Source organism: Sorghum bicolor, chromosome 10 (genome assembly GCF_000003195.3).
Source record: "Sorghum bicolor cultivar BTx623 chromosome 10, Sorghum_bicolor_NCBIv3, whole genome shotgun sequence".
NCBI classification, from domain to species: domain Eukaryota; kingdom Viridiplantae; phylum Streptophyta; class Magnoliopsida; order Poales; family Poaceae; genus Sorghum; species Sorghum bicolor.
In genome coordinates, this window is record NC_012879.2 from 56,053,695 (window position 1) to 56,164,281 (window position 110,587).

Sequence of the window (110,587 nt, forward strand, 5' to 3'; positions counted from 1 at the left end):
ACCCGAAACTCGCTTTCTATGTCAACATAATAATAGCAATAAAGACATTTTGCAATATATACATGATATATATACACATATTTACACGTATAAACAAGAGGCAATAAAACATAAATATTTTTATGAGTTAGCTTAAAATAAATTTCATAATCTAAGTAAACAAGTTATTATTACCATATTATAAAATATGAAAATTAATTCTAATGACTTATTTCGAATATCCATTGGATATCCACGAGTGGAAAACCAAACCCGAAACCGAACCCGAAAACCATGGGCGAAAAATCATTCCTAAACCCGAACCAGCGAGAACCGAAACCCGTGGATATCCGATCCGAAACCGCCCCGCTCCATCCTTAGAAAGAGTTGGTTAAGGAGGAGGGAGATCAGTAGTGCTTGTCCGGGAACATGCGGCTTTTGTTGCTTTGGGCTAGGGGTGAGGTATGTGCTGCTTCCTAGGTCGCAATTTGCTTGCCAATGTAACGTTTAAATGTTAATGCAGTAGGGTAGGTTCGGGTAACAATGTGGTTACTTGAAGTGTGCGGCTTTGAAAACTCTATTCTTGCTTAATGAAATATTCGCTAAGGTGTTTTCTCAAAAAAAATATGCTTGGGTGAATGTGTGAATTAAATTCTCATTACCTAACGTTTGGCAATGCCATGCCAGAGCTCTCAGCATCTCCAACAGTTTGCTAAAATTTATTTGCCATATTTTGAGTTTTGTCAACTTGATAAAAGATTTGTCAAGTGAAAAAAAATGACCATCTCCAATAGTTTGCCATTTGGACTTGCCAAATAATAAAAAAAAGGCCCACATCTCAACTACCAACTATCCCGGATGGTGTTCCCGGTGTCCAACCACCGCTTCTGCTCGTTGCACGTGGAGCAGGGCATCGAGGAGCACCTCCGCGGCTCGCCGGCTGCGCAGACCGAATTCAGGGCCCTGATGTGCGACGCCGCGTGCTCTTCCCCGACGGCTGCGTTCCAGAACCGGTGGCACCGCTTTATGGCGAAGCACCGGACGGCAACGAACCAGCTCTGGCTGGACGCCATGTACGGAAAGAGGAAGATGTGGGCTGCCGCCTTCGTCCACGGCAAGTTCTTCCTCGCATGGCGAACGACCAGAGGACGGAGTGCCTCGCCACGGCGCTCCACACGGGCCTCCGCGAGGACATGTCACTGCCGGACCTGTGGCGACACACCGACGCCTGCACCCACGCCCTGCGCGGGGATGTCGCCGCGCTCGACGACAAGGCCGCCATGTCCCTGTGGGCCGTGCGTGACGCATCGACGCCGCCTCCGTGTGTGACGCCGAACCAGCGGAGATCTCCCGGACGCGCACACCCTGAAGCACCCCCTGTTTGTCGGCGACGGAGGCCTCGAGCTCGAGTTCGAGCTCCTCCCGGAGGCGCCGCCGCCCGTCGACAAGGCGTTCTGCAACGCCAGCGGGTTCCGCACGCCCGGCCTCATCTACCTCTGCTTCGACAGGGACCTGGACCTCCACCCAACCTGCGCGGCGCTCAAGATGGAGATGTCGCCTTCCTGGGCGAGGTGCTTGATCTGGTCGCGAGTTCCAGCACGGGGAAGTTTTACGGAACTTGCGGGAACGAAGAGAGACGGCGCGGGGGGAGATGCGCGAGGAGTACGCGCGTGTAGAATTCCGCGCGCGGATCACGTGGATGGCAACTCCAGATTTTTGGCAAACATGTTTAGCAAACTGTTGGAGAGAGTTTTTTCATTGATTTGCCAAAATTTATAGAATAGCAAGTGTTTTAGTAAACTGTTGGAGGTGCTCTAACAATTTCCTAAATGACTTGCTATTTCTGGTTTATTTGGCAAAACTAAAAAAATAGCCACTCCAACAGTTTGGTAAATGAGTTGCCATGTTTTGGCAATTTGCCATCCAGCAGCACCGTGCGCCCATATTTGTCAACTTGCTATCCAGCAGATTAGTTCATTTGGTTGTTGGTTGTGGGTCTTCTTTTTAAGTTTATCAAGTCCAGTTGGCAAATTGTTGGAGACAGAAGAAAATCTCACTTGCCATATGTTTTAGCAACTTGCCAAATCACAGGATTTGACAAGTGAGTTTTAACAAACTGTTGGAGATGAACATCTCCAAGGATTTTACATTTGGACTTTGCATTCTTGTAATTTGCCAAAAATCACAAAAATAAGTATCCAATGGTTTTGCATTTGGAGTTTGTATTTCTTGGCAAATGAGAGAGCAAACTTGGCATATATGCCAAGCCGCGCACAGCTTGGCAAAAGGCCGATCGCGCGCGTCTCTCGGTCTCCCGCGCGACCCAGACATTCTTCACGCCATATATCGCGATCGCGAGCAACACCATCGCCGTCGTCTATTGCAGAACTCGCGAGGGACTCCATCGCGATAGAAAACCGCATCCTCATGCTATGAGTTCAAGGACGCCCTCCGTCCCTCCCACGACGGACCTACAATGAGTCTGATATGAGTCGTCGCGGCGGGACCTGCAACGAGCGGTAGGAAGCAGGAAGAACTGGTGGCGCAACCTGTGAGGAAAACGCGAGAACCGGCGGCGACTTTACGCGCACGAAGGAAAGTCGCGCGGGAAGACGATCGCGAGCGCGCGTGAAGGAAAAAATCGCGTCCGTGTCCACTTTGGCTAATTGCCAATTCAATTATGCAAAACCCTTGGAGATAGCCTATTTTTAGACTTTGCATTTTGTTTTGACAGTTTTCAAACAACAACAGATGTCAACTCAATTATGCAAAACCCTAGGAGATGCTCTATATGTTCCTTAGATTAGATTAGCATCTCCAACGGTTTTGCAAATGGACTTTGCATTCTTATTTTTGTAAAAAAGTTTTAAAAACTTTTATCCAACGGTTTGGCAAATGGGCTTTGCATTTTGGTTAACTTGGCAAATTCCTAGCCAGGTTTGACATATATGCCAACTGTGTATTGCGCTTGGCATCGCATAGCCCCGCGCGTGGTCCCCTGCCGCCGTCGTTTTCTTCCCGCGGAAAGTTACCGTGTGTTTGGTTGCGGGATGGGTAGGTTGGGTTGGATCCAACCCTCATTTTGGGGACGGAGCCAACCCATTCATTGTGTTACAACTATGATTTTGGGGTCGGATCGAACCCATCTCTTGTTTGGTTGAAGAAATTGGAAAAAACGGGTTGGATGGCAAGATAACAGCATTAGTGAGGGCACTTTTCATTAAAGACACTGAGTTTTTTAGAAATTAGACGAGCCCGGATCTGTAAAACCTATGAGTCATGACACTTTTGCATAAAGGTCCAAAAAGTGAAACTAAATTGCGCTGGTGGTCCTTATCTTCTACCTTCGTTCGGGGCAGAGCAGAGGCGGCCGACGCGGGAGAGCTCCGCCGCGCGGGCGAGCCCCCGCCGCGGGCGCGAGCTCCGGCCTCGAGCCGCCGTGGGCGAGCCCCTCCGCCGTGGACGGGCCGCCGCGGGCAGAGCATGCGCGAGCTCTGTTCTGGGCAGAGCAGAGGCGACCGGCGCGGGAGAGCTCCGCCGCGCGGGCGAGCCCCTGTCGTGGACGAGCTCCGCCGTGGACGGGCCGCCGCTGGCGAGCTTCGCGACGCGGGCCAAGTCAACCGCACGCGGAGTCGTCACGGCGCTCCCAATGGAAAAACGGGGGTTTGCTCCGTCCGCCAGATTTCAGCGGACGGAGCCAACCCGCATCTCACGCGAATATTCCTTGTGGAGCCAACCCAACCCAACTCGCATTCCATCCAAACAGCCATAGGAACGGATCCAACCCAACCCAGCTCGCTCCAACCCCCAACCAAACACACGGTTAGAGGCCACGATCTTTCGGTTCTACACATCGCTGGACATCAACGCCGGCTGTGGGGGAGGCGATCTTCATCAAGCCGGCTGTGGGGGAGGTACGTACGCCATGGCTATAGATTCATCCTTCCAGTATGTGCCCACACGATCGAGAACTAGAAGGCGGCTGCACCAGGAATAACGTGCGACGAATAGCGTGTGAAGAAAGACACGTGACCGAGTCAACGACGCGAAGAAAATTTTCGCCTAAAAAAATAACCGCTGGGTCCATATTTTGGGTTTTGTCAACTAAATTTTGACAAACCGTTGGAGGTAAAGATAAAATATTCGTCTAAAAAAATAACCGCTCACTTTTTTTCTCCTTCCCATATTAATTTGAGACTTGACAAACTCTATGTTTTGTCAAAGATAAAATACAAAACCGTTGGAAATACTCTTAGAAACGAATAGACTTTCCTAAACAGACGAGGGATATGTCAATTGTAGATAGATACTAGATAGAGTCCTGAGCAAACATCATCAGAATCTAAGTTGGTTTTAGGATATGTTCCGTTCGTCGTTCAAAATTTTGACCATGTAAATGTGATACATATGTGGACCTAGAGCATAAAACCGATATTAGTTGATTTATTACAAACATATTTTCTATCTCGAAGCTCGTCATTGTGTTGTATCATGCTTATATATATGACCTACTCCCTCTGTCCCAAATTTACGTTGTATCATGCTTATATATATATATGACCTAGGAGTATATTTGGAATCAAAGGAGTCCAACGCTATATATGCCTTATTGTGCAAGAAATAATTTGTGTATATTACTATACTTGGGTGTAATTTTTTTTATTAATTTTAAATATATGGGAATCGACATATAATTTGGTTTCAATGTTGGACTTAAGTAGAAAATTGCATCTAAAATTTTATCTATAAATACAAGAGGGAGAGGGGGTATTGAAGGGTCTTGGGCGCGGCGATTGATCATCCTCTAGGAGTTGGAGAGACATCTTAACGATGTCGTGGAAGCGGAGCACATCCGATCTGGTTCAAATCTAAAGATATATCGATTTAGATCTAATCTTCAGGTATGATCATGTATCTTTTTGTTCATTAAATGTATTTTTGTCATATTTTAGATCCACTTTATTTGCCCCCATGGCTATATGTAAGGTGCTCGTTTGTTTCTGTGACCCACGATCCTTCGAGGCCGCATTTTGAATCGCCTGCTTGCGTTCGTTTTCAACCGGCAAATGCGTGTTGGTCGCACTCTTGTTTGGTGAGATTTTTCTATGTTAAGGCTTTGATGCTAAATTTTTTTTGGATTTTGTTACTGTAGTATTTTCGTTTGTTTGTGGCAAATATTGTTCAATCATAGACTAACTAGAGTTAAAAGATTTGTCTCGCGATTTACAGGTGTGTAATTAGTTTTTGTTTCGTCTATATTTAATGCCTCATGCATGTGCCGCAAGATTTGATGTGACGGGAAATCTTGAAAACTTTTTGATTTTTGGGGTGAACTAGTTTTAAGATTCCTGTCACATCGAATCTTGCGGCACATGCATGAAGCACTAAATATAAATGAAAACAAAAACTAATTGTACAGTTTACCTATAAATTATGAGATAAATCTGTTGAATCTAGTTAGTCCATGATTGAACAATATTTATCAATAAAAACAAAAATACTAATTTTTGGAACTAAATAAGGCCTAAAACACGTCGCCGCCGCCACCGCTGAAACAAACAAGCCTGGATATATTTGTGTTTTGACTTGTCAATACACGATTGTTGCATTTGTGATAAACTCACAATAAGCATCCTAGCCCTTCGACCTCTCTATTGCTCTTTTCTCTTCGTGCTTCTTTTCTTTTTCCATTCTAGTTATATATGATTCTTTTATCAAATCTAGTTTTATGTATTCTTATTCAAATATATATATGGTGCTATTCTACACCCCAAAACTGTTATACTGAACAGAATTTAGTATTGTTTAGTACTCATGTTTCAGTATTTCGTGGTCTTGTGTACGACTAGATGATATTGAACATTTTTCATTACTGCTCAGTATTTTTTCTGCTCAGTTTTGACTTGTGTTGTAGAATAATATTCTACAACTTAGGGCAGTGCTATTCTACACACTAACGTGTAGAATATTATTCTACACCACAAGTCAAAACTGAGCAGTACTGAACAACGTTCAGTATCATTTAGTCGTACACCCAGGACCACGAAATAGTGAACAATACTGAAATACGAGTACGGAACAATACTGAATTCTGTTCAATATAACAGTGGTGTATTCTACACCTAGGGTGTAGAATATCACTTATATATATAATATATATATATATATATATATTTATATATAGGGAAATTATAGGATGCATTTTCCGTACTCGTAGGAGAAATTACTCCCATCTTCAATAAATCACATTACGTATGTATTCATACTTGTTTATCGGTTTGAGTATGTTCATATACTCATATTAAGATACTAAGCGAAAAAAAATTCAAAGCAATTCATATTTTTTAATATATTATTAAAGTGCCACTAATGTAGTATATATAATAAGTATAACCGCATACTCTATGTATGCATGTATACTTAACATATATACTACCTTAGATAATTTACTATGATTATATACTTCGTCTATATACACTCCATCGAGTCATATATATTATAAATCTAAAGATATACACATGGGAGTAACTACTACTGGGAGTAAAAAGGAATTATCCTATATATATAATTCATTTTTTTGTTTTATTATTCTTTGGGATTACATGCAAAAGGTAATCTACAGATCTAACTTGAATTTTTGACGTTATATTAATTCGGCAATGGATTTCTCTTTGCACAAATTTGTCATTCTTTTTGTGTGTGTGTGTTCACCGCTTGAGCGCATAAAGGCTCTAGTTAAATCAAGGGTGGGAGTCATGAGAACCCTGATATATTTTGGGACGAAGGACTCTATTTTTGTTGTTTAGCACTTGGATTAAAGCTCCAAGATTTAGTTATAGGCCAAGGAAATTAGTTGAGCCCCAAACATAGACGTGGGGGTGAAATTAAGAGACTTGTGGATGGGAATGTGAGATAGATCTAACAACTTCGAATTGTTGGTAGGCAAAGTAGCTAGGGTCCTCTTTGGAACAACTCATTCCCACCATGCATAGAATCAAAGCTAGATTTCTCTCACAACTGGTTGGTTTATGTAAGAATCTAAAACCCAAAAATCACGTCGTTTCTGCGGTCGCATTTTCACCTCTCCAGCATTGACCACGGGCTCCTTGATCTCGAGGTCGCCACCTCCTCCGATGAATCCCGGCCTCCTAGGTCACCGTGCCCCTTGCATGGCCCACTGTTGCGCGAGGAAAGGGATGGAGGTAGAGCATAGGAGTGGGGACGATCGACAACATGAAGGACTGCAAGAAGAAGATGGTGGTGGATAAGCACGAGAGCACACGAGTTTGCCTGTGGCGTGGATGGTGAGCATGGGGTGGATGAGCTCACCGGCGGCGTGAAGGATGAGTGTAGGAAGGAGCTGACGACGACATGGAGGACAAGCGGCGGGGAGGAGGAACCCAAAAATGTTGTGGAGGATGAGCGCGGGGAGGAGAAGCCTCACGGCGGCATAGAGGATGAGCACAGGGAAGAGGAGCTCATGGGCAGTGTAAAGGATGACCATCATTTATTTTATTTATTATGATCAATGACTTCTTAAAGACCACAATGCGTAATGTTTTTAGAAACGAATAAAAGGAATGTACTCAATAATTTCTAAGAAGGTATCAAAACTAAAATTTTAGAGCATCTTTGGTAGCTTTCTTCCTTCGCTCCATGCTTCCCTCCGCTCCAGCTGTGCTCGCCCCTATCATTTAGCAGGGCTTTGCATCGGCGACGGCGGAGAGGGTGACGGGGAGATGCAACATCAACCTTGCCTCCTTCACCAACAATGGATCTCGACGGAGAAGGTGGCGACGGGCTGGATCTCGATGGCCTCGGCAACGACATGCTAGATCTTGGCAACCTCAGCGGCGGCAGGCTAGATCTTAGCGAGGGAGACGAGGGAGGTGGGCTGTCAGTAGGTGGGCGCAGAGATGAGGGAGACAGAAAGAGACACGAAAACAAGCGAGGACGCGAGACAAACGAGAGAACAGTTGGAGAGCAGGTTTTTCCTGCTCCCCATGTGCAGTGCAAAAGAGAAGAAGCCAGAGGAGCGCTTCCTCGAGCAAGCGACGCAACGTGGAGGCCGTTGGCTGTGCTCTCCGAATTCACGCGTTGAGTGGAGCAGGAGAAGCGTTGCCCAAAGAGCCCTTAGATGCTGTTCAGAACGCTCTAACATGTCAAGTTTAGTTTTAGAATAGGTTGGCTTTAGATTGACCAAGACATGTTTAGTTTTAGAATAGGTTGGCTTTAGATTGACCAAATACCGAGTCATTAACTTGAGTTCGCACCTGTTAAGTATTTTTTTTTGATGAAAGGGTATTTATTTTATTTTTTTGATGAAAGGGTATTTATTTTATTTGAAATGGTTACGAAAGCCACTTTCTCGGCATCTGCTTGTGCCGTTAACCCGGCGTGCTGTCTGCCTGTCTCTCAACCCTCTCCTTTCTGCAGCAACCGCCGACGCCCAACCTGCTCTCTCACCCTCTCCGTCTGCAGCAACCGCCGAACCCCACGCCAGGTGCCCAGATCGGCGTCCCTTCCCGCCATTCGTCGCGTCTTTCGCCGGCGTCAAAGCATCAGGTGTGCTCACCCTTTCTCTTCCGTTCCTGCTGTGCGAAACCGGGACCCAACCCTATGTATTCGGATATGCTGAGGGGAAACGAACAGTTTGTGCTTCTTCTATTTCAATTACAGATCTAAACAGCGTCATAGGATAGGGGTGAAAATGGTACGGAAATTTCTTGCTGAAACCGAATTCGTTTAGAGAGGTTCAGATTGGATCTGTCCGTATCCGAGTGTGTCCATATCTGAGTCTGTGTATTTAACATCCGATACTCATAATCGCATATTTATATTATTGATATCTATTTGTATTTTATTCGACATACCTAATACTATCTGTATTCGAATCTGAATATAAAAAGAAATATGAAAACAAATGTAATATCAACGATATCTGTCCATATCCAATCTGTTTACATCCCTACCTATGGGTATAAAATGGGCACCTTTGTTCAATCTATCAAATGAAACGATTCACCATCTTTTTTCTGTTTTGGTCATACTGAACACTTGTACCTCAATTGGGGTCTGATTTGATATATCCGAGACCTTATTCAGATGATACTTCGTGAAGTGCTACACAGTTTATGAATGCCAGATTCCAAGCATCCTACTATCATGTTCTAAATATTCTGAACAATTTCCTTTTGATTTGTTTGTCTCAGATCTTACATACAAATCCGTTCTAAGCCATATATATCATTGGCTACTGGCCTACTGCTTGTTTTAAAGTTTTGATTAATTTATTTTTTTGTCTTAATAATACAGCACTGTACTGCTTCAGTTATAGTTATCTGATATCTACCCTTGGCCAAATCAAGCTACCTATTGTGCCTACGATTTTTGTTAGGAGCTGTCATAGTTCAGTTTTTGGTGGAGCAGTCACAGTTGTTCTCAACTGAAGACATGGCTTTAAAATCTAGTAGATGCTCAGATGAAAGCTATATAGAACCTGTCCTATGCTGGAAGAAGGAATTCAGATCATCTGTGATTAAAATTGTTGATTCGTCCTTGAACTCGAGTTTGATGCCTGTCGACAGTATCTGTTCAATTCCTGCTTCAGAAGATGGTTTCAATCTGAGTAAACGAAGGAAGATGGATGAGGAATGTGATCACCTTCTGACAAATGGAAATATGAGAGATGGTAGTACGACAAACTTCACAACCATTGGATATATCTCATCTCCAGAGCACAACACGGATGGCCAATCATGTATGGTTAATTCAAATGCAGAATTTTCAGCAGGATCACGTTCTAATGTCAATAATGGCCAGCCATCATCCTCATCAAGTGCACCATCTTATATCAGTCAGAGTATTAGAAATGCTTGGGAGTGTTCATTGCCTGATACAAATACTGCAAAACCAGTAACAGAGTTAACATCAGCGAGGGACCTTTGCATCTCCATCCTAATATGTCCCGCTAAAGACTCAGAACTAAGCAGAACATCAAGTACTATAGACTGTGATGATAATCTAATCAGTCCTTTATTTGAATGCATGAAATGCGGATTGATGGAAGATCCATCCAAAATGTTAATTTGTGATTGTTGTGAAGGAGCATTTCATTTATTGTGTTGCAATCCACGTGTCAAGAAAATTCCAGAGGAAGAGTGGTATTGTTTGGCCTGTAAAAAAAAGAAACCTAAGAGGCAACGTGGAAAGTTGACAAATCCCAAAGTTAAATCATCCAAGGACATTGAAAGACCTCGTCGAGGCCTTGGTCCTATTCGAGAGATGTTAGTGGATTCTGAATCATATGAAAGTGACGTGAGGATTGGTAGTAAGTTTCAAGCAGAAGTTCCAGAATGGTCAGGTCCTATTTCCAGGTATGTTCACTTACTCTTGATGAAGTCACTTTTAAGATTTATATTGTTAATGCAATTAATGCGATAGGAGAGGCAACTTCAACTTAACTAACAATTTCTATTCATGAAAAATGGTAATTTATTTTGGGTTAAAATCCACTTTTAACCTTCATCTTGCATGATAATCCGATTTACAACCTTGAACTATGAAACCGGGTATGCTCTCCAATTGTTGAAACTGTACAAATTTGGTCCTCAGCTCGTTCAAAGGTGGTTATTTGTTTTCAAAAAATCATAAAAATCTGGTTTGTCTGTGGAAATTCATAACTAATTTTATCTTAAATCAGAAAAACATGAAACTAGCACTGACCATTTTTTCTAAAAATGCTATCGATCTGTTGGTACTCTACTTGGAGTTATTCGGATCTTCTTGTTTATTCATATTATTAGTGTTTCAATGCCATTAGTCACACCTGTTTACTTTATGTTGATTGCATGATGTTTAAGGCACTACCTATTTTGAAACCTATAACTTAGTCAGGCAATCAACATAAAGTAAAGCACTAGTGTTATGACCGGTATGGTCTATCAGAGGAGGGAGAAGGAACGTGGCTGAACCAGACCAGGAGGGCAGCCTGGACGTAGTCACCACCTGGCCTATTGGCCAAGTTATCTAGAGTTTGCATTAGTTAAGATTTACTTTAGTTAAGATTTACTTCCCATAATAGATTAGATCTATTAGATTGGGACTGCTATTGTATAAAGAGTGGAACTCGTATTCAATGAGAGGTTAGCCTGGGATTGAGATATTCTTATCTCCCTTGGGCTCCCGGCCCTTGTCTCCTGTTCTCCGTCTCCCTGTTGCGTGAGTTCCCTCGACAACGGCACCTGCACGCCGCCGCCCAGCTCGCCCGCACGCCCCTGTCTCTCCCCCATACTTCCTCCGAAGCAAGCTCCGGCGTCGTAACAACCTGGTATCAGAGACCATGGCTACGACCGGCGTCTCCTCCAGCCCCGTCGATCCTGCTGCCGGCGCTACTCTTCCCCAAAGCACCGCCACCCTCCCCGCTGCCGACCCCACAATACCACCTGTATCTTCCAGCGCCCTGATTCCCACCCTCGCCATGCCGCTCACCACCCACACACCGCCCCCACAGCTGGTGTCCATGCCCAGCGACACCCTGAATTTCTTCACCAACACCCTGCAAGGGATCCAAAACCAGCTGTCTGTCCTCAACTTCCAGGTGGGTGATCTCGCCACGCGTGTGGCTGTCATCGACGGCCGGGAATTGGCTTCGGGCCAGCACCTTCCCCAGATTGCGCTGCCAGGGTTTGGCTCCATGCCCGCCCTGACTGCGCCCTCCGCGTCGACACCCCATGTGCCAGCGGCATCTTCGGCGCCCGCGTCGACACCCCATGTGCCAGCGGCATCTTCGGCGCCCGCAGCAACAACAATGGGTTCCCTGTCCTTTGGCTCGGTGCAGCCGACGTCCGCTGCACTAACAGCGGGGGTGCCAATCAATCAGATCCGCTTCCCGGCTTCACCGTCTCCGATCCCTTCACTGGAGACAATCCTGAGGGGCGCACCAGCCATGTCCTCAGCTCCGATGGCATCACCGTCACCACATGTCAGCGTGTCCCCGGCACCGGATGGTCACGTCGTCCCCAAGTACCACAAGCTTACGTTTCCCACCTTTGATGGCAAGGAGGACCCGCTGGGGTGGCTGAACAAGTGTGAACAATTTTTCAATGGGCACCAGACGCGCCACACCGACCGAGTCTGGCTTGCATCTTATCACCTCACCGGGGTTGCCCAGCAGTGGTACCTCGTCCTTGAGGCTGACTCCGGTCGTCCACAGTGGGAGGAGTTCCGCACGTTGTGCCATCAACGCTTCGGGCCGCCCCTCAGCACCAACCATCTCTCAGATCTCGCGCGCCTACCTTTCACCTCCACGGTGGATGCCTACATGGAGGCGTTCCAGGCTCGCGCAGCCCACGCCGGGCGTCTCTCTCCGGGCCAGAAGGCCAAGCTGTTCACTGGAGGCCTGCCCCATCACATCCGCGTCGATGTCGAGCTCCACGACCCGCAGGACCTGCAGCGTGCCATGTACTTGGCCCGCGCCTATGAACGCCGGAACACACCGGCGCCCCTTGCCCTGCCGGCACCCCCGCGCCGCCGACCGACCAGCACCACTTCGACGCCGGCTGGCGCGGTGACCCAGGCGGAGAGCTCCTCATCCTCAGCACCGCCGCGCCTCTTCAAGCGGCTCACCCCAGATGAGATGGCCGAGCGCCGAAAGCAAGGCCTTTGCTACAACTGTGATGAGCCGTACGTCCGTGGCCACAAGTGTGCTCGGCTGTTCTTCCTGGAGGTCACCGATTATATTGTGGAGGAGCCTGAAGATACGGACAGCGGCAGTACGCAGCCGGCTGAGGACGCGCCCTATGACACCGACAAGCCCCTGATCTCCCTGTCCGCGATCACCGGCATTCGAGCGCACGAGACGATGCAGCTCCGCGTACATGTGGGTCCGCACGAGCTGACTGCGCTGCTGGATTCGGGATCCACTCACAACTTCATCAGCAGCGCCGCAGCCCACCGCGCAGGTCTCCACTTCCAGGACAGCGAGGGGGCTCACGTCACGGTCGCCAACGGTGACCGCGTCCTGTGTCGCGGCCTCGCTCGCGGAGTCAACCTCCAGATCGGCATGGAGGTCTTCAAGGTCGATTGCTACGCCATTCCGCTGGACTCCTGTGACATGGTCCTTGGCATCGCCTGGCTACGCACACTCGGACCCATCTTGTGGGACTTCGACAACCTGCGCATGGAGTTCTCTCTACACGGCCGCCGAGTACAATGGCGCGGCGAAGGGACGCCATGCTCAGCAGCAGTACCAGCAGCATCGGCCCCCAACACCCAGAGCCTGCAGATCTTCTCGGCCAAGGGGACCGAGCCGGCCCTCCTCGAGCGCCTGCTGGACGCATACGCTGACGTGTTCGCAGAGCCGGACGGGCTGCCACCAGCCCGCGACTGTGACCATCGGATCCACCTCAAGCCGGCCACGGAGCCCGTGGCGGTGCGCCCGTACCGCTACCCGCAGCTCCAAAAAGACGAGCTCGAACGCCAGTGCGACGCAATGCTGCAGCAGGGCACGATCCGTGCCAGCACCTCCCCGTTCTCAGCACCAGTTCTGCTGGTCAAGAAACAAGATGGCTCGTGGCGCTTCTGCGTGGACTACCGCGCGCTCAACTCAGCCACCGTGAAGGACAAATTTCCCATACCAGTGGTCGAGGAACTTTTGGATGAACTCCGTGGTGCTCGCTTCTTTACGAAGTTGGATCTCCGCTCCGGGTACCACCAGATTCGTGTACATCCTGATGACGTGGCCAAAACGGCGTTCCGAACCCACCACGGCCACTTTGAGTTCCTGGTCATGCCGTTCGGCCTCTCCAACGCGCCGTCGACATTCCAGGCCCTCATGAACACGGTGCTGAAGCCCTTTCTTCGCCGATGCGTGTTGGTGTTCTTCGACGACATCCTGATTTACAGCGCCACGTGGACTGAACACCTCCTCCAGCTGCGCGCCGTCCTCGACGTCCTTCGAACCCACAGCCTTCATCTCAAGAGGTCCAAGTGCTCCTTCGCAGCGACTTCAGTTCACTATTTGGGCCATGTGATTTCTCATGCAGGGGTCTCCATGGACGTGTCCAAGGTGGCGGCGGTCCAGTCTTGGCCACAACCGCGTTCAGCCCGTGGTCTTCGAGGCTTCCTCGGCCTCGCGGGATACTACAGGCGCTTCATCAAGGACTATGGCGCTATTGCGGCGCCGCTGACCAGCCTCCTGCGCAAGAACGCCTTCTTGTGGACAGCCGAGGCTGAGGACGCGTTTTCTGCATTGAAGCAAGCCCTTTCCGCCGCCCCGGTGCTGCATCTTCCGGACTTCAACCTCGAGTTCTTCGTCGACTGCGACGCGTCCGGCTCCGGCTTCGGGGCTGTTTTGCATCAAGGCGAGGGCCCTTTGGCGTTCTTCAGCAGGCCATTCGCTGTTCGCCACCTGAAGGTTGCTGCATATGAGCGCGAGCTGATCGGTTTGGTCCAGGCAGTGCGGCATTGGCGGCCGTACCTCTGGGGCCGTTCCTTCATCGTCCGCACCGATCACTATGCGCTCAAGTTCCTGCTAGACCAACGCCTATCAACGATCCCGCAGAATCACTGGATCAGTAAACTCATGGGTTATGATTTCAGGATTGAGTTCAGGCCAGGGCGCTTCAATGTCGTCGCCGACGCGTTATCAAGGCGGGATGGCGACGCACCCTTGCTGTCCACGTTGCCGTCGGCTGAGCCGGTACTGGCAGCACTTTCGACACCAACATTCCAGCTGTTCGACGAGCTCCGCCAAGAGTTTGCTGCCTCCGATGAGCTTCGGGCAGTCTGCGAAGAAGTGGCTGCGGGCGGCCGCGGCGCGGACTGGGCGCTGCAGGACGGCCTCCTTCTCCACAAGGGGCGGGTCTATGTTCCAGCCTCTTCCTCGGTCTTCGACGACGTGCTACAGCTCGCGCACACCAACGCACACGAGGGGATCCAAAAGACGCTGCAGCGACTGCGCACTGAGTTCTTCATAGAACATGATCGCCGCACTGTCCATGACTACATTCGGGCCTGTGCAACGTGTCAGCGCAACAAGTCAGAGGCTATGCACCCGGCTGGTTTGCTGCAGCCCCTACCGGTGCCATCGAAGGTGTGGGCTGACATCGCGATGGACTTCGTCGAGGCGTTACCCAAGGTGCACGGCAAAAGCGTTATCTTGACAGTGGTGGATCGCTTCTCCAAGTATGCCCACTTCATTCCTCTGGGACATCCATACACAGCCTCGTCTGTTGCTCGCGCGTTCTTCCGCGACATCGTGCGTCTCCATGGTTTTCCGGACTCCATTGTAAGTGACCGTGATCCGGTGTTCACGGGGAATGTGTGGCGCGATCTCTTCAAGCAGGCTGGCGTCCAACTTCGCATGAGTACCGCCTTCCACCCACAGACGGATGGGCAGTCCGAGGCTGTGAACAAGACGATTGCAATGTATCTCCGCTGCATCACAGGTGATCGTCCAAGAGATTGGCTTGATTGGCTGCCGTGGGCTGAGTTCTGTTACAACACATCCTTTCACTCAGCACTGCGTGCCTCTCCTTTCATGGTGGTGTATGGACGGCCGCCGCCACCACTGCTGCCATATGGTCCCGGGACAGCCCGCACCGAAATTGTGGATTCCCTGCTAGCTGACAGGGATGAGTTTCTGGCAGAGGTTCGTGCTCGTCTTCTCCAAGCCCAGGAACACGCACGCCGCTTCTACGACGCCAAGCACCGACCTCTCGAATTGGCTGTGGGTGACTGGGTGCTGCTCCGGTTGTTCCGCCACAACCAGTCTGTTGCACCGGGCAGCACCGGCAAGCTGGGCCCCAAGTACGCTGGTCCGTTCCAGATCTTGGAACGCATTGGCGAGGTGGCATATCGGCTCCAACTTCCTGACGGTGCCCGCATTCATGATGTGTTCCATGTGGGCGTCCTCAAGCCGTTCCGGGGGCCGCTGCCTGCAGCTGCACCAACATTGCCTCCGCTGCGTCATGGTCGGCCCCTTCTTCGTCCACAGCAGGTGCTGCGTTCTCGGCTCAGCCGCGGCGAGTGGCATGTTCTCGTCCAGTGGGCGAATCTTCCACCTTCAGAAGCTACTTGGGAGCCGGTGTCAGACTTCCGTGCTGCTTACCCTTCCTTTCAGCTCGAGGACGAGCTGTTTCCGAAGGAGGGGAGAGATGTTATGACCGGTATGGTCTATCAGAGGAGGGAGAAGGAACGTGGCTGAACCAGACCAGGAGGGCAGCCTGGACGTAGTCACCACCTGGCCTATTGGCCAAGTTATCTAGAGTTTGCATTAGTTAAGATTTACTTTAGTTAAGATTTACTTCCCATAATAGATTAGATCTATTAGATTGGGACTGCTATTGTATAAAGAGTGGAACTCGTATTCAATGAGAGGTTAGCCTGGGATTGAGATATTCTTATCTCCCTTGGGCTCCCGGCCCTTGTCTCCTGTTCTCCGTCTCCCTGTTGCGTGAGTTCCCTCGACAACGGCACCTGCACGCCGCCGCCCAGCTCGCCCGCACGCCCTTGTCTCTCCCCCATACTTCCTCCGAAGCAAGCTCCGGCGTCGTAACAACTAGCCACACAATGCCTAAATAGGATCTATACATATGGTGGAGCATGACATTTGTGAGGTTGGTGTTGTCTTCTACATCTTTCTATGTACTCCCTCTGTTGTGTAATATAGTTCATTTCAAAAAATTTAAGACAACTTAATGGAATACTCAAATGATTGCATGTATCCATGGATTAAACCCAATTAAGGTGTTTATCCTCAAATTATGTGTAACAAACTTTGCCTAATCTGAGCATGGGCACCATATAGAATACCCTATATTTGAGTACAAATTTTAGGCAAAAATAACAAAGGAACTACTCATAGTATGTTAGACCATCTTGGTCGACCTTCAGGCGTGATACAACACAAATGATAATTTAGGGCCTGTTTGGGACTGCTCCGCTCCACGTTTTTTTAGCTCCGCTCCACATTTTTCCTTCGAACAGGTGCAGCTCCACTCCAGGAAAAAGATTGTGAGAGAATCTAGGGTGTTTGGGACTGCTCCACGAACTCTGCTCCACGAACTCCACCGTGGAGTAGCTCCACAAAAAACTTGGAGTTTGTGGAGCACCACTTTAAGTGCTCTCATAACTTCACCTTTTTTTTTCTTGGAGCAGAGTTTGTATGGAGCTGAACCAGTTTGGCTAAAAAACGTGGAGCGAAGCTGAAAAATGTGGAGTGGAGCAACCCAAACACCCTGCTCCAGACACTTCAGTTTTTTTATGCAGCTGCTCTATGGTGGAGTTTGTTGAGCAGTCCCAATCAGGCCTTAAATAAATAACGAGCACGACTATGAGCAATAAAAACAATCAGAATAGAATAACTCTAAATAGATTAGCAATAGATAGATAATTTTTTTTAGAACAAGCTAGAGTACTAAATTTGCCCGGTTTAATAGATGGGATAAACCTTGTACTGTCATATACCATTTATTGCAGTCCTGGCCGTTTCCATATTTATGGGAAAAAACAGTAACGGGATGGGATCGATCAGGAGTGGGACCGGAAATGGGATGGAGGATTTCCCGCCCGTATTTGCAGGATGCTATTTTTTTACAAGGATCATCCTTTATTCACCCCGTTTACATGCATATTCTTTGTTGCAACTTGGTATAATGAAAAAAAAGTCAACCTCTGGGGGGCAGACCTTCCCTGTGGTTTTTGCCTTAAGAAAAAGGATCTCAACACAGGGTTGAGAAAAGGGACTGCAGGGCATAGGCTGGAGTGCCCAGGAACACGTTGAAAGCAACATAACTCAGCGAGTTCCTTTTCTCTAGAGGGGTCTGAAACCCTGGTTGGTGGCGTCATAACTGGATGCAAAATCCCCACAATAGCGGTGTGTTCTCAACTTTGATATTATCAAATACAGTCTCTAATGTTAATGCCACATTCTTTGTGCAGTAGAGAAGATCAGTTTGCTGAGCCCACTGAACTTGATCCTAGTAAAACGACAACGCTGGGTGTATGTCCAGTCCACTTTGAACCTGATAAATGATAATTGACAAAAAAGTTCCTTAATGCTTATTATCAGGCACCCTTCCTGACCCTCTATGTTGTATTTTCAGTGCTTAGAACAGTTTGAGGATAAGAAAACCACTATTGGTAATTGGATCCAGTGCCGGGAAGTTCTAGACACAGGAGTTATTTGTGGCAAATGGCGGAGGTAAATACCCCATTCCAAATTGCGTTTTTTTTATATCTGTATGTTTGTGTTAGCGTATAGCATTAATATGTTTATATGCCTTTTTTACTGCATTGACTTTTTGCAGGGCACCATTGTTTGTTGTTCAATCAAGCGACTGGGACTGTTCGTGCTCAGTTGTTTGGGATCCTTTCCATGCTGATTGTGCTGTTCCGCAGGTACATTGACTTTCCTTTGATTTGGTTGTATTTTTTATGTGGCCTTGTGAGAACTGTTTGTCTTATGTGTTCATCAAACTGCATTAGGATTAGGGCAAGCTATTCATGGCTGATGGTGCCTTGTGTGGTTGATTATGTCTATATTTATTTTCACTGTTGGTATCCCTTCTTTGGATCTTTGGATGTGCAAGTGCAATTGTATTTCCACGACACCTAAAATAACTCTTGAATCTATGGAAGAAGTGATAACACCATCATTGCTACCTTGCATTGTTTGTACCATATTAAATAACGAAAACTACTATTTTTTTGAGAAACTGCTTTCTCGATTATCTTTTCTATTGTAGGAATTGGAGACCGCTGAAGTTCGCGAGCAACTGAAGTACATAAATAAGGTGCGTTCATTGTGATCTTGGAAGTGGTTATGATTAGCAGTTTCTTTGCATCACAGGCAAGCTACTGCTTTGGCCCAGCATTTGAACATGACAAACAGGGAACTGACTACAGTTTTTCTTCCTATTTTTGACCTGATAAAATAATGTGATGTGCTTTCTGTGATAAAAATTGAACGCTTCCTATTTATGGAAATGTTTCTTTTTGTGATACCTCACAATATATGAGGACCGTGACCATTGGTTGGTAAAACTTCACAAAATATGGTATAGAAAGCCTTTTCTTAGCGCAGACATTAGTATCACTTAAATTCTAGTTATTCTGGATTTTTTTTTACGCTAGTGAAGTTTGGATTTTTTTTATGTCTAATTTTCCTCTGTAGTAGTGCCATGTAACAAATGAAAATTTGAATCTAGAAATATTTGTTTACACATGAAGTTTGGAAGTTTTTTAATGTTGATTTCTCTTTAGGTAGTGCCATATGACAAAATTAAAATTCGAAAGTGGTTCAAACCAACCAGATGATCATATGTCCACAGAGGCAAATGATCTGACACCATTCAATCCTTGTTGGTCAAATATGTGTCACCATCTAATCCTGTGCTTCTATGTGTGTTTTGATGGTCTTAACCACTTACCTGAGCTCAACATATCTTCACAAGATAAGAAAAAAGAAAAAGAAAAGGCTGCAGTCCAGGAATTATCTGTTCTTGTGTAGTGACTGAAGTTCAATCAGTTGCATGAAAGTGATATCTAGGAGTAAGTATTTATTTCAGTTTTAAGTGCTTGTCACAAAGGAGTTCAACGACTATCTACATGAAGAGAAATTGAACTCCGTGTGACTGTGTCCCCTGTAAGGAAAAAGAAACTGAGTACGGCCTTATGTGAGATTGCCTGATCTTTGTATCCCTGGGCTCATGTTCTCATCAGTCATACCTATTAGGACCTGAATACATTTTAGATTTTGCGACGGATTCTCTTTGAAAGTGTTGGAAACAAGATCTCTTTGTTTCCTACAGACACAAGCTTGCCTCGAACAACGCATGAGATCTGCGTGTCATTTCATTAAGATAGAAGAATACAAGACGAGATGGATTTAGAAAGAAACCTAGCTTGCCAAAGAAAACACCACCACATCCACCCACCCCAACCGAAAAGGAAAGGGTGGGGATGGTTTTATACATGACCAGCTTGCACTATGTTAATCTTATAGCTTCACCACAAGCTTTCACACCTTGCTTGATCTTCAGAACTAAGCTCTCCTATCACACATACGCACTACACCTTCACAACCAAACCAAAGCAATCTCCTCTAATTCAAACTCACTTCTACACAGGAGGGTTGCTACCCCTTTTATAGGGTTTTCAGGTTGATTGCTACACGAACCGATCTAATAGAGCACAGTCACATTCCCCTACTTGCTAGCTAAGCAACCTACTATTACCTAGGGTGTGAGTGTGTGTGTGTGTGTGTGGTGTTGTTTGGGCTCTTGCCTTATACTCTCTTCTTAATATAATGAGGCGCAGCTCTCCTGCGTTTTCGAGAAAAAAAGTAAAAGAACAATTTTGCTCATTTTCACCTAGCAGCTTGCTTCTTGCGGTGTTAAACTTCAATTAACACTAATGCTACTGACTTCACATATATATATGTCTCTCGTCTAGAAATGCCTATACTTATGATTAACACTAATATGCCTATATGACAAGATTAGTCCTAATAGAAACCAGTTTAATTGACTTTTGTTTTAAATCTTTGTAGCTGAAGAGTCGTCTAGGTGACAGCAACCAGAAACGCTGAAAAGTGTGCACCCATCCTCATGTGAGTTGTGCATGTGAAGGTATCATTTAAGAGGTAATAAAATTTCTTAATTTCTATCCTACTCCTGTAAGGTCTTTTGCTCGCTTTTTATAGCATGTTTTGTCTACAGACTAGATGAGGAAGCATTTTTTTTTCCAAATAGGGAACTCCTGCTGTCCTGCACCAGTGCTGTCACAGGTCAGCATCGATACCATGGGTCAATTTTTCTCGGATGAAGTTAGAACCAGTAGAGATGAAATCCGTGTCCATACATGGCATCTTGACACATAAAAATGCTCCTTCCAACACCCAACATTCGTCATACATATATGTCATAGTTTTAGTGTCTTCTTGTGTAAAAAAAAAGGAAAAGCATTTTAAAAACAAAAGCCATAGCATAAGCAAAGAAAAAGAAGAGTGGAGAACTACTACTCGGTGAGATGGAAACGGAAAGGTTTTCGTGTTTGGAAGAACAAAGACCCAAGGCTGTTTGCATTATGCAACCATGTAGCGCCGATCGGTTTTGTTATTGTGAGGTGCAAACTAGGGGTGGGCGTGTGTGTTTACAGTTTTGTCACCTTCGCTGCATGAATTTTGATGACTGGAATGGATCACAATGCTATACTTGTTTATTCTCTTTTACAAAAAGCTCTAGCTCGAGTGAAAACAGTCGTGGTTCAGTCGCCCTGTTTTTTTTAGTATTATTGTAGTACTTTTTAGTGAAAGAACAATGTTTTTCTCTCATAAGGGTTGCGCTGGAGTCGTGTCACCACGATGGAACCGTGAAATGTCTATAGTTTCTGTTAGGCTATTAACAGTTGGCTAGACACAAATATCGGAATTCAAACACTTGAGATCCAACCACTAACCTAGGTCCTATTTGGTAAGGGTTCTCTCTGGCTTTGACATTGGCTTCTACGGAGAAGTCCTATCAAACAAGCTATATAAATTATGGTTTCTCTAAAATAGCTTTGGCTACTCCGCAGGAGGCTTTAAATTAAAGAAACAATATATGGATATGATGTTAAAGTGCTGAATTTTGGAGATGAGACAATTTGCTTCTCTAGTTTGGTCCTAATAATGTTGAAGGAGGACCCACTTTCATAATTGGTTAGTTTTAAGTCCTGTTTTTGTAAAGGAAAAAAGTCTATGTAACCCTCTCAACTATACAGGGTGGGTTACTTTACCCTTCAAACTATAAAACTGGATTTTCTATCCTGAACTTTCGAATACCGGTCAAATAACCACCTCAAGCGGTTTTGGGCGGTGGTTTTGCTATAATAACAGTGCGTTTTTTTTTTGTGTTTTTCCTTTTTATTTATTTCTGCCGAATCTTTGAAAAAGCATAGTAAATCATAGAAAAATCATAAAAATAGAAAATCTAATTTTATTGGACTCCACATAAGTACATCTATATGATGAACATATAATATGGTATGATTTAGTACAAATTTATTGTTGTAGCTTCAGATCTATGAATCATTCCAATTAATTACAGAAAAGCAAAGATCTAAAGCTACAACAAAAACTTTATACTAAAACATACCATATTATATATTCACTGTGTACATCTACTCATGTGGAGTTCAACAAAATGAGATTTTTCATTTTTATGATTTTTTTTGTGATTTACTATGTTTTTCAAAGATTTAGCAGAGATAAAAAAAAGATAAAAAATAAAATCATCGTCACTGTAGCAAAACCACTGTCCAAAACTTTTGAGGGGGTTATTTGATCAGTTTTGAAAATTTAAAGGGTAGAACATCTGGTTTTATAGTTTGGGAGGTAAAGTAGTCCACCCTATATAGTTGAGGGGGTTATATAGACTTTTCCTTGTTATAAACGAAAAATACTCACACTTTGCGTAGGTGGATTAATATGAAATATATCATGCCCTCCTTACTAAAATAAAGAAGTTAAATGCACCAAAGGTCCTCAAACTTATAAGGACGTATCATTTAGGTTTCTGTTAAGTGGTGCCTATACTTTTTTTTTTCTAAGTTAGTTCACGAATTTTCGTCTGCGTGCTACGGCGATGCATATGGCATGTGGCTTTGATGCCAAGGATGCATTGGGAGGTGCATCCATCAACGGTGGGTGCTTGATGTCCTTCCCCATCGACGTCGCTAACTCTTCCACTTGTTTAACTTTTTTTACTCTTTTCGTCTAAGGTATTGAATGTTGTTCGAGGTGATTTAACTCCCCAAAACTAAAAATAATATGCTTACCTGTCCCTCTTGAAATATAGTAAGCACAAGGTTTCTCTAGAGTTAAAGGATGGTTACATGCCTAATTTGTTTTCCTCTTAATCTATACTATTTTTCCAATTAATACTTGTATATGAATTACTATTATTATGCATTTTACAAGTTTAAGCTGATCTTATTATTTTTAAAAAAGTAGTAAATAGGTAATAGACGATTTTGTGTTCAGAACGTTAAAGTGATTTTAAATTTATTCAGGCTTTCTCCTTTTTGTGTGGCTATTATTATATTACATTGCATTGAACTAACGAGTGACAAGAGGCCGTATAAAAATGGAGACACAAATTTGGGCCTTATTTAGGTCTTGTTTAACACAGCTCAACTTCACTACTAAAGCTGTTTTTTTTTAAAATGTCTTCATAAGTAACTTTCTAGATAAAGCTGAGATATTTTTTAAAAAATATTTGGTAATTTAGATCAAAGTCTTGTTTAGACCGAACCAAGGCCTAGCAGGCTAGCAACTGGTTCATTTGATTATTTGATTTTTTATCAGAAAAAAGTCTATTTTTTTCTCTCAACTTTTGTGAAAGTCCGTTTGTCTTCCTTGAACTTTAAAACTGGATAAATCACTGAACCATGCGTTTTATCTTCCTTGCCAATTATAAGCAGTTTTAAAGGCGGTTTTGACTTTTTTGGGCAAAATCTTTGAAAAATCATAGCAAATAAAAAATCAAAAAATGGATTAAAAAAATTTGGACTTTACATGAGTAGATCTACACAGTGAACATATAATATATTATGCTTTAGTATAAAGTTTTTGTTGTAGATTTTGATCTATTTTTTCTATAATTAATTGAAATAATTCATAACTATAGTTTCTATGATCCAATTTCAGTAAAAAAAATTTTGGTAACATAATTATTGTATGCTTGAACTATAAAACTATACTCATTGGATAATTATAACTTAGTTATAGATTTATTTAGATTTAACAAGCAGAAACCTTAAATAAGTTTATAACTAAGTTATACATGATCTAATGAGGCCTTGTTTAGATGTGAAATTTTTTTGGATTTGGCTACTGTAGTATTTTCGTTTGTTTGTGACAAATATTGTCCAATTATAGACTAACTAGGGTCAAAAGATTCGTCTCGCGATTTATAGGCAAACTGTGTAATTAGTTTTTGTTTTCGTTTATATTTAATGCTTTATGCATGTGCCGCAAGATTCGATATGACGGGGAATCTTGAAAACTTTTTGGTTTTTAGGGTGAACTAAACAAGGCCTGAGTATGAATTTTTTTACTACAGTTCGAGCATACAATAATTAGGCCATAATAAAAATGTTACTATAGTTGGACTATAGAAACTACAGTTACAAATTATTCTAATTAATTATAGAAAATAATGGATCAAAATCTACAACAAAAAGTTTGTACTAAAGTATATCATATTATATGTTCATTGTGTAGGTCTACTCATGTGGAGTAAAAAAAATTGAATTTTCCATTATATATTTTTTCTATAATTTACTATAATTTTTTTAAGATTCAATCAAAATAAATAAAAAAGAAAAAAACAAAATTGCCTTGAAAACCGCTTATAACTGGGTCAGGGAGGTAAAACATATGGTTTCAACAGTTTTTTTCGATGAAAGAAGAATTATATTATATAATAGCTGAGTACAAACACGTTACATGCACTTTGGATTACAATATAGTATTCACGTTGTGTAAAGCACAACTCAAAACCTAACCTATTAGAATAGATGACCGCATAGACAAACACTCGGCAAATAGCCTGAGAACAAATGCCCAACAAACGACGGCCAACATCCCGGTAGGCGGAACTAAGGAACTTCTTTTTTCTGGTGCCGTCCTTCTTCTTCTTTTTGCCACCGAAGAGTGAGAATGACTAATATGAAAATTATTCTCTCTAGTCCTTCATTGTAGCTAGATCTAACCACAATAAAACGGAGAAGAGACCGGAGAAAATTATTCCATGGCGGCGAAATCATCTCCGCCTTAATGCCGTCGTCCGGAAACAAAATTCTTCATGTGAAAGGTCCAAATGGCTAGAGGGGGGGTGAATAGCCTAATTAAAATTTCTACAAACCTCACTAAGCAAGCGAGTTAGTAAAACAAATGGCGAAGCAAATCTAGTACTAGCTCAACTAAGCTATGCAAGCCACTTATACAAACTTAGCACAAGGCTAAACACTAAAGCACAACAACAAGAGAAGGCTAGTTACACTCCTAAACAAAAAGACTAAACTAAACAAGCTAAACAACTAGCAAGGTATACAAGTAAGAAAAGGAGTGGAGAGTGATTGTTATACCAACGTTGTAGAGTAGAGATATAACCAACCAATCACTCACAATCACAAGAGAATCCTCGGCAAGAGATGACACAATATTTTTTACCGAGGTTCACTTGCTTCCCGGCAAGCTACTCCTCGTTGTGGCGATACACCCACTTGATGGATCACGAGCTAATTGGCAATCCAAAGCCAAACCCTCAACGGGTGCCGCACATCCACTCACAAGATGGGGATCCTCCAAGCCACGAGCAATCCACTAGAGTAGCCAATTGCGATCTCCCGCGGGGAAGGCTCAAGAACCCCTCACAAATCACTTGGTGAGGCTCGAAACAATCTCCAATCACAAGCTCAACACCACCGCTGCTCCAAGCCGTCTAGGGCGTCGGGAAACACCCAAGAGTAACAAGAAATCCGCAGCAAACTCAAGAATCAAGTGCCACTAAATGCAACTCTCAAAGCAATGCACTTGAATCTCACTCAATCTCACTAGGATTAGCAATCAAGCAAGGAGATGAGTGGAGGGAGTGTTCTCTAGCTCAATGTATGCCTCAAGTATTCAAAAGTGCAAGAGTGAACCCCCCAAAGCCGGCCACCTTCTATTTATAAGCCCCTCAAAGAAACTAGCCGTTGGCTGTTTTCACTGGGCTGAAAACGGGGGCACCGGACGCTACTAAGTGATCACCGGACGCTCGACCCCCAGCGTGTCAGATTCTAACGGTCAACTGTGGACCACCGGACGCTCTGCAAGTTCACACCGGACGCGTCCGGTGCTCACCGGACTCATGCGCAGAGAGTTTGTCAAACTCGCGACCTCACCGGACGCTGGGCATCGGATGGTCCGGTGCTCACCGGACTCGTGCGCAGAGAGGGTTGCAAAAACCCCTCACACCGGGCGCTAACCACCGGACGCTACCAGAGTGCGTCCGGTGCTCAACCCTAGCAGAGTCAAGCTCTGACAGCACACCGGACGCTCGGGCCAGCGTCCGGTGCCTCCGCACTGAGCGTCCGGTGAATGTTTCCCACTGAGAAACACTTCCGCTACTTCTCCAAAATTCCCACCGGCGCAATAGAAAATATACACTTAATTTTCTCAAAAGCGCCGAATCCCAGGAACCCACACCCCTCTCAACCCTAGGAACTCCACCTCATTTGGAAAAGTGTTAACACCAACAAGTGTCCACCACCAAAGTGCATGTGTGTTAGCTTTTCACAAACATTTTTACCAAAGGAGTTAAGTTAGCACTTTACTAGATCCTAATGCATATGCTCAAGACATGGACCTAGTAGCACTTGATTCGAGAGATAACCGTGATTTCCCCTCTTGATAGTCGGCTATCTATCCTAAATCCGGTCAATCACTTCTCTACTCATCTTAGACCGGCAAAAGTAAAACCCTATGTTTATACCTTTGCCTTGTTCACTTTCTCCCTTGTATGTCATCATGATCTCCACATCATGCTTCATCTCTTCGTAATCATGTGGCCACCTTTCCATGCCACCATGCACCTTCATCACATGTATTGCTATGCCTAACTCAAATCACTTAAGCACAGGGCATTAGCAACTTGGTGTCATTAATTACCAAAACCAAACTTAGGCTTTCATCATGTCGTCATGTCGATGAAGATGCTAACACCGAAATTGTCATCCTTATCTTCAACGGAGTCGTCATAGAGAAGCTGAAGCTGATTCCACCTCTCTCCTTTACCGTTGCCGGAGAGGAGAAGGAGAAGATAAAACTCTAATACCAAAAAATTTTGACACGTAACCCTAGACTTGATCTACTAAAAAAACTTATTAGAAACAATGGATCCCTACTCCCTTCAACCTCCGGCGAGATACCGGAGGGGAAGGGAGGGGGACCAGCGGCGGTGCACGACAAGAGCTGCGGCGGCGGCGGCGGCGCTAGGGCGTGCTCGTGGTGGAGGAAGAGTTCACATCAGTGCACAGCCCACGAAAGAAGGTTTTAAAAGTTGAGAGAGATGATTTAACTATTTTTAGAGTTTAAAAAGAGAAAACAGACTTTTTTTGTAAACATTAAGGGAAGAAAAATAGACCTTTTCTTTTTTATTATTTGGGGGGCGTTGACGCGACTCTCGGACTGGGCTACAGCAGCCCAAGCCCAATACTCCATAGAAGACCCGGAGAAGATACGGTTTAACGTACGTAGAGGGCAACGAGAGGATGCGAGCGCAGCGGGGTTAACGTGGCGTGGGAAGTGGGTTAGACGATATGCTCCGGAAAAAAATAGTTTTTTTCTGTATGGTCTTTTTTTAACTTATCTTTATGGTTCTGAAACAAATTTTCATTATTTTTTTGGCCATTTATCTGTTTTCAGCAGTTAACTATGTCAAGTAGAGGATAAAAAGACCATTTTATGTCTACTAAGGGCTTGTTTACTTCCACATATAATGCATTTTCCGTACTTCGGGAGTAATTACTTCCATCTTCGATAAATCATATTACGTATGTATTCATACTTGTTTATCGGTTTGAGTATGTTCATATACTTATATTAAGATACTCTAGATCTTACCATGCGAAAAAATTTCAAAAAAAGTCATATTTTTTAATATATTACTAAAATGTCAGTACTGTAGTATATATAATAAGTATAACCACATACTCTATGTATGCATGCATACTTAACATAAATACTACTTTAGATGGTTTAGTATGATTATATACTTCGTCTACATACACTTCATCGGGCCATATACACACCCTAAATCTAGAGATATACACATGGGAGTAACTACTACCATAAGTAAAAAGGAATTATCTTATATATATATAAGTATTTTTATTCATATAGTTTTTATATTTCCGAACTCAAAAACTTAAAAGTTATTCATTTTTATATTCCCAATATTTGACGAAGATCTTTTCAAAACGACTTCCTTTATGAATAGAGAAGGAGTATAACTTAGGAGGAGTTTAGTTCTCCTTTCGTTCTCTTTTGATCCATCATTTTGCATAATAGAACTAAACATCATGCAAAATTTTTAACAAAAAGTAATTGTTCTCTATTTTAGATTTCAGCCTCTTGACTCTTGAGGCTAAAAGCCCAAAAGAGCCTCAAGAGATCATAACGAGGGCAATAAATTTGGCATTTTGGATGGAACTAAACATAGCTCTAAAAATTTTGACATTTTGCATTTCATCATTCCAAAGTAGCTAGCATTTTTGCATTCTATGGGAAAATAAACAGGCGCTTAGTAGACATGAAATGGCACAACATACTTTACCGGATTCGTTGAGACACCTGCTCGCTAACCTGCTGTTGAATGACTAACAAATTCGCCGTGAAGAGGACTTGCTCGTTTTTTTCCATAACAAGAAAGTTAGAGAGGATAGGAGGGGATGGAGGAGCATTTTAACTCCTCAATCCCCTCTAACCCTTTGGGTTTCGAATAAAACGAGAAATCATACTCATCGAATTTCGGGCATGTTTGTTTTCTGCGACAATCCATCGCGTGCGACTGCGATAAGCGAAGGGTGTCTCTCGAATGCTGTGTTCGTGATTTCCCACCACGCAGTTCATTTTTTTTTCACGTACTATCCAGTTCTGTGGGCGGCCATCCCAGCGGACACGCATTCGACGCGAGGCGTTCGGCGGTCTTTTCTCGCGACGCGATCGCGAGAAACAAACAGCCATTTAGCTGACAGAGTCCGGTGGTGCGACCCGATCGAAGCCGAAGTGACCGTGCGCGCCCAGCAGGCCGTCCCGTTCCTACCAAAACGACGCGAGCCCGCGCCTCCCGTCCTAGCTCCGAGCCCTTCGCCTCCCCGTCCGTCCGTCCGTCCGCCGCGCGCTAAACTTGGGGAGTTTGCCTAGCTGGCAGGTTTGCCGGTCGGTGATCGCGTGGCCCGTGCAGTGGGGACGCGGCGGAGGACGACGGCGGGGCGGCATGGGTTCCGGGACGTGGCGCAAGGCCTACGGCGCGCTCAAGGACTCCACCAGGGTCGGCCTCGCCAACTTCAACAGCGAGTACAAGGTGACGACGACGATGCCGATGCCGATGCCTCGCCTCCGGCTCCGATCCATTTTACCCGCCGCGCCGCCTTATCCCGTCGCATGGCGTTCGATTCGACTGTCATCTATCTTCCCTCCCGGCCGGCTGGCTCTTCGTCACATCACCATGGCCATTGTGAAGGCGTTTTAATTCTCTGATGATGATGAATTCCTTTGCAGGATCTGGACATCGCCATTGTGAAGGCGACGAACCACGTGGAGTGCCCGCCCAAGGAGCGCCACTTCAGGAGTGAGTGCTAGCTAGCTCGATCGATTCCTATATGTTTTCCAAGAGGGCATGCGCAGCAGCACCAGCAGGTGTTCATGGTTGCATGGCCGGTTTTCCTCTGCTTCGTGCAGGGATACTCTACGCGACCTCGGGGCATCGCCCGCGAGCCGACGTCGCCTACTCGATATGCGCGCTGGCGAGGAGGTTGTCCAAGACCAAGAACTGGATAGTGGGTCTTGCTTCTTCTTGCTCCATTGTTTGTTCATGAATTCAGGATGATGATCCTTTGATTCACTCAGTCACTTTACATTATTTCCTTTTGGCTCCCTTTGATCCCGCTACCTTTCTGAGAACTGCTCGTTTGTTACATTTGTGATGTGAAGGGCAGCCAACCCATTTCTTGATTACAGGTCGCACTGAAAACGTTGATAGTGATACACAGACTGCTCAGAGAAGGTGATGGCACATTCAAGGAGGATTTCCTCACCTATTCATTCAGAGGGAACATTCTGCAGATCCCACTGTTCAAGGATGACTCCAGCCCACTAGGTCGTTTTGTGTTCAATCTGCATTTTTTCCATGGGTGCAAAAATGTGCCTTCCCTGTGTTTGTTCTACTTCAGCTTCAACGACTGAACAAACAGGTTCTCTGCTCGCTCGCTTTTGCATGCAGCTTGGGACTGCTCCGCTTGGGTTCGCACGTACGCGCTCTACCTGGACGAACGGGTCGAGTGCTTCAGGGTTCTCAAGTACGACGTCGAATTAGATCGTCTGCTCAAGTTACCCCAGGCTTCTGGCAAGGTAGGCATCATTGTGAATTGTTTGCTCCATGTGAATGCTATTCTGTTCTGAATCTTGGCAAATTCCAGGCACACAGCAGGACAAGAACCCTGCCGCTCGGGGAACTTTTGGATCAGTTGCCAGCATTGCAGAAACTGCTTCTCAGGCTTATTTCCTGCCAGGTTTATTGTTTTAGAAAATGGAATTGTGTTAATCCCAGCTCATGGAATAAGAAAACACTGCTGAGCTTGAAAAATAAGAAATTGTGTTAAGACTTAAGAGGCCACTGTATACATACAACTCTCTGATATAGACTGAAACCGATGCACACCATTTCATTTTCCATTGTCATTTTGCAGCCTGAAGGTGCGGCCTGCACAAATTACCTTGTACAATATGCGTTAGCTCTTGTAAGTCTGAAACTTGTTCTAGCAAAGATTCCTTATATCCTTAAGTCTTACAGAGGTCTTATGGGCCATAGGTTTTGAAGGAAAGTTTCAAAATATACTGTTCAATCAATGATGGCATCATCAATCTTGTTGATATGGTAAGTTCCAGTTCGTACTGAGATGCTTTTTTACATATATGTCCATAATCTGAACACTGGGAAAATTCTTTATATTTCTCTCATGTGACGCAGTATTTTGAGATGCCAAAATATGATGCAATCAAGGCCCTTGAAATTTATAAACGAGCTGGTCAGCAGGTATAGAAACTAAGCAATTATACCATAAACTGGGTTGTAGAGTATATATTTGGAATGAACTATCTGGTTCTTGGAATCTCATTTTGTGTACCATCAATTTGACAGGCAGAAAAACTTTCTAATTTCTATGACCACTGCAAACATCTTGAGCTGGCCAGGACTTTCCAGTTTCCCACTCTGAGGCAGGCATGTTCCGACATTCATTACTGATTTTAACAGATAAATCTTCAGGAATACATCACTGACTATACCACAGTTACAAATGTAAAAATGCCAGTCGTTTCAATGCCATTTGGAATGACTTAAATTTTGTCCTCTGCACACTGTATTGTACTATTAGTCACTCGCTGTATTGATCGGCTACTAATTACCACTATACAGCCGCCGCCTTCATTTCTTGTGACAATGGAAGAGTATATCAGAGAAGCACCCCGTGCCGATACTGAGAGTAAGAGTTCGGTGAGTGTGTCCAGTGTCAGTGGAGCTGCAAAAGGTCAAAGCACATAGGAGAATATCTATGATAATTATTGCTGTTTGCTAAACCAGGAAAACCATGAAGAGAATCAACCTAGTGATAATGAAGAAGCAGCTCCACAGGAAGCCGAGAAACCAGTGGAAGATGAAAAACAAGAATCTGCAGAGCCTGAAACAGAGCCACAACCTGCTGCTGGGCCTCCGGAAGAACCAGTGGAACCTCAGCCACGGGCGACTACTGGGGATCTATTAGTATTTCCTCTATGTTTCAAGGAGAATCTACACTACAGCTCAATACCTGCTTCTTCAAAGCCTCATGTTTTACTAATATATGAATTGCAGAACTTGGATGAAGAAGTAAACCCCATGATTGCAGACCTTGAAGAAAGCAATGCACTGGCTCTTGCTATTGTGGCACCAGGTTCAGTGTTTATAAATATCAATGCACTGCTCAATAGCAAATCCTGTGAAGCATATTGCACCAGCAACAATTTTGAATTGGTGCTATTTTGTGCAGAGAATGATTTTACTTGAGGAAGATCATACGTGTTCTCATGCACTATGTAGTAACTTTGTCTCTTAAATGTAGGTAATGAAAACAAGATGTCAAATTCTCGAGACTTGTTTGCCCTTGACAAGGCTGGATGGGAATTGGCTCTGGTTACTGCACCAAGTAACCACACAAATCAACAAGTGGACAATCAATTGGTATGTAGATCTTTAGTATCTCTAGAGAAAATATGATCATATGAATTCACATAATTATTAGCTGTAAATGATGCTGTCATAAGTTATAATAGAATTTAAGTAAAAGCAATCAGAGCTAAATTACTTACTTGCATTTGTTCAACAGGCTGGGGGATTTGACAAGCTATTGCTAGACAGTCTTTACGAAGACGAGGCAAGGAGACAGCAAATAGCCAGTGTGACCTACACTGGAAGTCTTGCAGCAAACCCGTTTGCCACCAGTGATCCATTTGCCACGTCAAACAGCTTTGCGCCACCGTCAAATGTGCAGTTAGCTATGATGGCAGAGCAGCAGCAATATTACCAGGCACAGCAGCAGCAGTACTATCAGGTACCGCAGCAGCAGCAGCAGCAGCAGCAGATGACGATGTTGCCGCCCCAAACATATCAGCAGCAGTCTCAGTATTCTGCCCCTTCTTCTCAATCTGGATTATCCAATCCTTTTGGTGATCCATTCAGTAGCCTTGTCACGATGGCTAATCCACCGAAGCAAAGCAATTCAAATTTAGTCTGAATTGCATATTTTGTTTCTACCGCTCCCGCTAATTTTTATCATACACAACTTTGACAATTCTGAGGAGCAACTTGTATAGTTCAAAAACTTTGAATACTGTATCTTGATGGTACATTGTACTACAGTAGTGCTCACATTTGGAAAGTACTCCCTCCGTTCCGATTTATAGGCCGTTTTGGCATTTTTAGATACATATTTTTTTTTATATATCTAGAAATTTTGCATATCTAGGTGCATAGCAAAAGCTATGTACCTAGAAAAGCCAAAACAACCTATAATTTGGGACAAAGAGGTAATATGATCACTGAACTGTTAAAATAATACACAGTTTTGACTTGTACACCAATATCAGCTAATATGGGAGCATGTTTACCATCATACATTCCAGAAGTCAGGTAGCACAGAAAAGACGGTGAAATCATAACTTTTTTTTATAGACTAGTCTTACATAAAATTAGAAGATCACATGAATTCCGTACAATTTTATTTTACATGGTAGCTCACGAATTCATCAGTTCAACCTTTTTCTTTTGTACAACAGCACTAAATAACATGAAAGTGACACCTTTTCCAGACCCCCTTCATCCAGTAGCTCCTTCCATTCATTCCTCTCGAGCTTGATTGACATCCATATTTGGGCTCTCCACTTCATCTGGAAAGCGGCCTGCATATTTGTAGATAAGACAGAACTCTCAATAAGCAGGTGCTATAGAACAGAGCAGAACGATGAAATGTCTCGAAATTGTTCTGATTTCTAGCAGTTGTTATGCAGCCGTTTCAGTTCAGAATTGAGCATATCCGAATAGCGAAATGGAGATGCCAAATAGTCAAATTTTTACCTTGGATGAAGTAGGTCGAGCATGGGTACCCGCGGGAGTCGCCGACGACGGCGCGGGCCTCGTCGGTGGAGAGCCCCCGCCTCGGCGCTGCCGAGGAGCCGGTGAGCCCGCCACCGTGGCCGAGAAGCGCGAGAATCCCCTGGGCCATGCCAGCGGGCCGGGGCGGCACGAAGTAGGATGTCCCGGGCCGGAAGGGCGCCCAGTCGGGCTCAGCCGCCCGCGCCATGGCGCTGTCGATCGCCTCCTCCAACCGCCGGGACAGCGCGGAGGCGTCCGCCGCAGGCGCAGAAGGCCCCGCGGCGTCCTCTTCGAGAACCTCCGCCGCAGGCCGGCGAGTGTGGTTGTGCCGGCGGCTCAGAACCACGCCGGGCTGGGCCCCGAGGCGGCGCGCCAGGACCGCTGCTGCCCGGGAGGAGAGCACGCGCGCCATGGATTCCGGAGTCGGAGCGGGCAGCCTGGGAGACGGAGCAGCGGCAGGTTGTGTCCGACGGCGAGCTGGTGCGGCGTCTCGCGAAGCTTGGGGTTCTTCTTGGGAAGAGAAGTGGGGAGCGTCGGGTAAATATAGCAGATACTCAAGGGCTTTTCCGTAAAAGGGTCGGTGGTCGGTTCTGAATCGGGTGCGTCCGTGCGTGTCGTTTTGGACGGAAACCGGCAAACCGCAGGCTGTCTCCGCCGGTTTCTCTCAGGGGTATTTCCGTAATAATCAAATGTTTACAAGGGGGGTAATCAGAACATTAGCAGCCGCCCACAACCGCCTTAACCCTCACGCAACTGCCTCCTTAGCGGCGGCGCGAAACACCGACGACGCGGCTTCTCTCTGATTTGCGAGCGCGGTCGGAGGAGCTAGGGTTTTCGGCGCGGCGAGATGTCGGCGTACGACGAGGTGGAGATCGAGGACATGGAGTGGAACGCGGAGCTGAAGGCGTACACGTACCCGTGCCCCTGCGGCGACCTGTTCCAGATCACGCTCGACGACCTCCGCCTCGGGGAGGAGATTGCGCGCTGCCCCTCGTGCTCCCTCTTCCTCACCGTCGTATACAACGCCGAGGACTTCGCCGACGCCAAGGAGCCGACGACCCAGAAGCCGTCCCCGAGCCCAGTCGCCGTCGCCTGATGTGGCCCGTGCACGGCGAGATGGTGAGGCCCCTGTTTCCTGGGAGTTTCTGTACTCGCTCTGAAATTTCGCCTTTGTTATATGTCTCGTTTGGACCAATCTGTAGCTATGAAGTTTTGGGTGCAGTAAGATTGGGGATTGAAATTCAGCTAGGAAATTTGTTTCAAGCCTAGCGCTGTGGTTGGATTATTGCCCTTTCTATGTGGAATTGACAACTAGTGATTGCTGCTGGAATGAATTGGGAGTATTGATTCTATTGGTGGTGTGCAAAACACACAAGTTTGATTTTTTTTAATCTTTTTTAGTTTGTGGGGCAACCAACTTTGCCCAAAAAAAGAGAGAAAATTTGGTTAATTGGTCTAGGATTGGTGGGCAGGTGCATAGAATCTGACTGAATTGGCATGTGTATCAGATTTATGAGGAGTTGAGGACAATAAGATGGATGTTGGCAAACTTAAAGAATTCCATCAGTTGAGTGGCTGATTTGAGCTTCGTGATGTGGTTTTGCTTGCGTGACTTATGAAGTTTGCTAGTTCATTTTCCTGTTGGGTTATGCATTGATGCAACAGCCTTTGCTCTGTTTACTGGTTATGCTGTTGAGGCAAATATGTTGGAATCAAAAATGATGTATGCAAGTCCACAACATTCGGTTTGTGTTTGTCCATGATTGGGGTTAAGCCCACAACGTTTCTACCTTGTATACAACATAAGTAGTTCAAGTTCAAGTAATCAAGTGTAATTTTTGTGTGGTAGGGACATGGAGATCGTTTAGTTAACCTGTTTTAAACTTTAGGCATCCGAAATCTCCAAGGCATAAGTAAAATCTGTATAGCTAGATTCATGTTGTGCCCAGTACTATGTTCTCAAGCAGTTTGGTTCACACCAGACTCTACAGTGTAATCAACTTTTGTTGCATGTCATCATGTTGTATAAGGGTCTCTGATGTTACACACTCGAACCGTGTTGACATTATTTTACATTGCTTGCAGGATGCATGGAATGGATCTCAGAGCAGGAAAAGGAATGAGTTCAACACACCACTACGGGAGCATTTGTACTATACTACTTAGATGAGTGAACCCGCTGCATATTTTCAAAGCTCAGGTTGTTAAACTTTTTTTTTTGTGGGTGACATTGTTGTAAGGTGACATGGACAACTCATGCTATGAAAAATTTTGTTCGTCACTATTTATCGTTGATCGTGGCCTTACCAAGTTTGAAACACGATCAATCTTCGGTGATATATTCATTTATGTTCCACCTTGTGAGTTCTTGTTGAAGCTAAGCTATTGGGTCGTGCAGACATTCTCTGCATGAATCAAACTTAATTCCTTTTATACTTTACAGAACTTGATATACCATACTGTAGTTTCCCATCCAATGTATTTTGTCCGTTATATTTACCTTCCACATGCACCTTTCTGTTCCGTTTGTGATCTAGATTCATGACCTATACTTATACAAGTTAGAATAATACACATCTAGCTAAATTACGAAGTCCGATTTTAAGATGACTGCAACAGTTCCGTTGCCATGTTTGCTAGTATAGTAAAAAAATGTATCTAAAAAGCCAAAATGAATCAAGTGTAATTTTTTTTTATGCCTCAACCTTGTATGGTTGATATCATCACCTGGCGCAGCTTCGACACCGATAAACAGAAACGCTAACTGTAACACAACTCAACCAACTTGAAGCATATGATCGGACCAATATTGAATCCAGCTCTTTCAGCGCATATCAACTAATGACATGTTTTGAAAGTGAATCTCTAAACAGCTGATAAACTTTCGGATGATATAGAATTGAGCTCAAGCCTTAATGCACTTTCATAAGATGAGGTAGGTGGCCACTGTATTCACATCTCACACGGACAATAATCAGCCGTCTTTAATTGCCACCGTTCTCAAAATAAGAAATGGCAAAAAGGGTTAATAACGCAGAAACCTTGCAGATTTATTGTTGGGTCACAAGCCAAAAAAATGTATGCCACCTTCACTTCACAACCAGCAGGCAGCTGTTTCAGATGTACAGTTCAATTTATCAGCTTACAGGGGGCATGTACAAATTACTATTTACCGATCAATCAGATGGCTATATACTGTTAGCATGTTACATCAAAACCATTGTCCAATGGAGATTCGTATAAAAAACTTCAACACCGTATGTATGGAAGAAATTATAGCTGTACTGGTTAGATTTGACGTAAAAGGTCACTGATCTTCCTGAGTTCTTTTAGAGCTGCTACTGCCTTAGCTTGCTCTGTGCTTCTAGGAATTGCTTTCTCAAGTTTCTCCACTGAAGTCGAGAGTGAATTTGGTTGAAACAGCATCTCGATATCCTGTGATATAAACTAGCAAATTAGCCAAGGGCAAATAAAAAAAAGGTATCTCTCAAGGTGTATATATCCGACAATGGGGGCATTATCTGCTTGTTCTTTCCTATCTTCTTACTTGGACAAGAAACTGTCTAGTGTCTGATTATCAGAATAGTATGAGTCCTAAAGGTATTGACAACATAAAATATGAACTTTACAGAAAAAGATCAATCAGGTAAATATATATGTGTGAAGTCTATTTGGCAACAAGTTTATTTTTAGTTTTTATCAAGTAAGGTTACCTGTATGTTCTCAACCATAGATTCACCAAGAGATCTTAATGTTCTGCTCAACTCTTTATCAGCCACATTTGTTATTGAACATATTGCCAATGTTTCTTTTTGGCCACCTTTATCACTAGTGGAATTTTGGTCATCTTTTATTTTCAGCTTCCCATCAGCAGAACACAGTCTACACTCTTGAACTGGATAAGTATCCACTATTCCAGATGTTCGATCTGTTGTTGCTGCTTCATCAGTTCTACCATCGTGCACAAAGAGTGGATCAGGTTCATTAACCACTCTGTCATCACAGGGACCACATGTTTCTTCCAGATGATGGGTATCATGATCGTATTCAGTTCCACATGACAAAGTGGTACTGCTGCTCCTCGATAAATACCCACTAGCTGCTCCAAGAGGATCTCTAATTTCACCTGAAGTTGAGCAGTAACCATCATGCTGGCCTGTCTCACATGCATTCTTTGAATTACTCCCAATAGCCTCTGCAGTACCTTTACCAACATGATGCTTTTGTTTTTCTATAAGCATGTGTGGCACACTATTTATCAGCTCTGCAGGAACTACATCAGCATTGTGAAGTTCATCAGTAGTGGACTGCGTAGTTGAAGTCATATCTTTGTTTTCAAAATTAGCAGCCTTGCTTCTGGAAACATTCGACTCAGTGTTAGACAAGCTTCTTCTCAAGAAGCCCCTTCCCTTCATCTTGAAGACACCACCACCCTTTTGGTCCATTGATGGCTGGAGAATCTTCCATGTCTCTTCCCAATAGTTGGGTGTAGTCAAGAGGGAATTTCCTCTCATTGGAGATGAAGGAAGATTTGCTTCAAGGGCAAAAGATTGCAGTAACTTGGCTTTCTCAATTAAGTTATTTAAGTCAATATCTTCTGGAAAATTTAACAACCTCACTAGGCAAGAAGTCGCATGTTCACTACCTAACAAGGAGGATCTGAGATGAAGCATCATTGATACTGCCATCGATAAAATCAGCGCACCACGGGGAGAACATAACACTTTAAACTGATAATCAGCCCTACTCATGATTTCAGTACAATAAGAATGGTTAGGAGAAGATAAGATCTCATCCCAAATAAACAGAAGACTGTCAAGTGAAAACTCACGACCAAATAGGACGCGGAGCCATCGTAATGCAAAGTACTGAGGTTCAACTCCTAACTCCACAAGGTGACTATGAAGAGAGGAATCAACACTAGCAAGCAAGTGATATATTGCAGATGATGCCTCTCTTACAGGTGTTAAACCCGTGCTTGATTCTGGGGCAGGACTCAGAGAATAGAAGTCAGTGATAGCAACCACTCCTTGCGCACCGTTCATCAAATTCTCAAACATAGAGTAAGCATCATGCTCCATAAACTTTTCTGATAAAATAATACCCAACTCACCCTCTGCTCCATATGCATCATTGATCAAGAAAAGATCTCTAGTATCAGGATCAAGGTCAGACAAACTTCTAAATTTAGCTGTTCTACCCTCAACATTGTTTTTTCTGTCACTTCTGTTCAGCTTTGAACGATCTGGAAAAGTTTGGCCATCAAAATCATCACCCAAAAGCTCTTCATGAAGGTCCCTGACTTGTCTGAAGTGCTGCACATCAGCGTGAAGTACATAGAGAAGAGGAGCTAAGAGTTCATGCATTCCTGTAGGATGAAAATGATTTATGTTGACAAATGCATACGATGAGGACAGATGAATGGTTATCTCATCAGAAAAACAAAAGTCGCACACCTACCGATTTGGACCCTTGTTAAGTTGTTCAAAAAGGTTTTGGCATGTTGTTAGAAAAATATGCACCCATGTTTTTTTTACCTTTGGCAGAAATATTGTTTACTCACCTAAAATAGGCCAAACAAATTTTGCTTCAATATGCAATATAGAAGTACTCAACTAAAGTTAGGTTAATAATTGCAGAAAGAACTAGGTAGCTATTTTAGAAGTGAAGTTTTGGTTTCACATAGTGAAAAACATTGAATAGGCATAAGATTAGGATCCAACTCATGTGTACTTAAACATATCATGTTGCGGCTATACGACTTTAATTGGTATCAACCATTTTTTCAGGAGATAAATAGCTTGCAGTGACTGAAAAGATATCAATGCTTTACCTTGTCTGTAACCAAACTCTGGGTATCTGAGGCTCCATACTAACAATACACGTCCAAGCATAGACTGACATGTGCTTGTTTGGAAGAAGTCCCCCAATTCAGGGTATAGGCGGGACAGATCTTGGTTAAGCATTTTCTCAAGCTCTGCATTCCTGAAATATTGGCCCCAAGTGCTCCCTGCATTGACAATGACAGATTTTTTTCCCCCAAAAAAAGCTGATGTCATTAATGGTGACTTTGTGGAAAATGTCATTTTCTTACATTGCTATAGGACTGAGAAATGATTCAAGATAATATATGACTGGTGAGAAAATAATAGCATATCTTGCCCTCCCTTTGTGTACTCTCTTCTCTGTTTTAATGAATGATGCGCAAGTCTCTTGTGTGTTTGAGAAAAAAAAAAGGAAACTGGTCTGCAGGTTGCAACTAGTGACTAGTGAGAGATAACAGTGCAACAAAAATGGTTTCTCTCTGCATTCTTTCCCCTTTCTTTTAAGTAACAGAAGACTTTATTTAACATCTGACTGCATTCTCGGACACATGGACTGCAACTCATATGTTAATCTAGCACAAAACATCCCCTATACAAGCATAACCTTAGTTTTTTAACAAATCATGGGTAACACGACAACTCAGAGAGCACACACTTTAAAAGCTAGTGCCTACCTGGGCTCTGCGATAGTGGATTCTCCACAATCAAGTCAGGGGCACCTTCTTCATCCTTGGAAAGATGGGGATCTATTAGCAGCCTTCGCCGCAGATTAGCATATCTGCAGCAATCAACAATTAAAATTCTAGAGTCAAAGCCCTGAGACCCAACAAAATTTGCATATTTTGCCACATACTAACAAGTAGTAGTAACAAAGATCATCCATTTAACAATACTTTGCATTTTGATTACTTGATCAGCTTGTCCAAGGACAACAAAGCATGTTAGTTCCACTAGTAGGAATTCGCCCTAATTACAATCCAATGTTCTCAATTTTCAATCCCTTCTAGTTTGTTTCCATGGAGTCAAACCAAACAATAAAGAACTTTAGAACAATCAAGGAAAATTTCGGCATTTCAAGAAGCCAGAACTTTTGTTTTGTTTTGTGTGTGTGTGTGTGTGTGTGTGTGTGTGTGTGTGTGTGTGTGTGTGTGTGTGTGTGTGTGTTTTAATGAGGAACTGTGGCAGGCGCGAGGCTCACATGAACATTATATTAGCATATGCAAGGATCTTTGGCATACAAGATTTGAGAGAAAGGCAATGAACTAATCAACAATCTATCTTGGTATGGAAGCCTAAGATAACTTGATCTACGGCCCGAAATGAGCTCAATCTTGGTATCAAATCATTGCAAGAAATGTAAGAAGCTTCTGCAGGGTGAAACGCAACATGATTCCCCGAGACGATCAGACCTCCGGCGGGAGTCGGCGGCGGCGCGGCGGAGATCGTCGGTGGAGACGGCGGCGGAGCCGGGGATGACGCCGAGATCGGCGCGCCACCGGGCACCGCGGAAGGCCGAGAAGCTCGGCCTCGCCGAAGAGCCCGGCATTGTCATCTCGGCTCCAGCCTCCGCTGCGGGAGCACGAACCAGACACGCCCACCGAAGGAGTGAGTTGCAGGCTGGCGATGCGGAGCCGACTGGACGGGTCGATGTCGGTTTGCGATCGTGACGAGGAGGGATTGGGATCGAGGACGATGAGGAGGGCGGTCGCAGCGTGGTTTCTTGGCGTGGGAAAGGGGGAGGACGGAAGGGTGGGGTTGGGGTGTGGGGGAAAGCGAGGGAGGATGTGTCGCCGGTGGCTTGTATCGCAACTGTCGCTGGAATACAGCAAGCGCCCTGTTTGATCCTCGGCTCCATCAAAATTGTTTATTTTCTGTTGTAATAAAAAAGCATCATTTATTTTCTGGGCAGTCATTTTACCAATTAATGAAGCTTAGGTTCAAAATTTTCGCACAAACTTGATACCAATGCCTACATAATGCAAATTCGGTGCTAAATGCCAAATGATTGAAATGTGGACATGTGATGAACTAAGAGCAACTCCAACACTACCCTATATACACTTGGCAAATCCTAATTTTTGGCAAAACATGGAAAAAGCTCCTCCAACACTACCCTATATGCACTTGGCAAAATAGATGCTTGGCAAAAAGAGAGCCAACTGGCTCAAATTTAGGAGCGTTGGGAGCGCTTGGCATCCTGCCTACGCGGTGGGACCCACACATTCAGCATGCACGCATGCCTTAAATAGATTGCAACTTTTGCATAAAAGTCTCTCTGATTTTTTCAGGAATCACAAGATAGTCCAAATTTGCCAAAAAAAATAGCTAACTGTTGGAGAAGCCTCTTTTTTTCACTTGGCATTTGAGCTTTACACTTGGCAAAATCCAAGATTTGCCAAGTGAAGTTTAGGGTAGTGTTGGAGTTGCTCTTACTTGTTTAGATGTGAAAAGTTTTTGGATTTCGCTACTGTAGCATTTTTGTTTGTTTGTGGTAAATATTGTCCAATTATGGACTAACTAGGATCAAAAGATTTGTCTCGTGATTTGCATTTAAACCGTGTAATTAGTTTTTTATTTTCTTCTATATTTAATGCTTCATGCATGTGTTGAAAGATTCGATGTGACAGAGAATCTTGAAAACTTTTTGGTTTTGGGATGAACTAAACAAGGCCTCACTGAAGTGATTGTAGTGATTGTTCGGTTCCTTCCACGTAAACGTAAATATAAAATGAAATTAGTTCAAATCTATCTCCCATTGGTAACGTCCATAGCTTTTATTTCATTTATGTTTGTGTTACCGCATATAAGACCAAATAGTTAAGTCTGTGTCTCTCGCTTAGTATGGGAGATTTGTTTTAACTAAATTGTTTGCCCACTAGAAACTAGAAAGTGGCATCTCCATTGATAGATAGATGTATGTAGTAACTTCATTATTTTTATAATATATTAACTTAGTCTTTTATAGGCATTCACAAAATCACAAAGCGTGTGTGATGCATAAAATTTACAGAAATGTGTTGGCAAGACTTTCTTCATATGACTCTATTTCTCTTTATCAACTAGTGCATGGACAACAATCAATAATTTTCTATCCATAATATTCTTGTCTGGTTTCAAATTGAGAGGGTGCTCTCCACGCTTCCCACGCAGTCTATCCATAAATATTTGACTTTTGTTGTGTGCCGATATCACTATTCTAGTATACATATGTGAGATCTCATTAGAAGTTGGATATTCTTTTGAACACCTAGAATTCTAGTTTATATTAATGAGACAACAGGTGAGGTGCATGGTGGCAAAAGTATACTCTTTTCTTCTTTCTTTTTCTCCCATTGTGTTTTTGGCTGAGTTTTTTTAATGAAACATGAGCTAGTCATTTTACCGAATAGCCTTGAAGTGTTTGACACTGTATAAAGTACATGCACCCATCTATTCTTAAGTAAGAGATCAATTCTTTCGGTGCTTCACATGTCTTATGTGTTCTGCGTGAATGTTTCACTTGGGATTGAGAAGAAAGATGGATAATCTATCATCTTCTCCAAGCCTAATCTATTGTCATAAAGGAACAGGTATCAAGAGGTTCGTGACATCTACATCCACCTTAACAGCAATGACTCTATTGTCATATTAGTGTATAAGTAAATCTTAGGCGCGCTTGACCCAAAGGTTAGAACGATATTTTTAGCAACATACATAATCTCTTTCTGTTGATAGTTCTTTTTTTGTGGTAGTCTTTGTTTTATGGAGTCTAATTATGTAAACAAACGATAGAGATACTCCCTTTGTTCTGAAATACATGGTATTAAAACAAATTTAAGACTAGATAAAGAATCTGGCAAAATACCAACTTGCCTCTCACTAATTAGATAGTTTGGTTGTTAACTTGCTTAATTTCCTAGTCTGATAGTTTTAAAAGACAACTAGACAAGCATGCATGTCACTGATTTAGCTACCAATTACATAATTTGGGCAAGGTGGTGTTTAAAAGGTATGCATGTATGGATGTGATTCAAAAAGAAAAGCATATATGAATGAGGTTGAACAATATAGAATACCTTATAATTTTTGATAAATTTCGAACCTTCGATGACTTGTATTACATGACAGATGAAGTGTTTTTCATAGAAAATTATTCCTGGTCAGTTGAAATTTCACTATATTTTCAATATTAACATCTTTTAATGATATTGATGTGCTGCAAAAAGGAAGTAGAAAATCAAATGTTTAAATGAGATAATAATTAGAAATGCTTATAGACAATATCACTTTTACATAAATTTTCTCCATGTTTCATTTTTATTTTCATCTCTACTCCATGTGTTCCAAATTATAATTTGTTTTAGCCTTTCTGAATATATTGTTTTTGTTATGCATCTAGGTACTAGTCCCTCCATATCAAATTATAAGCCATTCAAAGAATCTTGGAGAGTTAAAACATCTTAAGTTTGACTAAATTTATATGATAAAATAATAATATTTATGATGCCAACTATATATCATTAGATTCATCATTAATTATAGTTTCATATTATACCTATTTTATGGAAAAACTTTATAATTTTTGCTATAATTTTGGTTAAACTTGAAATGTTTTGATTCTTTAAGCTTCTTATAATGACTTATAATTTGGAATAAAGAAAGTATATTTTGTCTCTAAACTGAGCACCAGTTTGACAGGGACTCTTAGTTTATTTCCCGTTTGCGTCTCGTCGATTAATTTCAGTTTGTGGCAAAATGCCGTAAAAGAAAACATGGAGACCGAGATCAATTGCAAATTGTTTCTTGAAATGATGAAAAAGGAAAGAGTGTGTAATTTGGGTCTCGTTTTGGTGGGCTTTTCATGTCCATGATGATGACGATGCATACCGGCCCACCGGGCACCGGCAGCAGCAGTTCCCTTTTCCACATTTGTGCAATCCACACGCCGCCGCGCAACTACAACCGCACACACATGACACGGTCACAGCGGCGGCGGCGGCGCCGGCGCCCGTTTCACACAAGCGCGCCGGTACCGTACAAGTGAACTGCACGTCACGCCGCGCAACTGCAACTGCGACTGCGCGTGAACACGGTCACGGCGGCTGGGCGCCCTCAGCCCCGAGCCGCCAGCCGCCAGCCGCCCCATAGAGAGAGTTTTTCCCTTTCCCTACCCGCAAGCGCCACGCTTCTTTCTTATCCTCTCGCAGTCTCGCTCTCGAGCCTCGCGTCGCAGCCGTCGTGAGCCCCCACACCGGCGTGCGTCCTCTCTTCTCCCGATAAATACACAGGGGGCAAACAGCCCGGCTCTCTTCGCCTTTCCCTTCACACGTAGTAGTACACTCGCCAAGGGCAGAGGCGGCCGGACGAGGGGCGGCGGGGGCGCGGCAGAGCCGAGCGGAGCGGAGCGGTTCTTCTCCACGCCTGACGTCTCCCTCTTCCCCGCTCTCCGCAGCCTCGGCGGTCGGTGCTCCTCCCTTCTCCCGTTCAGGTGGTTCCTCTGCGCTTTCTCTTCTTCTCGTTTGTAATATAGGAGGACGACCAATCTGGCGAACTAGAACTAGCCCCGGGTAGCGGCGAAGTTGCCACCGCCGTGCCGTTCCCTTCCCTTGCCCGTTGTCCATGGTTGCGGCTTTGACGGTGGTTTTATTTCCCGTAGATTAATCGCTGTGTTGTCGAAAGATTCGGGCGTTTCTTGCTTGCCTCTAGGTTCTTGTTGGGCCCATGGTGAATGGTTGTGCCTTGTACGGATTGGAATCTGAAGGTGAAGCATTGCGCCAGGCCGTTAGGTTTGGTATTCGCGGCGTCAATGCCTGGTTTCATTCCAGCATTTATTGTTGGGATCTCGAGTTTCACCTTTCCCACGCGCCAAAAACACAAACTTTTTTGTGTGCACCGGCCACCGGGGCCTGTCTCCGAGATAGGTCATGGAAAGGATGCTCCTTGAAGAAGAACACAATTGTGGAACCGATGTCTGTGTGAGTTTTTTCGTTGGCAAGAGTTTCTTGACGGAAATTTTCACAAGAACCTGCTGTACAAGTACACCATCTTTTTTTCTGCTGAAGTACAATAGGACCTGCTGCAGTCCTGATTCTGGTATTTTGTCTGAGATTTATTGAGGGGTAGGAATGTTTTGGAGGGGTATTCTGTCTGAGAGATAGCGCAGGCAGATACAAACTTTCTGGCAACCAGTCATTACAGAACGAGCACCTATAATGGGGATGGGAGCTACCTGACCATGGGTGATAGCCTGGTGGTGAGAATGGGTGTGACCTGGTGGGGGACCAGGTGAGCGCCATTAGGGGTACAAGGGTTCAGGGGACGAGTTTGGCTTTCTCCTCCCCAGCCACAGAAACTGGGAGGAAGGTTTGCTGGTCCAGTGTTGGGGCACCAGGTGAGTGCTATTAGGGGTACAGGGTTCAGGGGACGAGTTTGGCTTTCTCCTCCCCAACCACAGAAAATGGGAGGAAGGTTTGCCGGTCCAGTGTTGGAGTGCCACATTGGGTTTAGTGATACTAATATCCCTGTTAACCATGTGTTTCTTTTGTTATCTATTCTCTTGAATGTGAAGACACCTTTTCTTGATTTACTGATCATTCACCACTGGGATTACACTTGATTGTGCAGGAGCCTTGTTTACTTCCTGTCATGGGTATGGAACATTTCATGAGTTCTGCAAACCCTTCAGCAGGTTCAAACCATGCTTCCCTGTACATAATATAGTTCCATTTTATGGGTAACTTACACAAACTGTGACTAAGACCCAGCTTACCTCGTATAAAAAAGGTTTTGCATTGTATGGAAATGAAGCAACAGAGGAAATGAAAAGGTTACAAGGTCTAAGAGCAGAAACACTGATGGAAACCTACCAAAGCACAGAAAGCAGAGATGTAGCGATCAGGTGTCCAATACCATGCAAAAGCAGCAGGTACAATCTAGCTCTCTGATCTGGTCTAGAAGTTCTGTTACTATCGTAATTCTAAATATTGCACAAACAGTCATACACTTTGCATGTTCTGATGTTTTCTTGTACTGGTGCTCATGAGTCAAGGCGGTATAGGGAACATGACTTGAGAGCTGCACAAGATCTTTCTGAATTCATTCTGAGCAAGGTTCCTTTCTTCTTCCATCAAACTACTACCTGTATTAAAAATTATTATTTTTGTTTCTTCTCTTTTCTTGAGGTGATTTTGTTGCAAATTTGTAGCACATTTAAGCTGGAATTTATTTGGAACTAAACTAATGCTTCTGTTGTTGGACATTGCGATCTGCAGGCTTCACCTCCATACTTTATGGGATCTCCACCAGTTCGTGCAATTAATCCTCTTGTTCATGATGCACAATTCTGTGCGTGGAAAGTACACAATGTAGATCAGCCATTAGGAATTCCTATACCAGCCAAGAGTTACGATGCTCGCTACTGTGCAAGAAAAGGATCTTTTACGAACGCTTGAAGCTACATTTATCACTCATGACCATTCAGCGATGTCGTAGTTGTATCTCTGCTTCTCTCAGTAAGGCTAACTTGTATATATGAGTTGCTGCCCTTTTGAAGGTGTGAGGTGTCTTATTATAGTGTTTAGGGTATCTCATTGGCAGTGCTGTAAATATCTTTTTGCTTGGTAATTTTTGTTACTGGAGCTAGTTTTGGTGAATAAGTACTGGTATAAACTTTGTTGTTGAGTAATGAGGTAACCTGAATGAAAATGTTTGCCTTTCTTCAGTTTCTGGTTACCAATGTGTTGGATGTGCACGTGAATGTTTAGGGCTTTTGATCTTTTGTGCTGGATCTGCTGACAAACATAAAGTGTAGCTGAATGCATCAATGAACATTGCATAAGACCATAGAGAAATTCGTGCATGTTGACACTACAATCAGTTATGTAAAAAAGTTACTTCCATCTACTACTGATAAGATGGTTCTATTTCGAGTGAATCAAGAGCCTTCTATTTTACTTGTCTTCTGTACATATTGTTTGGTCTTCTCTGCCGGTTGAATTGCTGATCCTTCTTCTGATTTCCACCATCAAACTTCAGTTGTACTATCTGCCTGATGTATGAGGCCCCTGGGAAATTTCTCCTTTCCTTTGCAAGTGACCGAAGTTCTGGTAACCAGTATGCAACGTATTCACCTTCAGGATCATATGACTTTGCCTGCAGATGGATGTTCATGCACGGTCACCAACTGTTGAGGTTCGACTGGTAGTTACAAACTAGCATGCCGTGAAATTAACTTCTTGGTGTTTTGAAGTGATCAGTTGATTCATAAAACATACAATTTCATATTGCTGTGGCAATATATCCTAAGATTCGGCTCATTACGATAGTGATTTTTCAAGTAAGAGAGTTCAGTCTGGTCGAATACTTACTTGCTTCGGGATACTGAAGTATCGATCTTCCCTTGGATCATTGCCAACTCCTGTCAGAGTACAGCAGAAATATGTCATTCAGTTCCAGTCTACAAGGATATGTAAGCAACCTTTGTAGTTTTCTTGATTCTTGAATTTATTTTCTTTGGTCATATTGTTCTATCCAGTATCTGAAGGATCAGTAAAGACATAACTAACCGGCTCCATACGTCCAATTGCCATAATTTGAAGCTGGGTCATAATCCAATAAGCATGTCTCGAACCATTCGGCTCCCATTCGCCAATCAATACCCATATCTCGGACAAGAAATGAGCAGACAATCTGCAGATAGGCAGTGATTGAGAGATGAATAATTGGGAATAGGTGCCCTGCAGTGTTAAGCCCTGTGCTTTTTTTTCTGCTTATGTGGTCAGATTGGAAGGATACCTGACGACCACGGTTGGACATGAAACCGGTGGCTGAAAGCTCCCTCATATTGGCATCAATAAGAGGATATCTGGAATTTACCATGACTGAATTCAGAAGGCACAAGAACAATGGCTCCAGATTTCAGAAGAATAAAGTGGAGTAATACCATACCCAGTTCGACCATCTCTCCATGATTCAAACAGTGCTTGGTCCTGACTCCACTTTGATACTACTTTCCTCGGACCTCCTATAAAATAATAGTTTGCAGCCGGATTATACTTTTACCAGCCAAAATTGAAATGTTTCACAAATGGCATAGTTGTGCATTATTTTCATCATTAAAGGCCTTTTTATACAAAACCTAAGGGTATGAGAGAGAGCACCATATTTGGTCCTTACCCAGATGAAATATGGTGTTCCCATATTTTGCTGATAGAAATCTGAAGTAGTCTCTCCATATCAACTCAAACAAAACCCTGAGGCCATTGATTTGTCAGGAAAAGGCGCTTCATTCTATATTAATGGGAATACACCTTACAAAAGCCTGCAATGAGTACAACTTATGAGAGGCACACTAACCAATATGTAGAATCATTTGCCACTCTTTGCTTCTCATATCTCTTCACCTGCATCATAAAGGACATATAACATATTGTATTAGGCAAAGCTAACGAGCTCTGCAGGCAATGAGGAATTCCTTACCTCTTCGCAAATATAACGTGGTGAAAGACTGCCAGAAGCAAGCCAAGGAGAGAACTTTGTGGAGTAGTCTGGACCTAACATGCCATTCCTAGTCACCTTGTAGTCTTTCAACTGATCCTTCTTCCAGAAGTACTCATGTACTCTTCCAAGAGCTGCATTCTCTCCTCCTATGAAATGCATTCCTTTCTCAGACTGCAGGGAGAAGAAAACAGTACAGATTAAAACTAGAACTAGTGATAGTGAAGCACCTGATTAAAGCACAACTAGCTGCAACTAAACCTGCCTTTGTAACACTCAGGCCTAATGACTCCAGTGTTGGTATTGCCCCCCATCCTCCAATCTCATCTATGCTGGAACTAGGGAGCGGACCAAGCGACGGTGGCAACTTGGTGCAGTTCCTAACTGAGGACTTCGATTCAACTGCCTGGCAAAAACCACTGCTGCAGCATTAACCATTACGCCTGCAAAAAGGCCTAGAATTTGCAAAGAAAATCCCAACCTTTCTGAACTGGGTGTACACGTCTGGCAAGTTGCTAACTGGGAACGGGAGGTCATCGATGTGGTACATTGTTGCTCCCCAGATGAGCTGCAACCTGGGGTTCAGAGGCTTCTTCGGGACAGATGCACCTCCTTGAGCAATCTGAACTTGTTCCAAGCCTTTGCTAACGAGGCGTTCGACAAGGAGCTCTTCGCTACAGGTTTCCTTATGAGCATAAATCTGGAGACACAGCGCTTACTGACTTAATCTTAGGTTCCTAACATGAATTTAGTACCTAAAGTTCCAGAATTCAACTATACTAAAATTGATTGAGATAAGATTGTGCAGAAGGGGACCTACTGTGTGTGCACTGACAGCCTTTGCAATTGATGGAAGGATCTCTTCAGGCTTGCCATGCCGGACTAGCAAATCGAGGCCCTTTTTCCTCAGAATCTGCTTCAGGTCTCCTAAACACTCTATCAAGAACTGCGCCCTCAATGCTGAATAGGTGATTAAGTTTCATTTCATCAAACACAAAAAAAAAAGAAAACACGTTAATCACCAAGATTTTTCTAATCGGGCAAATAGGCAATGCTTGCTTGAAATTGGCTCTACGATGACAAAAAATCACAAATGAGCATGCTCCTGATCTATTTCAAATCCCTGATTCAGCAGCAACGAACAAAATACAGAATCGCTAGGTCCTCACCTCCCGTCTTGGGGAACCCAAAGTAATGCGTGCTACCCGCAAAGACCCGTGGGTCGACGCAGTACACCGGCAGGACCGCCTCGGAAGCGGACCACGCACGCAGAAGCGCCTCGTTATCAAGAACTCGGAGGTCATTCCTGAACCACACGACGGCCACCCCGGCGCCGCCTCTCCTCAAGCTCGGCGACGTGTACCTCTGGAAGGCCTCGTCTGCCACTGCGCAGGCCTCGCCGGCGCTGAGGGAAGGCACCGGCACCGCCACACCGCGCACCGAACGGGACGAGGAGCTCGAGGGGGCGGCGCTCATGGCGAGGAAGCGAAGATTGGAGGGTGGGCTAGGGAGGAGGAGGAATCGGGGACGGAGAGGGGAAGAGGAGATGAAGTGGAGCATTTCTTGATGCGACTGGCAGTTGAGAGTTTTGAGAAGTGAGGTGATTTGGAAAGTTGGAAGGGGAAGGTGGAGGGAAGAGCGGAGAATGGTGCCACGTGTTCGTGTTCTAGTGGAGCTACGTGGCCTGATGTGGGCCTGTGGAAACAGGATGTGGAATTGTGGATATTGTAGGCCAGGGTAAGACGGATGGGCCCATCATCCACATGTCAGTGTCTCATCTTGGAGATTGAAAATGTCTACAGTACACTATCTCCTAAAATATACTAAATATTATGTTTTGTGATTCTATATTAGCTGCGGCTCAAATACGCTTAGGCCTTTTAGATACACCAAAAATCTAAAATTTTACAAGATTCCCAATCACATCGAATATTGCGGCACATGCATGGAACATTAAATATAGATAAATAAGATAACTAATTGCACAGTTTACTTGTAAATCACGAGACAAATCTTTTAAACCTAGTTGCTCCATGATTAGATAATGTTTGTCAAATAAAAACGAAAGTGCTACAGTATCAAAATTCAAAAAGTTTTTAGATCTAAACAAGGCCTTACTTGATCAATTAATGGTTTGCTATGGTTCACCAAAACGACCGTAGACCATTGATTTAGATGTTAATTGTCACATTTCTAAGAAGAGATAATAGGAAAAATAAGAAATATCTTTCTAATAAATATACTTTCTTCGTATCGGATTTAGAAGTCGTTTTACACAAGATTTGAGTCAAATATTGAGAATATAAATCCTGAATAACTTTTAAATTTTTGAGTTTGTAAATGTGAAAAATATATGAATAAATTTGTCTTGAAAAATACTTTCATAGTATACATATTTTTTTTTCTAAATACTTTTATAAAAACAAGAGGTCAAAGTTGTATTTTGAAGCCGTTGTCTTAAACGACTTCTAAAACCGATACAAATGGAGTATCTAAGAGCATCTCTAAGACTCTTTCTAGAATTCACTCAATCAATCATCATTTAGAGAGTCATTTGCATAAAAATCGCTTTATATATCTTTTCGCTCTCCAACAATTCTTTTCTACATCTTAAATGAATTCTAGACAGTGATTCTCGTTTTCTATCTTTGGCTAACGAGAAATCCAAATAGAAGATGGCTGCATTTCGATAACCAACTAAAGTTGTTGAAGAAGAATATTTTTTCCACCAAAATCTCTATTCCTAACAATTACAAAAGATAAAAGTCTCTTAGAATTGCTCTAATATATATGTCTCCCCTCCACTCCAAATTATAAGTTATTCTCGTTTATATATATATATATATATATATATATATATATATAACTTTTATTATGCATCTAGATAATATAAGTGTATAGCAAAACCAATGTACCTAGAAAAAAAATAAACAAATGGACCCATCATCCACGTGACAGTGTCTCATCTTGAGATGGAAAATTTACTGTACTAGTACATCTCCTCTCCTAAAATATAAATATTATGTTTTGGAATTCCATTAACAGCAGCTCAAATACGTTTACTTTGCTGAAAAATTAATCACAGTGAAAATGAAGAAATGCGAACACCTAATTCAGTAGAATCCATGACAAAAGATTTAATAATGACTAAATTAAGACTATGCGCTTGTGGTACATCTGTTGTAATCTGTGTCTACAAAGAATGGATCATATAATGACAGTATAACATTCTGACAAAAAAACTGTTCTTCAAAGAACTAATGAGTTGGGAGTTGGGTGGAAGACTATGGAGACATACATTGAACACGACATACTATGAGGGCAGTGTCATTCTATAAACATTGCTGTGGCCGTTTTACCGAGGACTGAGCTCCAAGCCATCACAGTTGTTGCAGTTGTACCAGTATCTTTGGGCCCAGATCCTAATAAGTACGGACTTCACAATTTACATACAAACAGGAAAAGAAGCTTGTGGGATTTGACAGCCCAAGGCAAAGAATCAGGTTGGACTCAAACAGATGTATAACTGGTAAATAGCTTCAGTAGGTTGTCAAGTGCTTCAGGATTAAACTTCCTAGCGAAAAGATAGCACGGTCTCTTTGATCCATTCCACAAACATGGCTTCTGCATCACAAGTTTCTGCAATATGGGGGAAAACAGCACACAGGCATTCAATGGTTGTTGAGATGCGTTTGAGCTGGAAATTTCATTGCTTCGTGGATGTGAACTCAGGAGTTTTCTTATCATCCATAATTAAGTTCATGAAATAATTATTTATTGTTCTTCAAAAGTCAATAACGACAATAAATCTTTGTGCTTACCTTGTCATCACTTGTAACATGGATGTTCTCATCAATTGCCTGCAAAACGGTAATGCACATCAGTGTATGGTAGGCGAGAACAAATTAAGCAGCTAGGAAACATACCGTAATATTCTTCAAGAGATCATAGGTGACATCATCAGCGCTATATGACCTTGGATGCCATTTTCCCTCAGACCAATCCACATTTGTAACAGACCAATTAGAGATTCCACCAGGATCTACCATCTAAAGTCAAGGAAATCAATAAGCAAGTGCCCAATTAAATAAAGGCTAAATGTTACTTCAATAGATAGTGAATACCGACATTGAACAGGGTTGGCAAATAATGCTCATCTGCAATACAGTTGCGCCCTTCCGCTGGCTGTAGATCATGGGAGAAAGGTAATTCTCTTTGCAACAAATGTGCTTACTAGAAAAACAGAAGTGAAAACTGGAAATCATGGCCATTGGTTCAGACTTGAGAAACACTATTTGAATGTGCTCTTAAGCTTCACATATTTATCAATGACCCAGAATGTATTCAACTATTTCTTCGGTTCCTTCAGACTTAGATTCTGAGGCGTTGTATGGATTGGTTGAAGTCCATTTTGCATTTTGAATTGTTTTTTTTTATGTTACTACCAAACACTAATTTGAATGTATGCCCCTCTTAAGCTTCACATATTTATCAATGACCCAGCATGTATTCAACTATTTCTTCGGTTCCTTCAGACTTAGATTCTGAGGCGTTGTATGGATTGGTTGAAGTCCATTTTGCATTTTGAATTGGTTCTTTTTATGTTACTACCATATCCAAACAAGGTTTTCGAGGTAGGTGTCAAATTTCTGCACTGAAGTTTCACTACAAGAAGACTATAATTCATATTGAAAAATATATATTGACCTTACTGCCAACCTTACATCAAACAAAGTAACAGACATAAATTAATATTGAGCACATATCTAAATTAAGTCATTGTTGTATTCTATGCATGTTTCCTACTAAGATAAGATACTTGGTATCTAGTTTTATTGTACCAACTCGATGTAATGATTGTGAATTAATAAAATCCTTCCTTTATCTAAGATAAATAAATATACCTTGCAGTATAGCTTGAACTTCTTGTAGTACAGGTTGTCAGCCAGAATCATTAAAGCATGTCTCCTTGTAACTGCAAACCACTACAACAAGAACAGAGAAAGGACTTAAATTAGATTTCCGCTCAGCTATCCATGTAAAGTGTTCATCGAATGATATACCACAAATAGAGTTTGATACCAGCAAGTATTTTATATCCTAACAAATTAGTATAGAGAATAACTGTACCTGGGCACCCTTTCTAAAATCCCTCTCATCTATTTCAGGATACATCTCAGGAGCGTACCTTCCACTGCCATGTGGACCTGGATCCTTGAAACTTAAAAGATGAAAAACAAAGGCAGGACAAAAAAAAAACAAAGTGAGTGGATATGAACATCTTCAAGAGAGAAAAAAGGTTCACATATCCTACTTTTCAAAAGGATTTTGAAATATAAGTTTATAGTGTTCTCACCAATCCACGAAGCTAACATTTGTTCCCATCAGGTAGTTATACACATAATCAAATGAATGCAGTGGAACACAGCTGTGAAATAAAGCAAAGATGACTCAGTAATTGAGAACAAAGGATAAAAAAGGGAATCACCATAATCGGGGTCCAAACCTGTCAGAAAGCAAGATAAAAACTTGATTATCAACATCTTCCAGTGCATTCGCTAATAGTCTCTTCTCAGCATCAACCATTGAAATCAATCCCCATACTACCTGCATAACAAATACATACTCTGCTCAATGTTATCAATCTCAAAATTACAGCATAAGCAATATGATAGTCCATTAGCAGAGAAGAATTCCAATTACGATTCATTCAATTTGCAAGTGGTGGAACAGTAAGTATTCTCAATCCAGATTGCTAGTAGCGCTTTTGTTAGAACTAGACCTACTGTTGTAGGTTGTGGGTTTTAAACAGTAATATTCTCAACCTAGAATGCTATCTTTATTCTTTATCAAGTCACTTTGGTGTGTTCAACTTCAACATGAGTTAAGTCCTATAGTCCTGCACAAAGCATGTAAAACTTCTGTAACTACTGTTTGGTTAATTGCTATTGCTGATTATTGCTACAATGAAGTAAAATCCTAGTTCAAAAGAAGTATCTGATGGCACCCAAGGTCAACCACTTGTACATTCTTCATTCATTATTGACCAGAGGGAGGTTTTTTTTTAGACAAAAGGTTTGGAAATATAATGGATTGAGTTTACAAGATGAAACCCTGATAAAGCAGATAGACAAAAGTGTTAAATCCAAATGTCCGAAACACAGACGAAAATGCAATGATGACATGCTGTGGTCCTTTCTAGATGTGTCAGGGTTCGCTGTGTGTAGGTGGCTGCGTTCTGGGTCCTCTGGCTGATGCCCGCCATGGGAAGTGGGAGCCGATGGTCACTCTTGCAACAAGCTTGGCAACAATGATGCATGGTGGGTTCCATCGGTTGCCTGTTGCCATTGTACACTTGTTTGTTGGTAGGTTGCTTAGGGTTACTTGTCCAGGCTACAATGATGCATGTTCAGGTTTTTCGCCCAGTTTTCCTCAGTAAACCATGTGTTTGTAAGGTTTTTGGGCCTAGTTTCCCTCATAAACTAGGTCAATTCTTTTCTACCTATTCAGAGTTGCTTTGGGGAAAAAAAATGAAACATAGACGAAAATTATTACCGCATCACTGTGAATATCCCGACCAGCAAACAAAGAACTAGTATGAACCGGCTTTTCACGTGATGCGTGCACATAGATGGAGTATCTTCCCTCATGTCCCTGTTCAAAGAAGGCACAGTGATTCAATTTTCTTTAAAAGTCACATGAATCATATATGAGATGGGAAGTATTACATCACATAAACACAGAGGGTTAGTACCAACAAGGGAGGAGATTACAGTGAGTACTGGCTACTACTTGCTACAAATCTTACCAGCTTTGGTCCCTATATGGTGAAAACATAGGCTTAACCTATTTATACAGATAAAACAACCTATCTACTACTTGCTAGGAGCATTGTTACCTCTATCAAATGAAGGTTCATAGGGGAATCAACATGTTGGCCCAATGTTATATACTCATATTTCAAGAATACATACTACAAACAAGTAAGTATATCCACTAAATTGTTTCTCTGGAACCAACCTAGGTGTCGTTATACATTTGAAGGACTTATGGTTCCTTGCAGTTCAAGGAAAGTAGGAAACAGATAGATCCTTGAAAGGCTTATAATCCTTAAGTGGCACAAAAACAAGTACATCTTAAGTGGCACAAAGACAACAAGTACATTTTGACCAACCTGTAAAAACTTCTCCCACAATTTCTCAAAGGGCAATGAACCTGGTGTCAAGAACATAAGGGCGATCTTTGGATTTTTTGACACAGGCATGGGCATTGAAAGGATATCCCTAATAACTACAGATGAAATAATCTCCTCGTCAGTCCGCTCCCGATGGCCCATGGAAGGGAGCCAATCCTTGAAATTCGTACATACACTTGAAGCAGAGAGGTAGCACTTAGAGAAGCGCCGCGGTGGGAAGACATAAGCCCCAATCAACACGATGCAAACCATAGACAAGAGCACGATTATCCACATGGGCTTCTTGGCTGTAGCCCGGTGGCGCTGAGGAATCATGACAGTCATATCCTTGCTATCCACTGTACACTTTTGGTACTTTTTATCTCATCATCTCCATCTTTAGACCATCTAAAACTCTTTCTTCACCATCAAACTGGGTAATTCAGCTGCTACACCAGGGCAGGCAACGTTTTTTTCCTTTCTTTCCTGCAGTTGCAATCCAAGGGAAACAAAGCATTAATACATACATGGATCCCATCGAAATGATTCAGAAACACCAAATAATGCTCCTACATACTTTCATATTGACACATTTCAAGTCAACTCACCAAGATTTGTCCCTACAATTCTACCACAACCGAGCAGTCCACCCAAGTAATTTGGTGGTTGTTCTAGTACATATTGCGACGCACTAACTAGTTTAAGTCACGATCTGTTCTGGAAATTGTGATGCAAGCTACTAACATTGAGGGAGCAGCACCACTTTATCTAAAGCTTTGTAAGTCGGTCGAGCAATCCAGAAAAAGTGTGTCGAGGTAGGTGATCTACAATGTCCAAAGCAGGCGATTTGCACAAGAAAGACAGCGGCCGAGTCCACGGCGGCGGCGGCCAGCGAAAAGTCAAGCTCTGACCAAATCAAACCAAACCAAACAACCCCTTCCCATTCGCATTACCCTGTCGATCCGGTCAGCGCCACCCGCAGCAACCAACCCCAACGGCCCAAACCCAAGCTAAATCACAGCGCCAGCACCGGAAATCGGTTCTCACTTCACGTAAAAATCGAAGCTTTACACCCAAAACAACCCACTCCAAATCGCACGGAAACCTCCAGCTTTCACGCAACCGAGCCCAATGCAGGGAGCAGTTAGAAACTAGAAACACAGCATGAATGGCACGAACCTGGTAAAGGATTTGGAGAGTGAGAGGAGAGGAGTGCAGCGAGGTGGGGTTCACCGGCTGGAGCTCGCTGTCTCCTCCGCCCGCCGGGGATCTGGAGGCTGCGGAGATCGATCGGATTTGGAGGGCGCAAGTGGAGATGGAGGTGGAGCTGAGGCGACGAGGCCACGAGGGAGGCAGTATAAAGAAAAGGATTAATTAAGCTAGAACTGGCACTAGTATTATGCTCAATGGAATGGGTTGGGTTAGAGGTGGAAGCTTGGCTGGCTCTTGGCTATTGGCATGAATAGCCTATTGCTGCTTGCTTCTTGCGGATGGCTGATGATGGGTTTCCAATTGGAGGCAGCAGGAACGAAATGAGAGAGAGAGAGAGAGAGAGAGAGAGAGAGAGAGAGAGAGAGCAAGTGTGGGGGGCTGGGGGCTGAGAAAATTTGGATTAAAGTGACGTTTGGCCGTGCGCTTTTGCGTCTGGGACCTCGTAAACTTTATCCTTTCTGAGCTCCGGTGGAATCAGAAATTTCTTTCCGAGCTCCGGTGGGATTAGGAATTGACAAATTGTCCTCCTCTTCTGATTCAGGTTCTCTAGATTTGGGCGTTTGCCGAAGACAATCATGGTACTGAATCTAGAATAATACTAGTAGTATTTTTCACCAGTCACATTAAATTTTCATAGGTCCACGAAAAGTGTTTGTGTTGCGAAAATATCTGGACTTTGTGGAGAGATCAATAACAAAAAGGGGTCTTTTTCTTCTTGCAAGCTAGGATGATATAATATAGTATTATGTATAGTATTATTAATATAGAAACATGATATAATATATGTATAAATTTATTAGTGTAATTGTGAAGATTATATCCATAATGGATGATGTGTCTTGCTGATGTGAATATCATAATTCTTGTGCTAGTAAACTTTAATTATAAATGATAGTAGAATGTTAAGATGAACATCTTATATGTCAAGAGAAATTACTAGTAGCAAATGATATCATAAGAGTTATAGATTCTAGGAAATTTACACGGTCTCCTCATTAAGCAATGGGAGAAGATAGTTACTGTGAGCTGTGAGAGGTCTACTTTTTCAAGGTCGATCCTAAAACTTGTCCATTCTTCTTATCGTGAGTCAGAAACATGGTTTTTATACCCTCTTCCAGTCTCCAGAAGAATGTCGCCCTCGGATTTTACTTACTTGGAAACTTTCCTTTTACAATCCGAAAGAGGAATACCTTTGCTTAAATACTCAACTTGCTGTACCTTCGGTAGAAAAGTACATGTGCTTGCTACAATACAAGCGATGAGTACGAAGACTGCAGGCACCGAAGAATATTCGCACGACGCCAAAGAGAAGAACCTTTGACCACTCACGGAGAGCCCCCATGGACAGCAGGGGGAAAAAAACGTCTGGATCTACCTAGCACTAGCAGCGACAATAACCTCCAACGGCCAAAAGACAGAAGCTGGATCTGCAGTGGATGGCATCCGGGCACTAACAGAAAACGAAAGCCGTCTGAGGCTGTTCCACTTGCGAGCATGCATCCATCCATCCAGGCAAGCGGAGATCTGCTAGAGACAAAATTAGGTGGGCTGGCCTTTGGCCATGCATGCTTTCATTCTGTCTCCGGCTCTCCGCCCTCAGCATTCAGCAGCTTCCGAGAGGATGCCTGCCATGCATCGGCATGCTTCCAAATACTGGTGGTGATGCAGCAGATAACGCCTTCTCTGGCATATGATTTGTGTACGATCTACCCCTGCTGGTCGGAACAATATCATGTGCAACAACGATCTACTACCCTGACCTATCATCTGACACAATTAACCGGATAAGGTCAACACACTACTGTTAATGTCATTCTCAAATCTCAAGATGAAGTCTGCTCTTCGCTCCGCTGGCGACAAGATTACACCCAAATAATAATAGTAATAATAATAATAAATAAAAATTGTAATGTTCAAGCTAATGGGCATCGCGCTTATTCAACTATGGACATGTGCACCAGTATCTTACAATAAATTAATAATGGTACATAAAAACAGTGCCCGTCAAGCACCAGAGGAAAACAAGGTACAGAAATAAACAGTGTTGGTGGGGGAAAATCTGATACCGAATTTACAACCTCAGGCTGAACAAAACAGACTGCTCCCGGAACCTTCCGGGGAATTTGGTCTTATTGTTGACACGGCGGACTGTACAATATTCACCGTGCTTCGTCTTCTAGGTTGCGGAATCCGGCTGTAAGGTCGTCATACAGTTTCTTGAATTTTCCGACTAGAGCTTCTTCACCTTCAGCTGGATCCTCGAACTTTTGTGAACTGTTGGGAAGAGGGGGATATCATTAACAATTAATCGTCATAAATCATTGAGAAGAGAATCACAACCAGTATCGCTTTGGATGTACTTACACTAGGCGATAGAAAAGATCACCGAGGCGATGCTTTATAACACTGTAGGTTATCTTTTGCCCATCAGCACTAGCAGCTCTTTCCACAGCCTGCAAAGGTTATAGATTCAGATAGCTTCAACTTAAGGTATTTCATGTGCTATTATATTAAAAAAAAGTTTCAGTATATGTAAATATGAAGTTATAAACCATTTCTGTCATGAGCCCATGGGCCATGGCTCAACATTAATCAATATATCCTCCAAAGGTGATCGAACATTTTTAATTGAGAAAACACACGCCCTTTAATTAAAAAATAATAATCTGCTTGTGCTTATGTGACATAAGACTGATGAAGTACTAAAAGGTAAAAGTAAAGAAGAATACCTGGTTCGCTAATGTGTTGAAATGAATAATATTGCGCATCATCCAAACAGATTTGTAGAACGGGCAAAACTTGTCATATCTATTTTGAGAAGTGGAATCAGGGTCAGAAAGGCTATACATTTACAAGACAGGCAATTCATACAGATCAGCCTAATTATAGAGTAGCACTCACGGTGTGAATGCATTCTGCGCCAAGTAATCTTCCCTAAGGAGCTTTGCAGTCTCCAGAGTAATCTTGTCACTTTCTGCCAGTGCATCTTTGCCAACAAGCTGTATGGTGAAAATATCAGTCCAAGTGAAGTCATAAATTACGCAATGCAAAGGACTCCAATCTTTCTATCGAACCTTTCAAGACTTGCATTAAACTAAACATGCAAATCAAATTGTCTTAAACAGATTCAATGTCTGTTCAAACAAAAAATCCAGGGTGAAAAAAAAGGAACCAGGAAGACAGAAGAGCCTGTTTTTTTTACTATTCCTTCTGTGCAATTATAGGAACATACACCACAAAATCAGTGACTGGCTTCCATCAGATTCAGAAAAATCAGAGTTGGTACATATACACTTGCAAACCTACACCCAACATATCACCCTACATCCAATGCCCCACTGTGAGCAAATTAATTCTATAACAGGATATGCCAACAAATCCTAGAATGGGATCCATGGCAATTGATGCATAGAAGAAAAAGGATACCTGGACAATTTCATTTAGATCATCCTCTCTCTGTAATACTTCACGTGCTTTTGTCCTAATATCAATGAAGTCCGGATCAAACTTTTCGTAGAAGGATTCCAGAGCCTTAAGGACAAAACATAGTATGTCAGTATAACACAAATGCCCCAGGAGCCATGAAGAAACCTCATAAAAGATGACATGTAGAACCATATATACAGCAAAGGCAATTAATAACTGCCTACATATTTGCCAAGTAGCGATGTCTTGTGTATGCACTTATAATGCTATATTCATGGTTCATGTGATACATGATGTAAATACAAGGTGAACACAGGACCAGGAATCATTAGGTTTAGATGTTAGAGAAGCACTGTGGAATAAAAATACTAAACAAAAAAAAAATACAAAATAGCACAGTTTTCAATCTGTGGTTTGAGTTATCACTCGATACTAAAGGTACTAGTTCAAATCAGTTTGAAACACTAAACTACATTGTAGATATTTAAAACAATGATAATTCAAGTGAACCTAATCAATTGATGCAGTGACTTCAGATAACTCATAAAAAGTATAGTTGATGGAACCATGTTATACAGGGAGCTGAATATATCTGGGAAAAGCAGTCATGGATCATGTTCCCAGTTTGCTTCTTTTCTTATTGGTTGTGCTTTAGAATTCAAAGGACTGTGATTGGATTGACATCCTGGGCAAGTTAGGGAATAACCTTGGAGTATTTTGAATATGAAATGAGCCAATTCACAGATGGGAAATGCTTTCTTTGAGCCAGCTTCTTATCCAATCCCCAGAAGACCTGCACTCAAGAGCAGTTAGTGACATCAAAGTAATGAAGACGATGTCATTAGATTGAACCTAAAGGGGAATAGTTGAACTTTACCTGTACAATACTAAGGGTTGCAGAGGTAACAGGATCTGAGAAATCACCACCAGGAGGAGAGACAGCACCGACAATTGTGACACTGCCAGTCCGATCTGGACTGCCAAGGCATTTCACCTTCCCAGCACGTTCATAAAACGATGCCAACCGTGCAGCCAAATATGCAGGGTAACCACTATCTGCAGGCATTTCAGCCTGGAGTATATTGATCACTGTTAGTACAAGAAAATCACAATGCTATGCAGTAAAGCAGCAAAGCTTACTAAAGCATTAAGCCATTCAGACACAACTTCTCCATTACAGCTGAGCAGACCATGGGATACAGGGAAGAAAAGAAAAATGATAGCTGGAAGGAAGAAAAGGCATCATACCAAACGTCCTGAAATTTCACGCAATGCTTCAGCCCATCGGGAAGTAGAATCAGCCATCATACTGACATTATATCCCATGTCACGGAAATACTCAGCTATCGTAATTCCTGGGTACAAAAAGAAAAAAAAATAGAAAAAAAAGCACATCATCATTCTGTTGATTCAGAAAACATCAGTTGACTCCTTTTAGCATGTTAGAGGAAATAGACATGCTCAACCACTTCAATAGTGTTAAATCACTACAAGATCTAGGGCTCTGGGCACGAAGTTCTGAACATAAACTGAACAACAAGAATAGTTGGGGATATATCAAGTTATCAGCAGATGCTTATATCTGCATGTGCTAAGTTCTTTTACTTTTCCAAACATTGTGTTGTTCCCATCTGTGCCAGATGGCGCTAGAAATTCTTACTTACAAAAATAAACAGTATGACATAGTCACAGATAGATAATAGGTCACAAGTCGGCAAGTTATAAGCTTGTAACAGAACTCATGCCTACATAAGTGGAAACAATCTGGTCAAGAAAAGAACTATGATCTGGTCAAGAAATGCACTACAACAACCTAGTCGAGAAAACAATCTAGAAACAGAACTCATGCCTATATAAGTGGCAAAAATCTCAACACATAAGTGTACCTGTATAAATGGATGCTTCACGAGCAGCAACAGGCATGTTGGAGGTGTTAGCCACAAGAGTTGTTCTTTTCATGACAGACTCTTCACGTCCATCAGGCAATGTCATTGTCAATTGTGGGAAGTCCATAAGGACCTCAGCCATCTCATTCCCTCGTTCCCCACAACCCACGTAAACCACAGCTTCAGAATTGGAATACTGTTTTATAAGGCAATTTGGGTCAGCAAAAGCAGGAGGTTTAAGACACTTTAAAAGCCAGAATGTAGGATTGGACAACACTGGCAGCTGAGGAAAACATCAAATAGAAGTAAGACCTTTGAAAGTGCTTGACTAATGACAGTTTTTCCACATCCAAATGCTCCAGGAATAGCACATGTCCCTCCAAGCACTGAGGGAAACAATGCATCGAGCACACGCTGAAACCAATTACAAAACATGTGAGACATACAAAGACTCAATGGAGCTGGACAGGAAAGTTTTACTTTATTATTGCTTCAATACCTGTCCTGTTAAGAGAGGTGTGTCAGCAGCAAGCTTTGACGAAACAGGCCTTGGTGAACGTACAGGCCATGTCTGCAGAGCACAAATATGATAATTATTCAGACATTTAAAACTATGGTAGTATATTAACTATTTAACTTATTAATTAAGACTTAGAAAAGAGATAATGCTTCACCTGGAGCATAGTAAATTGCTTTTTGATTCCCTGAAATTCCAATTCCAGTACTGTATCCTGCATTTATATCAAACAACAACAGCGAAAAAATGGATCAAGCATATTTAAGCAAAAATAAAGGAAAATGTAGCAGAAAAGGCATAATATATGTACTACTAACCTGCAAACTGTACTGACCAGCAGGGGCAATGTAGCTTATTTTCCCCATAGAACCAGGAGGAAGGGCAACATGGTGTTGCATCAGTGTATTCTCAAATACAGTCTGCAAGATAGTTGTCGATATTAGATTGTGCATGTTAGGCATTGTGTCAATGGATCGAATAATCAGAAAACTTCAGCAAGATAGTAATAAATTAAAAAGGAAAACTGATATCTCTGTACTCACAGCATATAGATCTCCACCCGTGATGGCATCTCCTACGCCTGAAAGAAATGACTAAAATTAGTGCTCTTTCTGTACAGGACAAAACTTGATACGAGGTATTTAGACACCATGCTTAGCTTTTATAGACATCTCACACACAAATTACCTAGCTTCTTTGGCTGAAATTCCCACAGCTGATCTTTGTCAAGGGCAGGGACTGATACACCACGTGGTATGTACACGTCCCCAGATTTGATCGCAATTGTTTTTAGAGGGCGCTGCAAAGGGATGATAGGAGGCCATATCATCAGAACAGATGTACCTGAGTTAATACTATTATGTGTTTGTTACATTTATGTACCTGAATTCCATCAAATATATTCCCAAGAATGCCAGGCCCCAATTCAACTGAGAGAGGCTGCATGAAAAATAGCCATGACACAGTTAGAGGGGAAAAAACAAGAAACCTACACAACTACATGCCGAAATCAACACAAACAATACCTTTCTTGTTCTCAACACTGGGTCATTAACCATCAGCCCAGCTGTTTCCTCATAAACTGCAAAATAGTTGTAGCGATTGGGTAATTCATTGAGTGAATTTCTTTAGTGTTTTCAAGACCATATAATCAACATGAACAGGAGGATTGGGACTGCACTGTACAATACCTTGAATTGTAGCTGAGTCACCCTCAAGACGAATAATTTCCCCGATGAGGTTATCATGTCCAACACGAACAAGTTCATACATGGCAGCACCACCCATTCCATCAGCCACAACGACAGGTCCGGAGACCTAGAGGAGACACAGATACATCATGAGATACCGTAGTACAGAGTAATGATCAAAACACTGCCTAAAGTTTAAACTAACTAATTCTCCAATTTAATTGCTAGGTTGTGTAAACTGCACACTTGACCGCAAATTTCATAAATCATAATCCAACCCAATACCATCATGCTAGTTTCCCGATATGCAGACTGAGAACAGAGCTGCAGGCTGCAGCAGCCAACTCTCAGTAGCATAACAGTAATCCACAAAAAAGAGACGGCATCTCTACTGGTCCAAAAATCATTAGAACGTAACTAGACCGTCCAATAGAACGAATTCCCCGTAGATTCAATTTGACCCAAATATCATCAGTGGAATCCCAGCAAAGTTGCATGGCAAGTACCGCGCAGAACATTCCCGCACCCAGATGCTCCAGTGATTGGGACAACACTCAAATTCGCAGACAAGACCGCTACGGTTCCGTGATCCAGAACCAACCTGGCAAGACATCACGCGAACCGAGAGGCAGGGTCTAGTCTAATGATCCAGGGAGCAGGGACGGGAGAGGACAGAGGAGGACGCGAACCTTGCGGACGTAGCCGTACTCGCTCTCCTTCTCGCTGTCCTCGAAGGTGGTGACGCGCTCGCCGAACGCCATGGTCGCCGCCGGCTAGGGGTCGTCGGCCGGCGTCGGATCGAGAGAGAAGGGTCGCGCTCGATCTAGGCTAGACTGTGGGGAAACTGAAACGGATGGATGGAGAAGGGGGCCACGATTACAGAAACGGATTTTTCTTCCTTTTTCTTTTCCGAGTATAAAAGAAATATTTATTGTTGCATTATTGTTTTTTTCTTTTTTGTCAATACAAGAAATAAACTATCGCAGTGATTAGAAAAAGGATTCTGCTACCGGTACTCGTGACAGTGAGTCGTGACACGTGGAGCTGTAAGCTATGCGATGCTTTATGTCCTTTTTGGCCCGACTGTGCTTTCAGTCTCAGCTGTTGGCATATACACGGGTGGTACTCCCTCATTTTGCTTAAGAAAAAAAATTACTCCCTCATTTTGCTAAAAAAAGTGAGCTACTCCCTCGTCTCATTCTCCTAGGACAGTCAAAATACTTTCAATTTTATCAAACATATAAAAATATTAATCTTTATATTGTATAATTAGTATTTTCTCTGTTCTAAATTATAAAATATTTTTATTATTTCTAGATTCATAACTTTTATTAGATATCTAGACATAACATGCAGGAGCTATGAATCTAGAAAAACAAAAACTCTTTTTAAAGCAACTCCAAGAGTCTCTAGATTTTAGTACCCTCCAACAACAGCTTATTTATTTGGTTATATCTAAATATAGTCATATTCTACTTTGAATTTTTGTAAGGCAAAAATAAAAAACCAAAATAATTCTCTAGAATGCAAAGATATAAAAAGTCTGTTAAAGAACCAAAATATATTAAAAAAAATTCTACGCAAATATCTCTTCAGATAATGATTCTGACAGTAAGCTTTATAAAGACTTGAATATGTTTTATTACAGTGAAGCAAGCATATAAAACCATTGTAATCCACGGTCCATGATCTCTGGGCCAGCTTATCCCCTCACAGCCCGGCTACAGTCGCAGGCCGCAGCTTTTACATACCGGCCCAGGTTAGCGTTTGTCACTCCCCACTTCGCTGAACCAGAGGAAGCAGATGCAGAACCGTCTGCTTCAGCATTCTCCTCCTCCATGCTTGCGCGCGGCGGCGTAGCTAGTCCAGGGCCAGAGGAAAGCTCCGCAGCAAGCGCGTAGCAGCAGGGAGGGAGAGCGCGCCGCGCCTGTCCGCTGCTTGAGCGGGTGCCACGAGGGGAAGAGGTATGGTGCTCCTTGCTTCTTAGGCCCCAACTCAAATTTGTTGGTTGTACTGCACGAACTTGCTGTTGCAGGAACAGCCATCAATCCCGGTATCCCTGCATCTGAAATTCTGATTCCAGTTGCTGCAATTGATCGAAATACAATGGAAGTTCTGGGAGCAGCCTGCTGCTGGTGCGGGTCTGTTGACGGTTAAGCTTGTCCATATATAACTTGTTTTGTGCACTTTGTGAGTTTGTGACTGGGTTCAGATTTCCAGTACACTTATTTGTCGAAGCAAGGCTAGTTTTAGGAAAGGTTAGCGCCTTATCAGCTAGCATAGTGCTGCTAACTCCATGGTGTTGATAAAGCTCAAGAGTCAAGACCTAGTAGGAACAAGAAAACTGAAGATGAAATGTGATGCCGGTCAAAGAGCATGTAAACTGGAAATGACTAATACGTTGAATCTGCTCTAGATGGCTATGTATGAGCCAACGCTAGTACATCACATTCAGAGTAAAATAAGAACATCGTGTATAATCCGTCCCATCCATACAATGATACATCACATCATACATGCATAATGGTATGTGTGCATTACCTTGCAGCCTAACGTAAACCATGTATGTTAAACCCTGCAACAGCCTCACGTGAGAGAAAAAGAACAAGGCGTAGCCAAGGACAACTTGCCGGAGAACAGGCAGGCTTGTAACAGGGTGCATATGCTGCCTTGTAACATATGCATGCACATATCCGGCAAGTCATCCTTGGCTGCATTCTGCTCTCTTTCTCATTTCACGTAGGGCCATTGACAGTCACAACAAGCACTAAACTAAACATCTCTAGGGTGTGCACCACAAGAAAGCCAATGTATGTATGGCTTGCTGAGGCTTAGTGATCTATATGAGCCTGCTACTTGATACATGTGAGGCTCAGTGATCTATATGAAACGATGCTTGTGTTCTGTATGACTTGCTGAGAGGCTTCTATCTTGCTATATATAGACTTCCAAAAGTATTTGATGGAGATCTGATTTCCTCTTTTGTCATGAACTTTGTCAAAATAGATGCCTTTTTATATTTTATTGAGATGTTAGGTCTGATATGGCTAGATATTTTGACAATTTACACAGATCAGTGAAGTTTACTTGTTAATGCACAACAGCACTAGATACCTATATCATCATGCTATAGGTATGCACAACAGCACTAGTTAATTTCACTTCAATTTTCTCCAGGTGGTTATTTCTGTAGGTTTTGAAGTTATTTCTTGTAATCATATCTGAAGGTACAGGAAAGGTTAAGAGGAATTTAGGACTAATTGAGTTGAGTTTTTATTATGCCTAAAGTTAATAGTGATTTGTAATTACATGAAACGCAAAAGCATTTGCAATAATGTAAAAAAATAATTTTAAATAGTTTATAAATACTACTAGTAGGGAGTAGGAAGCCAGTACAAGCAAATAATAGTAAATTTTAACAATATATCAGAAACGTCTACCTGTCTACCTCTTATCACATTTTCAAACCGAAAGAATAGGCAGCACTATAGTAAGATTTTCTTGACCGAAAGCTGTATACTAAGATTTGATGCTCCCCTCCTTCCAATGCGTGTCGTGTCCTGATTTGTCAATAGTTTGTGGTAGTTATCCCTATTTTTTCTGTCACTGATTTATGATTCATGATTGGGTATTTATGTCACCAAGCGATTGGTTGAGTGGCTATGAGAGTTTATATCCTTTTCCCTTTCCAAATTTTGAATTAAAATCTGTCTCCTGGAGAGAACATTCCTTCATCCCTGGATCCACCATCCATGATGTGGTGGGGGAAATCATTACAGGTAGCCTTTGACTTGCTCTTTAAATTTTGGTGCTGACCATTGATGTTATTTTGATTTTACCAAATTTGCATGTAGGTATGACTTTAGAGGATATAATATGATATGCAAGATGCCTTTGACCTAATTCAGACAAGAGAAGGCATAGCATTGCCATGAATCATTACAGGTTGTCAAATAATGGAAGGTATGGTACTTGCAAGATGCCCCATTAGATTGTAATTGGACCACATGACCAGAACAAATTCTGTGTCCTAGAATGGCAATTTGACACGTCTGAGCAATGCCATACCTTTTTTCTTTCAAGGAGAGGGACAGGGAGGGAGAAAGAGAATAATATTATCATGTCCTTTTGCTGGGGAAAAAGGTGCTGTGGCTGGTGGCCCTTGGTTTCTGAAGAGGCAATTAACTTTCCTTTTGAGAATTTTATTCGGTCAACCCTTTTTGTATGGTTCCTGTCATTCTCATTTTTCTATTACCCTCATGAGTTTTTAGGTCTTAGGAAGTGTTCTGAATTACATTCTTGAAGTACACTAAATACAGGGAAATGATGATCTGTCTACAAATGTTCCTGTTCTATGAAACATCATAACATACGAAATCCTCATTTTTCAGTTTTCCAGATGCCTGGAACTTTTATGAGATGTATGTAGAAGTGACAATGCCTGAAGGTTTAGAATCACAGAAGAATCTCACTAGTTATGCATTTTACCATCATGATGTACATGTACAGTTGTAGTCCCAGCAAAAAGTAGTGAATACATGCTTCAATCTACTAGAGGTAGTGCTGCAAACCTACTACATGACTTGTACTGGATTGAACATTCCTATGTATTAATAATGGTTTTGAAACAAAATGTATCGCCCTTTGTTGTAAACATAACTGTCTCACCTGACCTGGAAAGGGACCTAAGTATCATTCCTTCTTCACACATTTATTCAGGACGATTGATTTTACTTCTAAAGTTTGCATTTGCAGCTTTGTACTGTACAAAGACAGTTCATTTTCTACTTGAAACTATACAGGTGCCTTGTTTGACATTACCCTATCTGCCAAGGCAGCTGCCAGTAAATGGTACTTTCCCACTGGAGACGTACTACACACATAGTTACATCAAAAGAGTGATGCATCCTATAAAGCTTCTATGGAAATATGGTTCAAGGGAATTTGTGCCAGAAGCTCTGCTCAAGCCACCAGTTATTTGAGTTGATGAACTACTGTTGTTGTTTTTTGGGTGAAGCAAGCTTTGAACCTGATCAATGGCTTGAAGCTCAAGGCCAAATGTCTGCCGCGCAACTGGTCACCTCGTTGGACTTTCGATTATCCAGATTCTCTAGGCTTGCAGTGCTTTGTACTGGTGAGTTTTGTACTTGTGGAGCTGTGGTTGGACCTCTGAACGCATCACTCCCAAGTAAATCCAAACCTGTGGTTGTGAGCATATTCAAAGCTTGGCACATCTTTCTTGAGTTCAGATATGGTGCCAGGCCAAGATCGCCTAGGCCACAGGATATAGCACTTCTCGCTACCATATCCTCTGCCATCTTTACCTGCAAATTCAAATGGATTGGTTAGACTGTTAGAAAGAGTTGCAACTTTTGTGATCATTCAGTGGGCTGTGGCAGCTGTTTCTGTGAGAAGCGAACTGCTCACCTTGACTCTTAATGCTTCTACATCGGACTTGAGGATTCTGTTGTCTGTGACTGCAGTACTGAACTGCTGGTTGGCTTCTGAAAGTCGCTGGAACAGAGTTGCATTTTCACCTTTAAGTCGTTCAACCTGATTATGAGGGAACATATCAGTGTGCATCCCATAAACTCACAGCATGCATCCTTGGTTGGAAGTCATTCCTGGCCAAGTGGTTATGGTATACCTGTGACTCAAGTTCTGACAATTGTGCCTGCTTTCTCCGCCTAGACCGTCGCGCAGACTCCCTGTTGGACACCATCCTGAAATTTACAAGAACAATGCATCCACAACATAAGCTCTCTGTTCAGACATTTGTTGGAAACTTGCATGATTTCGCCGCAGGCTTGATCTATTCGTACCTTCTTATTCGCTTTGTTTCTACAGATTTGTTGCCTCGCTCATATGGAACTCCCTCTACCTCGTAGAGTGATTCGCTGTCGGAGTCTGACTCGCTTTCAAGAGCATGATTCGCTGAGGTGGTTGCCTCGAGGCTGGCTGTGACCAGGACAACGCGACAGGTGAGCAATCCTTGCCATGAGCCTAATTGGATGTTTTTTAGAATTCTGCATAATTCGGATGTGACCATACTCTAAATCGATTCAACTAGCTGTTAACATACATTCAAATAGGCCTTTTAGCAGGCAAGAATTTCCCTAGAATTTTGGACAGATGAAAACACTGAGTCCTTGTTTAGTTGGTGAAAAAATTTGGGTTTGACAACTATAGCACTTTTGTTTGTATTTGACAATTATTATCTAATCATGAACTAACTAGGCTCAAAAGATTCGTCTCGCAAATTACAGGCAAACTATGCAATTAGTTATTTTTTATCTATATTTAATGCTCCATGCATGCGTTCAAAGATTCGATGTGACGGGAAATCATGAAAAATTTTGGCAATTTTTTGGGAACTAAACAAGGCTCCCACAGGATTCATGTGCAAACTGTAATAAATGGTTGATGGTTGTGGTTCACATATCCAATCAACAGTTATTCACAATTAGTCTACCATTTGTACAGAGATCACATCATCTGATGATGGTATAGTTGAATTCCAGTTTGTATAGATTGCAGGAGCAGGGCTGTATGTTCCTTACCGGAGATGGACGCTGTCCGCGACATGACTGGGTTCGGCGTGCGGACGCTCCCATACCACCAACTGCTGTCATCCATGGTGTTCTGCTCGTGCACAAACATATCTTTCGTTAACGATGAAACCACAGGCAAGCGCAGCGAACTCTACCTATCTTCTTTGTAAGCAGCAGAGATGCATTTCCAGTTGCAACAGCTGCTGCAACCGCAATCAATCACATTGCTCGTGGCTGGCAGTGCTCACCGATTCGGCGAAACCGACGCCGGGCGAGAACACCACGGCGCTCCCTCCGGGCTCGCCTGGTCCGCCGCACCCGTGATTGCTACGCCCGGCGGCGGCGGCGCGGGCGTCGTCGTCGCCGCTCTCCCTGATGAACGCCTCCAGCTCCAGCTCCGACGCGCACTTCTTCATCCCTCCCTGCCTGCCTGCCTGCCTGCCGGGCGTGCCGCGACAGTTGACGCCGACCGCACCTGCGCCTCCCGTCCCGTCCCCGTCCCGGCGTGGTGGTGTCGCTCGCCGGCGTGCCGTGCCGTGCGGTGCCGATGGTTTTTGAAGGAGCGGGTGGAGGCGCGGACAGAAATCCGGTGGTACGTGGAAAGGTTAGTTGGGTGTGCTGGGGGGGGATAAACCGCCTCGTCAAATGGATGGTGACGCCGGATGACTCGGATCCGCGTCGGCCTTGGCGAGGCAACGACGCCGATGCCCTGGGGCACGCGCGCGCAGCCGTGGTCACCGACAGGCGGGTCCCGCTTCCGGTGGGCCGTGGCTGTCACGGTACGTGGGGTCGGGTTGGACGAGGTGGCGACCCCGACCAGCGCGTATCTCGCGATGAAAGCGAGCGAGGGAGGGAGGCAGGCACGGGGCTCGGGATCCGTCCGCCTCGTGGGCCGTGTGGATGGGGCGGGGCGGGCCCCGCGGCCAGGGCGCCGCGTCCGCGCGGCCACACGATGCGCGCGGGCCTGGTGTGGTGAGTGGGCGATGATGTGGCGCGGGATGACCCGGGGCGGGGGGGCAAGCGACGGAGACGCACTCGTGGAGCTGCGTCGGACGGGACAGCGGCTGCCGCCTGCCGGGCTTTTCGAAGCGATCCTGCGCCAGCGGCGTGACTGGGTGCGTGAGGAATTGGGGGGGTTCGGTGGTCGGCAACGAGGTAAAAAGATCCTGGTGAACTTGTTGTGATCTTCTGGTAGTCCGGCTCCGGCTCTGCTTTTCCGAAAGGCGGTGGTGGCTGGATTGTTTTCGTTATCCCGGGAGGGTGATCGGATCAGATCAGGGTTTACCGACCTACTACTTGATGGGCGATGTATGTTCAGTGGCAGTCAAGCCGTGGCCATTAGCAACAAGAAAAGCACGGGTGACACGCCATATAGGACGGGAGGTCGGTCGGTTGGTTGGTTGGTTGCGTATCGATATCGTGCAAAATTCGAATGCTTCCGGTAGTACGTACAGTAGTAGTTAGGATACTTCCATATGCTAAAAAAAAGGGTACAGATAGAGTCGTGTGTTTGCGTATATAGTTGACCCCCGGGGGATGTAGGATCTCGTTTGTCGACGGAAATTGGAAGAGACTTGTAGCTGTAAGCAATCTATAAGGAAAATATATTCTCAGTTTCGTGTCCAAAGAAATGTTGTACGGTATTACTTTATATGCAGTGTTACGTCTTCAGATATTGTGTTATCGGGTTTCCACATTTTGTTCGGTATATGCGCCACGCGCAGCCAAGCTGGGCCGTGGGCTCTGCTCACCGCTCGGCCGAGCTGGTCGCCGGCCTCCTGTGTCCTCGGCGAAATGTTCGACGGGTTGGGCCAGGATGGGCTTAAGTAGAAACCTTCAAGGCTTCAACTAGATTCAGAGGGGCCTCTCAAAATGCAAATGCTGCAGCAGCAGCCAGCAGGCCAGCAGCGGAGCACTCGGGAATTCCGTGTCACGCGCACGATTTCTGACTGACCAGCAAAACTGGAAATCTAAACTTCCAGGTTATATAACCATTTTTATACGGTACAGATTCAGTGTCAAGATTCTTATTCATGGAGGGGGTGTCGTGCACATTCCGCCGGACAGGAGCACCGACAGTGAGACCATGAGAGAAAATCAAAGGTAGAACACCGACAGCTAGAGTGTGGTTTTCTTCCATAGCCTAAACGTTTGGCTGTTTGGCTTTTGTTTGGCCATGTTGCCCTTCCTTTGTTGGCACTTAAACTCTGAACTTGAACTGCATTACTGTTAGCTTTATGGCAATAAAGCTGGGGAAACCTTTTCTTAAAAAAAACACCGACAGTTTTATCGAACTGCAAAGTGGCACATTGTCACAAGAGCCAGCTGCTTTATTCATGGAAAACAATTTTTTTTCTTGTTCTGCTAGCACTTTTTCCATACCACCTGCAACAACAATGCTTATACGGAGTATATAATAATAACACAAATAAAAACCAAAGGGCCTTATTCTCCTATACCACGGCAATAACTCCCCTTTTTGTTCAACAAAATTTAACACTCAATTTACACACGCTGGAAATGGTCCGACAAGCTTGCACTTGCACACCCCGACGATCTATCTCCGGCCGTCACGCACGTGTCAACGACGCCGGCCTCGCCTCTCACAAACGTTGTATGCCACCGACCACCATGGTACTTGGCCATCGTCACATGACACGCACACAGCGTTTGCACCGAAACCACACTGTGTTTGCCTCTATTCGGAGTGCGACGGCGGCTCGCCTGACCGCGCCGGCGGCGGCTCTCCGTCGCTCAGGAACGACGAGGCGGTGCTGCTGTCGTCGCCGGCGTCGCGCTCCCGGAGCTCCTCGATGCGCGCGAGCGCCTCCTCGAGGCCCCAGCGGCGGCTCACGTCGGGCTCGCAGCAGCCGAGCCCGACCTGGAGCAGCTTCACCATCTGGCCCTCGCCGCTCCGCGTCCCGCGCATGTCGTTGTCGAACACCTCGCCGGTCCACTCCTCCCGCACCACGGAGTTGACCCACCCGGCGAGGTCGGTGCCGGCGCGGCCCTGCCGGAGGTAGTTGGCGGGGAACTTGCCCGTCAGCACCTCCAGGATGAGGATGCCCAGGCTCCACACGTCGCTCTTCCGGCCGGGCCGCCCGCCCTGCGCCGCCGCGCACTCGGGGGACTTGTACGCCACCATCACCTGCGCCGCGTGCTGCGGCGTCACCAGGGGCGCCAGCGCGTAGTCGCTCAGCAGCGGCTCGCAGGTGGCGTCCAGCAGGACGTTGGAGGACTTGAGGTGCCCGTGCGGCACCATCAGCATCGGCAGCTCCTCGTACAGGTGCGCCAGCCCGCGCGCCACGCCCTTGATGATCTTCAGACGCTTCGGCCAGTCCAGCGGCGGCAGGCTCGACCTCGCCCCTGCAAATCCCATGGCATTTGCATTGCTTGCACATCATCAGGCATCAGTCAGCAGGCACAGGCACTCAGGCCGCCGCGACAATTAATTCAATTTGCTTACCGCCATGGAGCGCGTGAGCCAGGCTGCCGTTCACCATGTAGTCCGTGACGAGCAGCTTCTCGTCTTTCTTGTAGAGGTAGGCGATGACGGGGAGGAGGTTGGGGTGGACGAGCTGCCCCAGCCGGCGCATGTGCTCCGAGAAGTCCTCGCGCCCGGCGCCGTTCATGTCCTTGAACCGCTTCACCACCAGGGACGGGCCGTCCACCAGGGTCGCCTTGTACGACGCGCCGAAGTTGCCGCTGCCCAGCACCTCGGCGGAGGAGCGGAGCAGGTCCTCCAGGTCGAACCGTGCCCGCCCCTCCTGGATGAACACCAGCTTCCCGTGGTCCTCGCGCCGACCGCCGCGCTTCCCGGACGCCGGCGTCACCACGCCGCCGTGCTGATCCATGCCACCCTGCGGTCACGAACGAATGTTACTTGCATCGAGAGCTGGCAGGTGCACGCGCTGCCGGCCGTGTGGATACCTTCTCGATCTTGACGGCCGGAGCAGAGGTGACCTTGGCGGCGTCGGGGCTACCGCCTAGTGTTTCGGTGCCTCCGCAATAGCGTGTCTCGTTGCGGCGGGCCTGGACCGCCGCGATGACGCCGGCAACGGCCAGGACCGCGCCAATCGTGACCACAACGATGGCGATGGTGATCAATATATTCATGCTCCCGGATGACGACTTGGAAGGGGAAGGGCATGGAGTGTCGACCATGTCGCCACAGACAAGTTTGTTCCCTGAAGATTTCAATGACAAGGCTTTTGATCAGAGGGCATGTGAGGCGAGGAACCAAGATGAACACATTAAGAATTTACTACATGCTATAAGCTCAATTGCTCATCTCTCGTTGTAAAATGAAATGGATTTTTTTTCAGTAGTGTTTCAGTGTGCGATGCAAGCATCAACAGATTCGCATGCTAATAAAAGTTATATGAGTTGATTCACATTACATGTATCTGCTATTAGGAATTGATTTTGTAGCAGTTGATGATACTCTCCCTCCGTCTAGGAAAAAACAAAGTCTAAAATTCGAAGGAGGAACTACTGTCATGTTTGTTGGAGCATATAAGAATGGTAGAGTACGTAGTACTACCTCATTCCTGGAATATAAGCCATCTTACAAATTCTAGAACATATTATGTGGTAAACCAAATGGCCATGTGATGTGACCCATCCTGGTTACCATGTTTGGGTTGGTAATACAAATTAATGGTAGATATGCATATAAATGTTACCTTTTTAAAACTGAGTTCGAGGGTTAGTTCATTTAGACTCCCTTATAATTTGAAAGGAATTTTGAATGCTTGGATATTTCAGGACAAAGGGAGTAGAAAACACAAGAATGCCAACTGTGTGTTGGGAGGGGGAGGGGAGAGAAGCGGTTTTGTGTTTTTTTTAAATATAGTGGAACCCATATAAAAATAATCCATAATACCCAAACTACCCACCTACAATGCTTACATTAGCATTCTTTTTGGAACATAACTTGGACCATAGAATTGCATTTATTTTTTGGAATAGAGGGAATATATTGTAGGAGTAGTTGATAATCAAAATATGTTTCTAAACACTTCTCCCAACACTAACAATATACGTTATGATAGGAAATGTAGTTACTAGCAGTGAATATTACAAGCATTACGTACCACAACTATTCCATTTTTCCCCTCAATTGTGTTGCGTTACATTCCATATACATTTTTAATTTTTTGCATAGTATAATCTAAACTTGTGATAACTGAACTACCGCTGATAGAATTACAATGTCTATGTTTTTCTAAGAAAATTATCAGCAAATTATGTTTATAACCACATAAATGATTTAACTATTTGGAGCTCTTTTTGTATTATCACACCAAAGGTAAGACTAGACTAGGAATGAGTTGCACTATGTGATTGTCAAGGGTGAGTTCAAGACATATATGATTAGGCCTAGCATGAATCCGGTTTCTTGAAGGAACGTTTCAAAGGAGAAAACAATTTTGACTCTACTATGAATTTAGGGTTTTTAGGCTTTTGGTCTCTAAGATGTATAGTTTGAAAAAATGTTTCTAACTATGACTCCGGATCCTGGAACAGTTTGCTATTAGTTCTTCTGTTTCTAGAGCAAATTAGTTTGGAGAATCCTATCAAACACAAGCTTAATGTCTTTGGCCGGGGTATTTTTATTCAACCAACAACTGATTTATGGTCCATCGACCATTGATAAAATGACTCGCCTCGCTACATAACCCTAACAATCCTTCACATCCTCGTCTAACTCTAGAATTATGTAGAGTGTCAAACATAATGCTTCTTATGTTCACAGATCGCCTATCATTACTTTCACCAAGGTGCAATCGAGCCCCCATTCTCAATAATCCAACATCTCATCATCAGCTCAAGTTGCTTTCGCCACGGCGTCCTTCTTGCCACCCGCGATCTTTTCTTATCTCTAGACGCTCCTTGCCATCTGATCCGTTGCCAAGATTAACCCTAATTCAGTAGGTTGTTGTTGTGATGCCTCCACCTCTAGTGGCAAAGACGTACATTGTCCGGTGACCCAAGGCAACGGGATTTTTCAGGATCGTTGCCAAAGTGCAACTGGATTTTTTATTTGTGTCAAAGAGAGACACTATATGTCTATAAGTAAATATTTTTTGCATAAAGAATCATCTAAGAGCAAGTTTAATAATACAGTCCACTTGCTGGCTGTAAGGTAACTTACAGCCTTCTTGCAGCTCACCCATACAATAGTTAGCTATTCACTATTAATACATGGCCCACTTATCTCTCTCACAAAGTTTCTTGGTTTTTGTGTCTAACCTGGCTGTAAGCTTACAGCCTGCTTCTCCTCTCTCTCCTCCCTTCTCTTCTCCACATCAGCATTTAGCCAGCTTACAGCCCACCATAATACTTGCTCTAAGCTCTTAGAAGTTTCTGGCTCCGCCCCTTTCCACCCCATGCTCGGGTAGCATCACTTGAACACTAAACACTCATTATTGTGCAAAAGAAAAACATCAAAATCACCTTCCCATAACATCGAGTGTTCCAATGTTCGACTTATATTATTATAGTTAGAGCATCTCCAACCGTTTTGCAAATAAGCTTTGCATTCATGTATTTGCAAAAAAAAGTCTTAAAAACACTTATCCAACGGTTTGGCATTTAGATTTTGCAATTTTGTTAACTTGGCAAAAAGAGATGAAGAATTGGCATATATGCCAAACCTGTTCACACTTGGCATTGGAAAAATGGCGCGAAGTGATTAATGCCAAACCATTGGAGATTGTCTCTTTTCACCTTTGCCATATTTTTTTGAGACTTGGCAAACTCTCTCATTTGCCAAACTAATTATGCAAAACGGTTGGTGATGCTCTAAGGATTCCCATTCTTAAAACATCTTACATTAATTCTATAAAATTTTAAGCTATGGTTGATTCTATGCAGAGTCAGGTTCGATTTAACCGATACCTTTGGCCATGTTCGATCTTTGACTTAGTTAGACGCAAAGCAATATTATACTCATCTTTGGATGAAACACCATGACCTTAGAAACAAGTTTGTTTTTCTCAAACTTTTTTTGGAGGCCATGATAAATCTAAGTAAAATAAATCCAAAATAGTTTCCATATTACATACAACTAAATAACTAAATAAATCCTACAGCAGTAACCAAACAAGAAACAAAGAAAACGTAACCAAGCATGCATCAAAGAGAAAACTCCATGTCAACGACAGGAAAAAGCCATGACGCGAACTCAACTCACCTTGGATCTTGAGATTGGCGCCTAACTTCTGGAGCCCTTCCGGGATAGGCCCGGAGAAGTTGTTGTTGGAGAGGTCGACGGACAGGAGATGGCCGGACGAGGCGATGGAGCTCGGTATCGGCCCGGAGAAGGCGTTCCCGGAGAGGTTGAGCTTCTGAAGCCCCCTCAGCGCCGCGAACGCGCCGTCGGGGATCTCCCCGGCGAGCCTGTTCTGGAACAGGAAGAGGAACCTGAGCGCGGGGAGCGCGGACACGTCCGGGAACGCGCCCGTGAGGCTGTTGTTGCCGAGGCTGAGCGAGCGCAGCGCCTGGAGCGGCGCGAGCAGACCGAGGTCCGGCGCCGCGCCCTGCAGCTGGAGGCCCTCCAGCTTCAGGACCAGCACTCTGCCATTGACGCAGTGCTTCACCCCAGGCCACTGCGTCGCGTTGCCGACGCAGGGCGCGGGCGCGCCCCCGGTCGCCCACTGGTTCAGCTCCCTCGGCGGTCCGCCGTCCGGCCCCCGCAGCGCCGCCCTGAACTCGTTCAGCACGTCCGCCTCCGACTTGTTCTGAGCCGCCACGGGGACGGTGCACGCCGCGACCACGAGCGCCGCGGCTAGCAGGAGCCGCCCGGCCATGGACACGGGAGGCGGAGACGGATGCGTGCGTGCGGCGCACTAGCGCTGGCGGCGGCGACGTGCTCAAGGAGTGGAGCGGGTGCGCATGGCGCAGGGAGGCGGGCGGACCGCGGACACGGCTCCCGCGCCGGCCTCGTGGCGAGCTAAGAATAGGGCCGCGGGGGCTGCGTTACCGAGGCGGGCGCGTTTGGGAGTCGCCGCTGTGACCGCAACGTCTTCCTTGTTGCCGTCGTTGGCTCGCGCAGGCTGCCAGCTGACCTCATGATTAGACCACTGCATCAGTAACAAACAGATTACTACAGTATTGGAAGCTTCTGATTTCTTCATCAGTTGGTTCGCGTGCCAGTGCCAGCGGACGAACTTGAAACCCAAGCTCAACTTTTCTTCTCGTTTTTCTATTGAGCCGAGCCCTAAATTTTCACTGTCATTTACAGTGTGGAAATGGGGCACATTTTTTTTACAAGCGGTTTGGAACCAGCTCACGGAAATATTAGTACTTTTCGTTCAAGCAGCTGTTGTGCCCCCGTAGCACTGCGAACCGAGAGGTGAAACCGACGTGCTCCGGAAGAGAAATGTAAGCATATAGTTAAATAAGTTGCTGTACTCTAGGTGTCTGAATTTTTAAGATTTTTTGGACAGTAGTTTTACACAACCAAATAGTACACAATTAAAAAAATAACTTACAAGAGATAATTTATATTTTTTTTCCTACAGCGAAACAGTGGTGTGAAATTGCCGCACGAGCTGTACAGACAACTTCTGTGTGACACGTTCAGGTTCAGTCGGTCCTTGCAGTGCTATAAAGAGTCGTTCTGGCCTTTGGAGACGTTTCACTCCTGTGTGTCCGTGCATTCGCACTCGTTTTTCAACCGATGCACACACTCACCGTAACCGAACGCTAAGGTAAACGAGAACCGTACAGCAGCACCTGCAGGCTGCACCCACCCGAGCAACTCCAACCCACCTCCTAAACAAGTCTCTATTCTAAATCTAAGGAATTGATTAAAAAAATCAACTCCAATCCACCTACTACTTGGGCTCTTATTTTCCATGTCTTTCTAAATTATAGTTTCAACCCCTCACATCTAGAACCCCCTATCCTACTTGTTTAGGAGGTGGGTTGGAGTTGGGTCTTAATTTGAGTTTCTACTTTTTTCATCATAGCATGTAAATAAAAATTTAAAAGCTTAATTTAGAGACTTGGGTCGAAGTTGCTCTTGGAGTATTTTTTTAGTGTCCTGACGTGATGATGGAATAAAAACGAGACGCACGACGGCTCGATCGGTGGCCTCACGTTTCAGGATTTCAGATAAGCTAGGCTTCCAGCTTCGTGCGCCCGAGTCGCGGCCACGATCTCGGCGCGACGCGAGCGAGAGCTTGCGTGCCTGCCATCCGCCAAGTCGTTATCTGCAATTATTCTGCGCTATTCTGCACATCCGCGTTAATTAACAAAAAAATGCACGATGAGAACGAGGGGTGTGTCCTTATATGTTATGCGATGTATGTATGGGAGCTGAAGCAGATGTTTTTGCCGGGATATGCCGCGAGTAGAATGCTTTGTTCCCTCGCTACTATCACGACTAGCTATGCGTGTTCCGGCGACATATTCCTGATCGAGGCTGGCCTTGTTTAGTTTTCTGGGTGAAAATTTTTAATACTATAACACTTTTATTTATATTTAACAAATATTGTCTAACTATGGACTAACTAGGTTTAAAAGATTCGTCTTACAAATTACAGTTAAATTATGTAATTAATTATTTTTTAATCTATATTTAATGCTCTATATATATATGTGCTGTAAGAATCGATGGGATAGGAGATTTTGAAAAGTTTTTGGATTTTATGTTCATCTAGACAAGGCCTAAGTTCTCCGCAAGGATATGCGGGGTTTCGATCACGGTGTGCTGACGTTCTGCTAGCCAATAATAATCATACGCATTTTGTTGGAAATATCTCTAGGCTCGGCTCAATTCTGATTCAATCAAACATATTTCTAGAGAGATTTTATGGTGCTTAAAAAAACATCGAGTCTTTCATTCAGTGAGCATCTCTAAGAGATTAACTAAAAATATTGATTTAGCTACTCTCTAAAATAGATTTGATAAAAAAAATATTAGAATACTCTAATAGACTCTACAAAACTAAAAAGTTCAATGGCCCTATCTAAAAGTAGAAAGCGAATGAGGTGGAATGAGAGAGCTACTAAATTTAGAGAGTCATTTATAAAGTCTATTCGAAATTTTTTTCTTTAATAATAACTAATTCATCATTAAAAAATGATTTGGCTAATCTCTTCAAGATGTTTTAAGATCTAATAGTTGAAAAATAAAAGGGAACAGTCAAAAGGCATTTAAATTATGGACCGAAAACTAAACTATTTGTTTTTATTGATAACTAGATTATCAGGAGAATCCCACTAAACACTTTAATTTGATTATTTTTTATTATTTTTTTAGCTACCGCTAATTCAAAACTTTGAACTAGCACAACTATGAATTTAAGAAATTTTTCATGGAACGATGATTATAAGCGAAAACAAACAGGAAAGGCACTGATGATTGCACGGTTGTTCACTGATGAATTTGTCATCCAAGTTCACACCGAACGGCCCCCTTTTTTTTTTTGACAGGGCAGAAACACCGTTTTCCCAATCATACATAACCAGGTACCAATAAAGACGTCCATACATGTTAAAACAAGATGCGAGAGCCATGATGCTTAAGGGACACGAAATGCGAAGATATGATCAAGGGGAAAATCTAATTATAGCATTTGAGGATATCTGGTCCGAAATTTGTGTCCATATCAGGTCTTTCTGCTCTTCATTTTGTGGATATGCCATTGATGAAGGACGAATGCGGACTTTCCACAGAGGCGACTTTTACGAAGTGCTACAAAAGTCCTAAATTCACTACTGCTTTCAGAACTTGTCTTATAAGGCTCTTGAGTTTCTCTTCTACTTGGAAACCTTCTACTTCTATCCTAAGCTTGCTCAAATTGTAATGCTTGAAATCATGTGCTTCCCAACTTAAGTGATCACTTTCTATTTTAAAAATTTTCTTGCTGCATCTGCAATTCCTCCCTGGACATATGGTCTTCATTTGCATTACACACATGGTCCCACACCTGTATGTTAATTTCCTTCAAGAGGGGCGTAGCTTCTAAGATAAACATTGTCCAAGAGAGGTCACACTTTTCATGAATGAAACGTAATCTAAGCATTTGAAGATTACGCAAAAGAGGAGCTAACGGCTTTGTTGCTTCAGGTTGGATCCAAATCTTTCGACTTTGAAAATTCAAGTCCAGATTTACTATGATCACATTACGAAGGAATTCACTTAGCCTAATATTTTTGTGGTAAACAGAACTCATAGAAGTAAGGATTAGCACCGAAAGCTTTGGAACATAGACGAAGGTCAATGGATATGTATCATGTGAAGGGCGCCAAGATTGACATGTCAAATGAGTAAGCCTTTGGAAGCCGATTGAGCTCAATCCTATCACATGCACAATAGATATAATACTCATGAGAAAGTTACGGGTGCTCTATTTGTAAGACAGATCCAATCCCGACATCGTACCTTTTAGGAGCAGCGGGTGGTGGCGGCGCCGGCTGTCAGGAGCTGCTGCAGGGCGCGCCGGGCGATGGCCCCCTGCTAGACGCGGGCGGCAACCAGGGCCAACGCGCAGGCGACGAATCGCTGAGAGGTGGCCGACGGCAACGGCCCTTGTAGGCGAGCGAAGCCGAGCCTCGGCCAGCGCCGAGCGCTCGCGTCTTAACCGTGTTTCCCACAAAGCGGTCGGGTTGCGTCGACATGGCCTTCGTGTTAGGGAGCCTTTTACCTGTGTGCCATTACAAAAGATTAAACAAACCAGGATGCCACCGCTGTGCCCAACTTCATCTTCGACTATTCCCGTGTGCCATTCTGTCCATTTTGAAGTATAACGGCAGTTAAGTGGTCTGGCATTTGACTTGAATGCCCCTGGGTCAAATGGTCTCAACAACAAAATCTTCTTGTCCCCAGTGCCACACACTGCCAATTTTGACACAAAAAATCGGGCCTGGCGCAGGTCGGTCACTTCCACTCACCCCGCAGTTTGGCCAGAAGACCAGTCCTGGCAGCAGCCTCGCCGAGAGGATGCAGGCAAGAGCTGGATTCAAGGTGCCGAAGCTCAACATGCCTTTCAGCACAGCAGCTGGAGCTGATAATTCAGTACCAGGAGCTAGATTCTGCTAGAGCTAGATAATTTATAAGTTCAATAAAATAATTCTCGCTGACAACTAAACACTACTTTAGTCGTCCTTCAGTTCAAACTAAACAGATAAGAAAATCAGCCCGCTTTTTTGTTTCAAAAATGTGAATGAACCATTTTTACTTTCCTTGTTCGTGATCCAATACTTGTTTGATTTCACTTCGTTACGAGTTAATTCATATTTGCTCCACCAGGAACAAAATACGCAGGTTTCTGTCAAGACTAAAACTAAGACTCAGCTAGTACAAGAAGCTAATTTGCTGGGCCAACTGAACCAGGAGAATCACAATGTGCAGACTAATATGAACATCGGCGGTCCTCATGACTTCAAGCTTAGCCGTCTTGCATCTGGCACCGGTGCCTGCAACGAACACGTATCACCCCCGGATTACGGCCAGACAGCTGAGGAAGGTGGCAATGCGAGGAAAGACTACCCGCCGGCAATGGCCGCCGCTACAGCGCCAGCGGAGGACGGGTACAGCTGGAGGAAGTACGGGTAGAAGCAGGTGAAGCACAGCGAGTACCCACGGTGAAGAAGAAGGTGGAGCGCTCGCACGAGGGACACATCACGGAGATCATCTACAAGGGCGCGCACAACCACCCGAAGCCCACGCCGAGCCGCCGGCCAGGCGTTCAGGTCCAGCCCGTGCACCCGTTTGGCGACGCCGGCGGTGCGCAGCAGGCGGACGCCGCGGCCGACAACAACCTGGGGTCACAACAGGCAAACGCAGCAGCGGAAGCCAACCACCAGCCGTGGCGTGCGGGCGTTCAGGATGGCATGGACGCCGCGGCGTCGTCGCCCTCGGTTCCCGGTGAGCTCTGTGACTCGTCGGCGTCGATGCAGCAGGTCGAGTACGCACCGCCGACAGACCAGACTCCGCGAGGACGCGGCAGCGCCGACCACGACGTGGCCGTCGCAGATGCGGAGGCGGCCCGGAAGCATCGGGAAGAGGCTGAGCGCGGCCTCGAACGCGGGCTGGAGGACCGCGTGGGGTTCGATGGACTGGAAGGATAAGAAGGACATTTTCGGATCCACGTGTCAGACTTTTAAACGTCACAAAACCAACGGAACGGAGACGGAATGGCACACGGGTATAGTCGAAGATGAAGTTAGGCACAGCGGTGCGAAACAACTTTTTAGTGGCATCCTGGTTTGGTCAATCTTTTATATTGGCATACAGGTAAAAAGCTCCGTGTTAGGCCTCGTTTAGGCCCTTGTTTAGTTTCCAGAAAATTTTGTAAAATTTTTCAGATTTCCCGTCACATCAAATCTTTAGACGCATGCATGGAGTATTAAATATAGACGAAAGTAAAAACTAATTGCACAGTTTGGTCGAAAATGACGAGACGAATCTTTTAAGCCTAGTTAGTTTATGATTGGACAATATTTGTCAAATGCAAACGAAAGTGCTACTATTCCTATTTTGCAAAAAAAATTTTGGAACTAAACAAGGCTAGTTGGTATAAGAATTTTGGTTCAGGCTATTATAGTATTTTCGTTTATATTTGATGATTATTATTTAATTAAACTAACTAGATTTAAAAAAAATCATCTTGTAAATTATAAATAAATTATATAATTAGTTATTTTTTATTTATACTTAATACTCTATATATGCGCGAAAATCTTGAAATTTTTGCAACTAAACGAGGCCTTATTAGGCCTTGTTTAGTTCACCCCAAAACCAAAACCTTTTTCAAGATTTTCCGTCACATCGAATCTTGCAACACATGCATGGATCATTAAATATAGATGAAAATAAAAACTAATTACACAGTTTATCTGTAAATCGTAAAACAAATCTTTCAAAATTATGTTTTTTTACACGCATATTTAGTTTCAAATAAGTTGTTTCCAATGGTACTTGAAGTTTATGTGTGTATACAAAAGCTTTTCCATAAAAGCACAAAGAATACATATGCAAGTTGTGAAGAAGCGACCGAGGCCGAGGCTAGAAGTTTTAGCTCACCTCGGATAGAGCATCAGTTTATCCAATGTTAAAGCATCTCTAAGGGTTTTGCATTTGGAATTTGCATTCTTGTAATTTGTCAAAAATTGTAAAAGGAGGTACCAATGGTTTTGCATTTGAAGTTTATATTTTGGGCAACTTGGCAAATGAGAGAGCAAATTTAGCATATATATGCCAAGCCACGTACGGCTTGGCAAAAGACCGATCGCGAAGGAAAGTCGCGCGGGAAGACGATCGCGAGTGCGCGCGAAGAAAAAAATCGTTGCCAGGTCCACTTTGGCTAATTGCCAACTCAATATGCAAAACCCTTGGAGATGACCTATTTTTTGACTTTGCTTTTAATTTTGGGAGTTTACAAACAACAACAAATGCCAACTCAATTATGTAAAACCTTTGGAGATGCTCTTACGTACGGCAATCATCATAAGGCCAGTCTCAGTGGAGAGTTTCATAGCGTTATTTCCAAGGTTGCCATGTCATGCGAAATAAAATGAAACTTGGATGAAACACTCACTCTTAATGGAGAGTTTCATTCCATGGTTTCATAGGCATTTAATTTTAAGACTCATAGAGAGTTGGTAATTGTGTCAAGAGAGTTTCGTCTAGATGAAACTCATTTCTTATCTCTCTTCTTAAATACACTGTCATGTCATCCAAAATGCCTATGTAACAGCCTATTTAATGTGAATGAAACTCAGATGAAACTCCCACTGAAACTGGCCTAGATTCCACAAAACACTACGTGGCCGTGGAATGGCACCTTATAATTTAAAATCTCTTTTACCTAGTACAATAATATGCATTGCTCGTATCGTATTTGAGAGAAATTTTTTTGTAAAGAAACTCAACACTGACCAAATGATCGCCACATACACTACTATATTATTTTTAACCGAGGTGGGCAAAAAGGCTTTACCGAGACAATTGTTCCAACCGCCTTGGATCAAAGGTTTAATGTGACATCTTTCGAGGCGATTTGCTGCCCGCCTTGGTAAATCAAATAAAAAATAGAAAAAAAGATAAAAAATTGTGGATAAGCCCACCGAGCCCATCCATAGGGCATCGTCGTCGTTGCTTGCCTAAGGAGGAGCACCGACTACCTTGTCCGTTGTAGGACCATTTTCAGCCGGATCCGCCTCTCCGTCGTTGGATCCGTTGCCGAGAAGCGCGTCGGTCCTCAATTTGTCGCCTGAGGGCGGCCCCGCCATGGATTTGATCACCCTCCGTCGGATCCAGTCGCCCTCCATCGGATCCAGCTAGGGGAAAGAAGGAGCAGACCGGATCCACCGCCAGAGAGGTGGATATGGTCGAATCCATCGTCGGGGATGAGGATAGGATCAGATCTGCCACTGAGGAGGAAGAGGGGACCGGCTCTCGTTGGACTCCACTGGATGTCGCCGCCTGCTCCTTGTGCCATGACGACCCTGCGCCACACACCATCGTCTATCCACGGCGTCGCATCGCCGCTACTAAGTCACCACGGCCCCTGCACCGCCGAGCCACCACAACCCCGCGCCACTACCCACTGCCTGCCACCATGGAGAGAGAGAGAGGGATGGTTGAGAGAGGAGGGAGGCAGTAGGGGATAGGGGAGGCAAGCTGTCCAGTGTGGGAGGAGCAAGGAGAGAGGAGGCGGCAGTAGATGGAGCCGATGTGGGACTAGGGGATTATAAAAGCCTAAGTCATGGATTTATACTTATCACGTTTATCGGGCCTCATCTGGGCCTCGACCATATTAACCGAAATAGGCCATTTTAAGAGGCCCGCCTCCGAAAATGTCCTAATTTTCCTAGGCGGGCTGATTATAAAAACTACCTCAGTTAATTGATTTTAGAAGACGGTTACTGTATAATTGCCTCGATAAATTGATTTTGCGACACAGTTGACTATAACCGCCTCGATTAATATAAAATGACCACATCAATTAATCACAGGCAGGTTGAAAGGTCTGCCCGCCTTAGAGACTATTTTTAAAATGCCTCGTAAAATATTTTACGTAGTAGTGATAGGCACATACAAAGACCAAAAGGCCAAAATCGCTACTATATGGCCCGGCACGAGGTGGCATATCAAGATCTACAAGCTTGGCCAATAGGAGAATTGTCACAATCAAGTTGGGCCCAAGAGGACATCAGGTCAAATTTTTTTTGGGGGGACATGTCAGGTCAGATGGCACCCAAAATTTTTTAATTCATCCCATCGAATCTTTGGATATATACATAAAACATTAAATGTAGATAAACAAATAAACTAATTACACAGTTTAGTTGAAAATCGTGAGACGAATCTTTTAAGACTAGTTAGTCCATGATTAGTCTTAAGTGCTACAGTAACCTACATGTGCTAATAACAGATTAATTATATTTAATAGATTTGTCTTGCAGTTTTCAAACGAGCTATGTAATTTGTTTTTTTATTAGTTTCTAAAAACCTCTCCCAACATCCTTCCGACATATCCGATGTGACACCCAAAAAATTTTCATCCCCAACCTAAATAGGGCCTAAGGAGTTATTTGGTTGGAGATGGGTATTGTAGTATATTTGTAATCAAGGGCGAAGCTACATGTTGAGTAAAAATAGTGATTAGATTTAAAATTTTACAATATATGTACCTCTTACAAAAGATATATATACAGCCAAAAGCTAAGTACACTCTCTTCTAATTTGTTCTAGCTTCGTCACTGCTTGTAACTATAGTATTTAGTGTCCAATCATAGATTAATTCGACTTAAAAATATATTAGAAATTATTCTCTAGTTATTTTTTTAGTTTTATAAATAATTTATATTTATACGTGTCTAAACATTAGATGAGATAAATATTAGAAAAAAAATAGCTCGAATCAAAAAGGACCTAAACTGGAACACCGTATCGCAGTACGTACTATATACTCTTCTTCCCACCTGCATGCATGCACACGTATAGGCTTTGTTTAGTTCACCTTAAAAATCCAAAACTCTTAAAGATTCTCAGTCACATCGAATCTTAAACACATGCATGGAGTATTAAATATAGGTAAAAATCGCGATACGAATCTTTTAAGTCCAATTACTTCATGATTGGACAATTTTTGTTAAATAAAAATAAAAAATGCTACAGTATTGTTTTTGCAAATTTTTTTGAACCATAATGTAACCGCTTGACCGACAGTCATCGCAAACAGTAAAATGATCGGCCGGCGGGACTGGGACACACACACATTAATAGCTGAAGCATCAAGCGACGGTGGATGCAACGCGCAACCACCTTCATGCAAACCGAGTCGAGTCGCGTCACGCTCAACTGTTGCAGACATCTCTTCACACAGCGAGCTATATATAACGCGGGTTTTGAGTGAGAGAAACTCAGACATCTCTTCACAGCAAGGCAATCAATAATGGCGTCGTCGTCTCCTCTGGCCTGCTGCATGGGTCGCAATGGCGGCGGCTATGCTCGCTGCCAGCAGGTCGTCCTGCTGCTCCTGGCGCTGGCGGTGGTGGTGCTTCTGCCGCCGTCGGCGGCAGTCCATGGATCAGGCGGCGGCGAATCCGGTGGGTTTGAGGACATCTCGGCCATCTTCATGTTCGGCGACTCCATCGTCGATCCTGGCAACAACAACCACCGGCTGACGGAGGCGAGGGCCAACTTCCCTCCGTACGGGCAGGACTTTCCCGGCGGGGTTGCCACCGGGAGGTTCTCCAATGGTCTTGTCCCCGGAGACCTACTAGGTATGTATGTTCGGCGTCATACATATATGTAGCGTTTAAATCTTTTCATGCATGCGTGATACTTGTTGGCTGGAGGTACTGCATGTGGATCGAATGGATCAGTGGAAGAGTTCAATTATAATGGCAACAAATTAAACGTCGTTTAAAGTTATGTGGTGTTTCAGTGTCAAAACTTTAAAGGTGCTCAAACTAACTTTCTAAATGAATGTTATATAAGAGCAAGTTTAATAATATTGTCAACTTGCTGTCCGTAAGTTCCTTGCAGTTTTCTTTCAGCCCACCCATACAATAGTTAGCTATTCACTATTAATACATGTCCCACTTATCTCTCTCACAAAATTTTTTGGTTCATGTGCCTAAGCTGGCTGTAAGCTTATATACAACCTGCTTCTCCTCTCTTCTCTCCACCTCAGCATTTAGCCAGCTTACAACCCACTATAATACTTGCTCTAACGAGTCTAAGGCCGTATCTGGTGTAGCTCCAGCTCCTTCATACACTACAATAAAAGAATTTTCTATTTCTCTTCTTAAAATAACAAAAGCAGTGAAGTTGGTAAACTAAAATTTGCCCTTAATGACACATGCTCTCACAATGTGGACCATAGGATTTGCTCTGAGATTCGTGCCCAACAGGAGATTGACAATTTTCTATTGTCTCTCTCCTGCTAGGCACGAATCTCACAACAAATCCTTTGGTCTATATTGAGGGCATGTGCCCTTAGGATCCAAGAAACTGGGTTTAAAAGAAAAAACTTATGTCTGGTTTTGAGCCAATATATATGAGCCTGGCCCTTGAACTAGTTTGAAAAGTTCGTATATTGTCATTTGTCTAAAAGAAAAAAACAATTAATATCGAGAGTGGGCCAGATTATTACGAATGACCATACTGGCGCCCAAGTATCAAGTAAGGGCCGGACACAGGGCACTAGACATGTTAATTAATTGATGAGTCCTCTAAAAAAAGTTATTTGATGAGTCTTCAAATGATTCCAGGAATTTTTTTTAAAAAAAAACAGCAGAATGTATATACTAAAATTGTAGGAACAAAACACCATTTCAAGTCAAGAAAAAGAAGTCACGTTTTCCATACTGCCATATCTTAGATTAGCTTGGATAATTCTGGCTTCTGCAGTCCTGCCGTAGCTGTCTTCACCAAACTTTAAATGCATGATAACATGATGCGGAGGAGGTTCGAGATGGTAGCTACTAAAAGCATAATGGGCGGCATTTCCTCCCTCCGGAAAATAACCCAATTTTAAAATAGTACCAAATCGAACTATTTTGATCGAGTTAACTAGATTAGATAAAAAAAGGTTTGTTATATAAAATAAGCTTAGATATATTTTAGTATTACATACTTGTTATAAATATTCATACTATTTTTCTATAAATTCAGTCAAACTTTAAACAATTTGGCTAGAGATAGATTTAGGATTACATCATTTTTCAAATAGAGGTCAGCCAGATCAAAAAAAAGGTCTAAGAATTGTGGCCGCTATGCTTATTTTATATGAAATTTCAAAAGGAGGTGTCTAGGGGGAGAGGCCTCTTTAGGACAATGCATGAGCCCCCACACACCAACCTCTTAAAACCCCAATCGTGACCGGCTTAGAGATGTCAACATGCATCACCCATTTTCCCATCTGTTCCCCCCTCCTCCTTCGTCATAACTTGCTTGAATTTGATCCTAGGCATCTACCATTGCAGTTGCTGATTTTAAAGTCACTACAACCATGACCACTAAATGTTGTAGTGATGCTGATAAAGACCACTTTTACCTTCCCCTTCCTCGGCTTCCGCCTCCACCACCATCCCCTCTCGATATGGCACAACCCCATCACCCCTATATTTGTAGCCCTTCATCGCACCACCATTCCCCAATGCTCCACCAATCCTCCCCAACAGGCCTCTAAAACCATACCACTACCCACCATTCTGCCAACACATGATCACCACCTATGGTCCGGTTGCCTCCCTAGGCATCCCTTTAGACCTAGAAGCCAATGGTTCCTTCCTCAATCCCAAAACCCATCTCAGTAACCCTAACCCTAATCCTAGTCCTAACTTGAGCTAGATTCATCACTAGAGAAGACAAGATGGTCATCAGAGAAGAAGAGGACATTGCTCTGGAGTTGGAGCTATCAAAGTTGATCCATCGGATTTTGATTCCATATTTCTTGTTTATTCCCTCCTCTTCATCTCATTTTCATTCCTTTTCTAGATAATCTTGACTTAAATGGTGATTTGATTTCCACATCTGCCAATAGTACGTTGTGAATACATGTGTACAACATGAACTAGAAAGGTAGAGCTAAGGCATTTGTAGTTTTAGTTTGATCGTGAACCATATGATTTCTTTCTTCAATATACTTTGTCAAAGTTATCTCTATTTATATCTTCATTATTTCTTATTACATATATGCTATTATTATTTGAGCAGCTTCTAAGTTGGGTGTTAAGGAACTTTTGCCTCCTTACCTTGCTGATGACCTTCAACCAAATGACCTACTCACCGGTGTGGCCTTTGCTTCTGGAGGCAGTGGATATGATCCACTTACATCTACGCTCTCGGTACCATTTCTTTTCTTTTCACATATCAAGTAATTACAATCTGAAAATAGAATTAATTGTTTTTATGAATAAGATCATTACTCCATCCCTAATCAAGGAATACAAATGCATGTAGACTGCCAGATCGAGTGCGGAGCAACTTGAATTATTCCATGACTACAAGGAGAAAGTAGCAGCTATTGTTGGAGAGGAGAAGATGACACATATTATCTCTAAAGCCATCTTCTTTACAATCATGGGGGCCAATGATATTGTAAATAACTATTTTGCAGTTCCTTTAAGACGCCATGAATATGATCTTCCTTCTTATATGGACTTTCTAGTCTCTTCGGCTATCAACTTCACAATGGTAATTGCTACAAATTTAAATATATAAATTCTTTGAGAATGGGTTATATGAAACTCAACCTTTTAATATGTCTTTTCTATGTTCCATTGTATCTATATTCGCAAAAACTTTCATCACACTTTGACAATTTATTTGTGCATTTAGACATTTTTTAATTCCCTTATGTTTATCCCTGCATAGGCATGTAGTACACATGTTTTTATTACAACATGAATTGTGCTACACAAAACATGCAAGACATAGACTTTTAAATCTTTGGCAAACAAATAGATTATATTTAATTTATATGTTCAATGTGGCATGCAATTATATTAGTAAAAACCATTTTCTCAGCAAACGAACGTTTGTGCTCTATTTTTGTACAGACTCTAAACAATATGGGAGCTAAGAAAATTGGAATTGTTGGTGTTCCACCATTAGGCTGTTGTCCTTCACAAATAATACTTGGAGGAAGTCCATCAAGAGAATGTGAGCCACAAAGGAATCAAGCATCAATATTATTTAATTTAAAGATCTCAAAGGAAATAGATCGACTAAATGCAGAATGGAATGGTTATGGGTCAAAGTTTGTTTATATTGATATATACTACAATTTACTTGACCTCATTCAAAATCCAGCTTTTTATGGTGAGTTTTATCTTACCATTTGTTTTAATAACACAATATTCTTGCATTATAATTTTAAATTATAAATTTAGACAACTCATCTTCTAATTGGCATATTACAGTTTAAAAATTGACCGCTAAATGGATGCACATACTTTTAGGTGAAGGAAGCTTTATTCTAACATGAAGTAAAGTTAGACTCTTGTATTAAGTAGGTACACACACTTAGTTTAGCTGGAGAATATATGATAAATAATAATCATTGCAGTTGCATTATCTATGCAATAAAAATCATGTGTAATATTTGGTACTTTCTTTCTTCATGAAGAGATGTTATTTGACATATTCTCATTAGAACCATTTCTATACTAAATATTGGGTCATAATTATGTAGGTTTCAAGGAGGTCAAAGAAGGTTGTTGTGGTAGCACAGTGTTAAGTGCTGCCGTATTCATTGCATATCACAATGCATGTCCAAATGTAATCGATTATATTTTCTGGGACGGTTTCCATCCTACCGAGAAGGCCTACAACATTGTAGTCGACAAGCTCATCCAACAGAATAGGAAGTACCTAGTGTGAGAAAATGGTCTTTGTATATGACTACTATAGAATTGTAATTGCACACTATCAACATTGTTCTATATTTTTATTTAAAAAACATTGTTCTATATTAATCATTGCATATTAAAGAATGTTTAATGTCAAGTTTGATGATACGATTAGAACATTGTTCTCACTTGTGTATTTTTTCCTATGGTAGTATATACGCTTCCATGTTATTTGGTTGGTGGATTCTTTTGGGTCTGGATCTAACTGTGCATTCTAACAATAACATCGCCTTAGGCCTCGATAACAAATCTCATCGATATTGCCTTAATTGCTGACGGTTAAACTAGAATTCATGCATGTACACCGACATGACTAACAACACATTCATCCTAAAATCACCAAGAGATGAAACATGATAACCAGCCTAAGACTAACAAACATGGCTATTGTCAACTCAAAACCAAGGAGATTAGGACTAACAAACATGGCTATTGTCGACTTCACCACCAAGGAAATTAGGTAGTATCCACTCCCAAGTGATCCTAGCTAGGGAAGGTAGATATGAGCAACACAATGGCAGATCGGCGGTCACCAAGCTCAGACTAAACCCTGGCTATTGTCGACTTCACCACCAAGGAGATTAGGCAGTATGCATCATGCCAGTGGAGGCGACAAAACAGTGGCTAGGGCATGAAATCTACTCCCAGCGCCCTAAGCGAGCACTAAAGTCATGACCAACTTGTAGCACCTAATGGAGAGAAGGGTTTTCTGGATGAGAATAAAATGTCCCCTGGCACCACATCACTGTCAAATGGATTTGTTTACTGACTGATGAGGGATTAGGTGCATAGTTATTAGGAACAAGCCGAATCAGTTATCTGTGAGAAAAAAATCGGAACTAGGACCCTAGCCGTTTTGATTCACTTAAAAGATCGGTATGCAATCAAACCAACAATAGACCGATAGAACCACCATTTTTCTCAAAAACCAATAATAACCACTCAAAATGAGTTGCTAACAAACCAAACATGATGCGCCGAGCGGAGAGGTCATGTGTGGGAAGTGAAATACGCAAAAAAAAGGCCACCACAGAAAGTGAAAAGAAGAGTTCTCACCACTAAGCTACACAATCTTTTGTGTTTTGCATACATGTATTATTATATTTAAAGACTTTGAGCCGGGAGGTTCAACGGGTTGAACCTATCAAACCATGAGCCGAGACCTCAACTGGTTTGATGTCTGTTCCGATCCTAATAACTATGCTTAGATGGCGGCAAAGAGTAGGAACCAAACAGGGGCAATAGGGTTGGACAGTGTCTAGGCTATATATTCTCTAGCCGGAGTGATCTTCTATATTCCAATCACTAAATCTATATGCCAGCTAGAAGCATTTTGTTAGGCACTGTGCATAAGTAACGATGAGGCCTTGGAGACACAAAGTCTAAAATAGTGGGCTAAGCCTTTTAGTATCAAGTCTCCTCCAAAAACTATAGTCAATATGGCGGAAACTATTTCGTTTATTAGAGGTTTTACACTTAATTACTTTTGCACAGAAAACATATAACTTAGAAGAATTCATGAACACATATACTCAAATTGAAGAACATATCGATCCCCTAACCATTTTTTTAGTATTCATTCAACCTTCATCAACAATCAGTAATTAGTATATTGTTCATTACCTCATTTATAAAGTAAAGAATACACGTCTTACTCAAGTTTAACAGTGCTAAAAATATTTTGTGGCAAATTCAAATAGCAGGGTTGAGTAGAGTTTAAAAATTATTTGCAATAATAGTGAAATCAATAAGTAATGTCGTAGCGTAGTGTTACCTATAAAAATGCAAAGCTTAGTGTAGTTAAAAACACGATTAGACATTCATCACGTGCCTCTTAGATCAGTCTTAATAGAAGTTTTAAAGGAATTTTATTTAATCTTATTTAATGATGTTACATCAATAAATTTACTGAGTCGGCAAGTTAATTACAAAGGGAGGTAGAAAGATCGATTATCAAAGAGTTTCATCACATAAAACTTGTTGTCATAGTTACCGATATAAAATCCGACGGTCTTGATGACTGTATCATGCCCCGCTAAGACTGAGGGGGTATTAAAGTTTAACAGTAGTATATTATTTTTGTTTTATTTGTAACTATGTCTAACTATAAATTAAATAGACTTAAAAAATCAGCTCGTAAATTATTCTTAGCTATGTTTTAAAGTTTTATAAATAATTTATATCTAATATTTTATATATGTGTTTAAACATTTAATATGATAAGCAATAAAATTTACCGCCTCGAAAGGCCTGAGCTTACGTTTCTCGTGGCTGGAATCTTTTACTGGACACGACTTCAGGATTTTAGCAGGGGCCGTAAGCCCGTCACGGCCTGGTGGCTGATGAGGCCTTTATTCGCTTCCGATTTCCACCATTCTGATTCCAATCTACTCCTGCTCAAAAAAAAAGGTCCAATCTACTACTAAATCTGATTACCAATGTACTTAACGGAAAATCTCACGAGAGACCATCTCAGCCCAGCCCTAAGACGACCAAGACGAGGCAACGCACTGGCGGCGGCGATGGCTGCCGCAGCGGGTTCTGGCGGCGGCAGCAGCAGCAGCAGCAGCGGGGAGGAGAAGACGATCGTGCTCGTCAGCTCCGACATCAGAGCGCGCTTCGAGGTGAGGGAGGCGGCGGCGTTGCTGTCGAAGACCGTGCGCCGCATGATCGACGAGGCCGGAGCCGACGCTAGCGGCGACGACGGCATCCTGCTCCCCGAAGTCGACGCGAAGACCCTCGCCAAGGTGCTCGAGTACTGCAACAAGCACGCCCCCGCGGGCTCGAGCTCTTCCGCGGCGGAGGAGGACCTAGAGCGCTTCGACAGGGAGTTCATGCACGTCGACTTGGGCACGCTCTACTCGCTCACCACGGCCTCTAGTTACCTCAAGATCGAGGGCCTGCTGAACCTCACCTGCAAGACCATCGCCGACATGATCAAGGGCAAGACGCCGGAGCAGATCAGAAAGATGTTCGGGATGACGAACGAATTGACAACCGAGGAGGAGGATGAGGTGCGCCGCGAGAATACCTGGGCCTTCTAGTGTGGTTGCCATGGCCCCCTGCTCTCTGGATGATCTACGATCCTGCGCAGCTATCATCAGTTCATCACAGTATAATATAGGAGTACGTAGATCGCTTGTTCTAGTTAGTCCGTTCGATTTGCAGTTTCATCTCAGTTGTCCATTAGTTGAAGATACAGACATGTAGAGGCTAGTAATGGTGTGTTAGTTATACTTAAATCAAATGATCAAATCTAGTAACTTTAGTTTATTTAGAGTATCAGATTTCATTGCACGACCCTTTTGTTGCGATTGTTTGGTGACTGACGATTGACAAACAAGGTACTAAATAGCAATGGTAGCAGCTGCAATAGCGGTAGCGGACTGAAATTAGTAAGTCAGAACTTAGAGTTAGAGGCTGTTATTTGAGTTAGCGGGCCGCTATAGCGCTCTCTGCAATTCTTCGTAGCTGTCGTAATAGCATGGATATAGTATACAACAAATAAATAATTCTAGTTCACTTAAGATGTATGGATGGTTTAAGTGACCATGAGAATAAGGATATTGCTACCTTTTAACAATCATAACGAATGATGGTCTTATAAACTATTTATGGCTCTTATATAATCTATTTTCTTATAAACTCTGATATCAAATGACTTATATAAGTTGTGGAACATTATGCTTTTTTCCTTAATTTAAGCATGTGAGATATCAAACCTTTCAGTTGTTTATAGTTAAATGTCTATTAATACCCATTATTCTAAATTTATATGTAACTATCATATGCCGTTATTGGAATTTAGCGCCCGCTGTCGATCTGCTATCTCGTCACCAATTCGCTAACCAAACCGCTGTACGCTATTTAGTCGACAAAAGGCAAAGAGCAGTGGAGATCTTGGTCGTACTTTGTTTTGTTGCGTTTGCAGTTTGTTGTTGCCTTACTCTCTTGTGGAGATGTTTGCTTCAAAAACAATTCACTACAGTACTTGTAGCTTCGTTCGGTTTCCTAGGATTGAACCGACAAACTATTTCAGCTTATTAAAGATTATACAAATTAGTGAACCATTCTAACTGAATTGTTTGAGCCTCATTCCAAAGGAACCGAACGAGCCCTTAGAGCATCTCCAAACGCTTTGCCAAATTGACTTGACATTTATTGTTGTTTGCAAACTTCCATAACAAAATGCAAAGGATAAAAATAGGTCATCTCTAAGGGAATTGACATTTGGACTTGACAAAGGATAAAAATAGAAGGTCTCCAGGCGCGCGCGCTTTCCTTGTGTATGACTTTGCACGCGCGATCAGGTTTGCAAAGCCGTCTACAACTTGGCAATTTTGCCAAGTTTGCTCCCTCATTTGCCAAGTTGCTCAAATTGCAAACTCCAAATGCAAAACCGTTGGATACCTCTTTTAGAGCTTTTTGACAAATTACTCAAATGCAAACCTCAAATGCAAAACCATTGGAGATGCTCTTAGTGAGAGCATATAACCCGCGATGTGAAACATGCGTTCCAGTTATATATCTGAAGGAGAGCATCAGTGAATTGATTGTCACTTGCGTTCTAGTTATATCTGAAGGAAAATACATTAGAGCTGGAGACCTGCTCGGCAAATTCTAGTCAGTTGCTGCATGACAGAACATCATAAGTACACTACCAAATTTATATATTTTTTAAAAAATAACCACAAAATACAAATAGGCCACTCATAACAACCAAAAATAGCCGACTAATAGCAGCAGCATGGCTTGGTCACTTGGACACGACATGAAGTATTCCTGCACATTTCAGAGCTGCCGTATGTTCGCATAACACACCAATTTACCGAATGTACAACTGAAACTCGATGTAGCACAATAGTCGGGTAGGAAAACACTGGAGAACGAAAAAAAAATACACAGCGAAAGGAGCTGCTGACCAAGAAAAAAAAAAGGTTATGGAACTATTTGCACTAAGTGGAAACCTGACAGATAATAGTACTACGCAATTATTTGCTCAAGTGGAAACCTGACAGATAATTGCGGTACTAACTTTTCAGAAATCCTATATGTTTCAACTTGATTTCCTCATCAGCGTGGGCCCAACGTTACTGCTCCCTCCTATAAGCCAGCTTTAAAATATCGATTGGTCAATACAAAGAATGGTGTGGGATTGGTCATGTTCGTAGTGAACAAGCATGTAGATATAGGGCCAAAATCTAAACAGAGAGGCTTTGTTATCTTGTCAGCAACCTGGAGTAACCAAATTCCTCCATTGTTCAACCAACCGTGCATCTTGTATTCCTCTAACAAAAAGCTACGGAATAAGTTTCTTTTTTTTTTGTCCCTTTTCTGAGAAACAGCAGACACAAAAACTCAAATGCGCACACTCACCTCTAGAAGGAATACTTTCTTTAATCAACTATGAAGCACCTCTGTTTAGTAAAATCTTCGTAACCAACATCTATGAGGCAGAGGCCTTCTGGCGGTGCTGGAGGTGCTGTGGCACGCCTATCAGTGGCTTCCATTAGGTTCAGCAAAGCATCGTCACCAGCACCAGCAGCAGCCTCTCTTATGGCAGTGGCAACAAGAACCCTGACCATCTGTACATTGAAGTATAGTGAGAACTATAGTCATATGAATCGAACGTTAGGCAAAAGGTCACACCATAGCTTGCCGTATTACCTTGCGCAGAAACCTGTTCGCAACTAGCTCAACGCACATGACCATCATACCTTCTTTGTAATCCTGAGCGGAAAGGGGAAACAAAAACCAAACATAATATTTTCAGTTGAAAACATAAATATGTAGATGGTATGGAAAGTATTAGATCAAAGTATTCAATAGTGGTAACTAACAATCCAGCTTTAGTCACATATTCATTTGTTCTGGGATCAGCAAAAAAAAATGTCGCAGGAGTATTACACTGCAACACATTTGTAGAGTAACTCACAGCAGCAAACACTACAGAGCTCTTCAGTTGATAACTGCATTCCAATCAACAATTAGGGACAAAATAATCTGCTCTCACCTCATTAGCATAATGTAGTTTGGCCACTGCAGCTCGGGAATGGAACATGAAACATTCTGTAGGTGGCCCACTGAAAAAACAATAGAACATCGAGACAAGTAGTGACTTTAATGACCTTTAGAACAAGTGCCAACATAGAGACATGCATTCCACTAAAAGGAGCATATTGCCAGGTAGTGATGACTACGGTAGACAATTTCAGAAAAGGGTACAAATGTATTCTCATAAACATGGGTGTGGGTGTGTGCCATAAGGTTCTTGCCCCTTTTTCTTCTTAATATAAAGATAAATAACTCTCTTTTTAGAAAAAAAAATATATTGACAATTTCAGACGGTTCTGATGAACATCTATGTCAGGGTCAGGAAAAAAAGCCTCTAGAGAATAATCTGTAAGAACCCATTTTTGTACTTATAAATGCACATGTTATGAACTTGTGATTCGATGAAACTTACACACTTCGTGAAGCTTGCGTATCACGTGCAAACATCTTGTAGGACAATGTCTTTCCAGCAAGTGTTTTAAGAATTTTGTCAACCTTAGCCACATCAAAGCTTTGAGGTTTTATGTTGTGTTCAGAATTCTCTAGTATTTTTGAGGAATGTGCTTCCCCTAAGATCAAGTTAGCATCCTCATCGAGAGGAAAAATATACATGTACCTCCTCCATTTTGCTGAAAAATTAGGATGAAACTCACGTGGAACCTGCAAATTGTGTCATAAGTTAATACCAAGCATGGCATCATTTACTATTGAGGTCCTGGCATTCTCAGAACTTTCACCAACAAAGATAAACTGCTCTAATACTGTGTATGATTAAATGACATGACAGAATGCATCACTAACAGCATCAATATTAAGTGCATTGATATATTCGGCAAAAGATGAAAAATATACCTCTGACACATGCAAAGGTTTTAGTTTATCTGGAGCAGCCTCATTTATTGCATCTTTTATATCTCCCGATTTGACATCCTTTCTCCATGTATCTAATTTTTTTTTAAAAAAAAGGAAGTGTCAAATCAAGATATGTCAACCCATAGACGTTGATATGCTGCATAATAAGTTTAATAATGTGACAGAATTAGGAAAAACAACAATGATAGCGACAGATGTATTCTCAAGGTTAACTAACAAAATGAGCAAACTTGCTGAAGAGCAGTCACCCCTTTGTCAGTGCGCCCAGCAACAACTGCACAGCCTTCTATTGGCAAAGATCTTGCTTCAAGCTGTTTAGCTTTTCGCTCATCAACAAACTGTCCAAGATGTTTCTCCACTAACCTGCAAATCAATAATTCTTTTTTTTTTAAAAAAAAGTACCAGTGATTGTTTTCCATTACATGTGAATGAAGTGAAGAGTAATAGGTCAAACAAATTACCCTTGAACAGTATTGAGGCCAGGCTGTTTCTGCCAACCATCAAATGAACCCCCATGGTACGAAATAACAACTTTAAATGTTACTCTTTCCCATCTTCCTCCACGGTCTTTGGAGGAAGTAGTTACCGTTGTTTTTTCTGACGGTGTTAGATAATTTTCTCCAGCAGTAAAAAGGGTGTAGTCTTTCTGTGGAAGTAAAATCTAAATGAGTTTCCCAAAATCAAATATGTGAATAATAGGCCAACTCTAACATTTTTTTTCTAGAAAAAACTGGCCTATTGGTTCTCCTTGCTAAATTTTAGTCAGCTAAAATTATTTTAGCTACTCTTGAGTGACTAGTGGGACTAAACTATTTTAGCTCCTTTTTAGTCATTGTGTTTAGAACTTTAGCTACTAAAGTGACTAAAGTTTAGCTGGCTAAAATTTAGCAAGGGGAAACAAACAGCCCCTAAATCTCAGTTGATCCTAGAGCTTCTTTAGGTATTCCAGTATAGGCACATCTAGAGTAGTAGGCCACGCATTCAAATTTTAATCGTGCAATACTAGTATGGCTCGATTCAATCATCAGTCTGCCTAAAAAAGATCTATTTACTGGACGACATTACAATTTGGCACAATATAGATAATTGTCAGGAAAAAAACGACATTCCTCTTCCTTCATCCCTATCGAGAAAGTAAGAAAAATCACAACCTGTCTATCATAGGGTGGCTGGTGGCAATGACAAAATGTTTTTTTTCTTACCTCATCTTTCCCAAATAGCTTGGCGAGACCCGCGGCGCCGGCGCCGGCGCGCACGAGCTCGGCATAAAAGTCGACCACCCTGCTCCACGGCCGCGCGTACATGTACTCATAGCTTTCCCTGACAAACCCATTAACCAGCAAAGCTCTATGGATCAGGCTCAAAGCCCTAAGCGCTAGAGGAGAAAACGAGGCGAGATGCAAGAAGAAAGGAGAAAGGAGAAAGGAAGGGGCCGTTACTTGGCTGTCCACCGGAGTTGGTGGCACGCATCAGTGTGCTTGTAGTGCACGTGCTCCTCCCGCTCCACCGCTGCCGCCGCCGCTGTGGAAGCCGTCACGGCCGGCGGCGCCCTTGCCTTCGCCGCCGTCGCCATGAGGGGACGGAACTTGGCGAGCATGTGCTGAAAGTTTGAGCTATGTGTTCTTTCCTCTCGCAAAATGGCCCACATGTCAGTGTTTTTTTTTCCACTTTTCCTACCACGCCAAAATAGGACAAAGGTCTTGTTCAGGCTAAAAACCAAAAACTTTTCAAAAGTCTCTGTTACATCGAATTTTGCGACACATGCATGAAACATTAAATATAGATAAAAATAAAAACTACTAAATCACGAGATGATCTTTTGAGCCTAGTTAGTTCACGATTGAATAATTATTGTCAAATAAAAACGAAAGTGCTACATTACCGAAAACCAAAAAAATTCCGGAAAAGGCCAAAAGAAGAATCGCAGAAAACTTCGAGTTCTTTACGGTTTTCAAAATCCATCAATAAAATCGCAGCTTACTCATCTAAGGTTGTTTAGATCCCTATGATAATACTCCCTCCGTTCCATTTTAAATGACGCGAGTGTTTTCAAAATCCATCAATAAAATCGCAGCTCACTCATCTAAGGTTGTTTAGATCCCTATGATAATACTCCCTCAATTCCATTTTAAATGATGCAAGTTAGATTGATACAGTTTCTTAGATTACACTCTGACAATTTATTTGCTTTATATAATATTATTTATATCGATAAATTTATAGTTATTGGATAGTATAATTTCTTACATCTAATCATATAAAGCTTGTATTATAATAACTAAAAATTATTAGCATAACTATTGGTCAAAACTTTTAAAATTTAAATTTTGATATACGTGTGCATCAAATAAGTAGTTATCTTTTTTTATCCAAATATATGTATCTAATAAAATAGCTAATTATTAACTAGACCTCTAGATAATAACTAATTCACTAGTTGAACCAAATGAGATAATAACAGCTAATAGTTTATCTTAATATCATTTTTCATTATTTGTGTATCTAAACATCCTTCAGCTAATAGGTAGCTAATAGTTAGCTAGCTAATATTAGATATGAGATATTAGCAAGCTAGCTATTAGCAGATAGTAGCTAAACGATAATAGTTATCTTTTTTTTATTTGAACAGGTATAGATGATAGGTAGCTAGTCAATAGTTAGCTAGCTAATATTAGCTATATGCTACTCCCTCCACCCTAAATTATAGGACGTTTGACTTTTTTTACTCCAAATTTGACCACTCGTTTTATTAAAAAAATTGTGCAAATTGACTTTTTTGACTACAAGTTTGACCACTGGTATTATTCAAAAAAATTGTGCAAATATAGTCAAATTTAACCCATTCTTGAAGAATTTTTTATTAACAAACCAAGCCATGACAAGTGATATTTTGCACAAATTTTTGAATAAGACGAGTGGTTAAACTTGGTATCAAAAAAGTCAAACGTGTTATAATTTGAGATTGATTGAGTATTAACTAGCTAACTACTATGAGCTAAATAATCTAATCAACTGAAAGTTATTTTTATGTAAAATTGCTTGTCTAGGTCAATGCATTGACTTACATGGACGCTTATCTTTTTTATGATTTATTTCATGAGCCAAGGAGGGTATTTAATGTTTTTTTCTTATACCAATTAGCATCAGCGAAAGTAGCAGCCAAATTTGAGCAAACTGAACAAGGATTGGTTTTTTTTTGTATTTCTCCTAGGGTGTGTCCAGTTAGTGTCCGTGTATATTTAGGCCTTGTTTAGTTCCCAAAAAAATTTGCAAAATTTTTCAAATTCCCCGTCACATCGAATCTTTAGACGCATGCATGGAGTATTAAATATAGATAAAAATAAAAACTAATTGCACAGTTTGATCGAAATTGACGAGACGAATCTTTTGAGCCTAGTTAGTCCATGATTAGACAATTTTTATCAAATACAAACAAAAGTGCTACAGTGTCGATTTTGTAAATTTTTTTTGAACTAAACAAGGCCTTAAAAGCTTGCGTGTTCACGTATGTCGGAGCTGTCTTTTAATGAAAACAGAGGGGCGGGGCGTTTTGGAAGAGCCAAAATACTTCCGGCTCCTCCGGAGTACACCTTATTTCACGAGCTTACCACTCTGGCTGTGCACCGAAAAAAAAAACTTTCGGCTCCTCCGGAGGACGCCTCCTTATTTCACAACTATCTCCAACAATTGTCACCCAAAATAAAAGACTCATTTGTCCTTTGAGTAGCACTACAGGTAAAAGATTCCATACCTATTTTTAGTCTTCTCCAACAACAAGACCTAAAAGACAACACTCTCCTGGTACCTAAAATGAAAATTTAGGTTATGCCTCTTCTAATACCTAAAATGGGTCTTCTGTATGGGTACTCTGTTGAAAGCTATAGGTATTGTTGAAGGGTATAGGTATTGTGTTGGAAACCTATTTTGAGTTTAGGTTCCCTCTCGATGTGCACCGAAACCAAACCCAAAAAAACCCTTTGCCGGTCTTGGAGACTTGAACAAATTGACAACACAGTGACTAATCTATCAATTTCCATGGTGTTGTTGATTCCCCGCAGGACTGTTCAAGATTACAACTCAGAACAAGCATCTTTACAAGTAACTCAACAGACGGGTAACGGCACCAATTGTCAGGACACATCTCTCCACTTCCATTTTTGGAGTGGAAATCCGCCCCCCCCCCCCCCCCCCCCCCACACACACACACACACACGGAAATAAGTGTATCAGGTTGGCAGGCACTCACACATGCTTTCCATCACAACTCTCCTCTACATACAATTGCTAATCGGAAGAATAGGAACCCTAGCGTGGCCGGTGGCCATCAGAGAAAAATTTATAACTGGCTGATCTTTGAGAACAGGGGGTGAAGGCACAAAAGGCAAGCAACGAGGGCTCACGTTGTCGAAAAAAAACTGCTCTGGTGTTATATCTTGTACAAATCCTCATCAGGAGGGTCCTTTATGCTTCCATTTGGGGATGCGAGTGCCTCCAGGCCGAGCTGCTGTCCGTCAGAGTCTGGTGACGGGATGTACATCTTACACTCCAACGATGGCTCGCTCTTGCTCCGGCCATTCCCAGGCCGTGTTCGCCTGCTCTGGGGGACTGGCTTTCCATTCACGGGGGGTGGCATTGCGGTGGTCTTTACTGCCGGTTCCTGCTTGGCCTTCTCCAATTCAACTCTGTCTGCAGGCTCCTTTGGGACCTCATAGAGCGTCACGGCACCTGTGATACTGTTCTGGAGGAGTATGTCTTGGCATTCAGGCATGTTCTGCACCGCCTCAAAGGTCTCAACAACTTGGCTCATGGTTGGTCGTCCTTTGGGATTCTGGCTCAGGCAGCGGTATGCAAGGCTTGCCACCTCAATGGCAGCCTTGGTGGAGTATTGCCCTTCCATTCTTGGATCGATTATTCGGAACAGCTTCCTGTTATGGACGAGGAGGGGCCGTGCCCAATCAACTAGGTTATGCTCACGGCTCGGTCGGCTCTTGTCTACAGCCCTTCTTCCAATAATCATCTCTAGAAGCACAACTCCAAAGCCATAAACATCACTTCGTGCCGTCAGATGGCCTGCATCAAGTTAATTGGTGATTGAGGATTAACATATTTGGACCAAGTCAAGTACCATGAGTTTGGTAGTTGATAGGAAATCCTTGCTTACCAGTCATGACATATTCTGGAGCTGCATATCCATAAGTTCCCATGACCCGAGTCGACACATGGGTCTGGTCTCCACTAGGACCTGTTCTTGCGAGACCAAAGTCTGAAAGCTTCGCATTGTAATCCTGCAACAGCGGCAAAGAGTGGCAATGAGAAGCTATCAGAAGTATCTATTAATACATAACATATCAAAATCTGCAGTGAGAGTGCAACATTTTGTTGAAAAGCAGAAGCCGGAAGTGGGTTTTTCAAACCTTTGTATCAACTCTTGAGAAAGTAATAAAATCGTCTGGAATTTATATAAAAAAAAGTTTCTACAAGATGGGTAAGGCAAAAGTAATTGTCTTTATTACCCTCAAAAAACATGGATGCATTTTGGAGGCACAGTAAATAAAATTGCATGTGTGGGGGACTTAGTACAATGTATACACACGAGTAGTTCCTCTAGATGTTGAGATAAACACATTGTGATATATAGACATGGCAGTAAAAATATCATGGTTATCACGGCGGAAGGCGAGGCGACTCAATACCGCATTGCCGCTTTGGCAAGTGAGGCATGAGGCAAGGCGATGCCATACAAAGGTAAGGAAATGCAAGACATCAGCGTGAAGGAGGAAGAAAAGGAGAAAAGAAAAGGAAATGGAGGAAGGAAGGAGTAAGAAGTAGGTTGGCCAGCCCATGTGCCCCTCCCCTACATACATCACCATCCAGAAGCATCTAGCGCTGTCACCCTGCTTCTTGCATCTCTCACTCTCATTCTCAGAGCCGTCGTTCCGCCTCCGCCTCCACCCCCGCCCTGTCTCTTGCTTCCTCTCTGTCCTTCTCCAGATGTGCCATCGCCGCTCACAACCTATCCGCTTCCTTTCACTTTCCTCATTGTCCTGCGCCCTCAGATGAACCACCACCACAGCCCCTGGTTGAGCGATTGGCAAGCAGGGATGGAAGAAATCAAGCGAACAGCAGTGGAATAGAGCAGAAGGCAGAATCGAGTGGGCGGCGGCATGCATGTAAGGCGACAGGGCGACACCTAAGAGCTTCGACACTTAAGCGAGGCCTTAATGAACTCGGAAAATATGTTACAAAATATAATTTGGTAGGTAGTGAAAGAAGTTTTATACAGAAACAACCTTAGACATGTCATTGAAATACAGCATAAATACAGCAATACTATCAACACATTAAAAAATAATATATGAAACACGAACCGCATCTAGCAAGATGTTTGATGTCTTGAAATCTCGATAAATGATGGATCTCTCAGCTCCGTGAAGGTACTCGAGCCCCCTTGCAGCACCCAATGCAATCTTCATGCGTGTTGACCATGGCATATTAAGGCAAACCCCTGCAATGTTACAGGCAAGATAAAATCAATGGAACACCCTCTAGAAATGGAAATATAGATATAACTAAAAATCAAATATGTGAAGCTTGATTAGCAGATTTTCCTGTCACCACTTGAATAAGAACATCTCTTACAGAGAAAAATAGCAAGCATGCTTTTCAGATCAATCAATGATGTTGAAAATTAAACTCAGCACATACAAGACTACCATCCACTTTAATGCCGGTGCAGTAACTATTGTCATCTACTAATGTATATTAATTTCATTTTCTTAATAATCAGGTTACCAATTACCATAAGAACTCCAATCACATATGATCACCTGGCCAACTTTAATACAGGGTTCAGTACATAACTTGAAGTGCTAGTTGGATCAAAAGACTTCCACAAGTTCAAACAAATACTACCCACTATCATTTCAAAAAGAAACCCTTACATTTGGAGATCACATTTGTAGTGTAGATGGCTGGTTAAGCGGCCATGCACAATAGTCACTGATGAGATTAAACTGAAACTAATACCAATTTCCTTCCTACTGATGATTTGTCCCAAGGCAAAAATGATACACCCCTACGCTATGAGGAACAATGGATGTTAAAGAGGTAGTGCAAATAGCCGGTTAGAGCTTACGGCGAAAAAGGTGCTTTTCGAGGCTTCCACAAGCCATGTACTCATAGACAAGCAGTCTATGTGAACCCTCACAGCAATAGCCAATCAGTTCAACAAGATTTGGATGACTAAGTTGCCCAAGATAATTGACTTCTGCCTGGAAACACATCAGAAAACCATTAGTGGTCCAACAATTGCAAGTAGATTTGCAGCCTAGTTTTCACTCTTCTACCTCTAGTGCGATGTGAAAGTTATTTCTTAAAAGGTAAGCAAGGAAAATGTCTATATCCAATATAGACTACAAAGAAAATTGTTATCACTTAGTAAGTCTTCAAGACAGCTAACCTCGTAAAGATTTCACACAGGCAAGAAATCAAAAGGAATTATTTTCAATGTACATTACCAAAGAAAGGTTTAGAAACAGGAACAGAGCAATGAGACTTACCAGCCACTCCTTGTCCCCTTGAAAGCCCTCTGGGTTTAGTTCTTTCACAGCAACCTGTCTGGATGGGAAACCTGCTCTAACATTTTCATCAATTACACCTTTGTAAACAACTCCAAACCCACCCTCTCCAAGAATTTGATCTGGTCGAAAGTTTTTTGTGGCTGCTCTCAATTCATCATATGTGAAAATATTCACATTTCCATATCCTTCTACTTGCAGGTCCACCACATCTTTTGGAGGAGCAAGAACACTTGCTATAACTTTAGAATCGGATTTAGACTTCCTCAGTCCGTCTGGTCCAGCAGCTTCAGCTGATAGAAATTTTAGAAGTAACTTCATCAGGAGAGGATCAAAGCTTGTACATATAGTCAATGCATTTCTTTAAGATGCATCAATACTTCAGTCCCTGAAGACAATTCCTTTTTTTTTATTCACACTGTTCCATGACGTGCATGCAAATGGACTGTATTGTGCATCATGCCAATAAGAAGGCCTTTCGGGACAACTGCGAAGGCATAAGCATAACTGCACAGTGATAATGATCTTAAAGGAAGATTAAAATGGTTTTAAGAGAGCATTTATGGTCACAAGATAGCATAAGCAGGATAGTCCATGTCATGTCTTCCCCAGAATTTTTGGACAAAGCAATCTCTACTAAAGCTCATGAAGATATCAGCACAACTGCGAAACTGCCCATTATTTGCTTTATCCAATAAATGTATTAGGGTTAAGTTGAGACACCGTTTGACTAACTTGTCAGGAATCAATTGAAGGTCAAGTTACCAGAACTGTTCAAGCACGGCCTGCGCAGGTACCAAATTATCTGAGAACTTTGCTGATGTTATTTGTACATCAAACTATGAGCTGCAGTTGACTTATTCTTCCCCATAGACTAGGCCTTGCCCCATAATGCAATTCTATAAGCAACGCATGGGTCTATTATTGTACCACATGCCTTCCACAAGACATCAATGAGCAAAATTACACCATGCAAAGTTTGTGGAAGAAATTGGGCACTGTAGAGCATGAAAATACAACATTGAATAGGGAAAAATTGCGCCAAAAAGGCTATGCATGGCACATCCCATCACTTGTTACATGAGCTCACAAGCACAGATAGCAACATGCTACAATCGGGCATTCCAAACAATCAAAATCCATCATTTCCTCCCTTCTTAAGGTGATTCTACCAAAATCCAAAAGCAACTGATAGCCAATCTGTCCAGATTACACAGGTAACCACGCCTAACCTGGCCTCACGGATATATATAGTACCCTATAAACTATACATGAGAGGGGAGTAGGACAAGCAAAGAGCACGAACCTGGCCTGCTCTGGAGCCGGTGCTCCTCCTGCGAGAAGCATCCGCCCATGGGAACCCCCAAGATCACCGGCGGAGCCAAGGCCCGGCCACCCTGGGCAGCTGGCCGGGCTCCCACGGTACAGCAGAGGTGGGAGGGGAGAGGGAGGTGCGTACGCAGGGTCGCCGGCCGGTGCGCGGAGGACGGAGGCGAGGGCGCGAGGCGACTGGCGAGAGGCGGGAGGGGGAGCCGCCGACGCCGCCGCGGAGCCTGGGACTGCCCCTCCGTCGCTGAGGGACCGAGCCTGAGCCGCTGAGCGCGAGTGGGGAAAGGAGCAGAAGATCTGCGCTGAGAGACCGACCCTGAGCGGCGCTGCGAGGAAGATGAGCGTCGGCGCGGCGCTGCAATGAACAGAAGACTATGCGCCGGTGCGTGGGCTTGATGGGCCTCTAAATAAAAGCCCATACAATTCTTTAAGAGGTTCCCATGTATTTATCCTCTATTACTTTCTCTGTTCTAAATTATAAATTATTTTAAAAATATTAGAAAGTTAAAATATTTTCAAGTTTGATCAAAATTACAGAGAAAAATAATAAAATTTATAACATAAAGCGAGTATACTATGAAAATATAATTAAAGCATAATCTAATACTTAGTTGGTATCATAATAATTATTATTTTATTATATAAATTTGGTCAAACTTATAATAATTTGAATCTTCAAGATTTTTAGAATAACTTACAATTTGGGATGGAGGGAGTATCTTCTATTGATTCCATATATTTATAATTAAATTCCTTACTTCACTAGAGGACTGATTTTAACCTCGACTGACGTCTATTAGGCTTACTAGGCTCCTGTCATGGTTTCGCAACGAACCACACAAATAGCTTAGGAATTGGAGATTTAGAAAGAGAAGCAAAATTGAAGACGAAAAATAGAGATAGATTTCTTTAAGGTTTTAGAGTTTTAGTTCTTCGTTACAAAACACAATAGCCTCAAACGTTATATATTAACCCGATTCTTACTTTTGTTTGTAGACATTCTAGAAAAAAAAATCAACTGAGTTTACTATCCACAACTCGTCTGAATTGGTCCAATCCGACAGAAATTATATATTTTTCTCTCTCCTAGCACATCTTGAGTTTTAGGTCTAAGGCCCTGTTTAGTTCCCACCTAAAATTTTTTCATCCATCCCATCAAATCTTTGGACACATGCATGGAACATGAAATATAGATAAAAAAATAAACTAATTACACAGTTTAGTTGAGAATCACGAGACGAATCTTTTAAGCCTAGTTACTCCATGATTAGCCTTAAGTGCTACAGTAACCCACATATGCTAATGACAGATTAATTATGCTTAATAAATTTGTCTTGAAGTTTCCTGACGAGCTATGTAATTTGTTTTTTTATTAGTTTCTAAAAAACCCTCCCAATATCCTTCCGACACATTCGATGTGACACCCAAAAAATTTTCATTGCCAATCTAAACAGGCCCTAAATCTTTCTAGGTAATAGTTGGCATCATATCGTATGTTAAAAAATAGTCAAATTATTTTGAAGGTGTTTGGTTAGTCTCAGCTCTCAACTGTGGCATGCCACGAGTGCAAGCATGTTGTTTGGTTCCAGCTTTAGATGTGGCGGCCACGACCTTTTCTAGTTGAAAAACACGCCACAATTGTGGCACCGATCTCACCGCTGCACTCGCGTGGTATGGCTATCATCAAAGGTGTCTTTTAAGAGTTTCTAAGCATTTAGTAATAATTTAATCACATAGATTAAAAATAGTAAAAATAATTATGAAAAAGTCCCTAAAAAGTTTTGTGACATAGTTCATGATGTTATCTCAATTCTCACAAAAAAATTGAGCTTAACACCCATGGTGACCGTGGAGAATTATGAAAGGCACGATCTTTGTTATCGTGTAGATTAGAGAAATTTAAATAATTTGAACAGGTAAGGCTAATATTTAACGCTACTTTTAGGAACACTATAAAACCTATGGGTTCACTCGCTTCAGCTTTTTGCCATACGGTAGCGGATGAATGGTTTGCTGCAGCAACTAACAGACCCAACACTATTACAGTATGCCCAATCGAACAAACCCTATGTTTTGGAATGACTTTTTTCCCCTCATGACCCAATATACTGTACGCCAAGAAGGTTGCCAATATATAGAGCCTCTCGATACAAAGCTTCTGCCTTCCAGCAGAGATACATGTTTTGCATCTTACATAC

The 110,587-nt window shown here is 42.9% G+C and overlaps 15 protein-coding genes, 1 long non-coding RNA gene and 1 pseudogene across 23 annotated transcripts; 8 read left to right on the forward strand and 9 right to left on the reverse strand.

Moving 5' to 3' along the window:
- LOC8061574 (histone acetyltransferase KAT6B) lies at positions 8,347-21,252 on the forward strand. 2 transcript variants are annotated; one of them, XM_021449424.1, is made up of 8 exons: positions 8,347-8,544; positions 9,295-10,355; positions 17,923-17,983; positions 18,087-18,184; positions 18,291-18,381; positions 18,729-18,776; positions 20,534-20,626; positions 20,703-21,252. In XM_021449424.1, exons 2-7 carry the CDS (start codon positions 9,433-9,435, stop codon positions 20,570-20,572), a joined length of 1,260 nt encoding a protein of 419 aa, XP_021305099.1. In that variant the 5' UTR covers positions 8,347-8,544; positions 9,295-9,432; the 3' UTR covers positions 20,573-20,626; positions 20,703-21,252. The 2 variants fall into 2 exon arrangements, with proteins under 2 accessions (XP_021305099.1, XP_002437408.2); XM_002437363.2 differs by having other exon boundaries at positions 8,348-8,544; positions 20,736-21,252.
- On the forward strand, positions 28,389-32,748 carry LOC8061575 (putative clathrin assembly protein At5g57200). Of its 2 annotated transcripts, XM_021449423.1 has the most exons (15): positions 28,396-29,093; positions 29,291-29,360; positions 29,471-29,568; positions 29,750-29,888; positions 30,012-30,139; positions 30,208-30,300; positions 30,478-30,528; positions 30,600-30,665; positions 30,759-30,824; positions 30,930-31,010; positions 31,206-31,283; positions 31,371-31,550; positions 31,641-31,719; positions 31,888-32,006; positions 32,152-32,748. In XM_021449423.1, exons 1-15 carry the CDS (start codon positions 29,007-29,009, stop codon positions 32,557-32,559), a joined length of 1,743 nt encoding a protein of 580 aa, XP_021305098.1. In that variant the 5' UTR covers positions 28,396-29,006; the 3' UTR covers positions 32,560-32,748. The 2 variants fall into 2 exon arrangements, with proteins under 2 accessions (XP_021305097.1, XP_021305098.1); XM_021449422.1 differs by having other exon boundaries at positions 28,389-29,093; positions 31,371-31,719.
- Positions 32,908-34,047, reverse strand: LOC8061577. The gene is made up of 2 exons (XM_002438749.2): positions 33,399-34,047; positions 32,908-33,223 (listed from the first exon to the last, which is right to left on the reverse strand). The coding sequence occupies exons 1-2, from the start codon at positions 33,826-33,828 to the stop codon at positions 33,162-33,164; spliced, it is 492 nt and encodes a 163-aa protein (XP_002438794.1). The 5' UTR covers positions 33,829-34,047; the 3' UTR covers positions 32,908-33,161.
- LOC8069378 (diphthamide biosynthesis protein 3) lies at positions 34,131-35,772 on the forward strand. The gene is made up of 2 exons (XM_021449425.1): positions 34,131-34,535; positions 35,502-35,772. Exon 1 carries the CDS (start codon positions 34,264-34,266, stop codon positions 34,510-34,512), a length of 249 nt encoding a protein of 82 aa, XP_021305100.1. The 5' UTR covers positions 34,131-34,263; the 3' UTR covers positions 34,513-34,535; positions 35,502-35,772.
- LOC8061578 lies at positions 35,627-41,033 on the reverse strand. Its single transcript, XM_002438750.2, has 5 exons — positions 40,651-41,033; positions 39,916-40,019; positions 39,250-39,426; positions 37,130-38,784; positions 35,627-36,851 (listed from the first exon to the last, which is right to left on the reverse strand). Exons 1-5 carry the CDS (start codon positions 40,791-40,793, stop codon positions 36,705-36,707), a joined length of 2,226 nt encoding a protein of 741 aa, XP_002438795.1. The 5' UTR covers positions 40,794-41,033; the 3' UTR covers positions 35,627-36,704.
- Positions 44,432-46,940, forward strand: LOC110431258. Its single transcript, XM_021450154.1, has 5 exons — positions 44,432-44,708; positions 45,845-45,908; positions 46,004-46,145; positions 46,269-46,329; positions 46,492-46,940. The coding sequence occupies exons 2-5, from the start codon at positions 45,866-45,868 to the stop codon at positions 46,669-46,671; spliced, it is 426 nt and encodes a 141-aa protein (XP_021305829.1). The 5' UTR covers positions 44,432-44,708; positions 45,845-45,865; the 3' UTR covers positions 46,672-46,940.
- On the reverse strand, positions 47,032-50,318 carry LOC8069379 (cryptochrome DASH, chloroplastic/mitochondrial). The gene is made up of 12 exons (XM_002438751.2): positions 49,885-50,318; positions 49,536-49,675; positions 49,197-49,415; positions 48,981-49,121; positions 48,698-48,889; positions 48,575-48,621; positions 48,395-48,471; positions 48,167-48,242; positions 48,014-48,083; positions 47,785-47,908; positions 47,587-47,636; positions 47,032-47,371 (listed from the first exon to the last, which is right to left on the reverse strand). The coding sequence occupies exons 1-12, from the start codon at positions 50,273-50,275 to the stop codon at positions 47,165-47,167; spliced, it is 1,734 nt and encodes a 577-aa protein (XP_002438796.1). The 5' UTR covers positions 50,276-50,318; the 3' UTR covers positions 47,032-47,164.
- On the reverse strand, positions 51,833-57,457 carry LOC110430850. 2 transcript variants are annotated; one of them, XM_021448952.1, is made up of 11 exons: positions 57,069-57,457; positions 55,890-56,375; positions 55,271-55,369; positions 54,222-54,322; positions 54,072-54,143; positions 53,846-53,936; positions 53,620-53,700; positions 52,844-52,900; positions 52,642-52,764; positions 52,537-52,575; positions 51,833-52,354 (listed from the first exon to the last, which is right to left on the reverse strand). In XM_021448952.1, exons 2-11 carry the CDS (start codon positions 56,232-56,234, stop codon positions 52,226-52,228), a joined length of 1,137 nt encoding a protein of 378 aa, XP_021304627.1. In that variant the 5' UTR covers positions 56,235-56,375; positions 57,069-57,457; the 3' UTR covers positions 51,833-52,225. The 2 variants fall into 2 exon arrangements, with proteins under 2 accessions (XP_021304627.1, XP_021304628.1); XM_021448953.1 differs by lacking the exon at positions 57,069-57,457 and adding an exon at positions 56,498-57,016.
- On the reverse strand, positions 58,964-65,059 carry LOC8069380 (V-type proton ATPase catalytic subunit A). Its single transcript, XM_002438752.2, has 19 exons — positions 64,810-65,059; positions 64,121-64,247; positions 63,956-64,011; positions 63,813-63,869; positions 63,618-63,729; positions 63,473-63,510; positions 63,248-63,349; positions 63,088-63,144; positions 62,913-62,984; positions 62,726-62,827; positions 62,414-62,609; positions 61,776-61,882; positions 61,405-61,599; positions 61,234-61,320; positions 60,528-60,632; positions 60,003-60,100; positions 59,831-59,909; positions 59,466-59,554; positions 58,964-59,375 (listed from the first exon to the last, which is right to left on the reverse strand). Exons 1-19 carry the CDS (start codon positions 64,879-64,881, stop codon positions 59,261-59,263), a joined length of 1,866 nt encoding a protein of 621 aa, XP_002438797.1. The 5' UTR covers positions 64,882-65,059; the 3' UTR covers positions 58,964-59,260.
- On the forward strand, positions 65,697-68,690 carry LOC110430842. Of its 2 annotated transcripts, XR_002448233.1 has the most exons (3): positions 65,697-67,899; positions 67,975-68,083; positions 68,204-68,690. It is a non-coding gene; the product is annotated as an uncharacterized LOC110430842 (long non-coding RNA). The 2 variants fall into 2 exon arrangements; XR_002448232.1 differs by having other exon boundaries at positions 65,698-67,899; positions 67,975-68,671.
- On the reverse strand, positions 68,576-71,262 carry LOC8069381 (basic leucine zipper 9). 2 transcript variants are annotated; one of them, XM_002438753.2, is made up of 6 exons: positions 70,920-71,262; positions 70,681-70,762; positions 69,943-70,078; positions 69,768-69,843; positions 69,548-69,673; positions 68,576-69,444 (listed from the first exon to the last, which is right to left on the reverse strand). In XM_002438753.2, the coding sequence occupies exons 1-6, from the start codon at positions 71,085-71,087 to the stop codon at positions 69,169-69,171; spliced, it is 864 nt and encodes a 287-aa protein (XP_002438798.1). In that variant the 5' UTR covers positions 71,088-71,262; the 3' UTR covers positions 68,576-69,168. The 2 variants fall into 2 exon arrangements, with proteins under 2 accessions (XP_002438798.1, XP_021304599.1); XM_021448924.1 differs by having other exon boundaries at positions 69,943-70,123; positions 70,920-71,230.
- On the reverse strand, positions 72,981-78,722 carry LOC8069382 (pollen receptor-like kinase 4). Its single transcript, XM_002438754.2, has 4 exons — positions 77,870-78,722; positions 74,602-74,858; positions 74,138-74,531; positions 72,981-74,037 (listed from the first exon to the last, which is right to left on the reverse strand). The coding sequence occupies exons 1-4, from the start codon at positions 78,483-78,485 to the stop codon at positions 73,370-73,372; spliced, it is 1,935 nt and encodes a 644-aa protein (XP_002438799.1). The 5' UTR covers positions 78,486-78,722; the 3' UTR covers positions 72,981-73,369.
- Positions 81,037-83,757, forward strand: LOC110431186 (annotated as a pseudogene).
- LOC8069384 (GDSL esterase/lipase At3g14820) lies at positions 88,078-92,650 on the forward strand. Its single transcript, XM_002437367.2, has 5 exons — positions 88,078-88,419; positions 90,860-90,990; positions 91,106-91,339; positions 91,705-91,966; positions 92,340-92,650. The coding sequence occupies exons 1-5, from the start codon at positions 88,089-88,091 to the stop codon at positions 92,525-92,527; spliced, it is 1,146 nt and encodes a 381-aa protein (XP_002437412.1). The 5' UTR covers positions 88,078-88,088; the 3' UTR covers positions 92,528-92,650.
- Positions 95,034-95,841, forward strand: LOC8061579 (SKP1-like protein 1A). Its single transcript, XM_002437368.2, has one exon. It carries the CDS (start codon positions 95,079-95,081, stop codon positions 95,598-95,600), a length of 522 nt encoding a protein of 173 aa, XP_002437413.1. The 5' UTR covers positions 95,034-95,078; the 3' UTR covers positions 95,601-95,841.
- Positions 97,206-101,116, reverse strand: LOC8061580 (tRNA pseudouridine synthase A). 3 transcript variants are annotated; one of them, XM_021448922.1, is made up of 10 exons: positions 100,923-101,116; positions 100,686-100,803; positions 99,945-100,129; positions 99,701-99,846; positions 99,463-99,554; positions 99,023-99,270; positions 98,570-98,639; positions 98,224-98,286; positions 97,933-98,141; positions 97,206-97,844 (listed from the first exon to the last, which is right to left on the reverse strand). In XM_021448922.1, the coding sequence occupies exons 1-9, from the start codon at positions 101,078-101,080 to the stop codon at positions 97,953-97,955; spliced, it is 1,269 nt and encodes a 422-aa protein (XP_021304597.1). In that variant the 5' UTR covers positions 101,081-101,116; the 3' UTR covers positions 97,206-97,844; positions 97,933-97,952. The 3 variants fall into 3 exon arrangements, with proteins under 3 accessions (XP_021304597.1, XP_021304598.1, XP_021304596.1); XM_021448923.1 differs by having other exon boundaries at positions 97,206-97,855; XM_021448921.1 differs by having other exon boundaries at positions 97,206-98,141.
- LOC8069385 (probable serine/threonine-protein kinase PBL17) lies at positions 103,499-108,750 on the reverse strand. Its single transcript, XM_002438757.2, has 6 exons — positions 108,367-108,750; positions 107,043-107,353; positions 106,619-106,754; positions 105,852-105,988; positions 104,645-104,768; positions 103,499-104,553 (listed from the first exon to the last, which is right to left on the reverse strand). The coding sequence occupies exons 1-6, from the start codon at positions 108,413-108,415 to the stop codon at positions 103,910-103,912; spliced, it is 1,401 nt and encodes a 466-aa protein (XP_002438802.1). The 5' UTR covers positions 108,416-108,750; the 3' UTR covers positions 103,499-103,909.

Excerpts from the sequence above, each read along its gene's own strand:
- LOC8069380 (XM_002438752.2), bottom strand. The coding sequence starts at position 64,881 with ATGGCGTTCGGCGAGCGCGTCACCACCTTCGAGGACAGCGAGAAGGAG. Across the intron at positions 63,730-63,812 it reads ATATATTTGATGGAATTCAG|CGCCCTCTAAAAACAATTGC; the intron begins GTACATAAATGT and ends ATCCCTTTGCAG. Across the intron at positions 63,145-63,247 it reads CTGGTCAGTACAGTTTGCAG|GATACAGTACTGGAATTGGA; the intron begins GTTAGTAGTACA and ends ATATAAATGCAG.
- LOC8061578 (XM_002438750.2), bottom strand. The coding sequence starts at position 40,793 with ATGACAATGCCGGGCTCTTCGGCGAGGCCGAGCTTCTCGGCCTTCCGC. Across the intron at positions 39,427-39,915 it reads TCCACTATCGCAGAGCCCAG|GGAGCACTTGGGGCCAATAT; the intron begins GTAGGCACTAGC and ends TTGTCAATGCAG. Across the intron at positions 36,852-37,129 it reads CTATGGTTGAGAACATACAG|GATATCGAGATGCTGTTTCA; the intron begins GTAACCTTACTT and ends TTTATATCACAG.
- LOC8061580 (XM_021448922.1), bottom strand. The coding sequence starts at position 101,080 with ATGCTCGCCAAGTTCCGTCCCCTCATGGCGACGGCGGCGAAGGCAAGG. Across the intron at positions 100,804-100,922 it reads CAACTCCGGTGGACAGCCAA|GGAAAGCTATGAGTACATGT; the intron begins GTAACGGCCCCT and ends TGGGTTTGTCAG. Across the intron at positions 98,287-98,569 it reads AACTACATTATGCTAATGAG|GATTACAAAGAAGGTATGAT; the intron begins GTGAGAGCAGAT and ends CTTTCCGCTCAG.
- LOC8061575 (XM_021449422.1), top strand. The coding sequence starts at position 29,007 with ATGGGTTCCGGGACGTGGCGCAAGGCCTACGGCGCGCTCAAGGACTCC. Across the intron at positions 30,666-30,758 it reads TCATCAATCTTGTTGATATG|TATTTTGAGATGCCAAAATA; the intron begins GTAAGTTCCAGT and ends CATGTGACGCAG. Across the intron at positions 30,825-30,929 it reads ATAAACGAGCTGGTCAGCAG|GCAGAAAAACTTTCTAATTT; the intron begins GTATAGAAACTA and ends TCAATTTGACAG.
- LOC8061579 (XM_002437368.2), top strand. The coding sequence starts at position 95,079 with ATGGCTGCCGCAGCGGGTTCTGGCGGCGGCAGCAGCAGCAGCAGCAGC.
- LOC8061577 (XM_002438749.2), bottom strand. The coding sequence starts at position 33,828 with ATGGCGCGCGTGCTCTCCTCCCGGGCAGCAGCGGTCCTGGCGCGCCGC. Across the intron at positions 33,224-33,398 it reads CTCGACCTACTTCATCCAAG|GCCGCTTTCCAGATGAAGTG; the intron begins GTAAAAATTTGA and ends ACAAATATGCAG.
- LOC8069381 (XM_021448924.1), bottom strand. The coding sequence starts at position 71,087 with ATGAAGAAGTGCGCGTCGGAGCTGGAGCTGGAGGCGTTCATCAGGGAG. Across the intron at positions 70,124-70,680 it reads GCGGACAGCGTCCATCTCCG|GCTCATGGCAAGGATTGCTC; the intron begins GTAAGGAACATA and ends ACATCCAATTAG. Across the intron at positions 69,674-69,767 it reads TGTCAGAACTTGAGTCACAG|GTTGAACGACTTAAAGGTGA; the intron begins GTATACCATAAC and ends CCTCATAATCAG.
- LOC110431258 (XM_021450154.1), top strand. The coding sequence starts at position 45,866 with ATGGGTATGGAACATTTCATGAGTTCTGCAAACCCTTCAGCAG. Across the intron at positions 46,146-46,268 it reads ATACCATGCAAAAGCAGCAG|GCGGTATAGGGAACATGACT; the intron begins GTACAATCTAGC and ends TCATGAGTCAAG. Across the intron at positions 46,330-46,491 it reads CTGAATTCATTCTGAGCAAG|GCTTCACCTCCATACTTTAT; the intron begins GTTCCTTTCTTC and ends TGCGATCTGCAG.
- LOC8069385 (XM_002438757.2), bottom strand. The coding sequence starts at position 108,415 with ATGGGCGGATGCTTCTCGCAGGAGGAGCACCGGCTCCAGAGCAGGCCA. Across the intron at positions 107,354-108,366 it reads CCGGCTCCAGAGCAGGCCAG|CTGAAGCTGCTGGACCAGAC; the intron begins GTTCGTGCTCTT and ends AATTTCTATCAG. Across the intron at positions 106,755-107,042 it reads AAGGGGACAAGGAGTGGCTG|GCAGAAGTCAATTATCTTGG; the intron begins GTAAGTCTCATT and ends ATGTGTTTCCAG.
- LOC110430850 (XM_021448952.1), bottom strand. The coding sequence starts at position 56,234 with ATGACTGTCATGATTCCTCAGCGCCACCGGGCTACAGCCAAGAAGCCC. Across the intron at positions 52,901-53,619 it reads AGTTCAAGCTATACTGCAAG|CCAGCGGAAGGGCGCAACTG; the intron begins GTATATTTATTT and ends CATGATCTACAG. Across the intron at positions 52,576-52,641 it reads ATCTCTTGAAGAATATTACG|GCAATTGATGAGAACATCCA; the intron begins GTATGTTTCCTA and ends ACCGTTTTGCAG.
- LOC8069378 (XM_021449425.1), top strand. The coding sequence starts at position 34,264 with ATGTCGGCGTACGACGAGGTGGAGATCGAGGACATGGAGTGGAACGCG.
- LOC8069382 (XM_002438754.2), bottom strand. The coding sequence starts at position 78,485 with ATGGCCGGGCGGCTCCTGCTAGCCGCGGCGCTCGTGGTCGCGGCGTGC. Across the intron at positions 74,859-77,869 it reads CGCCAATCTCAAGATCCAAG|GGAACAAACTTGTCTGTGGC; the intron begins GTGAGTTGAGTT and ends TGAAATCTTCAG. Across the intron at positions 74,038-74,137 it reads GGCTCACGCGCTCCATGGCG|GGGCGAGGTCGAGCCTGCCG; the intron begins GTAAGCAAATTG and ends TGGGATTTGCAG.
- LOC8061574 (XM_021449424.1), top strand. The coding sequence starts at position 9,433 with ATGGCTTTAAAATCTAGTAGATGCTCAGATGAAAGCTATATAGAACCT. Across the intron at positions 10,356-17,922 it reads TGGTCAGGTCCTATTTCCAG|TAGAGAAGATCAGTTTGCTG; the intron begins GTATGTTCACTT and ends TTCTTTGTGCAG. Across the intron at positions 18,777-20,533 it reads AACTGAAGTACATAAATAAG|CTGAAGAGTCGTCTAGGTGA; the intron begins GTGCGTTCATTG and ends AAATCTTTGTAG.
- LOC8069384 (XM_002437367.2), top strand. The coding sequence starts at position 88,089 with ATGGCGTCGTCGTCTCCTCTGGCCTGCTGCATGGGTCGCAATGGCGGC. Across the intron at positions 88,420-90,859 it reads TGTCCCCGGAGACCTACTAG|CTTCTAAGTTGGGTGTTAAG; the intron begins GTATGTATGTTC and ends TTATTTGAGCAG. Across the intron at positions 91,340-91,704 it reads CGGCTATCAACTTCACAATG|ACTCTAAACAATATGGGAGC; the intron begins GTAATTGCTACA and ends ATTTTTGTACAG.
- LOC8069379 (XM_002438751.2), bottom strand. The coding sequence starts at position 50,275 with ATGCTCCACTTCATCTCCTCTTCCCCTCTCCGTCCCCGATTCCTCCTC. Across the intron at positions 49,416-49,535 it reads AGGCTGTCAGTGCACACACA|ATTTATGCTCATAAGGAAAC; the intron begins GTAGGTCCCCTT and ends CTGTGTCTCCAG. Across the intron at positions 47,909-48,013 it reads TGTCCAACCGTGGTCGTCAG|ATTGTCTGCTCATTTCTTGT; the intron begins GTATCCTTCCAA and ends GCCTATCTGCAG.